The 112,876-nt window shown below is 39.5% G+C and overlaps 3 protein-coding genes across 6 annotated transcripts; 2 read left to right on the top strand and 1 right to left on the bottom strand.

Annotated features, from left to right (window-relative positions):
• Window positions 1-2,285: 2,285 nt before the first annotated feature.
• rras2 (RAS related 2) lies at window positions 2,286-31,526 on the top strand. Of its 2 annotated transcripts, none has more exons than XM_040011938.1 (6): window positions 2,286-2,840; window positions 24,705-24,792; window positions 24,998-25,100; window positions 26,648-26,756; window positions 28,074-28,192; window positions 29,465-31,526. In XM_040011938.1, the coding sequence occupies exons 1-6, from the start codon at window positions 2,739-2,741 to the stop codon at window positions 29,550-29,552; spliced, it is 609 nt and encodes a 202-aa protein (XP_039867872.1). In that variant the 5' UTR covers window positions 2,286-2,738; the 3' UTR covers window positions 29,553-31,526. The 2 variants fall into 2 exon arrangements, with proteins under 2 accessions (XP_039867872.1, XP_039867873.1); XM_040011939.1 differs by lacking the exon at window positions 2,286-2,840 and adding an exon at window positions 17,436-19,662.
• Window positions 31,527-33,010: 1,484 nt separating this feature from the next.
• Window positions 33,011-88,928, top strand: tub (TUB bipartite transcription factor). 3 transcript variants are annotated; one of them, XM_040011934.1, is made up of 12 exons: window positions 33,011-33,226; window positions 70,316-70,367; window positions 74,829-74,991; window positions 77,861-77,998; window positions 80,012-80,167; window positions 80,975-81,096; window positions 82,746-82,937; window positions 83,116-83,228; window positions 86,211-86,325; window positions 87,115-87,213; window positions 87,342-87,513; window positions 88,149-88,928. In XM_040011934.1, the coding sequence occupies exons 1-12, from the start codon at window positions 33,171-33,173 to the stop codon at window positions 88,280-88,282; spliced, it is 1,512 nt and encodes a 503-aa protein (XP_039867868.1). In that variant the 5' UTR covers window positions 33,011-33,170; the 3' UTR covers window positions 88,283-88,928. The 3 variants fall into 3 exon arrangements, with proteins under 3 accessions (XP_039867868.1, XP_039867869.1, XP_039867870.1); XM_040011935.1 differs by having other exon boundaries at window positions 33,012-33,226; window positions 80,015-80,167; XM_040011936.1 differs by lacking the exon at window positions 33,011-33,226 and adding an exon at window positions 54,277-60,546.
• A 3,231-nt stretch (window positions 88,929-92,159) lies between these two features.
• Window positions 92,160-93,797, bottom strand: ric3a (RIC3 acetylcholine receptor chaperone a). Its single transcript, XM_040011937.1, has 3 exons — window positions 93,719-93,797; window positions 93,262-93,419; window positions 92,160-93,097 (listed from the first exon to the last, which is right to left on the bottom strand). The coding sequence occupies exons 1-3, from the start codon at window positions 93,760-93,762 to the stop codon at window positions 92,319-92,321; spliced, it is 981 nt and encodes a 326-aa protein (XP_039867871.1). The 5' UTR covers window positions 93,763-93,797; the 3' UTR covers window positions 92,160-92,318.
• Between the last annotated feature and the right edge of the window lie 19,079 nt (window positions 93,798-112,876).

Here is a 112,876-nt window from a genome sequence, read left to right as displayed (position 1 = left end):
CGGAGCAGTGGTTAGTAATAGGTTTGAATCAGCTGGCTGGAGCCTTTCATTGTAAAGTGTCTAGATTCTAAATCGGGCATAGGTGTGAGTGTGACCGGTTGTCTGCTTGTCCCTGTGTTATCCCTGTGACAGATTAGCAACCTGTGCAGGGTGCACCCCACCCACTGTGACAGCTGGGAGCATCTCCAGCACAACGGTAACCCAGAAATGTAGTTGGACTGTATGCCTTCTTTTGGAAAGTATGGAAACTTGTGCTGTACCTGCCTTAATGTGCATGACAGTAGATGTTTAGTAATAATCTTTAAAGAAGCTGTTACAATTACCTAAAGGACGTTGTGCCCCAAAGTGAAGAGAGTGTCTAGCTTGTGATGGTAGCTCTGGGATCTAATTAGAATTCCTCAGATTCCTTCCACAATATCTCCCACAGTGGGGTAACTGATTGGAATTTGTACCGCCAGTACCTCTAAACTGACGACATCACCTTGAAAATGTCTGTCTACATGCATAACCTGGGCAAGAACATAAATTCTTTTAACCTCAGGTAATATATTGCCAAGATTTGAATTGAACTCTCTGAGCCATCTGCAAGTTTCACTGTCAGCGTGATAATGAGATGGAGATAGATTAGTGCTGGCACAGGCCTCCATATTCCACTCGCCCTCCAGTTTATTATTTATGAGTAAAGGGATATTTCTGGGAGTAGGCCAGATTAAAGGGTCACCACCCCAGTCATACATTTACAGTATCTGTAAAAATCTCCCCCCAGGGTTTTTAGATAAAGGCTGAAAGGTGGCGTTGAGGTCAGACCTTCAACTGTGAAAATAAACAGCCAACTCCAACTGCCGTGTGCACAGCACAGACTGTCTGGTTCAGGTATAGTTATGAGAATCACAGCTACACCTTCTAACACAAGGCATGACTTTGGCATTGTGCTTTTGGGTGATTTTCTTGCTTTGCCACATCAATATGTAGACACAAAGTGTTCATGCTAAACACAGGATCACTGTCACAATTCCTCCAAATTTTAAGAAGGTTTGGATGATATAATATGTTGTATTATATTTTAAAACCACTCGGGTACGACTGAAACTGACAGCACTCACCATGTAAACCATTTGGAGGGAGTCTTGATGCATGCTCAATCATCCAGGAAAGTAAATCTCCAAAAGTTGATTCTGCTCATCTGGACATAGCGTTTTGTGGGAGAAACGTTTCGTCACTCATCCAAGTGACTTCTTCAGTCTCAGCTGACTGCAGGTTTCCCCAATCTTATAAACAGTACATTTGCATAATGACTTCAGTTGGCTATTTTCAGTCATTATGCAAATGTACTGTTTATGAGATTGGGGAAACCTGCAGTCAGCTGAGACTGAAGAAGTCACTTGGATGGAGTGACGAAACGTTTCTCCCACAAAACGCTATGTCCAGATGAACAGAATCAACTTTTGGACATTTGGAGGCAGTTTTTTTTAAGGCCCCGCGTTTTCTCTTTTCTGACACCGGGTGGCGCCACGGGTCCCAAAGCCATGTGGTGTTTTATGTTTTGTTGTTGTTGTTATTTTAATGCAGTTAAACATTGGATTTAGCACGACGTGAGACACGATTTACGCGCTGACAACACAAGTAGGGACCTTTGCGCAATGAAATAAAAGGTTGTAATTTAGACGAACTGGTATGAGTCCGTTTCAACAAGGGAAAAAACAAAAAGAAAACACAAATCACAGTCCACCACTTTCAATTTCCACCTGCGTGATGAGTTATGACGCTGCATATAAAGTGCACACGTGCGCATTTTATAGTAAATTGCGGGGCAGCAGCAGGCGTGTGTGCAGCGTGCAGAAATACTCCTGCAAACATCACTTTTACTGCATTTCCTCCGTTTGCTTTATCTGTCCACAAAACCTATTTTTCCCCACTGTGCTGGAAAAGGTTTTTTTTTTTATAAAAATAATTGAATATTAAAATAAGTGATTTTTTTCTAATTAAATCTATCTAAAATTGGATGTCGCGCACAGCACAAATAAAATGTTTAAATCCGACTAAGCTGTGGAAATATTGTAGATAACATATCAAGAAACGTCACCCTGAGTTTTTTTTTTTTTTTACAGTTTTTATCTTTTTATTCATTGGACTGAAAAGTAAAGAAACTAGTAACTTCCAGCATGTTTAAACCATATTTACGTTGCGACGACGACGGCCACGGGGCGCGTTATCGCTGCGTAATTGGCTGTAATTACAGCGAGCAGACAGCGCAGAGCCATTTGAGGACAGGAATGTGACTGCAGGGTGCATGATATTAGTGTCAGGGCAGAGCTGCAGAGTGGGTTGAGGTCTACTTGCGTCGGTGTGTGTGCGTGCAGGAGGGTGTTGAAGCAGTTTGCAGACTGCCTCTAGAAACAGCCCCTAGCGTCAGACATCAGTATTAGCCTGGCTGATTACTCTTAACTATCGGATCAGCATCTTGAACGGTGCAGTGTTGGCGAGCCCGAAACGCGGTCAGGCGTATGGACAGGCGGTGGTAGCTCCGATCGGGATCCCTCTTCGTTTACATCCCTACAACTAAATAAAAAGAGAAAGGGGGGCTGCTGCACAGGCGAGACTGTTTCGGCACGTAGCTGGCCTCTGTATCTGCGTTCCGGTGCCTCCAACTACGAGGGCCTCTTCAGTTTACAGGGGGAAAAGTGGGTGTTTGCTGCTTCACTGGTGTTTCGGCAGCGGCAGCGGCGGCGGTGTCCTCGATGGCAGGCTGGAAGGACGGCTCGGTGCAGGAGAAGTATCGCCTGGTTGTGGTCGGAGGAGGTGGCGTCGGGAAATCAGCCCTGACTATCCAGTTTATTCAGGTCAGTAGCGGTAAACCTTGCAGTTGAAGCGAATGTAAGCCTCGCTCTGATTTCCACGCTCGCCCGAAAAAACACGGCCAAACAAGGAGGGAGAGGCCGGACACGGGTATCCGTCCGTAAACGGACACCGGGGTCTGTTTTTCCTCACTACTTTGCCGAGGCCTGCGACTGTCGGACGGATGGGGAGGTTTTAGTGCGAGATATGGAGAATTAAACGTCTGTCACTTTAACGCGACGATTTCCGAGAGGACCACTTCCACTTTGCAGTTTGTACAGCCGCTAGTCATAAGAGAAAGGAAAGTGGGTCTTTGGAGCTTAAAGAGTTGTCCTATTTTCTTGTACCTAAGTTTCCCTGCAAAGTAAAGCAGCGGATTTAGAGTTCGTGCTAAGTTGTTAGAAGTCCTGTGATTTTCTTTGAGAGGGGGTGCACTGGCCCACCAAGCCACACAATGTAATGCTTCAAATAGAAGGATGCAAAAGCTGTACAAAGTTGGTACATTGGTGTCTCTCTGTGTCACTCTCAAGAGGAAAAAGTGCGTTTGAGTTCTTTTTAAGTGCCACCAAAACGGATCCTCCAGATCTCACTGGAAATATGTGAACTAGACAGAGAAAATCCGTTCAGGTTGGGTGACTGTAAAATAAGCAGCAGCTGCACAAAATGTCCATTGAGAGATGATTAACTTTTGTGCTCTGATGCAGAGTTTCACCAGGTCTGCTGGTTAACCTCGTTTCAAGCTGAAACCAAAGGCAAGCAAGCGCACTAATATAGATAATCTATAGAAATGAAAGGTTGCTTCCACCACTCTTAATCAGTTTTACAGCAGCCTGCTTGAAGAAAACTTGCTGGGTGTCACATATAAAAGGCGTGTAAACAGTTTACCTCCCTGTAATGCCTGGTTGCATTCCAGCACAGTGCAGACACTGCTCTGACCTTCCAGGCTTTCATAATCGCCATTTAGGAGAGGGCCCAAACACACACACACACACACACACACACACACACACTGTAAGAAAGAGATGACATTCTTTGCCCTTTGCCTTGTGTGTGTGTGTGTGTGTGTGTGTCCCCACCATGGTGTCACTGTGTTACTGATGCTTGCTCTGGATTGCAGGAGACAAGACAGGCAGGCAGCTGTGTGTCTCCACACTGACAGACAATAGTTTGGGGGGGGTGGGGGTGGATTGTGAAGCTTGTGAGCAAATGTGTGTGTTGGGTGGGTGGGGGAGAGTTGTATCCTAATGAGGGTTCAAAAAGCTCATTAACTGCATACCAAGTAGGAAGGGATCAGATAGACCTGAACTGGGTGGAAACACTTGAGATGTTATGGTAACACCACTGGAATAACGCTGATAATGTCATTGTGAATTTTCTCATTTGTAGTTTTGCATGTCATATGTAATAATCGTTTAAAACGTGCTTCATATATGCACGAGGTGGGCCTGGATTTAGTAATAAAGTTTTCTCTAAGGTCTCACAGACTCATTTTCAAATCAGCTAACTGACTGCTGACTGAGGATTTTTCTTGGATGTCCCCTTTTCAGTTAATCACCGTGTGTATTTTTCTTACTGCCGGCTTGCATGTCTTGTGCCGTGATGGTGATAGAAATAGTAGGTGGAGAACTGACAAACTCTTCAGAGGTTTCTAGAAGTCGCCTGCTGTGCTGTGTTGGGGTGGACCTGACAGCTGGTTGTGAAGTTGAGGCGATACTCAGAACTATGCTGAGTGTTGTGAGTTTGAGGGTGTGTGTGTGGTGGTGGGGTGGGGGTGGAGGGGTCGGAGGGTGTCTGAGTCAGCCTGGATGGGTTAATGGTCACGGACCATGTGGAATTTGGCCCTTTGGCAGAGGAAGTCCCTCTACTGCTGCTCTTAGGGCCTCCTAGTTCTGTATGGAAAAACATGACCTGCTTCCTGAATCACTGGAATTCTGTGCACGTGTGCGTTTGTGTGTGTGTGTGTGTGTTAGTTGTCACTTTGACTAGTACTAATTTTAGTTTTATGTGTTTTACCAAAAACATAAAATACTCGATAAAGTGACTGCAAGTGTCTCAAGTCTCAATATATCCCAAATACCCTTCTTTGGTTAGATTTCTCTTTAGCAAACGCTCTTTTTCCACTAATAGATTTTTCCTACATTGCTCATTAATGTGCTTTTAATCACCTTTATGGTATGAAATATTGCTCATAGTTTTAGCCTCAGCTGCTGGTGAAACAGGTTAACGTCATTTATTATCTTGTCAGTAACCCTCTGAGGTCAGAGTCGTCATCAGTGACAACTCCAACCCTAACCCTGACCCACATCCTGTACTATCAGAACTTGTTCTTCTACGGTTTCAAAAAACAATTGTTCCCTCAAGTGTTTGGAATTGGGGAACAAAAAAAAAAGTTTGGATTTCTTTAGAAAAGTGCGGCGGGTTATGGTTAGGATTGGGGGTCATGACAGATTAAGACTGTGACTAGAAGATCTACTTCTAATAAACCAGTAACAATGAGATATTTAAGGTATTTTGTTATCTACTTCCATTGGATCCATATATTTAGATCATCCTCTTGTGGCATCACAGTTTAGAATTTTGTTTGTGTGCTGAAATGTTTATCGTTGTTGTTCGTGTGTTGGGGTGGCTGTGGGTGACCACAATGCACCAGCACAGTAGCATTTTTAAAAGCACTTCGTCAATGTGGCCAATCATCTGATGTCAGTTTTTATATTTATTCCGCGAGCACATTTTAATCACTTGCTAGTCCTAAGGTGTATTAGCTAATGTTGATCGTGAGGTTCCCGAGCAGCTCAAATAAAAGACTTTTTGGGGAGTCAGAACATGAAAGATGATGTCGCTAGCAATAACAAAGAGTGGCAGGTCCCTGGCTGCTGGCCACCCTAATGCCAAGCATTAGACTCAAGTTGAAATAGCGTTAGGATGACATAACATTGAGTCATCTGACAAAAGTTGTTGAACACTGCGTGTTGTTTAATGTGACGTCTGCGGGGCAGGAAGCATCCCAAGTAAGGGAAAAGATGACTCACATTAGCCATGTGAGCACTGCATGTGGGTTGTGTCTGTGCCTTTTTTGTGCCTGAAATAATGGTATATTAGAAACCCTTCTCAATTTACTCTGGGTTACCAGAGAAGCCGCCAGCATGAGACAGCTCTAGAAATGTTGAGGTGAAGCGTGGTGTTGTTTTCTCACATGCTTGCTAATATTAGCATGATGGCAGCCCCTGGCCATGGAGATTCATAAATGAGAGCAAAACATCCTGACTGATCAAGTCCAGACAGATTAGCTGAGGATTTATGTAGACCTCAGCTGGATTTACAGCCAAAGCACGTGTTCTCCCAGTTTCTTTAATACACACCCTCATTACATGCATCTCTCATAACTTCTAAAATGGATTTGATTAGTCAGATATGAAAACTTTCAGGAGACATGTTGCCAAAAGTAGCAGCTCGGTAGGAAAAAAAAGGCTGGATTATGAGGGCAGCAGCCCTGGTTGAGCATGTGGAGGCAGGATATGGCTGTAATAGTAGTGTTTGAGTAGAAATGTGGAGGGTGCCATTTCAGAAACAGCCACAGGTGTCTGGGCTTTGCAACAATGTTTTGGTGAATGTGTGTTTTGAGAGATTGTTTTATGTATTTCCACACAGTGCATGCTCTCAGCCCATTTTTAAATACGGGCGGTTTGTAGCTTTTTGTAGGGCTTAGTCATATGCCAAATACCATACCAATGAGTGCAAACAGCTCCATTCACTGGATATTCTGACTGGTGTTTTTTCTTTTATAAGGAAGTTTATGTCTTTTCGTTATGTCTCGTGCAAGCTGAGGATTATATTTGCTTTCAGATGCACACACGGACACCTGCAGACACCAGACAAGTAGTTATTTCTGTCTGCTTTTTCAAAGACCGCTTGAAATTTGCCTAATAAACTCCACTCGGCTTTGCTTTTATGAACTTTGGGATGGCTCCATAGGCAGAGCCGGTCATCTATCAATTGAAAAATCGATAGGTCAGCGGTTTGATACCCGGCTGCTCCAGTCTAGACATTGAAGTATCTATAGGCAATAAAGTGCTGCATGTGTGCATGATTGCATTGGCTTGTGGTAAAAAGTTCTTTGACTGCTTAATTAAAGTAAAAAAAGCGCTTTATACAGGGAAAGTATAACATTCTCCTAAAACTGACCAGTATAACAGTAAACTCATTTTAAGTGTAGGATGTGGCAGATGTGTGTGTGGGGGTAGGTGAGGAGAATAACTGTTTGTTTAACACTATTGAGTGGTCACACCTTGGCTTCTCACAGAGTGGGGCCTCAGCGAGAGCAAATAAGCCCCTCAGTAACTTTCACCATAGACTCAATATTGAGTCATCTTATGTCACCCACTGGTTTGAGATGGCATTTTGGCTGCTGGAGTCTCCATTTCGGAGCTTGAAGTGGACATATTAATAGAAGAAGATTGTGATAACTTGCCAGCTTGGTTAGCAAAGCTAGAGGTGGGAATTACTAAAACCTGCCATAAGAATGTTGCAACCTGTTCAGTCTCCTTGCGATCAAAAGTAGTCATGAGTGTCCAACACGCAGAAGGTCTGGGCAACCGTTTAGTCACTACAAGTTGGAATTGTTTCTCCAGCCTCCGGATGATGCCTCTTATTTTTAAAACAAAATAGAAATGTGTATAAAATATTAGCAAAAGAAAATTTATCAGAAAATTATGGACTTCAAATTTCACGCAGCACTATCCCTCAGAAGTTTAATTGTAAACAATTGCCATAGACCTACTGTTTTTGCGAGCGGTTTCACAGCCTGTTTGTCTATGAATCATCAATCAAACAGACAATATTTGTGTTGTGTAAACAGCAGGCGGTGTGCACTCTATATCATAGCTAGCTGGAAAGAAAAAAATTAATAGTGGGTAGTTGTCATTCTGGTGGCTTACTGAGAGTCAGATTACTATAAGCGCTCAGTGCTACACTCACATCAATACCTGTTTCATGTTTATGAGTTCCAGTAAGATTTAGACTGCTGGGTTTAAAGCAACAGTTTCCTTTCCACCTTCTCTGCTGTATTTAAATCTTTTGGTGCTATGTTATTCTCAGTCTTTATCACTTTTCCACTCAAATTCTCTGTTAACACTTTCCACTTGCTTGGGGTCGTTCTGTAAAGATGGCAGATTTCATGTTTTTTAAGGACAGTGGAGCAATTCTAATATGGCACCACAGCCAGATGTGCTCAGGTTCTTCCAGTGTAACTTCATCCACTACCCCTTGCTGATCTTAAGCGGTCAATTTGTATTCTGCACTGCCGCTCTCCTTCACTCATGTGAAAACAATATGCAAGTCTACATACTTAATTATACGTCTTAATGTATCTCACTTCAGTGAATATTAAACTCTATCCAGATATAACCTGTAAGGCATACAGTTAATTCATAAATGCTTTTTTTAATGTGACCAGCCAAGTATGAATTCAGGAAATCATGTCATTTGTGCCTTTGTAGCGCTGCAAGAACAAATGTTGTAGTGTATAGAGAAAACATAACTGTACACATGAATGCCAGAGGTTCTTTGACACAGAGAAACATCAGTTGTTGTTGCAGTGCACTGTTGTATGTTTACTGATGCTCACCGATGGCTGAGCGTCAAGCTGCAAATTTGTGCTGTCCGATTTGTCTTTGTGTCGTAGGCTGCTATGAGTATTTCAACATCAAGATCCCCTAAGTAAGACTTTAAATGCAGGGGATGAACGCAATCCCATTGCTGAGGTAATTTAGCTGTATCTGGCAAAATGCCTAGCAACACACTAAAGGAATGTACACGAGAAGAAGTTCAGGATCCATAAAGACACTCCCACCCATCTGGGAAAGCTCAAGAGACTAGTAGGTCATTCCCTTTGCTCCACACTAATGAGAACCTAATGACTATCCAGGGAGGAAGACCACTGTTAATCAGCAAAAATTAAATGGGCATCACAGTCATTAATGCATTGTGCAAAACAATAGGAGTAACCTCTATTTTTGCACTTATACACTTTTGTTTTATTGTCAGGAAAGATCTGTTGTCAGTTACAATAACAATAACAGGAGTACATTTACATACATGGGTCACACACATAGTTTACGGTTTTCTCTAGCTCAGGTTTTTGTGGCCTTTATCTTTTTAACACATGCTGGCTGGAATCCACGTCCTCATGTTCCACACATCGATATCCCCGAACAATGGGCATCACTTATCTTCAGTGGAAAGTGCGCTTCCTCATTCTGCATGCTTCTTCTGTATATAGTATGTGTTTGTTATAAAGTGCTTCTCTGTTCTCGTTGATTGTGTGACATCGAATTACTGCTCAGTCAAAGAAGAACTTTGTCTCAGGGCCGCACATATGATGCGAGTTCAAGAAAAATGCTAGCATTCTCTTACCTAACCGAGATCAGTCACACCCTGAGTCATTTGTTGCCTTGAATGTCAGAGTAACGGAGCAAATCTGCGTAAGAAGCACTGCTGAAGGTCTCAGTAAAACGAAATCAACAGAATATATTACATTGTGCCGATAACGTGGGAAAAAACGTTGCGTCAGTGATCGAATCTGTATTAAGCGGCTCAATGTATCTATTTGGAAGTACCTGTTTTGCACACATTTTTTAGTTGGAGGCAAAGGTGTGATTTAAAATGTTCTACAAAAGGCGACACAGATTTGAGATCAGATAACACAGTTCTTCTTTCTGTCTCCCTCAGTATGTCTGTCTCTCTGTAGCAGCAACAAGCAAGAACCAAACCATAAATCCCATTAATGTAGAAACTAACAAAAGAGCTATACATACATACATACATACATACATACATACATACATACATACATACATACATACATACATACATACATACATACATATATATATATTGGAAAAGAGAAATTATGGGGGAATTAGTCATAAACTCCAACAATATAATTCATAAAACAGCATGCAATTACTGTTATGGTCACATTAGGAAAAACAGCGGTTGGAGACTGCAGCATGACCAAAGTTATTGTTACCGTACGCAGTGGATGCTGCCTCTGAAATGGTCACTTCAGAGTTGTGCAGTTACCATCTTATTACCTTTTTATTGAAAAGGTAATAAGATGGACTCAGTCTTCTCTCAGTTTGTGATTGAATGAGGTCAAGTTGACAATTATATGCAGTCTTTTTGTGAAAATATAAAGATTAACGTCAATTTGATTGAATTCAGTTTTTTTATATGCAAAATCACAACAACAGACGCCTCAGTTTGCTTTATATTGTAAGGTAAACCCCAACAATTAGACAAACCCTATGAGCAACCACTTGGTGCGACAGTGGGAAGGAAAAACTAGGAAGAAACTTCTGTCAGAAACAAGTTCAGGGAAGGGCAGCCATCTGACACGACAGATTTGGGTTGAGGGGAGAAAGACAGGACAAAGCTGCAACTAACTGTGAATGATTGTGATAAAAATGCAAAAGTCGCAAATTTGTTGCCATCTGCGTGCAGAGAAAGCTACATTAAAAGTAACTACTTCCATTCAGAGTCCAGCCAGAACCTTATAAATTTGAAACAGAAATTCCTTGACTGGAAGTGATTTAAGAATGGCAGTTTAACTATAAAATGACATAGGCACCCAGAAACCTTGATTTAGGTATGGGCATGCAGATAGAATGCAACCAGGTTGCCACCACCTGAGTCGAGTCCCCAGTTGCAAAGAGATGACTTTAACTCATCAGCACAGACTGATTCAGACTCGTTGCAAATTGTTGGCAAGTTTGATAATGGTTGCTGTCAATCCAAGAGGAACCATGATTGTTTGGAAACATTTTGCCAATCTGACCTCTGGGCAACCAGTTTGCCACTGTAACTACTTGCAGCTGGTTGCCGAATATGAAAAACTGAATGCAATCACTGAGCAACCAATTTTTCCTACTCACAAGGATGTTACTGCCGTGTCACACAGACTTAGAGAACAATTAGTGACACCTGGTCACCACAGGTCGCTAGGGAAAAGTTGCTGACCACTTGGTTGGTTGCTGGTAGTGGCCAGCTAAAAAAAGGATTTATGATGCTGGACCAAAAACCACCTTGCTACTGCTTTTGTTGCTAGCAGATTGCCAAGGTTTTCCATAGTTTGTGACTTATCTGCTGGTGGCATAACTGTGGAAAACAGTGTTCAACTTCAAAGTAAAAGTTGTGCTGTTTGAAATGTGTTGCCTGAAGCTTTTCCTTTGAAGGCAAACATTCCGGTTTGTGTCACACTCTTCCAAGGTTTTACTTCTGCTCAGTGGTTAGTTGCCAAGTGTTTCCAAACAAATTGCTGGTTTCCATGCAAACTACAGCTGACCAATTGCCAACCAGTTGTGGATTTCATATTTTTCCCTAGCAGTTAGAGGTTGCCAGGGGGTCGCTGACTAGTCTCTTACCATAAAGACACACTTGAGTTTGCGCCACTGTCCTGATGTCTAGTCTGTTAACTCCACCACTACAGTCAGGGCAACATCTATTATGAATATCTTCAAGAATTTAAAAAGTACTGGACGACAAACCAGCTTTTAAGTGCATAATGATTTCATGGTCAAAAAAAGGATAATTTGCTGTTTTGAATGGTGATAATTACACTATATAGTGACAAATAGTCCGAAAATGCAGCTTAATGTTCAAAAAAGTCAAGGAGGGTAGGATGAAGCAGGTGACAGCTATGATTACTGTTGACTAATCATTACTAATAATGAAAGCAAGTAGGAGTTAGAAAACACGTCAGCGTAATTTGCAGGGTGTAAATATGAAATCAGAGCAAAGTTTGGCTGAACAAAGTAACTTCTCCATGCAGAATGCATTATTAGTATTTCCACTGTCTGTAGGCCGGGCATCAAGCTGGCGTAGGACGTGTGCAACGAGCCATTCACACATCATCACCGTCAGCAGTGCCATAAATGACAGTCATTTAAAAACAGCTAATGTTGGTATGTTGGCAACCATGTCCACCCCCATGGACTTTGCGAGTAAACGCTCGGAACATTGTCTCAGATTTCACCTCAAAGCTAGTTTCCTTTGTTAGGCTTACAGTTTTAACGCCGAGAGATCTGAGCAAACAGAACCCACCTGCAGCCTTATGTCAAGTTTGTAATGATGACAAAAAGGCTCGTGCGTCTAAGTTTTGCTCGGTGTGATTCTAGTTTTGTTCATTTTCAAACTGTATTCAGTTTAGGGCTGTGCGATATGACCAAAATCTCATATCCCGATATAAGACATCTATCGCCCGATAACAATATAAATCACAAAAATTTAACATTTTCTGTCAATTCTGTGAATCTAGTGTTTCCAGCTGGGCGTCGTGTACCTGGAGTCGAGTGTTTTAACCGATGCGTGAAACTATATATTTTTAGATATAAGTTTCAACGGCCGCCCTTTTCTTTGTAAGTATTTATTATATGGTGTGCTGCGGGAAAAAGCCTGTTCTAATGTTTGAGTCTAAGGTTTATTTTTTAGCACCTGACGGCTCTTTTTTTGCTTCTCATCCGTAAATACTCTGCATACTATTTCACGGGGTTCAGTTTATTTTGAAAAGTCTCAACAGGATCTTGAGCTTTATTGTGAAAGGGTTATGTGGAAAATAAGCGGATACGGGATGGTTTTACCGTCGTTTTTGCTAACAACGCATAAAAACAGGTGCTTGTCCGTCTGTTATGTGGTTATACTAAATATAAGAGAAAGAGAGAACTTTAGGAAATTAATATAGCCACTACAGTGACCATCAAAACAAAAAAAATATTGCGGTAAACAGTTTATTTTGCAACAAGATGAAACAAACGATAGCGTAAAATGAAACGATAGACGTTTTTATATTGTCATCCGATATAAATCGTTATATTGAACAGCCCTAATTTAGTTGTTTACTTCCTTGATTTATTACCATTTTTAAAATTGCATTTGCGTTTGTCATATTGATTGAAAAGCTGCATCGTTTCCAGGTTTTATTTCTACAGTACTGAAGATCATTAAGACAACATTCATTCTTAACTTTATATCATAAGATGTTAACGGAATTTTTCCTTATTTTTCATGCAATTTAATATCATTGTATAAAGCCAACAAGTGACGGATATGATGTGGAACTAGAAATCGCAGTTTTCCTTTTTCAGTTTGGTCCAAGCCTAAATTTTCTACAGAATATGCAGTTACCCATGTATATTTTGTTGGATGTCCTTCTAATAGCGGAAAAAAATTGAAATATACTCCCTTGTTTTCTAGTCGAAGCCCCTCACATAGTCAGACAGACAGAGAGGACGGCGGGTTCGTCCGTGTTGTTTTTGGCTATTGTTCTGTATTCACACATCTGTCTGTTTCAGAATAACTACTCACAGTATCAGGTCTCACATCTCAGAGTCATATAACAACAGCTCTGGCTATGGGAAACCAACATGCAGGCTGCTTATTTTAGCATTCCACTCCACCGCACCTTTTAACATTTAGCATTTCAAAGGTAAGTCATCTTTTTTATGATAAGCTTATATTTATTAATGGTGCTACAGATGATTCTGCTGACTTTTAAATAGTAAGCAGTGTTGATTTCATTATTGGCGTGACTAGTTACACGGCTAATTGAAGCGTCTTTTGTTGTTTGCCAAAAGTGGGGGGGACATTTTTCTGAACCTTAGTCAACAGAGCGCTTTGAATGGTTCTTTTTATGTCCGTGTGCTTGTCGCTGATGCCGTGCTCTGAACTGCCTGCCAGGCAGCTGGTGGACATTTGGCACATCTCGAGCAGACAGTGTCCAGAAGCCTGTGGGGCACCTGCTGTCCATCAGGGGGAGGTGAGGCACGGAATGAGACAACCCCTCAACAGGTGACGGTATAGCACTACTCACTGTCCAAATGTGTCTGCGACAATGGCCAATTGGGCCTCGTGTTCTTTCTGCCACTGATAAAATGCAAGTGGATGATCAGAGAGCGTCAGGTAAGCGCGTAGATACACTCAGGAATATCTGAATTTGGTTTGCGACGCAGCTGTTGTGTGACTGCTGCGCTGATCTGACACACAGCAACTGTATGCGACCGTGTGCGTGACACCAGTTGGTGTCGACTAACCCGAATTTTTATTTGGCACACACCAGTGCGCACAAAGTCAACAGCTGTGTAAAAAACAGTGTGCTTAGTATGTCTAACCAAAACATTGTTGTCTCACAGGCAAGCCTCTTTGGACTTCGGGGGACTAGTTAACGAATGTGACACTCTGCCCCCTGCACACAAAAAAGACAACCGCCGTTTCGATTTTAATGATGGCACTTTGAATATATACAGTGTCAGTTGAACAAAAAAAACAAGAAAAAAATCACTGTGGGAGGAGTTACCAACATAAATGACTAAAAAGATGCATGCATATATCGTGGTCACACTGCTTGACATTTTGCCCCCTTTTAAATGTATATATATATATATATATATATATATATATATATATATATATATATATATATATATATATATAAAAATAACAAGTTATTGTCAGATACACAATTGTTGATTCTGACACGGTGGTTGTCAGAATCAACAACAGGGTGACAAGATCAACAGAGAGGAACCGGGAGAAGGTGAAGCGCAGATCCATTAGGACTTATTTATAAGAAGGCGCCTGTTGGAGTAATAACTTTTCTGCTGCCTGTGATGTAGGGCTGCTGGTTTAAAAGCACACGGCACTAATGCTGCGGCGTCTGACATGATGCCAGTCAGTGGACCCATTTCCTGTGACATATCACCCCATGCTAGGAATTATGGTCTGCAGCAGAGCACACCATTGCAGAAATACACACTGAGCGCTTGTCCCAGTAGGGAGAAAAGGGAGAAGATGATAACACACACACTCAGATGCAGTACAGTTAAGGGTTTTAGAGGTATCTGCCTTGTTTTAAAGCAGATAATAAGAGACAAATGTTTATTGTAGCATCGTGTGTCAGCTATAAGCATTCAGTTATAAATAAAACTACGGCCTGTGTATTTTACATCACTGATCAGCGTTACCATTATTTGGTCAGTCATACGGTTTTCCCGAGAACCATAGACTGCGAGACGCACTCCACTGAATGACTTTGTGTGGGGTTTCTGAAAGTCACACAGTAGTTTCTCTGTCCTCGTAGCCACTGCCGTAGCTGGTGTCCTCTCGCTGAGTTGTCACAGTGCCGCTTTGTCGATGAGCACGCGTGCAGCGCTACTTCTGCACAAACACAAGCAGAGGAAGAAGAATTGAATAAAGCCCAGAGTGAAGCAAGAACATATGTAAACATGGAGCTGTATTACATGTCGGGTGACCAGCAAGGCTCACGCTCAGTGTATCATTACATAACTCGTGTGTACCTAAACTAGGAGGGTCTGTGCCTAAACAGATCATAACCTTCATTACTGTTATGTGATTACTGTTTAGTTTTAAGTCGTAAAAAAAAGGTTTTTTGGATTCTCTTTTGTCATTTAATGCATGATGTCATTTAATGCATGATGTCATTTAATGCATGATGTCAAGCACATTTATGTCAGCACCTTTCACCTGTAAATGATCAGATCTTTCCAATTTCGTTTGTAAGTTTTGAGGCAACCTCACATGGGTCTAGTTTTTCCCCAGCCTCCACAGAAGAAGACATTAAGGAAGAAATGTCAAAACAGTCAAAGGGGCTCACTGTGTCTTTTTTAGATATTTTTCGGTTGAGCCTTTTATTTTCTGTTCCCTCCAGCAAAACAGCAAAAAGCCGAAAAGAGAAAACCGGCGTCGATGAACAGTGACTTTAGGGTTTAGGGTTGGCTTAATGCAGAGGGAGAAGGAACATTAGTGAGATCGCACGATCACCTAGAACGTCTCTGAACGACACATGCGTCTGCCACGCGTCTGCTTATGATTCAAGAGAATTGGCTTATGAAACTGAGATAAAGAAACAGTGTGCTGTGTAGCCACTATAGAGCAAGTAGGTGGCTTTTTGCCAAGTGATCTGGTAGAAAAAAGGCCTTTAAATGGCACCGCTTTGATTCTGCGCCTTTGAGCGGGTTCAAAAGTGTTCAGTCCGGCACGCATTGATATTTAGCAGAGTGATTGAAGTCTTAATGCCAGAGAGGTTAGAGGAGAGCAGGGGGTTGACTGCACCAGGAGTTGGCCTACTTGGTGGGACATTTATCCTGTGCTTTATTCTCTGCATGGGTGCTGTCCCCATATCTAAAGCCATGAGTGCAGGCTGGCCATTCAGCTCGCATAGCCTACTTGACTTGTTTTATCCTAACAATGCGTCCAGAATAGTTGTAATAAATCAATGTAGCGTTCATTTATGCCTCATTAATGGCTACTTGGATGAAAATAGTCATTGTTGGGCGATAACAACAAGAATTAGTTAAGAAGGAGTCAAACAGTGCAAATAACCCAAGCAGGGAAAGAAACCTACATAAAAATCAATGAACATGTCAAAGTAAAAATAGTTGTACTTATTGAAAATGTAGGAGGTCGAACCAAAATGTTGGGTTGTAGTGACTTCAACTAGTTCTCTGAAAATAAAATCAGTGTTTTATGTTTTATTTTACTTTCTTATGTGTGCTCCTTAATTGTGAAGACTTTGTGGATATATTTGCTGTGGAGTGTGTGGAAATTGGGAAATTATAATAGGTATTAAGTTGCACATATAAGTTGTAGAGTTAATATTTGCAAGGGACTGTTTTGACCTCGTTAAATAAGTTTCAGACTAGTGATCATTCCAACACTACTATTGTACTTTTGTGGGAAAGTTGGGACTTCAGTATCACAGTACGGAATTAATAAAGGCATTTTCATGAAATAATTAAATTATAGTTCAAAATGAATGCTTCTGCCAAAAGTTTCCTCCAGTTAAAAGGAAGTTTTTCCTTCCTACTCTTGTCAAGTGCTTGCTGATAGGGGTCGTCTAACTGTTGGGGTTTTCTCTGTATTATCGTAGGGTCTTTACCTTTAAATATAAAGTGCCCTTGAGACGAACACACACGCTCAAATATAGGAATAATAATAATAATAATCAAATATTATAGGACGGCCGCAGAACCAAGGCTATAAAAGACTTTACAGTACATGAAAAAAATTAAAGAGGAACTTGTTTGGAGTTTTGAAAAAGAAGAACAAGAGATACACTCACCTACATCTTTACTAAAATAATAAGTGCATGAGTCTGCCACCACCCATATAAAACTGTCATGCATCAGTGCAACGACATTACTAGCTTTCCCAGCTCGAGTGATGATTGTTTAAGGTCATGGGTCAGGACAGTCACCACTTTTGCCATTAGACAACTGTAGCGTGAGTCACCTGTAAATTTCTATGTTGTGTCATGTTTCTCTCTTAGAATATTTCTGATCTAATTATAAAAGAACCACCATTAATGACAAAATCAATGTTATGTGCTTTATTTTAAACAATTTTGACCTTACGTTTTATCGTTCTTGCCATCATTTCAGTTGCCTATGGGGAAGAAAAAAATGGCCGCCCCTCCCTGAGCCTGGTTCTGCCGGAGGTTTCTTCCTGTTAAAAGGGAGTTTTTCCTTCCCACTGTCGCCAAAGTGCTTGCTCATAGGGGCTCATGTAATTGTTGGGTTTTCTCTGTATGTATTATTGTAGCGTCTACCTTACAATATAAGGCGCCTTGAGGCGACTGTTGTCGTGATTTGTATAAATAAAATAAATAAAATTGAATTGAAGTGAATCTGAATTTCCAGTAAGGTCACAGTGCTGGATAGATGTGTGTGTTATGCCGAGGGTTTGCCTGTTGGGGTGGGGCTTCACTAGCCTGCTGGCATTTAAGGACAAGGCAATGATTAAAGGAAAAAGACTATTGATCTGTTGCGCATTAGGAGGAAGAGTGCTTGTAGGAGTGATGTGCAGGGGTTCATTTAATTCGGCATCATGCCAACGTTTGGCGCCTGTACCCAGACCGCATTCTCCAACTGTAAACATTCAATGGAAGTCACATTACTATGGATGCTTATTTGGCTTACTTTATAGCAGGGGTGTAGGGCTTTTTGGAAATGACCAGCACTGGGTTTTTTTGTTTTTTTAAATGTTCGAGTATTTCTCTGCAGCATTGTTTACGGTCTTAAAGCTTTCCCAGCTATAACAGAATGCTCCCCCGTGGCCCTTTAAGCCAGTGGACACATTGTGTGCTTTCTTTCTCTCCATGTGTATTAGGTATTGAATAAGTGACCTTTCTGGTTTGTATGAGCTCATGGGAAAAGTGGGTGTTTCCACAGGAAGTTAATGCCTTTCCCTCCCCCTCTTTTTTCTCTCGCTCTCCCTCTCCATGTAGCTTACAGTCTTACTCCCCCTCAAACCTCTTCGTTCGCTCTGAACGCCCCCCCACCTCCCACCCTATTTTTCAGGCGCTCCCAGGTACTCGACAGAACAATGCTCCTCGCGGCAATTCTTGTATCACTTGTGTGAAACTTTGTGAACCACAAAAAGAAAGGCGATAATGGAGGGGGACAGGCAGGGCAGAGATTGCAGAGGAATTGGTCTTCATTTCCATCTGTTTAACATTAAACACTGATGGCGGCTATTTGATTGCAGACAGCTGCTCGCAGCCCCGGAGGGTCCACGGAAGGTTAAACCTGCACGGTTTTTCGGACAGGAAGTGATGCCCACAGTCAAATTTCTCTTTCCTTAGACGGCAGTGTTGCCCTGCCGGTTTGAGGTAATCGAGACTTGCTTGATCAAGTATTTGCTTACCGTCAGATTGAGTCCCCCCAATATTTATGCTGTTTTGCCTTTTTGAAGCCTTTCATTAGCATGTACAGTGTATGAATTTACCATGTCTGGCTATGATGTGCTGTCAGAAACGGATCTACACATTCTGTCTCAGACTGTAACTTGGCAGGCTCCAGTCTGTCTGGCGTGGGGTTTGTGTTCTTAATCAAAATTGCTGAACTTGGCTCCGGCCCACCGAACAAGTCTTACAAATGGCATGTCTCACCTGTCAGCTGGGGGGGCACGCCCCCGCTTCATGTAGCGACCACTCCTGTTCTACTCCTCGCTGCTGATATCTCAGTCCATCTAGCAGTTTGTGCTTGCTCTGTCAGCAAAACAAAGAGCATGGGTCAGTTTTGTGAAGTAAGCTGAACGCTCACTGTAAAGAGAGCGATAGCTTTCCCTTGACCGTGCCATATAGCTTTTCTGGGCCAAGCACTTTTGATACATTTGGCAAAAGTCCTGCAGTGTGAATAAGAACTGTTTTCATTCACTCAAATTGTGGTCACAAATGCTCTGAATCGACAAAGCTTGCTCAATTGGATTTGCACAAGTCCTGAGGTTTGCTGCTCACCTTCAGCTCATTCTGCAAAATGCACAAAAACCACGAGCGGCTCATTTTCTCGCCCACCTCTTCGTGCAGAGCTATTTTTCTTTTTCTTTCTTTTTTTTTTTCTTTTCTTTTTTTACTTTTTCGTTCATTGAGCACAAAACAGGCGTTTGGGTGACGATCTAGTGAGCATTAAGAACTCAAAACCAGCTACGTTGACAAAAAAAAAAAAATACAGAATCGCGTGCTCAAGATATAAAGTTTGTTACATGCGAGGTCACAATTCCAGACATATCACAAGAGATAGTTTTCTTATAAAATGTAAAATGTTTAGTTGGGGAACATTTTGTGGTAGGCTTGCGGTGTGCTGGAGCGGGGAATGAGCAGTTTGGGGAATAGTGCAAATCTGCATATGCTGACTAGAATAACAAGATTTAATGGTATTTAATCTACATTTTTTTCTTTAATTAAAGAATATCTACAGCTGATGATTCTCAAAGCTGAGGTCTGGGAATTCTCATTGGGCATTAAGCCATATGCAGAAGGTAATTAACTCCCAACTGTGTTGATGACTATTTGTTTTAACTCAGCATTCCCTCTCATTATGACAGTCTTGTGAGCGGGTGCACCATGTAACCTACATTGGGTGGGTGTTTTTTTTGTTTTTGTTTTTTAATGAAGTTTTTTATTATGTAGTAAAAAGAAAATCTCAGTTTCATCTCTGCTGCTGCTGAATCAGTGGTTTTATGTTCCGCGTAGATAATGATGGTAACAGTCAAATCGGCGTCTCTAACCAAACAACCAAACAAGCAGGATAACTGAGTGAGATGGAAAAGGGTCTATATTTAGTGTTAGCATAGCTGTTTGTGTGGGGAGGAAGTGGGTGCATAATGCAAGCACTATGCTGATTACACGCCTACACATATCACCCATTCTTGCGTCGCTCGATGCTGGCAGCCAGCAGTCGTAACAGTCGGGATTAATTGCTTTATTTCTTCACTTGTTACAGAGCACAAACTTCACCAGGTGCTTTGGTGTTTTATTCCTGTGTTGAGCAATGAAGTGGCTTAGACGACAAAGCACCTACACGCTGAATTAGCGTTTTTTTTGTGTGTGGCTCGTGTAGCAAAGAGGGGGGGGAGGGGGGAAGACGTGCGTCTAAATGAATCAGTGCATCATGTTTTTCTGTTTTTTGCATTTCTTGGATTTCTGAAAGGATAATTAATCTACAGGAATTTGCGCAAAGACTTGGATTCTTTTTCTCTCTTTTTTGTCAATTATGCAAAAAACAACAACAAAAAAACCCTCTTCCTTTTAAGAATCTGTTGATTCTCTTCTTCATGCTTTGTTTGAACATTTTTTATACATTATGTATTGTTTTGAAAAAATATAATATGAAATGGTAGAAAAAGGCATTTTAAGAACATTGAAAACCATTCATCACCGACACCCAAACAAAAGAAATTGATCATAAAATAAGCAGATCAGAAATCAATCCCTTGTTGTAGCCTATTTTTTTGAACCCTTTCCTTGACTTTCTCCTTTATATGACAGCTTCTTAGTTTCAGCCCAGAAAACAACCTGCCTTTGTTTCACAATCATCTAGATACAGAACGGCCTCAGCACACAAAGCCGCACTGCTGCTGAGCCTCATCAACTGGGCCTCTACTCGTGGCCTTTAATGTTTTCCTGGTGTGAGCGTACATGTGCTTTGTGTGTTTTTGTGTGTGTGGCTGGGATGTATAGCTAGAATGCTGGAGGAGGACTGAGCCACAGGATCAGACTTTGCTGGAAAGGCGGGGTAGGGTAACATGTCATCTGTGACATCACCACCACTCGAAGGCTCGACCGGGCCAGCTCCGTGCTGCAGAGGTGGAGTTTCCTTCCTGTGGAGCTGACCAGGGCTGAGTGTGGCTTGACCCACCTTACCACCGACAGCTAAACTAGACTGGATTTATTTTTTCGTCATACAGTGTGTTGTTGTGTGCCCACTGTTGTGCTGGTTTTCTTTCATATTGTTAAGCTTTAGCACCTTTATTTGATAATTTGTGTCAAATAAACCACAATTTTGTCCTGCTGCTGAGTGGAGGTGAAACCAAACCATGATGCTAATAATGTGAGAAATAATAATTTGTTCTTCTGCTGAATTTGTTTCTTTACTCACTTACGAAGAAATGAGCAGTCTCTAATTTTTATGTCATTGTAGTGGGGAGAGACAGAATATAAACCAAAAATCCTAAAGAGAAAAAACCCCCAAAAGACAGGATTACATAGAAGTTAGAAACTGAGTAGGTTCCTTTAGGTTTCTTGGCTGCTGCTTCTCAGCTCGAAGCTTCAGTTCCTTCCACAAATTGTCTAAAAGACTGAGATCTTTGAAGACTGGCGAGGCTACTCCATGAATCCTGGTGTGCTTATTCTTTAGCTGCTGCTTTTTTTTGCCTTGGCAGTATGGTTTGGGTTATTGTCATACTGGAAGACTCAGTGATGGTCCATCTTCAGTGTTCTGACTGAGGGGGGGGGATTTTACACGGCATGGCCTCGTCCATTGGCCCCTCAGTGCGCTGCAGTCGTCCTGTATCTTTAGCAAAAGAAAGAAAAACAGTCCAAAACATAATGTCTCCACCTCTGTGCTTGACTTTGGGATGGTTTTCTTTGGGTCACTAGCAAACTAAAGATCCTGCTGGTGCAGAAAGATTTCCATCCGTTGCGCTGTAGTGTATCACGAATGCTGCTCTTTGGGATTGTGGTCCCAGCTGCTTTCAGATCATTACCACTTCCTCACATGTATCAGTTATGGGCTGATCCACCAGCTTTCTCATGATCATCCTCCCCCCATGAGGCAAGATCAGTTGATGGAATTTTTATATTTCTTCCATTTCTGAATAATCACAGCAACAGTTGTCACCTTCTCACCAAGTTTCTTGTCGATGGTCTTGTAGCCCACCTCCAGCAGCCTTATCTTCCCTAATACATATCTTGCAAACACACACGTCCTGTTCTGGTTTATTAAAGATTTATTACACAAGCTGGTATACTGTATTTTATCTCAGGTTTGCAATGTTGCTGCAGAAAATCTTTAATGTCAAAGCTTTTGACCTCATCTGAATCCATCTAGTCTTTTCATTTCTGTCTAGTCAAGTCATAATCTGCCTACATTCTTGAAAAACTATTTGGCTTATCAGTTAATTTATTAATTGTGCATTGTGCTCATAGCTGTAGGTTTGACATTTTTGGATGAAATACAATATGACAGCTAAAACACAAAAGTAAAAGAGAGCCAAGAGGCGGTCAGCACCTTAAGGATGCTACCTTTGTGGTGTGTGGTGAGCGTCTGGGAGCTACTGTTTCCCAAAACCTCTGGCTGTTCTCGTACTCGACATGCAGCAGATTCATTTCGTTATAAGGAGCCTGTTTCAGCTGATGAAGTTGTGGACCAGCATGAGGATTTATAGGCCATATTACTACCCATGATTCATGCTGGCACATGTCATATAGTTATTGGTAGCCCTCCTGTCATGTTGCACTTTCTCACCTAGCCCATCGCTTTGCTGTGGCCGAGCTGAAAGCCAGCCAGGCTGGGCTACAGCCCTGTTAGTGCTGGCTCTGGTGCTGCTGGCACTGCAAAACAGCCTCATCTATCACGGGAAATGGCAATGAGACAATCGGCCAGAGTGGAGTGCAGCATCTCCATCGCCTGCTCGCGCGGAGGAGGGAGAAGGGAGGAGCAGCCAGGGCAGAGCGATGCTCATCGTAGCCCGAGGTTGACAGAATAGGAATAAGAGATTGACGTGAGGCCGAGGTCACATGCTGAAGCTACAGCTGGGAGAGTGCTAGAGGTGGTGGTGGGCAGGGACAAGAAACATAAGCAGCATTTTTTTTTGTTGTTGGGGTTTTTTTCTTAACCCCCTTCCTCTCCCTCTCTCTCTCTCTCTCTCTCTCTCGCTCTCTCTCTCGCTTTCTGTCTGTCTCGTCGTCTGAAGGCACACTGTCAGTGCAGGGTTGCAGTGTGCAGCGAGTTCTAGGATGCACAGTAATACTGATGAATTATTGAACAGCGGTGAACGGATGTGACACAGGCCAGTCTTGCTTCCACGCTACACAACGACAGGAGCGTGCGATGGAGAAATTACCTGCATGTGCAAAAAGCTGCAAGAGACAAAAAATATATAAATACAAAAATAAAGTACCCTATAACTGAAACAGAGCTTGACTAAGGACTAAGAAAGGCTCTATAGAAGGCACGAAATCTGATTATATGCAGTATCAACCAGAGACTTAAAGGCATAAACATTTTGATCCCATGAATATATTTGAGCATCCCAAGATACAATATTCATGGATCATCCGCGATGGAGCTGCAGAAATGATCCAACAGGCTAAAAAGAGTTTTGATAGCATATATGAGCTTCTCGTAGCTTTAAGTGGTGATGAGCTTTTGCAGTTTCAGTGCCACCATCACTTAATATTTATCGACTAAAATGTTTCAGTCTCTCTGAAATGAAAATTACGTTGCGTTAACCGCCTCCGTATTACTCAGAGATGTGCTACTGACAGCACATAAAGCAAGAGCTCTCTGTCTCCTCAGCTGCCAGCTAACCCCAAAATAAGTGGGATTGTGTGTGAGTCATAAAATAACATACAGTTTCAGGCACAAACAACGCCACTGCAACTGTAAAAGTTTAATTTGGCCTATTGTTAGAATGACAGGGAAACTTGTCTGGATTTTTATGTCCTCGTGATCGCGCTGCGTTTTAGGGTGTTGGTTTGACATTCCCCGAGCACTCCCCTCAGCTGTCACCGCTTAACTAGTCCCAGAGGAGAGCGAGAACAACAAAACATGGGAAAAATGTAAAAAATGCACGACCCCCCCGCCTCACTCCACCTCCAACACCGCCCTGGCCCCACCCTTCCAGCTGAGGTTACTAAGAGACCAGATTTTGGCCTCGGAGTGAAAGAATCAAAGCCTACAGCGGTAACGGAGGAAACATCTTGTAAATGAGATATTAGCGTGAAAAGCAGGCTGCTGTCAGAGCCTAAGCGGCTTTTTTTTTTTTTTTTCGTGCAGGTGTCCGCACAGAGTGTGCTTACCTCCTGCGTGCAGCATGCTAGTAAAGGTAGAGGTCAGTGGAACTGGAGTGTGTTTAAACCTAAAACAAAAGGACAAACAAAAGGGGCAGTTTTGAAGCCGCCTGATCAATGCACACAGTCGTTTTTCAGCAGCGTTTAAGCACACAGTGGAGGGAACAAAAGGGTAAAAAGTTAACTCAGACTTTATATTTTTAAACGTGCTGTGGACATGCTTTATGAATGGTGTTGAAATATAAACACATTTTTGTATAAAGACGTACACAAAAAAACATCTAATAACGTCACTTCATTTCATTTTATGTTTGTTTTTAATGTGAAATCTACAAAGATGGAGAAACAAAGTAAATGCACTGTAGGTTGGATGTAATGTTGATATGTCTAACCCGACGCAGTTCCAGGCCTCGGATGCATTCACAAATTCATTATTTCATTTGTTACAAGAAGTAGGCAGAAAGAAAATATTATCCACCTTTATTGTCGTTTTCTTTGCCTCCTACAGTCGTACTTTGTCACTGACTATGACCCGACAATTGAAGACTCTTATACCAAGCAGTGTGTGATCGACGAAAGGCCGGCCAGGCTCGACAGTAAGTGCACTTTGCTGAATAAACACGACCAGTGCAAATACGCAAGTACAAAGACGCACACGTAGCTCCTTTGTCCTGAAGTCTATTGCACTTGAGGAACTGATTTCAGAAGTTTATTTTGCTGTGAGCTACCCTGTGCGTGCGTGTGTGTCTGTGTGTGTACTTTTTTTTTTTTTTTGTCAACGCACATGTTCATGCTCTCTAGTCCTCGACACGGCTGGACAGGAAGAGTTTGGAGCCATGAGAGAACAATACATGAGGACAGGGGAGGGCTTCCTGCTCGTCTTCTCAGTCACTGACAGAGGAAGGTAAGTGACAGTTTTCGTCATGTGCAAACACACACACGCACACACCCACAAACACACGCCTTGCACATTTCTGTTTACAGTAACATACACTTGTGCGCTGCTCCTCCTCTATCTCCGACTCTAAAGTAAAACCATAAATCTTGCACCGATACTCTCACTTGTTGCTCTTACTTCCGGACCTTGTTGTTGCTCTTGTTGTCATATTCTTTTGTTCTTCGCACTTACCCCCTTATCCTGTTCTCTTGACTTCACCTTAGCTTTCTATTTAAAGCCTGCTGAAACAATAGCGCATGGGCTCGGAGAGCATTATACAAGTTGACGCTTAAGGGAGTTGACAAGAATCCCGTAGCAATCCCTGCTGAATTCCATCATGTATACAGTAGAAACATGCACATATGTATGTACTAACAACACTCTGAGGCACAAAGAGTCCTTTAACTTGTTAAACCCCAGTGCATAGCACCCTGAGTCAAAGTAACACTGTCACGGACCTTTAATTTAAACTTTAGTCCACACCTTCTAATTGGTTCTGATTTTAAACAACATTTAAAGGACGCCAGATTTATTTGGTCACCTTGGTAAAAACAAGTGTCGTAAATCAGCTTTAAGCCAGCGCCAAGCAAATTCATCTTTTGAAAATGAAGACAGGCTACTGTAATAGTGAAACTAAAAAGAAAAAAGGGTGTTCCTCCTGTTTATGTAGATAATCTCAGAAACGGCAGGCTCCACCAGTTTCAGTAAAAACCAACTGACGCCATATAGCAGCATCTAGGCTTCCTCTCTTCACTAATACTATTGAATAGAAGCAAAAAAGTAATACAAAATATGCAGATACATCTGTATGTCTCTATGTCTCTCAGTATGTGTCGCAGCTTACGCCACATAAAATAGCGTTTTATGTGAAACTTTATAGAGTTTATGCTGTGATCTCTGTGTTTCTACTCATCTTCTTCATGCCTGCGTCCCTGCCCAGCAGTGCAGTGAGCTGCATTCCCCTTGCCCCCACAGCCTCCTCCCAATGTTTATGTTGTAAACAGCCTTTCCTTCCTCCATTTATATTAGTGAAGTCCTTCCAGATTTACTATGTGCTCACCAAGCTGTCTGTGGGCCCGATGCTGGAACGCCGCCCTGGGTGCACTGTTGCATTCTGGCCCCCCACCTCCTCCTTTTTTTTTTACTTATTTTTTTTAACATTTTTATTTTCTGTTGGGTTGAAACTAGCCCTCACATGCTATCTTTATTGTAGTGGGTCAGCAGTCAGGTCAGCATGCAGAAGAGAGCCTTAAATAAATGCATTCGACATTTTTTATATTCTGACATGTTTTAGCCTTTCTGTCTCATGCACACTGCCGATGACCCTTATCTCTGGGTGATCGTTCTGTTCGCGTGGGTGTGGTAATGGTGGGCGTTTTTAGCTACATTCCTTTTGCTTTGAAGTCTGTCTCATATACATTTTTAGATGAATGCATTCATCGATACGTGAGAAGATATTGCACAACCTGTTTATTTAGGGAACACGACCTAACACCACATACTATGATTTACAGCTTTGAAGAAATCTACAAATTCCAAAGACAAATTCTCCGAGTGAAAGACAGAGACGAATTCCCTATGATCCTTGTAGGAAACAAAGCAGATCTGGAACTACAGAGACAAGTAAGTCCAACAGATTGCACTGACAGGCTCACATGTACCCGGTTTGATCATCTGAAGAGATAATACGAACCAGTCGGGAGGATTTTGCATTTGCATACTTGAAAGTGGTAGCGCAGCAGCTGCAGCGTAGCTGCTGAGATACAACAGGATGTGAGTGAAAGAATAAAAGAAGCTGCAGAAAGGCTGGTGTCGAGGGGAGGATGGATGGAAACAGGAGTGTGATGAAATGATGAATTTTCAGCCGCTGGTGTGCAGTCAGGCCTCGCTCCCTTCGGTAAATCCACACCGCCCCCTAATGGTGAAAAAGAATCTTCAATCTTGATATAAATAGGTTGAATCCACTGACATAGTTTTGTAATATAACAAGCCTGCGGTAGCATAAATGTATGTTAATTTTCTGCTTCTATTTCACATTATATGCGCAGCTGTGGCGCAAAGAGGGAGATGGCAGATTTCAGCAGTGTCCCAGATGCATTCTACATAGTAATTACATTTATTCATTTTTGTGTCGATGGGTAGTAATGAATAGGAACCATCTCCACAGGAATTGGGGAAAAAAATGTGAAATTATACTGTTTGTACGGCTTTGGAGAATCACTGATCGGAGGACTTTTTCTGAACCATCGGACACATTTCAGAGATGGCAACAAGAAAAAAAAGGGAATGCTGCATATGTGTTTCTGAAGTGAAAGGTAACCAGATCCATTTAGTGTTATGAAGGATCACTTTCATTTCAGTAGTTTGAACCTGTGGTGCTTGCATTGTACGCTGAGTCATGCTGTCTTTGATTCTTCTGTATTTATTTCCCCGTCAGGCTGATTATTAACATTTAACAGCGCGATTGAATTAATATTTAGACTGACTGTTCTTAGACGAGTAGAAACTGGCTTCAGTGAAATGAGTCACAAGGCTGTGACACTTCTGAAATTTTTAAGTGTGGATCCATAGACAATATTAAACATCAAGCCAGCAATCCAACAGGAATTTGATCGCTGACCTGTGACTCCTTTTTGACTCCAAAGGGAGTCACGGTTAAAGCAGGTATTGTCCTCTGTGAATGCAACTTTGATTAATATAGATAGAGCAGCAAAAGGAACTGGTCAATGTTGCACACTATACTCATAGAGTAAAGGCAAGTATGTGACAGACATATTTGATATTTTACAATATTATGACATTTGTAGCTTTTCAGTAAGTAATAACATTGTTTTTATAAACACAGTGATTGCGTTGATGGATTGTAGAGCATGATCCTTCCCGGACTTCAGTTTACATTGAAGGTTCACGTCATCATTACCATCTTTCTTTTTGCCTCAGGTAACCCAGGAAGAGGGCCAGCAGCTGGCCAGACAATTAAAGGTCACATACATGGAGGCTTCAGCTAAAATACGAATGAACGTAGACCAGGCTTTCCACGAGCTGGTTAGAGTAATCAGGTAGGTGCTTTGTAAAAGCGTGTTGTTTTACATATCGTCCACATGTCAGTCTTTTGTGTTGTATCTGTAAACAGTGTGGAAGCTTTAGTGTTGAGGCATGTTGCACATATTGCTTAAAAATAATATGTCTAATCCTCAGAGTGCCCTGTTAAACACACTGCAGGATCTCAGGGTGAATGTTTACAGGAGCAACATTTTTTTTTCTTAAGCTGTTTTGTTTCCTGCCTAGCAAATTACTATAAAAACAGGGACAAGCTATGTCAACAGTTCCTGTAACAGATGAGTTACATTTCTTTGTTTCTGTCTATATTCTTTGAATTTTAAAATATAAATTCCCCACCACTCAAGTATAAAGTCATAGAAAAATATTCCAGAAGGCTTTAGCATAAAACGACTGTATCTGCATTCTGCAGGGAGCAATAGGACAGTATTTCCTTCATTTATTGACAAGGAGTGCTAAAACTAAGCACACAATCTCTGGCTGTGTAAAAGAAAAAATCATATTAGATAAAACTCAAAGGAATTTAAACTTTGGCTCACCAATAATTGTGGTAAAGATGAAGAAATTAATTATTAATTAGGTCACATTTCAATGTATGTGGTCATGGAAGTGTCACAGTCAAGGTTAATTTAAATTTAATGTAAACAGTTTCCATATGTACTCAGTAACAGAGGCCAAGAGACCAGTCCACAAAAATATGTATTCCACAACCAGTTAGAAAGTGGTTGCTAGAGGTTGTTGGCTGTTGCTAGGTGAAATCAGTTACAAACTAACTAACTGCCCGGTTTCTTGACTAGAAACCGTGGGTGACTCTGGTAATCTGTTAGCACCCCTGAGGAGGTTTTCAATTTAACCAAGTGACAGCAAGCAACTTCCAGCAACCCGTGACATGAACGTAAATGCTCCAGTAGTTCAGAACACAGCACCCAAACACATCTGGACAATAAGCGGACTGAACATTCTCACGTGGTTTGTAGTGATGTGCTTGGGTTTGCTTGTTTTTTTTCTCTGTGTAAAAAGAAAGTGAATCATGTGAAAAAGCTACAAGTTTACAAACTCATCAACAGATTCGGACCAGAAAAAATGAACGATATGTGTGAAAATGCCCTGAGTTAAAAGGAAGGAGATTTAAAGGGATATAAGGTGCTTTTGGTGGATAACATGTTATAGATGATAGTTTAAAGACCGATTAAGTATCTCTGGCCATAATTACAGGTGAAAAAGTACACACTGGGTCCTTATAGCTATGCTCTATCTCTTCCAACTCCCAGGAAATTCCAAGAACAGGAATGTCCACCGTCGCCAGAACCTACAAGGAAAGAAAAAGACAAGAGCGGCTGCCACTGCGTGATTGTCTGAGTTGGCCTTATCACTGTAACTCATGCAGCTACTCTACCACCCCACCCACTCTGCCTGACATCACATCCTAAGTGGATGACTGACCGCTGCCTTCTCCACGTGCATGACTTCAGACAGCCTTTTCTGAAATACTTTGACCAGGAACTGCTGTCCCCAGGACATCGCTATGGACAACTGACAATGCCAAAATTTAACACCACTCTACCTTCAGCAGTAATCTTAATTCACACGAGAGTCCCAACACTAAACATTGCCTTCTAAATCAGCCTGACAAATTAATGTTTCGTACTCTGAAGGACTTCTCTTGCCTTGTAGTGACATTTGTACTTGCTACCGAGATTGAATGAAAACTATGTATCCAGAATGTTAATGACTTTCTTTAGTTTCCAGTGTCTGACCAGAGCAGAGAGATTATCTTATGAAGCTTTGTGTACGTTGTGCCATATCCACCTTTACTCCCATGTGCTAATCTGCTACTGTACATATGTGACATTTGTTGTGATTTTGTATTTCTAATGACCTATTAAATCACCACAGTACAGTGTGTGAGATTGAGTTTGGTTTTACATATATGAACTGAATATATAAGTATGTATATAAATATAATGATAGCCCTTAAAGCTATTATGAGATTAGAGGTTTCTGGCATTTTGCAGTGAATTCTTGATCTTTTTTGTGGTTTCTGCTTTCATTTTAGTCAAAAATGAAGTGTCTACTGTATTTTTTTTTAAGTCTTACAGATCGAAGGATTGTTAAAAATCCTACACTTGTCAAAAAGTAGCAAATCTGTCTGAATTTCTTTCCTCGAAGGTGGCGGTTAGGTCAGCATTGGACATACTACATATTTTTTTCACATTTCTAAGAAGCAGTAGAAATAAAATAACTGGTAGCGCTTTGTGTAGCCTTGAAAACTAACCCGATTTCAGCTCAAAACACTGAAAACTGTACGTTCTATACTCAGCCTTTGACGAGCAATGCTAGCAAATCCCTTTGTTGCAAATCAAGCTTTCAGAGCTCCATTCAATCTAGATCATTCCAGTGCAAAGCATCTTTTCTGTCAAACATTTAGTCCATGATGTAGATCAAATAACTGTTTCACCATTCCAATAACACAGTGGCAATGTGTTTGTTCCCTTTGTCTTTGAATTATTCTGTAACACGGCTTCCTCCCCCCCCATCCCGATGGTCTGCCAGTTGGAAAATTAGGACAAATGGAAGCTTTGAGATGCACATCGTAAGACAACCCATCTCCAGTGGGATATGAACTCAACGGACCTGCCACCTGTGGAGCAGCCATCGCCACATACCCAGTATAATGTTCTGCCTTCCCCTCCCACTTGTGTACTTCTGTTCAGGCATTCAAACAGAGTACTGCAGTTTGTTTTTCACTCATCATCTTGTAATATAAACCACAAAAATTAGACGATTGAAGTAACGGACTTGATTAAATGTTTCTACTCTACTTTTATACATTATTTTCTTATCAGACTAGTTGACAAGTATTTTTATATGTTTATAAGTGAATACATGTTCACAGCACAGCTGTGTATATATGTAAAGAAGAATATTTAATTCTCTCAATTATTTTAAACTGAAGATGACTGTTGGCCCAAAATTGCAAAATTGGATTTGTCACAAACATGTGACCAGGAAGCTTTTTTTTTTGCTTTTTTTCTTTAGTTGCTTTTAAAAAAAATCTTATGTGGCTTAGTTATGGAGAGTATATTTATTATGAGGTGTTCATTACCAGCACAGAGTGTAATAATGCCGGTTCAAGTGGAGGAGAGTTTGAGAAACTTTACAGAGGAGCTTTAAATTATACAAATGATTATTATAATTGCTGAAATCTCCCATCTTATTGCAAAACCTAGTGTGAACCCCAATCATACTGTTTGTTTTTTCTCTTCAACATCAGTGTCCTTTGCCCTGTGTCTAGCTTTTGGTGCTAAAATAAAGTCTGTCATTGAGCCTGAAGGGGTAGAGAATCTTTTTTTAGCTTTAAAAAATGAGATTGAACTGAAAATTCACTATTTACTGCAGATCTGCATTACTGTCCTTTAATCTGCAGGGGACTTCATTTTGGCATGCTTTAACTGAGGCATATAAATTTCCAGACACCTTACATAATAATACACATGTTTATTCTATAAGTGTTGAAATAAACGTGTAGTCTAGACCTAAAACAGACCAAAAAAGGCCAGATTCAGACAGATCAGTCGTCTTTTCATACTTTCTTCTCATTTTGAGTCTTTGAGACCAAAACATGTTACTGACAATGATTTAATAAGCTCCCTGAACCCAGTTAAATTCACACAACTGTGCAAAAGCAAACCTCCATAAACTGCTACATGCATGTATTTGAACCACAGGGTAACTGTTTGACTAAGGGGAAATGCTATTAAGTACATGTACCAGAACATGGTCAAGGCAATGGTTCTCATTTTTCTCTCATACCTTACATCAGATGATACAAAACACCACCCAACCCACAGTTTTTTTTTCGCCGATAGAAAATAATGACCCAAGTAAATTATTGAAATAAAGGTCAGTAAGATAGGATCAGTAAAGTCTTACTTATAGTAGCTCTGTGCCTCCAAGGGAGGTCTGCCTACACTGTTTGAGAACCACTGGGTTTATATAGAGAGCACATAATACAGAGACATAAAGCTCGATGACAAATTGATGTAAGGTTTATCAAAAATAACGGGCTATCATAAACAGCTTAACAGCTCCTTGGCATAATTCCTAGTCTACTGAAAGAATTTACATCATTCGTTTACTATAATGATATTTTGATTTTATAATCACACACACTATGCCACTATTTGTACAATAGGTTCTAGAGAGTAACAGCAATGTCAAAATTCGAGCATATGTGATATTTGCGCCTGCAAAATAGCAGAAACTGGAAAATGAAAGTTGCTCATTAGTGCAATCTCAGGCGCCTTCCTCCTGAGATTAAATACGAGAAAATGAGAAATTTGAAGGAGTTTGTATTTTTATTTGTTGGCATAAATGGAAGGCTATTACAGGTGAAGCTCAAGAGGATTTCCTGCTTGTCTTTCACCCCAATTGGCACCTTTACTCCGTGGATTAGTTTGCCAAATGAGCATGTCCACGTGTGTGACCAGGTATTCATTTATTTAAAACAAAAAAGCATCAGTCAGCAGTGAGCTGATACATACAAGTATCTTTTACTGTGCAGTTGTCAGCAAATGAGTAAAAAAATGCTTATGCGTTCATGTCCTTGCATGCCAGCAATCAAAAGAAAGCGTAGTGCCATACATCGGTGTGGACTCGTTAATTAGGGTGAAGTGTATGCAGGGCGCAGTCAGTCTGTATAACTGTTTAGCGCCGTAAACGACTGAAATTGGTAGATGCGCGTGCACCGGAGCTGACAGCGCTCGCGCTCGCTCCCCTCTCTGTAGTGGTATAGTCCATAGGATAGCGTCTGGCTGCGCGGAGCCATCCTGCTCATTCACTAAACGGCGATTCCATTAGTTCGTCTTTGCCGTGGCAACGAAGAGGAGGGCAGCGTTTGCGCTTTGATTTTTTTCCTTTCTTTTATTATTTATTTTTTTATTTTTTGCCGTCTCACCATCCAGTCCAATCCCTGCCATGGAGGGAGTCAGCAGCAACAGGAGTATGTCTTACAGTAGATGGAGTTATGACAGGTAAGCGAGCTTTCCCATAATGCCAATTGTATGTTTAAACCAGTATGAGGTGTGATGCGTTTCGCATGTACTGTCACACAAGGGCGATATTCTTAAGGTTTAGGCTGTACATCTTTGGGGGACCCCCCTCCCCTGCGGAATTAGGTTAGTTGGCAGGTGAAACCGAGCAGGAAATGAGAAATGTGATAAGAGTACATCAGTAGCCTGAGCATCGTAGTGTGTTTGCTGTCTGCTACACCGGATGTTTGCTTCACTCTGTGTTGTCATGATGTATTCAGAAATGTCCTACCTTCCCAGGCAGCCCACCATCACCAAAACATTCCCCCGGGAACGGCTGAAGTGTTTATGCTTAAGGCTGTTTCTGTCCACCTATCTATCTAGCTATGCTGGAAACGTGACTGTGTTCGTTCATTACAGTGATCCCAGAGCTTCACTTAATTAGGCAGGAAGTTGGCAGACTGGGTCCCAGTAGGAGTGACTGTGATCAAAACCTCACATTTTGTTAAAAATTAAAACAGGCATGTGGAGTATGAACCCAGAAAGCATAAAAGATACACCCACCCTGTACAGCCACTGTTCCTCTCAGCTTCACCGTAGCAGTTTTTAATAAGATGCTCAAATAAGAAGATGAAATGTGCTTGAAAGTGTGCGATTCATGACACATTTGCATGCCATAATAACAAAAATATTCATTTGGTGTGTGTGGGATGGCATTGCCATAATGTCAGTGGTAAGTGTGAATGAGTCAGTCCTTCTGAATGGCCTTGACCAATGAAAATGACTCCAACATAGCATGCTTTGAGTGTGTCGCTCTGTTACATGTTTATCTATATACGCTAAAAAATGCTGGGTTATTTTCACAACTCAATTTCTGGGAAGTCGAAGGGTTGTAGGTTGGGTTAGTATGGCCAAATATCGGTTAAAAAGTCATGACTCAGGAGTTGGGTTGGCGATGTGCCGGGTTCTTTAATTAACTCCACAGCTTGACTAATTCTGTTGGGTCATAGACTCGGTAGCTTTGATCAAATATTGGGTTAAATTTTACCCAATTGGTTGGGTTGAAGACAAGCATCAGAAGAAGGCACATCTTTCTTCACAAACCGTCATTTTCAACTAGATCTTATCTTATCTTATCTTATCTTATCATATCAACCTGATAATATATCACTGGACTTCTCCTCTTCCATGAAATAAAACATGGTAAGTAATTGGTTTATAATAGAATTTTACCTGCTTATGAAAAGCCTTTTAACAGATAACACAAGCTAGCTTGTGATGACAAAAGCTACAGGTATTTCTACTTTAAAACACGATACGAAGCATTTTTTTTAAGTTATTATTTGAAATTAGGCTTAAGTTGCTCTGTTTACAGATGTATCTGTATCTGTAACAAAGAACGTATGAGATTAGGCGTTGCTATACAGCATTTGTTGAAAAGGGTTTTAAAAAAGAAAAAGGGGCATAGTCAATCTAAACGATTTAATTATTTAATTTATCCTAAATTATTTATGTTGGTAACATAAAGTCTTTTCATTATAAAAGCTAAAGGCAAGGATAACTGATCCTGTTCAGATTAAAATAAAATAAAAACAGCTGTACTTGTCAGCACTCACGGGAGTTGACGATAACAATTAAGTCAAATAGGACGTCTATGTAATTACATTTGATATTAGCACAACACCTGTTAATGTCAGTTATTGTAGCGAGACAGCACACTTACAAGCATACCTCTCTCCACAATATTCAAGCATGGCTCAGTCTAAATTTGCAGTGAGCAAAAGATAAAAATAACGTTAAAGGAGTTTTTGTCACTAAAGATACGCTACCACCGTAAAGCTGAGACAAGATTTAAACTAAGCATAAAGCAGCCCGACCTTTGAAAAACATATCTGCAGAAACTTTAGTCTGTAAGCTGCCTTGCATAATCCTACAAAGTGCTGTTTCTATGGGATAATAAACAATTGGGGGCGGGGGCATCTTCTTAAGAGAGACTGGCCAGTCTGAAACTCCAAACGCAGATAAACTTTTAGAGGAGTTTGCATTAGCCTCTGAACCATTTTAAGGATTTGAATCACAATATAGACAAATGAAGTATTTCACCCAGTCTGGATACTTCATACAGCCAGAAGCAGTTCCTTTCCCTGGGTTTTCCTATATGCAGGAAATCGATGGAGAGACAGGGACAGTGAAACAAGTAGCAGTGTGAGACACCTTCTAGTATCTTCCTCTGAAATCTATTTTGAAAGTCATTCTTGAAAGTCCAGGAACAATGGAGAAAATTTAAAAAAAAAAACAGCCCTTGAAGATTTTACAGATGAAACATTCTTTGCAAATACTCTTCTTCTTTCTGAGAATTTGTCTTTTCTATTAGCACTTTACAATGATGATTGTGAGATGGTAAATCCACTTGGATCAAAACTATCAGTCCATAAACTAGGGTTATATCATATATCACTATATCATTAAGTGCATGCCAAAAGAGTTTCTTGCTAGTCTAAAAATCTCACTTCTTATTGGCAGTAAGCAAGACTGATGATGTAAAAACCCATGGAATAAATGCTGTATTGGAGGCAATTGTGAATGAAATTACATATCTGGAAATTAATGGCTTTCAGGTGGAAATCCCACAATTCAAAGGGAGTGTAAATGCTAGAATGGCACAGGTCTGTGGGTACAGCGTCGGACTCAACAGCATACTTGGCTACACAGAAAGTTTTGCCGGGAACAGTGTGTGTAGATGGTGTCGGATACACAGAGATGTTCTGAAGGTACAGACAATTGAAGATCCTTCAGCAGTGTGTGATAAAGAAAACTACATCTCAGTCTCTCTTCTACGTCACCAATTTCAAACTGGTATTAAAAGAGATTGTTCTCTTAATAAGTTGCTCTTCTATCATGTCACTGACAATGTTGCTCCCAATATTATGCATGATATCCTTGAAGGAGTTGGGGATTGGGAAATTAAGCTAGTGCTTAATGCATTGATGGACCAAGAAGTCCTGACCATTGAGCAACTTAACTATAGATTGACCAGTTTTGACTATGGGGGTTGTGATAGTCGCAACAAGCCATCTGTTATCAAACTCAATGGCTTAAAAAATCCTGATTCTGCATATAGGCAAACAGCGATATAGACATGGTGCTTACTCAGACTGCTAACTCTCATTATTGGGGATTTCCAGAGGGAAACCAATACTGGGAGTTACTCATTTTATTGCTTAGCCATATGGAGTTGATTTCTTTCTCCTTCATTAACGCAAGGAGCAATAATCTTTTTGAGACATCTTATTCAGGAACACCACTGTCTTTATTTGGAGCTCTTTCCTCTTAGACACTTGAAACCCAATCACCATTTCATGCTACCTTATTCTGGAGCCATCAGAAAATTGGAGTACGTAGTTCATTTCTGCTCCATGACTATGAATTAGTCATATGTACTGCAACTTTCCGAAGATTTATAAAACCCAAGCTTACAGACATCAAATAATGATGTGCGACACTCTTCTTTCTGGCCAGATGTTCTCTCATCGCCTTGAAGTTGAGCCAGGAAGCACCAGACTGCTTGGTGCTGTAGATGATTTTGAAAAAGTGACAAGTGGATTTGAGGGAATTTCTGTTTTCACAGAAGGGTTTTTGCCATCTTGGATTGAGTACAAGGGTACAAACTACAGATCAGGAATGACACTATTGTTGTCTCACTCTGAAGATGGGGAGCCCCTGTTCGGAACCGTTAAGAGCATTGTGACAGTAAACTCCAATGTCAAATTTATTGTAAAAAATTAAAAGGCTTTGAAAGGCATTTCTTTGCCTTCAGTGTGTCCTATTTCCGAATTTGTGGCACTGGACACTGAATCCATTGATGACCATCACCCCCTCCATGCTGTGAAACGGCGAAAGGAGAATAGCAATGAGTTTTGGATTTCTTTAAGATGTAGAATTTTTTAAACATTGGAAATTATTTTGCGTAAATGGTTTACAAAAACTTTTTGTGTTTGTCTTGATCTATGAACAAAAGCTACTTTTTCAAATTCAATAATAGAATTCTAATTACATCATTTTGGAGAAAATCAGCAGTTTCCTCAGTGACATTTACATTACAGTGGTACGTATAACCAGTGTTCATAAAGGTACATGAAATAATCTGTTGAGTTGATTTTTTTATGTTCTTAAAAAACCAAAGTCACCACTTTTTTAATGATTGAGGTTTTTACATGTAAAAAGTTTTACTTGTATTTTACTTTTATTGTTTGATATATTTTGTATGAATTTTGCTGTTTATATTCTATGTATCATATGGCAATAAAAGTACTTTTTATCTTGAATTATCTTAAATTCATTTTTTTATATGCTGAATTTAAAGTAGGTACAAATCTTTAGATTTTACCCAAATATGAATTGTATTATAACCTTTGTGATGGGTTATGATTTTTTGTAACCTCAGCTTTAAACATTGGTCAATTTAACCCAATTTTTGGATAGTTATCCTAACCCAGTATGCTGGATCAAACCAATAATCCAACCCTGTTGAGTTGAAGCAACCGAGGGGTGGCTCGGCCAAAATTTGACCCACTGGGCTACAAATTCAGTTATTTTTAACCCAGCAGTTTTTAGTGTGTATCAGCTACAAGCACAGTTATTACACATATCTTCAGTAATAGTCCCTGGCACGCGTCCTACAACTGAGTCCTGCCTGCTGAATGTTGGCACTACCTGTTCTGTATATTTCCTATAGTTGGAGTGTTAATCCAGCCAAGGCAGATGATCCATCCCTCTATTCATCTATCCATCTGATTTTCTTACACTTATCCAATTCAGATGGAGCTTGAAGCCGATCCCAGCTGGAGGGTGAGAGGTGGGGTACACCCCGGACTGGTCGTCAGTCTGTCACGTGGAAGAAAGCACTGCTGTTGTTTTTAAAAGTTCGATTAAAAAAAAAGTGATTTGACATAAAACCTCTATGTTGTTCGTTGATGAAGCAATTCCTCTTTAGTTCAACTCAGCCAGCAATCTAAAATACAAAATCAATGGTACCATTGCTGTATCATTGATCACAAGCGGCACAGACGAGGTCATACTGTGACAGCAGTAGGGCTCAGACAGTGAAATTAGTATTCTAAATCTGTGCTTGGATCTCCCAAGAATCTGTTGTCAGAGCCACTGGTCCCTCAGCCTGCTACAGTTTGTTCTGTAAAATTATATTTATAGTGTTTTAAAATCATTGGTTTATAAGATGTGCCAGAGTCTGTGCTTTAAAGGATGTGTTTTGTTTGTTTTTTTTTTTGTGTGTTTGCAGCAATTTCATCTCATGTTTTTCTGCCCTGAAGCCATTACTTCATTATACAAATGCATTGTTTTGGGCGTGCCCAAATGAGAAGCCTCTCTGCTAATGAACTGCTGCAATAGACTGATGTTCACCCTAGAGGAGATATAGCCAGTTAAGAGTGATTGCTTGTGTGATGTGGATATTTCTTGCCAGCGCAGGACATCAGCATCAGGGGTCAAATTTAGGTCACTAATATAATTGCTGAATCACCAAATCCCAAGTCTCATTTCTTTCTGGTTATTAGTCTAGAAAAATAGAAGAGACATGCACCTGTGTTATGAACAGACTCCCTAATAAAGAGGGATGGATTATTAATTCTCCGACTGATTTCTGATCAATTTGTTTGTGTAGAAAAGAAAAGTAAGTACACAAAGATTTTCAGTATCAACATAAATGTTTTATTATTACAGAGATGATCTGGGCTACCATTTTGGAAGTTGCCAAGAAAAATAAACATTGCATAATAGCGTGAGGCTTATTTGATTGTTTTATGGTGACAAAGATGCTGATACGTAGAAATTAATTCTCGCTGTGTTTTTACTTTAATACTGGGTGATGTGTAGATGATTCAGTTCTATCATTTCTATTCAGTTTTTATTTATACAGCATGCATTTCCCAAAAGACCTCACAACTGAACAGTTTCTTTTTGGAAAGATAGTGAGGAGAAAAATAAAAATACTCCCTGTAACGGTAACAGGAAGAAACCTTCAGCCAACCAGGTTCAGGAAGCCCATCTCTCAAAATTGGTTAGAAAACAAAGAAAAGGGGAAAGAAAAAAGCAGCAATCTTTAATATAAAACACTCAGCAGGTTGGTGGACCATTATCCAGAGATCAGGAAGATCCATCATGGGAGTCAGTGATACCTGCGCGGAGTGCAAAGCACAAATTTCAGGAGAGAGAAAGGACAAACCTAATGACATGCAATGGTTGTATATAAAAGCCAAGAGAGGGAAGGACGGTCAGAGAGGAAAATAGTTTTGATTGCTGTATCATTTGGAGGTCCTACAGTAGCCTGAGCCTATAGCAGCATTACTGAGGTTGGGTTCTGGCTGACGTAACACAGCCCCTACTCCAAACTTTATCATAAAGGAACCCTTCAAATCTAATTTTAATAGTAGAAGAGGTGTCTAATGTGCCTCTCCAGTTATGTATGACAAGTAAGCCTGCACATTGAGAGCAAAGTGCTCTTTTGGAATACTGTGGTACTATGAGATGTAACGGGTTTGTTCCTCTGTGGATTTGTAGATGACCGAGAGGTCTCTACCCGGACAATCTGGAAACACACTGCACGCAGCCAATCTCTGGTTTAATGGGGCTGCCAGGCGGCCTGCCAAGACTCTCCTTCACCATCAGGCTCATTTTGGCTGGCAACACGTGCACTGGAAGCTGAACATGGGGAGGAGGAGGATGTTCATCCACATTCTGCCTACAGCAGTTGGATTGTAAGGTGCAGAGAAGGTGCAGAGAAGGTGCAGAGAGAGCTTTGCTGATCGCTGGCAACTGCTGTTCATGCCAGAGTGACCAACACAATCACATTGGCTGACTTGTGACAAATACTGGTTGAAGAATGGATGCCATGCCCTAGCAGTATATTACCAAGCTGGTGACCACCATGAGGAGGAGGTGCCAGGCTGTTCTGGTCATGTAATGGTTCTTCCACATGAAACTGAAGTCCCAGTTTGTTAAAGGAATAAACTGTTAAACTTTCGAAATGTCATGTTTCTTCAGGCTTCAGTCATTAAATCCAATAAATGATACTACACAAAAGTCAATAGCAGAATCAGCTGTTTGGCATTGGCAGAGAAGATTTGGCAAGTTTTTCATGGGCGCAACCGACATACTCAGCTCTGCGGTTCAACCCACGAATGCATTTTCCTTACAAATGCAGCATTTAAAGGAAAATAAAAAGCATTTCAATGATATTAGACCTACTGTCAAGAACTGTCGTTATAATAAAGAAATCATACTTTTTGTACTAAGCTTTTTTTGTTGTTGTTGTATTAACAAGCAGTTGAACAACTATTGCTGAACGAATTTTGCATCCATGGGAGGATTTTCAGATTTTCAAAATAAAGAATTTCAAAAGCTCAGCCTCAATATTAATCAATTAGACCACTTTTTCCAGCATCTCTTTGAAACGAGATGGTCCTAATTTTGTCCAAATTGTGCAGATGAAAGAAAGCATTCCTAGAGCTTTCTTTCTCACAGTGTTTTTGGACACCACCATAACGCTACCCAGGGCATTTTCTGTTTTCATTTTGCATCACTGATTGGTTGAACATATTTTGGGAAAAAAAGGAAGAAAGAAAGAAAAGGACGTACATATACACCTCTAATTGGGTTAAACGCATGTTCTAGTCTATAGGTTTCATTATTGCAATTATTGCCTGTGGTTACAGGAAGAGAGAAAGAGAGAAAAAAAACATAACAAAACAAAAAAGATCAGATCTTGGAGCCATTTCTGTAGCTGTAGCTGTTGCTCTTAATAGTATGCCAGGGAAAATCTAGCTACATTTTAAACAAGTCGTTTCTACTGAAAGCTGAAGGAGTAAGTGGTGATGAAGAGAAACTTGGGTGTTTACTCCAATTGACTTGAATTTGCTTTTTACGGCTCTCCTACGTTTTGTAGGTGTATAGGCGTGTTGTGTGCATGTGCTTCTGCTGGTATGTCGTGGTGGAGCCTGTTCAATTTTGGACCTACATACTGAGGACACATTTTGTTCTCACACCTACTCAGTGAACACTATCATAGAGATGAAGGGTCAAGATGGCCTGATAAGATGCAACTCAGAGCCTCCAGAGCTCAGTTTCCTTTCAGCTCCCTTGTGTATATAGAGCTGAATAGTTAGGTATAGCAAATTGGGGAAAATAGCTTATATTGTGTATGTAGATTTCTTCTTAGTTTCCCCATTTAACCATTTAAAGCCATGGAGGCTCTTCCCTCATCTTGTTTTGTTCTTTTTCTTCAATTTTGTCTGTAAAATTGGTTGTAACATTGAAATGCTCCTTAGATATTTTATTTCCTAGTAGTTTGAAACTCTTCTCAACACACTGCTGAAAGCTGGTAACGACGGCAGTCTAGCCGGTGATTATCTGTTGGACAGATGAGAGCAGACACAGCAGTCTATTTCATCTGCATGAACGTGTATGTGTCATTGAAAAACAATGTTGATGAGGGCCACGTAGGAGTAAAGTTGACTCTTTCTTTTGCCTTTAATCTCTGATCACTCATCACAAATGCAGATCATGCAGCACTGCTCTATTTATATTGATGAGTATCCCACCAGCTGTTTTCTGAGAACACAACCAGACATGCAACTGCTGTCCTCAAGTTTCTTTGTTTTTTGTTGGCAGTTGTTGGCAAAACATGTTGCAGATTACGCGAATGTGCCATCAATCTGTATTTTTTGGAAGTCTTTGTTGCATTGTTGAACAGTACTGTAAAGATTGGAATACTGTGATGGAATTTCTTGAAAGTTTTCGATTTCTGTGCCTGTATTCGATCTGGTGCGTTTATCAGAGGTGTACACAAACAAAACTAAAACAACTACGTCAGACTCATGTGAAATGCATTGTTTAAGCAGTGACACCCCCAATGTAACTGATTCACAGCTCATTCTAGGTTCGATCGCAGTTGATCAATTTGTGGCCAGGAGTGTGAAGTGCCCATATCAGTAAATGCTGACACTCGGTGTTTATGTGTGCTCTCTTTTTAAGCTACTAGTGTAGAAAGCATGCCATGAATTTCTAGTGTCTAAACAATAATGGATTTCACTTTGTCGCAATCAAAGTCTGTGATAAGTGCCAGATGACACTGGTTTGAAATATACCGAGAGCTTCTGAAGTGGGAATCTATTGTGTGCTTGGGTCATTGTGGGTGGCTTTAAAAATGAGTCACAAAAGAAGCATGCATTTTACATGGGAACCGCGAATAAGCCAACAAAAAGGTTTGAGATTGATTCATCAGTGTCCATGTGAGAAGGCTGAATTTTTCCGCAATAATAATAACAATAACCAAAAGAAATATAAAAAACTCAGGAAATGAGGGTGCATTGAGAAAAATGTGAAAGTGGTTGTCATGACACCTTAATCAGTGTTTGTTGAAATATTTTCCTGTGAACGAAAGTATTACACAGACAGAAAAAATGTATTGTTATTTAGCAAATACTAAAAATACTACAAATCAGTGATCCGTATGTTGCTGAATAATAGCAGGTTACTGTCATGGCTGCCATCATCCCAACTCACTACTTCCAAATTTAGGATGAGGTCCTTAAGACGCTCCCTTGTTCACAAGAGATCGTTACAGCAGGTAGCTCCACATGTTTGATTTGGCAGATTTTTACACCTGATGCTCTTCCTGACACAACCCCAAAGGGATTTGTTGCTCCTCCTGGGATCAAACCAGGGAATTTATGCTTGTTAGGCAAAGGCAAAAAATATGACCAATACTGTGTTTACTGTTGCACACTTTCTGCAATATTTCACCAGCCAGGTGGAGCAGAGTAATTAAAGACACCAGACTCAAAACCAGACTAGCACTGTCAGGACCAGTGATGGGAATAACGGCGTTACAAGTAACGGCGTTACTAACGGCATTACTTTTTTCAGTAACGAGTAATCTAACTAATTACCATTTCTATCGTTACAACGCCGTTACCGTTACTAACAAGAAAAGGCTGTGCGGTCGCGTTACTATTTTTCAACAAACAGACGGTTGAAGCTGTGTTCAGCTTACCGCATCTTATATCAGTTGCACGGAAGTAGCTGTAAGTAATCAGTGCGCTACAGCTTTAGCAGCTCCGCGCTCTCCCGCGGACGGCTACCACTTTCTTGCAGATGATCACTTTCTAGCACAACACCTGGAGCTAAGGGGGCAAAACAATGGCATGGATTCTGCTGTTTGACTGAGGAAGAATGTAGTAGTCGTCGTAAGCCAATCACATGACCACTTCAAGATGACAAAGCAACAAGGTGATATAGCTTTTAAATTGTGTTGATAGGCCACGTAAAACCAGAGTCACGATAAACAATATATACGCGTGTTTTTTCCTCAAAAGTTTCGTTGCATTTACTGTCTAAGGAGTGGTGGTCCTAGCCTGTTTGGCGCCCTGGGCGAACACTCCCTCTGCCCCCCCCCCCCACACACACACACACACACATAAACGTATTAAGGATTGTACATTAACATAAAACTGTTGTCGGAACCATACTGAATTTCAGCAGAGAAACACACACACACACACACACACACACACACACACACACACACACACACACACACACACACACACACACACATATGAAGAGAGAGTATGCATAGTATGCAAACGGCTACCAAACAGCCATCATAATTCGTCATACAATGAGAATATGACAAATCAAGAATTGACAATGACTAATTAATATTGTGTTGAACACAGTCCAAAAGATTCAGTAAGCTACATTAATGTCTACTGTTTACTATCATAGCCAAGAGACTAACAGACGTTTTCACTGTCCCTACTAATTGATGTTATCTTGTTGTATCTCTGTTTTGGTCAGTGCTATCCTCTATGCTGTTGCATGCTGGGGCAGCAGGTTGAGGGTCACAGACTAAATTAACTGATCCACAAGGCCAGCAATGTTGTGGGGATGGAGCTGGACTCTGTTAGGGTGGTGTCTGAGAGGTAGATGTTGTCCAAGATAAAGACAATGTTGGATAATACCTCCCACCCACTCCATGACATGCTGGCTAGTCACATAAGCACATTCAGTGAGAGACTGAGATTACCAAAAAGCACCACTGACCGACCGACACTGACTGCCTGTGGCCATCTCCCCGTACAACTCCTCCATCTAACACACTGTGAACCTTGCAATAGTTACACCCTTTTTACACACACTCTTTTCTACTCTGGAATATTCTTGTCAATTTTCTTGATATTTATTTATAACCACCTCTGTTAATCCTTGATATTTATAATTGAGTGATCTGTATATATTAGTGCTATTTCTTAAATGTGTAAAATCTGTAACATAATGTATTGTTTGGAGTTTAGTCTGTTACTGTTACAATTTTTACCATTTCTTCTTGGAGCAACTGTAACCCACATAGTTTCCTTAGGGATTAATAAAGTATTCTGAATATGATTCTGATTGTTTCAGGACACATGACCTGCCATTATCCAATGACACATCTGCTTACCTGTATCTTTTGCTCGTTTCTCCTCCTCTTCTTTTCTCTTTTTTCTAAACTGAGCACCTGATGGCTTTGAACTTTTCTTGTCCATCTTCCATTGGTTTTGATTTTGCACTCCAGTATGAACACCCATCCCCCAACTCGAGGATCACCACAACATAACCTAATAGACCTACACCATAGTTCACAGATTCGCTTTGTCTAGGGTTTATTTCTGGGATTTCACACAACCCAGGATTCAAATCATGAATACATAATGGGCTTGGATTTACAACATTATGAATGAAATGTGCTCTATTTAGAAGCAGCAGGGCCCCCCTTCCCTTTCGACAGGTTGTGTGTGAGACTTTAAATCATTAAACTGTAAATTATACATTTTAAATTGTCTTTGATCCCTTTACCCCGAGTCCTAAAGTGTACATTTATTTTCTTACTCTTCTTATATATATTGTTTGTTTACTTGCACTGCTGTAACTGGAGCCTCGTCGTCTCGTCTCTATATACTGGACTGTATATAGCGGAGATGACAATAAAGTTTACTTTGACTTCAGCAGCAAGCAGGCGCACTGAGGGCTCTCGCGCTCACTTTTTGCATATAGAATTTCGAAAAAACATCAATGCAAATTATAAGTCTGTATCATAATGTCTGGTGTTTGTTGGTTTGTTTTTATTTTGTTTTATTTTGGGAGTTGGTTATTAGATGCTGCTCCAGCCAGCCAGTAAATCCCCCTGCCGCCCCGCCCTCTCCTCCCTGTGCCGCAAGCAGCAGGCGCACCTCGCAAACAGAGGGCGCCCTTACTCCCAGAAAATGGGCGATAGAAAACCGATTGGTGCCTGTGCCATTCCTAATATACGCTTGCATGATGTCGGGGCAGCATGAGTACGAGTAAATTTTTTTTTTTGCCGATGCCCGTGATGCCGCCCCCCCACCACGATGCCGCCCCGGGCAACCGTCCCTGTCGCCCGTATCAAAAACCGCTACTGTGTCTAAGGACAGTACTAGCAAGATCTCTGCTTATGACCAAAAAAACCCTGCCCTTTCATGTTAGTGGAAAAATGCACCATGTCGACCAATCAAAAAATTATATGGCAACATGACATTTGGATGTTTAGAAAGAGGGGGAAGACGGCGAAAGAGAGAGAGAGGGCAGAAGAAGCGAGTGAGCGAGTTTTGAGATGTGAGAGATTTGTGACGTTTAGCGTGTGTGTAGTTAGTGTGTAGTGTTGTGGATAGTTTTGTGTTGTGTGTCAGAACAATGAGGCGACTGCTGCCTCCAGGTCAAAAACAGGATGAGTGATACACCTGCTGCTGTCAGGCCTGCAGGCATCAGGCTGTGATGTTCTCCTTTATAGTGGACAGAAATTATTACACAAATAATTTGTGTGGCATCTTATTGAATGCAGAACACCTGATTGTTATGTAAATAGTTTGAAATAGTTAGAAAAAAAAAGGTAAATGGCTGCAAATAATTTTGTTTGCACAACTTTTAAAATTGACAATTTATATTTGCATTTAAAGTTATGAAATATGATTCAGTAAACATGTTTAATATAACTTTTTCTACTCAGATTTGATGTTTTTTGTCTGATTTTAGATCAATTGTGTTAAGACAGTATGTCAAAATGAAAACATAACTGTAAATTCAGACACGTGAGGTTGTGCTGAAAAGAATGATACCAAACAAGGCAAAGTAAATAGTTTTTAAAGGTGAAATGTAGACGGAAAATCAAAAGTAGTCAAAAATGGCCAATTATACCCTGGACCCCAGAGGGTTAAAATTTTTTTTTAAAGTAACACAATAGTTACTTTTCAAGTAATTAATTACTTTTAGAATCTTGTAACTCAGTTACTAACTCAGTTTACTTTTTTGAAGAAGTAACTAGTAACTATACTTAATTACTTTTTCAAAGTAACTTGCCCAACACTGGTCAGGGCTGATATCAGGATTGATTTATACCTACTACTTGTACTGATAGGGTGATACAATCAAATTCTTTATTTATAAGGTATTTATACACTTCTTTGTGCATGCCTGTATACTGAAAAGTGAACTGTTTTTGAGGTCTTACTAATTTTAAAGATAACATTGTGAATTGAGTACACAGAGTTCTAGTGGAAGTGAAAATCAAAGAATTTCTCAGTGGAGATCAGAGAGTGTTTATAAGGACTGCATGGCACAAAGCCAGCCTATTCTTTCCTCTGCAGGTAAAAAAGGAAACTCAGACCAATGTGATAGTAAAGCCAGCTGACCAACCTTAAAGTAAGGACTGACACCGGGTGCAAAGGTGGAGAAGCTCTTCCACTGACATCTTCCTCTGTGTGTTCGCTTGCTGTTGACATGTGGAGAGCTGTCAGCATGTCCTCTGGTGATGATGCTTCAAGGCTAGGAGCTTTAAACATTGCCCTAATGTGAGGCAGAGACAATCTGGCAATTACTGGAACTTGTGTAATTCCCAAAGAGGTGCTAATCTGATTGGAAATGTGGTCATTTATACAATATAAACATGCAGAAAGATGATTGAGTGGATGGTGAATTGTTCAAACAGCTCTAGAGCACACACCCAAAATTGAAAAACTAGAAGTTAAACATTTTTCATTAAAATACAACCAGAAGCATTGAAGAAAGCAACACAGCGGCATTAGTTTCTTGCCTGAGAGCTACCTGGCAGAAAGTAAAGCTTTGAAAAAATAAAAAGCAGGAAATAATTAAAAGACTAAAGCAAGTGGTCAACACTCAGAGTTTCTCTCTTTGAGCTGCCAAAGACAGTCCCAGTTTCTTACATGGCCCCTTGGGTAAACATATTTACCAGCTCGGTTTATGCTAAAAGTTACTGTGTAGCATTTCAGAAAGGTCTGCAGTTATGACGTATCTATGCTGTAGATACTAAACAAGATGTCAGAAATCACTAAACAACTAAACACAAAAGGCAGGTATTTACAGTAAGGAAAAAACAAAAAATAACATGAAACTATATAAATAAAAATCAAAACTGGAACCAAAACTCGATAAATAAAAACCAAAGTAACCCTTGAAACACTCTCCAAGGGTTAAACCAGCTATACCTCCTGCTTATCTCTCACCTGCCAGGGACACCTTATGGGAATTATTTAGGTCAAGACTATTGATAATGTAGAATCTGCAGAGCAAACAGATACATTTTTTTTTGGATCTTATAGATTAGTTATGGTCTGACTGTGACATTTTGTGATGTGCAGTTAAATATAGCTCTTGATGGAGATTTATGAAATGCTCACAAAGATGTGATGCTATCAGAAATGTTTTTATTCGCTTCTATTTACTACCCGCTATGCTGTCCTACCACAGTCTGTGTGTGTGTCTAGAAAACACTATCAGCTATGGATATAACATCTTAAACCTCCCCCACTGCTGCTTGATGATAATCTTTGCTCTGAAGTGTTTAAGAAGCCAATCGAAAAAGAGCGAGAGTCTGCTGAATGTTTGACAAGGTTTCATTATTTTCTCTGTAATGTTTAATGTAAAAAGAAATTGATCATTTTTATATTTAATGTTTAAATATCAGATTGGTTCCCAGCCTTTAGGCCAAATGTCTTATTCATATACAGCTTATAGGAATGTTTACATTACATAAAATGCACGCCCTACATAGACTGCATATACTAGTTGCAGTTTCTCCTTTAAGGCTCCATCTGGTTGAAATTTTGATTGAAGAAGCAAATTTGTTGTAGCTGTGTGCGACTTTTAATTTCAGCAACTTTCCGAAGGCTCTTTTCCCTCTTCATTGCTCCACATCTCCTCTGGTGGATTCACATGTCAAAATGACGACAATGAAATATATTCCTTGAAAACAGAGAGTGTCTTGTGGCAAGACGACTCTTACACTCAGTGAAGAACTACCTCAGCTTCACATCTCTCTTGAAATTGGCTGCCTCTGGCGTCAACTGTTCTGTTTTGTGCTGGCTTGTTAGTGTGAAGGTTCAGTGTTGGTGCGCCCTTCTGTTTTGCTGTTTCAAGTGTGACTACAGCCTACTACAACTACTCCTGCCAAAATGTAGAATATGAAGAGTTACAGGTCAGATTCAGATGTTCCAATGGGCTAGATTTGGCCTGCAGGTCTTTAGTTTGACATACACTCTAAAGCAGCATCTGATTTTGAATGGATTTGTCTCTAATTTTAAGGTTCCTAATGTAAAACAAAGAACCTTTAGAAGCATCTAAACACATTTCATAATTATCTGTTATGTTATTATTATGATCATATTTCTTTTGTACAAAAAACCCTTTAAATATGTGAACTTTTATTGTCAAAGGAAATTAATGCACGTATGACTAAGTTCTTCATTTTTAAATCTGCTGATGTAAATCAAGGTTGTTGGTTTTTTTTTGCTTTGTCAGCATCACATTCTTGAAATGAACGGCATTCTTTCCTTTCATAAATCATAATCACTGTTAAGTGGCACCAGTCTGTTTGTAGCCTCCTCACTTTGATGCCTTTGGTGTCTTATTATAACAGGAGACGTTACTGGTACTTCTTTACATCAAAGTGAATTTGTGTTGAATTACCCTTTCAGCAGCAGGTGTGCTTTGGAGCAGGAATGTGAAGCAGCATGACAGTCCAGCTGTGCCCCGGGCGTGAAAAGATGATTGCTACGAAGAAGAAAAAAATTGCAGAATGCTATTGCCTTGGAGATTGTGCCAAGGAGGACACACATTTTGTATTTGCAAAAACAACAACAACAAAAAAACTGCATTTACAATGCACTGTGAAAGGGATAAGGGTGTTTAGGTGAAAAATGTTGGTGTTAAAAACTACTCTGAACACATAATTATACAAACGTGACCATTTTGCATTTGGATGTTTGCTGGCTTTTTTCCCCTCTTCTCATATTCTTTCAATAGCGTTTGCTTTTACTTTTGCAAACTGCAAGGGAATGAACACAACTGCACTTGTCATGCAGTATTATAGAGGACACTTAACATTTACACAATACCACACAGTGTCTTCTTCAGCCAGCAACAGCTATGATACAATTTCAAAACGATTCTGTCCAGCCATTGACTTTAGACTGTGGAGTGGTAACAATGTGATATCAGCAGCTGCCTGAAAGGGGCTACTTGTTTCTGCTGCCAGCTGGGAAGGCTTTGCCCAGTTATGCCAGATCGCCCCAGTAGAAATTTGTTGCAGCGGTAATTCACCTCTGCTCAGTGAGGTTATTTTCATCATTTTAGGGCCCCCAATAATATTGATCTTGCAAGTAAATTGGCTTTTTTTCACCCAGCTGCACGAGGCACTGTGGATAAAATCAAAGCCTGCTATAGTGTTTAGAAAATAAAGGTAGTTGTAGCTGTGTAGTTGGTGAACTTTACTGCCTTTAACTACAGAACAGTTGGCATTGCAGAACAGTTTTTCCACCCCGGTGCAGCATTTTTTATTTTCATTCATTTATTCTTTTTTTTTTTTTTTTTTAAATACGTGGTTTTAAAATGGGTTTTATCATTTGCATTTACATGTTATGATATGAATGTGATGCTGAAAGTATTACATAAACATACATGTTTGTTTTTGTAGTTATAGTACATTTTCTCAGTATAGACCAGATCTGGAAGTTGATACATACATACACTACAGCAGAACACTAAAAGAGACGTGTAATACTGTGGAGTCTCTGAACAGTGATTACATGAGGGGAAGAAAAGAAAAATCTGGAAAGATACATTTGCACTGTGGATTTCACCTTTTTTTTTCTCGTTTGCATTTGAACTGTATTCTTTGCAGTTTTTCCTGCAAATTGGTTTAAAAGGCCCAAAAAGATAAAATATGGTAATTCTGCTTTCTCTAGCTGGTCTCTTTATTCATTTATGCTTCCTCACTTCCATAGCTCTGCACCACTGGTGAATGTGTGTGGGATATGCCCTGGAGCTGGTTGCTATGGTAAAAAACCATGGCGTAAAATATGAAGTTTTTGAGCAACAAGCTTGTGTGTTTGTGTAACAGCAGTGTAATCAGAAATCATGTTTTAAGGCCATATCCATACATACTGTCATATACATATACTGTGTATATTCTCATTTAATCTCTTTCCAAGTTTATAAAAAAACGACGTCATATATGTGAAAATAATTCCTGTAAGTTAAATTTCACTGTTTTAATGCTTGACCCCACAGCTTTTATACTCCTTGATCAGTATGACTTCAAAAGGGACAGTTGTCCTTAATATGGTGATTTCAAACACACAGTGGCTGTGTGCACAGAAGCACCACCCAAATGCTGCTACAACCAAATGTTTTCAAAGGACAACTAGTCAGAAAGGGAGGTGAACTATGATGACTTTATTCAATTGAACTCCCAGCTGCTATATCCAGTATATGATAATTAATAATGTATTCATAAATAAGTGAGAAGTCAGAAATTCTTTGTTGAACAACATCTCAACTCGGATCAGAAAGTTGGACCACATCAACATACCGAGTTAGCAATCCAAGATGGCAGCACTGAAAATAAACAGTACTGTAAAGTTTTAAATCTGTACTGCCACTGTTGTGTATTTTTGATTCACTAAATAAGTGATATGTAAGGCACTGAATAGTCTATATCCATGACGAAGCACAAAAAAGCTATTATAAAGTATTGCTATTGATATTTGAATGGCTCTACTAAGAGCCAAATGTTCTTTTTCTGATATGTGCTAACTCGAGTTCTAACACCAGAGTTCTGAGGTATCTTGAACATGCCATAGGGCTTTTCAGAGCCAGTATAGCTTATCACTGGATTGAGCGGACAACCCATGTGGCATAAGGTCCAGGTTTGACTCCACCCTGAGGCCGTTTAGTTTCTCCTAGTGTTTCTGTCTTCTCTCCACTGTTTTATTGCAATGAAGGTTTAAGAGCCAATTTAAAAACAGTAAAGATAAGAACCCAGAAATTAGCATCATTAGTGGAGTCAGAAAAATTCAAAATGACATCAAGGGGATGGCAGCAGCCCTGGCAGCCCCTGGTAATCATGGTCAAACGCTTGGTAATAGCAATTCCAGGGTGATCCTGAGCTCCTGGTGAATGGGTTCAAGCCCACAAAGGTCCATACATGGGTGGCATGGTACTGTGTAATTATGCAACCCTCATCCATGAGCAGACCGAGTGTGAGCACGCAGTCTTATCTCGATCTGTCCTTACATCATCTTCGTCATCAACATATAGTTGTTTATAGCAATTATTGGTCTTCTGATTAACTCAGAAGACCAACTCAAACTCACCTCAGCTGCCACCCCATGTGGGAATGAAAAGACTGAACTGGAAGTGAGTTCAGTCCTTATATAATGTGTGCCAGGTGAGTTCAGGGTAGTCCAGCTTCCTCCCACAGTCCAAAGACATTCAGCTAGTGGGGTTAGGTTAACTGGTGATTCTAAATTGCCCATAGGCGTGAATGCGAGTGTGAAAGGTTGTCTGTCTCTCTGTGGTCGCCCTGTGAAAGACTGGCAATCTGTCCAGGGTGTACCCCACGTATGCCAGGTGAGATAGGCTCCGGTCCCCCATGATGCTGAATTGGATAAGTGGAAATGAGTGGACTGAAAACTATATATTTTTTTAAAAATATGTATATATATATTTATTTATTTCTATTAACCCTGCTTTGTTGACTTTGTTTATTAAGCTGTCTTTAACTGTGTCCCTGACACACACAGATGGAAACTTGCTTGGAAGCACAATATGTTGCGTAGACCAAGTGATTTGTTTTTTTCACTCCGGTTTTTAATGTGTGATGATGTTTTTAATGTTTAAGGGATGTAAAAGTGTTTGGTCCACTGACGTGATTAGGTTAGATAAAACAAGACCAGTCAGCATTTCATACTGCTCGGTCTCCAGCACATCTTTTTTTGTGTAATTACAGCTAATTAAAAAAAAATTTTTTTTTCACGTAAACCAATATAGTTCCAAACCTTTTTTCATATAACATACCCACACTTCTTTTTGCTACTTTTAGCTGTTTACCATATCTAATATTTTTCAGATGTCAGCTCATCATTTTCTCTTAATGAATATGTTTACAGTACCTAAACATTCAACAATCACTGTAAGCAGCTTTAACTGTTAATGCTTAACTTTAAGGTTGATTATTTCTTGAATAGCATTTTCACTACTTTAGTTACTAGACCTAACAGTTGTTAATTATGCAACAAGAAATCCCAACTTACTGTCCATAAGCTAGCAATTGCTGCTCATTTTAATCTCATATTTATGTTTGTATCTTAATCCCTAGTGCATTCCTATTGTCTGTTTTAACTTGTGTAGATTAATCTAATTCTGAAAAGCTGTAATTTGTATATTTCAGGTAAGTCAAGTTATTAGTACCCACACTTACTTCACTTGCACTCCTGTACTTGTACCCCTGCGTGGTAATAACTGCTGTAAATGGTAAAGAGTAGGGAAAATTGAGTAATGGCAGCAGATGAATGAAGATATATGAATGGAAAGACCCAAAATTGATATGGTGAGTTGCATTATCAACGACCGATACCACTGAAATGCTGTTGAGAAAGACCTTTGTTTTGTTTTTACTTTTATGACCTTCATAAAATAGAAATCCTAGATTGAAATTTAATGTCACTGACTTTTATTGCATTTCCACAATTTTCCACAACTCCAGACTGTAGTTGATATTACATTTTCACTTCTCCAGCACTCTAAAGACACCCTAATACTTTTCTAATGGGTATATTAATTATTTTAAGTTATGTGACGCTGGTCAAAACCATATGGAAATTTGCAGATTCTTCAGGAACTGCAATTCAAAAAGTTGTGCTATTCTGCAGCACCTCCATGTGTCCACGATTCATCACTACACCCTCCTGTCTGAGTTTGGCGAGTCCCCCTGTTGGCCAAGAAAAATAAACCCTGCCACTGACTGCAGCATCTCAGTAATGTGCACTGCAGGCTCAGCCAGATTTTAATTAATCATAGCTATGGCAACTAGCGAGGTGGTAATGCATTTGTATTTGAGTTTGTGCGTGTGTGTCTTTTCCTGACGTAGATATTGTGGTTAAATAGCCTAGCAGTGAGCTTTTAAGTGGTAATTAGTCTCAGCTGTTGCCATGGTCACAGGAATGAACCAGTGGAGGTGTGTGTGTGTGTGTGTGTGTCACAGGAGGCAGTGTGACAAATAGAGAACAAGAGCATCTTATGCCTCTTCATAAAGATGCTGTTAGGATGTGATGTGTTCACAGCAGTCCCTCCAGTTTTTGGTTTACATACACAGATTAAAATCATTCATAAGGACTGCCAGGAGTCACAGTGACACAGTCAGCCTTAGTTTCCATGGGAAGGCATTTCAGTTTGAACACGAATTCAATGTGAATCAGCTGACTGTTTGTTCATGTGTTGCTTATGAAGAGCAGAACAAAGGGCAGAAGACAAAAAAAGCACTGCCATTTAAAGCTACAGTTGCTTTTTTATTTGATTTGCAGCATCATGTAGCTCACCATTTCCTGCTTTTATCTACAGTAAATTGCTGTATTTAATTACTGGGGAGTGGGGGTGGGGGTGGGTCTGAATTAGAAGTGATGGCACTGCAAAAACTAATTTGTGAGTGAAAGATAAGACCTAAAGAAGACAGAGAAGTGCGAGCAAAAAATCACTTAGAAACGGTGAGTCACATACATTTAATCCGCTAAAGATAGATACAGGACTCACACACTGTATAGCACCTGACAAAATGACACTCTCATTTAACATCTCTGCCTCTCTGCTGTCTTTCTGTCAGCAGGGTGTGAGGTATGTGCGCACATCAATGTCTGTGTGTGGGATGTAATTCCTATCACACTGTTTGAACCAAGGGCAGGGCTTCAACCTCAGACAGGAAAAATCACAGCAAAGTCATACCTGGGAGTACGCTTTTCTCAGCTTGGGAAAAATTCAATGACTGCACTGAAAGTGTAAGAGCTGGAAAATCACACAGAGGAAAAATGTAGGAAATAACTCATCTGTCCACACTGGGTTTCGTGCCTCTTATAAGCTGTGCATCTCTGTCTGTATCCCTTGGATACAACACAGTTTAGCAAAGCTGGAGACATATAGTGTGAGGGATTTGTTTGATGTCTGGGGTTTATTAAGGCAGTGTTTGTGTGATCTTTAGCAAACATCTCAAATGCCTGTCTGTTTTGCTTTGGAGCTTAAAGCTTTTAAAAAACATTTTTGTTACATTTTTCTTGTTGGTTTCTTTCACAGCGGTGATGCTGGTAAACCTCGCTCCATAAAAGCACAATAGACAGGGCATCTAACTGATGCAAATTTGCAGCTTCCACCCATGCTTAGTCAGACAGACATCTTTTAGTACATAATAGATTAAGCTACTATTTAGGACTTCTTTTTCTTTCTTTCTAAAATGTCCATTTGCATCCACAATGTGCACGTGTGCATGTATTTACAGTTTACGAGTGCACAAATAAAGCTTTTCTGTGGTTTGGAGGATGGAAAAGAACTTTAGTGTATTGAAGCAGTCCATCTGGTTCCCTCACTGGGACACTGGGACACTGTTTCATCCAGCATGACATTTTCTAATCCAAATCATGTTTTATGCATGCCCTCTGATGGCCACTGAACAATGAGATAGAAGGACTTATGTTGATACAAGAACTGTGTATGTATGTTTGTGCGTGTGTGTGTGTGTCCCACATGCTGATTCCCCGGTGTGTACCCAGTTTTACACTTCCCTAGTTCTAAAGACGCAGAAGAACCAATACTAAAAATGTTGCTATTATAAATGTAACCAAATTATGAAATTGTGAATTTAGATTCCCCTACATTTTACATCTACCAGTAAAAAAACACTGCATTGTTCCCCTTCTATTGCTTTTGGGGAATCAATTGAAGGTGCATATTAGATTCAGTCACTGCTGGGCGCAAGCAGTTGTGCTCATTCACTTTTTATTCTTTTCATGTGTAAGCTTACACACAGTTTCTCACTGTGTTTCTGAAGCCGTGAGATTTACTTTTCAGTCACACTCACAAACACACACATAGTCTCTGTTTCTCTCTCCCCCTCTCTCCCTCAAAGATTTACAACACCCCTTAAAAGAAAGATGCCACTGTTTAGACAAAATGCCTCACAGCAACCTTCAGAGGCAAGCTTTTTTGGTTTTTAGCCGCTTGCTGTCGCTCTCGATTTCTTTGAATATCTGTAGGAGTAAAAAAAAGAAAAACCTGAGGAGTCTCCATCTACATCCATCTATAAATAATTATATCATCCAGCGAATTGCAGCTAAGCGTCAGACTGCTGCTGATTCGTATCAGGCCTCGCTCGGCCTCTTGCAGACTCAAAGTGGGAGTTTTCTCTCAGTTAGTTAACGCGTGTAGTCAGCTTTTCCGGCAGTGTGTTCCACAGGAATTATCCAGCGCTTTTTTACTGGGTTTATTGTAAAATTGAACAATCAAATGTTATCTGATTATGACTGAGATTTTTTCTCAAGTACATGGAAGTAGCTTGATTATGCTATCCGCCCTCTTCCATGAGTGATAAGAGGGAACAAAAGGTTGTCTGCTTGCTTTCTTGCAATCTTTTGTTAGAGCGATTTTCTATTATATGCACTAATAGAAATCAGTTTGTTGTAGAGCTGTTTTTCTTATGCCAGTCATGCCTTCATGTGTAAATGCAGCATTGTCCTATTATTCAGAAGCTCTTGACAAAGAATGGTTGACAGTCAAGCATGGCTGAGCTTCCGCAGCCCTTTTTTTCTCTGCAACATCAAGTTGTACTTACTCACAAGATGTTGCACCATCCATTGAAGGCTTGTTACTCTACTGTTTTATCTTGCATAATTAAAGCTCTTAATCCTGATGCATACAGGGTTTTTTTTTAAGTTTACACCAACATATTGGCTACACAATCCCTTGGCTCTCAAAAATGTGGCAGCTCCCTTGTGTGATGACATAATGTGGATCCACTCAGTGACTCACTCCTTAGCTGAGGCCTAATTACCTCCTTCGGAGCCCTCGATTCAAGGCTGACTACGTCATGAAAGTCTCGAAAAGCTGCTGGAAAATATAGCTTTCTCTAGTCACAATCTGGAGGGCTACAAACGCTGCACAGCACAGCATTTTTTTTTGTTTTTAATGGTGCATCAAACAGGTCCTGGGCTAGATTTTTGTGATAAGGTTATGAACCACTCCAGAACGGATCGCCTCTAAAGATGGACAAAACCACGTCAGTTTATAAATAATGGAAACCAGGCGTGACCTCTGTAACATGCTGCTGTGTAACAACTTGGAGACATGATTTGCACAGTGAAACTTTAAAAGCATAAATTTGCCAAAATACTTGTCCACTGTTGGCAATTAACTATCACCTATGCTGTACATTCTACACATTCTTCCCAAATAAACTCGTAAATTTCCAACTTTGGAAGTTGTACAGTGCACTAACCACTTTGTATTTCTGGGAGGATAGGAATGCAACTGCTATGGTTGTGTACTTTGGCGCCAGCGCAAGGACTTAAATCTCAAAAGTGCTGAAAACAGCCCGATTCTCTTGCACGTTAACGGCGATGTCTTCACTGCATTCAGTGGTTCATGGAACTGTTGCATTTGAGCACTGTGCTTTTTGATTGATTGTTTCTGTCACTCATCAGTTAACTTATGACCTGCACGGCTGATGATCAGGCTACTATATTATTAAGGCTGTGCACTCCGCAGCTGTGCTTCAGCCAGTCTGACGAAGGCAAGCAGATACAGGCCAGAGATCCATTTTCACATCAGTGTGCCTTCTATGCTAGGACCATTATTATAATTACTGATACTGTCTGGCCTCCTGTTACCAACAGAAAAATGCCTCTGGGAAGAACTCTGCACAAATTCTGGACTTAAAAAATTTAATTTAAAAAGAGGATCTTATCATTTGGTTTTTAATGCGGTAATGGTTGTAAAGCCAGGGGGAAAAGATGAGGAACATGATGGAAGAATGGATGGAAGAAGGAAAGAAAGAAAGAAAGACTGTTTGCTGTAGTCACTAGGAAAGTCAGGCCTCTCAGGACCAGCGCCAGACTTCAAAGTCTTCCTCTCAGCATCAAATATTTATCACAGTCCTGTGCTTACACCTGTTCCTTAGTGGGGTTACTTGTTTTATTTACTTCCACTTTTATCACACCAGCTGACTTGCAGGGAGCACACCATTAACCACAGAGTGAATTAACAGTTCAGTTTATTGACTGTCTTTGACATTTACCTCCTTACCAAGGCTTACAATGCAATGCCGGTTTGCCATACATTATAAATCTCTTGTGCTGTCGTTCTTGGACCCGAGGTGTATGTGAGTCAGTGCCTTGCTCGTGGGCTCAGACAGAGCTGTTCCATTACTGTGTTGTCTTTCCACCAAGATACTGTTACCAGGAAGATAATGCAGGCTGGCATTCTTGGATATTTTCTTTCTTTCTTGAGCTACCTGTTATGGAAAGAGAGAAGGAAGAAGAAAGAAAAAGAGGAGATGAGAAGGCAGAGAGGAAACTGGGAGCAACCGGGGACCAATGCAATTACAATAATTGTATTTTCAAATGAATTGCAAAACTCAAAACCCAGCGTCTTGTGGGCTGTGAGGAAAAACTACTACTACTCGTTCTTTTCTCTTTAAAAGAAAAAGACCTTGGAATGATGATTGTGTAATTTGCAGAAGAAACAGCAGCAGCATTACTGCCCAATTCAATATAATTCAAACAGTCAACGTTTCACCTGGTGGTTTGATATAGCAACATGTCACTCCTTTTCCAGGGCCAAATAACAAGCTTCCATGTTCAACAGGAAACCAGAATTCTCCTTTATATTCTCGGCCTTCATAAAAAACATACACAAACGTTTTGTCTACCATTTATTTAAACATTGTTTGTGGTTTCTGACGCTGTTGGAAACGACTACATAAGGGATTGATATGTGTGGAATTTTCTGAAAGCTGATATAAAAAAAAAATTAGTTTACTGAAACATAAACAACAGGCAAGGTGAACCACCTTTGCAACATGACATTTTGGAAAGGCCATACCGTTACAGAATATAATCAATCTTTTCATTGTGCTTTCAGTAAAGCAGCCGCAGTGTGCTTTGATGCTATTGGCTGTACAAGAGGATCAAATATGTATTTATTCATTTATTTGACTGACCGGTTGTATTTCAGACTTTCTGTCAGTTTTAGTTATATAAGGGCATGCTGTTAATACACATGCTGATTTCTGTCACCCCACTAACTAATTTTTCTTTACATGTAGAAACACAAAGAGTGAGAAATCATAAGCAGAATTCATGTTGTAATAACAAGCAGGGTGTTGTGTTTGAAGAATATTAAATCCAAGTCATTCATTTTTATTTTTCAAGGAGCCAAATTCTGTCTAAATTATTTTTAACGCATCTTATTTCTCAGCTGGCTTTTTTTTCCTACCAGTATTCAGTGTGGTGTTTGTTTTTAGACTTGCAATGAATAATTGAGGGACGATGCTTGAAAGCCTTTAAAGGTAGCTGCGCTCTTTGTCTGTCTTTGAGTAACACTTTGCACAATAGTGAACTGGAGCTTGAGCATGTAACAAAGATCTGAGCCCTGCATCAGCCATAAGTTTGTGTGCGTCCCACTTCCTGGCTATTTAGGAGGGAGTCAGAAGGCAAAATGGTTTCATTTGTACCCACTGGAAATAGATTTTCTCCCCCCCAAAAAATAATTTTCAGGATAGCTGCAGGTCATTTTCCACATGGCGTCTAAAAAGAAGATTTCTGCGTTTTCATACTAAACTCACTCCTGCACCAGGTTCGAAACAAGGAAGCCACTTGGTTTAACTGTCTATCGATGGACTCCTGAATAACCCTGGGAGCACAGTGAGTGATGTGTGTTTGTGTGCTGACAGTGAGGGGCTGCAGACGGAGGGCGGAAGCAGATGTGTGTGAGAGAGGTTCAGAGCTGTGGCACTATCACAGGGTGCCTTTGTCTGCCCATAGAGAGTGTTGAATTAAAGGCTGTTAACACTAGTCTGCACAGTCATATGCTAATGCCTCTTACTCTGAAAGAATAAATAAATTATGGGCCAGAAAAAAAAAAATCTGAATGCCTGCTTATCATGCCTCATACAACACAGATAGTGTGCAAGAAAGATACAGGGAGTCTGCGTAAAGAGAGAGCGAGAGAGACAGTATGTGTAGGGCTGCATTAGAACGAGGGGGTGGCACTGCACAAAAATAGCGCTAAAGGAACATCAAAGATGCAAGACAAAAGGGATTCTCTATAACCTTTCTTACTTTTTGCACCTTTGACTTTGCACTCACTGCGAGCGTAGGTGATGTTGCACGAGCGATAATGAGCGATAGATTGGGCAAAGAGGCAGAGATCGAGATTTGGACCGAGAATAAGGAGGGGAGGGGGGGATTTAAAGGGAAAGAAACAGAGGGAGATTTAGATAGAGCCTACAGAGTAAGTGCGAGGGAAGAGAGCCAGCGCAGAGAAGGAGCAGAGGCAGCGGATGGGAGAAGAGAAGAGGAGAGGCATTGACTGGAAGCATACACATGGAAGAGAGAAGAAAACGGCTATTTCATGTGTTCACTGTGCATGACTGAAGAGTGCGGCTGTCTGACTGGATTGTTAGTCATCTGCTGCCCCACAACTAGAGGACGTACAAAAAGCACACAGGCAGGCTGGGAATATAGAGCTGTGTGCAGAGGATGAACAGGCGGTGTGGGCTCGCTGGCTGTGATCGCTGTCCTCAGACCCCATAGCCTCTTCCACTGGTGCTGTTGCAGGCCGTTAGCCTTGCAGTTAGACAGCAACAGTCATAAATACAGAATGAGCTCCAAGCACTCCTCCGACTGGATTCCCTACAGGTACTGTACCACATTCCTGAGAACACACAGAGGGGGCACAGTGTTCATCTTTTGAAGCATGTGTGATTATTTGAGCGGGTGTTCAGTGATCAGACTGATTAACAGTAACATTGAGCCGGTATGATGACAGAAAAGCATACAGTAATGTTTTTTTTTTCTTTTTTTGTGCAGGGGTTTATTTATTTATTTTTTTGATTTTTAGTTTAGGTGGCGAGTTGTTGAAGAATCACCAAAAAAAAACAAACAAAAAAGAACAATCCCAAAATGTCAACTGCATCAACCTCTGATGATCTCATATTGTTTCACAACTGTCCATAATGTGATTCAGTGCTGTCTCTGATCAGTTTGGATCCAGTTTGATTGCTGTGCATATCAAAGATAGAACCACGTTCACATTTGTACATTTATTAATGTCCACTTTTTTAATCACTGAGAAAGTTCCTCACGTGTAAATGTGCATGTTTTATGTCTCCTTTCTTACTGCATGTGCCAGTATGAGCTTCACTGAGCCATGCTGGTGGCAGTCATGCCGTTTTGTAGCTCTAAATCTCCTGTTATAAAACATAAGCATTTCAAGTGTAGTACGAAAGCTGGTGGCTCCTTCCTCTAATTGAATGCCCATTGCCATGGTTTCCCTTGCTTGCTTTGAGACCATTGGCTTATGGTTGCTATAAGTTACGGTGGCAATCCGCAAATTTCAGAATGAGACTGCATCAGGACAACAGCAGGAAGCAACCTCTGTGGGTTTTATTTTGAATAAGATTCCTCCTACTATGGCAAAGTTGAAACAAAAGCATTTAATGAAATGCAGTAAATGCACAGACTTAAATAGCTAGCAGCGCAAATTACAACTATCTCTCCATGGCCTCCTTATCACTTGACCAGAAAAGCTGTTAACGAATGCTAGGCAGCAATATTAAATACTAACTAGATATTAACCAGTAAAAGTATCCGTAGCCGTAACAGTACTTGTATATACTATTTGAAAGAGGTCGTGCCAGTGAGCAGAATTTTTATCTCATCTCATGAAGCTGACATTAAAAATACATGGGCCTCTTTGCAGGGAGGGTTGGATACAGCAGCACTCTGTAGATCTGTTAGTTAGAGGTATACAGCGCACAGAAAGCAAGTAAATCAAGGAAACATGCTGCTCAAACATCCACATAGAATTGGTGATGCTTAATTTGTTCTTCTCTGTGTATGAATTATTCATCAAATCAGGGTTGCAGTTTTTTTCCTCTCATGTGGGAATGAAGAAATTATGTTGTCAAAAATCTGTTAATGGTCCGATTCTATTTTTTTTTACATGACCTTTTCAGAAATAACCAATTTAGTAGAGCAAGACATGGTGTCCTATACCACAAAAGTACTTAAAAGCTTTATTATTTACATTCCCACCTGCAAGGTCAATCTACATCTGCACAACGCTCATGAGATTAATTTTCCAGAATTTCATGCATTTCACCATGCAAATGACAAAAATAATCTTGCTTTTGTGTCTCCATAATGGATTGCCTGTAGTGTTGCACACTGCAGATTCATCAGCCAATTACTGTCACATATTTTAAACCTGATGATGCATGCAAAACTATTTTAAAAATATGAGGGTCTCATAACTTCTATTCTGTTCTCCATCCAGTCCTACATTCAACAGCAGCTAAGACGTCATTCAGTTTATATATATATATATTTTTTAAAAAAAAGAAGACTGAAAATAGGCAAGCTATTGTTTCAATGAAAATCAGAATCCTGGGCAATGTAGCATGGTATGTTGGTACAGATGATTTGAACCCAGCTGATTTATTGGCAGCCGATATTATCTTGCCACTCTATCAGTATTGACATGTTTAATGGTTAATAAATGAAAAGAAGAAGAAAGACCCTTCAAACATGTAATGAGCGCTTACATTGCATTGTCTGTTCACCAGAGTGCACTCTGCAACTTGCCCGTTTGCTACAGCTGATCCGAGCAGAGCCTAAAGGAGTAAATAAATAACTACAAATGACAAATGTTAGAGAAATCTGTTTATGTTTTGTGCATCTGAAAGAAAAGAATATTGTCCCGATATATCAGAATGTTTGATTTGGAAATCACCAGATATCTGTATTGATATTTGTCTCAAAAATCCTGTATTGGTCGGGCTCGACAGATGATTTCGGCACTACTTCCACAATGTTAGCAACAGTACTTTACAGCATAAATATGTAAATATCATACATTTGATTTCAGACGCAATTAATTCTCATGAATCTAGGTTTTCTTTATTCATCAGATAGAGCTAAGGTGCCTTTTCCCACCTTAGTATTGAATCAGTCCAGCAGCCAGTCTGTCAGTTTAAAAACCACAATAAAAATACTGAATTTATATGGCAACAAAGACTTTGCAAACTTGCATGCAAGTATTCAGGGATAAGCTTTTCATTTCTTTTCAAAAATTGCTGAGGTGCTTTTTTTGCACCTTAGTTTTAAATGATATTTTATAGGTTTTGTAGAGGTGATTTATTGCAATGGATAGGCCCGGATGTCAGTGCTTTACCTGGTCAGTATGCACTACAGAGGTGTGTTAAAGAATGACCAGGCTCTCCACATAATAATGAGATGTTTGACCTGCACTACAAAAGCACGTGTTCGTGCCATTATCTTTCAGTCTGATGCCTATTCACACTTGATCAATAGACACGGAGTGCTTTGTTTGTCTGTATGTCTGACAGCGTGTGGGAGGTAAATACTTTTTTATTGCATCTGTGTGGGCATTTGTCATCAAACTAGAGTCGGTGGCACAGCGCTATCAGTTTATTGAATGATTTTACATGGTCCACATTCAAGACTCCACTGACATGATTCTGACACATGAATGAAGCGTGTAAAAAGGTAAAAAGGTTCATCAACAATGCTCATAAAGGAACATTAGTTTATGCTCAATTACTCTATTGTACCTTCATGCAGCCAGTCATAGTGGGTGATGGAAGGAATTTCGTTGAAGTTGCTGGTAAGCAATCTGAGAGATTGGTTAGGGAAAAAACGAGACGAAAGATTTAAACTGAAATACAGGATTGCAATTGCTTTTAAATGTTGTAACTAAAAAATAATTTCTACTGAAGAAGAGATCAACCAAATTATGCAAATATACGTGCCTCATCATTAGTTGTGTGTCGGGAAAACTGGACATTTTAAAAATTTACAATTAAAAATGAAAAAAGTGCGATATTTAGTCAGAATGTGGGTAATGTTACTGTCACAGTAGGGAAAATAGTGGTGCAGACCTCGACAAGAACCAAATTATTGGGACCGTGTGCAATGAATGACGATTCGAAGATGGGTGGGATCCAGGTCTGCGGCCAATTGCAGCCATCTATCTATCTATCGTGAAAAGTGAAATGACCTAAAAAGCACTAAACTGTAACCTTTTACATACACAGAAATTCACATGAACTACTTGCATTCAGACTCCGGGCAGAACTTCATAGATTTGCAAACTGACTCAGATCAATTGTAACGTGTTTGCAATCTGTGCTTATAAATGGGAAGCCAGTTATTTACAAACCTTCAAATCTGTCTGAGAGTGATTGCAGCCAGTTTGTGTCAGACATGTTTAGAGAGAGGTTGTTTCCCACCAGGGGACGTGCACAATTGCCTTGCAATGGAAAGTGGTCGTCCAGACGTTGAGGGTGTTGCACACTCAAAAAATGCAAACAGATTCAGTGTAGTCACAGAGCAACAACAGATTTTTTCTTTCCCTTTTTAGTATTATTAAAGCCATTAGAGACATTTCGAGGAATTTTGAAACACAGTATTGACTGTTATCACAAGGCCAGAGTGTAATCGAAAGCTCCAGCAAAACTTTACTTCTTCTTGATCAAAAATGTCAATCAGAAAGATGCTGATTTTGTGTAACCTTTCAACAGAAACAAACTTTATAACCATGTAATGATAGTCGTAGTCATACTTTGAAAAATGCTGCGGGGTCATTTCTATGACAAACTGAACCTGCTCCTGCTACAGGGTCTCCAGGTTGGGAGAGATTAAAAGGAAGCTTGAATAAAGTGACAGAAGAAGTATGTTTTTATGTTTATAACACAAAGCGACTTCAATCACAAGAGTGGAAAGCCAAATCTGAGCTTTGATCCATCAAACATCAGAAGCACATTTTTCTCTCTATCCTTCATCCTCTTCTCTTCTACTCTTCTACTTTAGCTCATTCTCTCAAGCTGTGCTGCAGGAAATCTCCGATTGCCCTTGAATTAGGAGCCGTGGATGTTTGTTAGAGGTCTCTTAGACGCCCGTCCAAGAGCTGAAGGAACAATCAGTGAGCCTGTGGTCAGTGATTAAAAGCTCTTGTGGTAAAGAAAATAAATAAAAAGCAGAACCAGCTAATCACTGGTGCTGAATGAATCCCGTAGCTTTGTTAGTAGGAGCTACTATTTTATTTACTTTAATAAATTATTGGTATTGGAGAGTATTGGAGAGCAGAGGAAAAGGAAGCACAGCAGGAGTAACAAGTTAACTTGAGTGGGGTTTCATCTTCTCCACCAGTACGTATGAAGTCCTGATGCCTGTCTAAAATTTGCCTCAAATTTGCACAGTGTTAAAAATGTGTGATTAAAAAATCATCCTGTCGCTGTCTTGGAGAAAAACGTTTTACAAGAGCACAAATGAAAGGAAAGGTCAAACAGAATTTAAGTGCTGTTGGCCGGCTATGAGAAACAATGTTTAACAATGTTACCGAGAAATCTGGCATCTGTCAAATTATAACTTTGTTTGTAGAACACAAATTGTCACAAATACATTCATAATTGGATCTGTTGTCATTTTGCTTTTCTTGATCTGTAGTTGTTTACTCTAGTTACGTAGTGCTTTATGTAACAGGGGGATGGACGGACTACAACACTGACACAAGCATTCTGGTTTGCTTTAAATTAAAAGCTGTCGAATCATAAACAGGCAGTCTACAGTTAATTGCTGTATAAATGCTAAGTTTATGACCTGAATTATAAAACATGCAACTTCACGTCCCTCGCAAAAGGAAAGCCTTTTTTTTTTTTAGCTTTATCTAAAAAAAAAAAAATGCATGTGGATTTAATTTCAAAGAATCATCAGATTAAAAAAACAACAACTAATGGACACATTTTAAAATATGTGGCTGAATATAAAGTGTTACATTGCATCTTCCTCCAGACCCATGGCATACGTCCATACAATAGTCAAATAGCTCTTCTATTCTGAAGCCCTCCCAAAGGACCAAGCTCCTCATGCTATCTCTAAGGCTGAGCCCAGTCTCTCTATGGCGGCAGCTCATTTCTGCCACTTGTATCTGCATTCTCATCCTTTCACTCACTACTTTAAAGCTTGTAAATATAGGTGAGCGTGGGAACGTATATCGATCCAAATACTGACAGCTTCACTTTCAGCTAGAGCTCATTTTTCACCACATCATTGCTGATGGCACACTAATCTGTCTGTTCTGGGTACACGAGACATGAAAACTAGCTGTTTTCATTTACAAAAATATTAGGAACCTTAACCAAGAAGTTCGTAGACCCTCTTTTGGCTGCAGTTATAATTTCAAGTCTTTTCCAAGATTTACAAACCTGGATCATTGTTCGATTTAACAGAGAGCATCAGTGAGCTTCTATCTTCAGGTTTCTTTACAGATGTGCAGTGCTGTGTAAGTCTGGGCTTTGGTTGTAAGTTTCACAACAGTGTTATGATAAGAGAACTTGGAGTTTTCTTTAAGTACTCCATTTTACTCAATTCATTCTATGCTGTCAGCCTCTCTAAGCCTTCTGTGGAGAAGTAGAGCATCTCAATGCTGCCAGCCCAATGCTGCATCTAAGGAATGGTGTTAGCCAGAACATAAATCCTGTTGGTTAAACTGTTGGGTCCTTGTTTACCTCACAGACCAAGGATATTTGTGATCAGTTACAAAGTTTTTTTCTATAGTCACAAATCCAGGAAAATATGTATTTATAGTCTTGGTCTTTGTCTGGATGTCTGTACAGCCTCTCTTGTGTCTCTTAGGTCATGTTTTGGAATTTCTTGGATTCAACTTGTTTTCTGTTAAGGATTTTTGCACCTTGTGGAGTTTGGCTTCCTGCCTTAGTTCTACATTCAGCTGCATTTTTTCCTGAACGTTGACAAGAAACTAACTGCAAATGGTCACAGACTTCATCCCCATCTTAGAAGCAACCATTTCAAAGGCAACAAACTCAAAAGTTAATCGCACAGTTTTGATTGTGCCGTGGCTTCCAACCATTAGCGTGACTGTAGCATAAACAGGGTTCACCACACTGACAGTGCAACAAGTGTCAAAGCAAAGATCTGAATAGTTTCATAAAAGAGTTCAGCTTTAAAGTAAAGAATATAAAGTAAACTTGTTAAGTAGATTTCTTAACAAAAGCTTCCACTTTGTTATAATGGGCCTTTCACATTGATCTTCAGGGAAAACTGCAATACGAAATATCCATTTAAAATCTAATTTACAGCACAACAAATTTCTGATATTGATCATTTTTGCTACTGACAATAAGGGAGAGGAATAGGAAAGTGATGACTTGCAAGTAACCTCATTCTTCTGTATCTCCACAGTATTGCGTAACCTCCTCATACTTGTGTAACAATGCTCTCCACATTTTAACTAGCACTCCTCCTTTTTTCCCCTCCCTAAATGTCGAGTATAATCATGATAAGTGAGAAGTCAGCTGTTTGATATGAACAGCCTGTCACTTAGTGTATTAGCTCGTTAATAGCATTTGAATCGGTTTTGTTTCCGATTACTAAAGTAATACACATTGTTCAAATAAACATCGTCTTCCCTAACGTAATTATTACCTGGCAATTATTTTTTCTACTTTTGGTCGGTCATTACTTTAAGCTCTAAATCATGATGTGTATTGCCAACTATTCGTAGTATGAAATGTTATTAGGCTGATTAGCAAAGACTAATCGGAAGCTTCAGTCCTCTTATCATCTTATCAACAGTCTTTTCATTTTAAACACTTGATTGTGATTGAAGTGGGTTATTTAAAGATGAGTAAGTGGTTATTGGAGTATTGGTGGTAGATATAATATTAATAAGGTTTATGTCCATCCATCCTCTTCCAATTATCTTTATCGGGGCTATGGAGTCAGGGCGTAGAAAGGTTTATATATTTGCAGACAAAGTGATCGTGCATATTCTTTAATCTAAAATTAACAATGCAGGCGTGTATTTTGTGCTTTAGAACGACACAATATCCCAGGGTGCCCATGCTATGCTGACCTTTAGGCATTTGCAGATGGCAGTATGTCATTATGTCACGTCAAATATTGCTCAAGTGAACAGCGGCGTTCGTGCAGACAGAGATACAGTATACGCCGGCTCTGCTGAGGATAGCTGACTGTTCAGCAAAGCGTGCTCAGAGAATCGTTGGTGCAGGACGAGGTCAGGCGAGTATGTAGCTTATTGTGTGGTGTGTTCTTGCAGTGAGCTCGTGCGACTTCCTTTTGTCCTTAGGGTCTATTTGCATTGCATCAGATACCAAATTTGTTGCAAAGGACACAGGAATGCTTTTGAGAGATATAAAACATTTCAGTGAGCATGGGGATAATAGCATCCTCTAAAAGACCAACACAATACCCTGGTGAAAGGCTCATCTACTAATTGGACTGTGACTAAAATACTGTAGCTAATAGGGAGACTTCTTTATCTAGTTTGTGGTGATACAGGCAACACAAAGCCTTTCACTTTATTGAAGTCATTTAGTAGATTCTATTAGTGTCCAGCTTCCAGCAAAGCTTCTGGATTGCCAGAAGCTATCGACGGCAGACACATGCAGCAAGAGACGTTTCAGTGATTGTCTCTACTGTGAACAATGTGGTCAGTGTACCGGTGACTGCCTTATGTTACCTTTAAGGGTCAACTGGTAAACATGTAATGCTGGATCTGAAGCAATTCCTGTTTCAGTTTTATTTATGTAGCAGAAAAATCATCAATATGCCCCAAACAGCCTTTAAAACCCATCATCTTTAAATCGTCTGTTTTTACTTTTCTTGTGGCAGACGTTCCTCTCCATTTACTCAAGGATACAGTTTCTTAAGTGTTCTTAAGTTTGAGCCATGGATTCAACAAATATCCACAGAAATGTTGTTTGCTTCAGTAGCACTTAATCTTTGTTGACTGAGCGGAGTAGCTGTGTGTATGTGCGTTCAGTCGCTCAAGCTGTGTTATGCTTCCTCGTCACAAAACATTTAAAGCTTTGCTACTGCTAATTAATTTATGGAGATTATATTGGACTTTTGCCATTTATATTCTGTCCATTGCTAGGAAAATCAAAATGCATCATCAACATCACTTTGAACAACATTCAAATGACACCTCTGTTTATGTTTCTGCTGTATTCGCTGAGAGACTATCTGACAGCTTTCTAATAACTCCGCTGACAGTTATTATTGTATGGAACCTTTTTGAAAAGTGATTTAAGTGCTTAGTATGCTGTTATTTAACTGCTGCATGGTGTATCACGATAAACCACCCAGAGGATATAAGTATCTTTATCTAAAATGCTATGACACTGTTAACTCAGCAGTGCCATCTCCTTTATACTCGTGTTGCTGACGGGTGCATTGTTACTATGCTTTGTATCTGAAATATTGTTTTCATGTACTCTACACATTCTCATGTCCGTGCCCATACTCTGTATCTGGAGCAGATACAGTTCTGTGAAAAAGAAAGATTTCACAGTACTCTATCCAGTTCTGTGAAACATTAAGTACACTGCATGATTTAGTAGCTTGTAGAGCCACCTTTGGCAGCGGTTACTTGAAGTAATTGTTTTGTGTTTGACTTTATCGGTCTCTCTCATGATCGTGGAGGAATTCTGTCCCACTCTTCTTTCTATCATAGCTTCACTTAATTGGCATTTAAATATATTTGTTTATGCATGGCTGTCTTAAGGTCTGACCACAGCATTTCAACCGGGGGCTGGACTTTGACTGGAACATTGTATCACCTTGATTCTTTTCTTTTTTAGCCATTCTGTTGTAGATGTACTTCTGTGCTTTGGGGCATTATCCTGTTAGATGGCCTAATTTGGGCCAAGCTTTTGTTATTGGACAGATGGCCTCACATTTGACTTTTGTTATACAGAGCAATTCATGGTTGACTCAATGACTGAAAAGGTGCCCAGACCCTGTGGCTGCAAAACAAGCTCAATATCCGAGTATTGCTAAAACCTCTTCTTCAAGAGGTGCTTGAAGTTGCTGATGACCAATTAATCAAATGTATTTGATTAGCAGAGTATACTTAGTTTTTCCTAAGTCCTGTCAAAGCTTTCTTTTCCACGTGACTGTAAGTGAATGCAGTTTTCAATAACAAAAAATGTATGCATTATTTTTGTATCCTTCTCTGGTAAATGGTGCCCAAAGCATAATAATTATTTACATGAATGATTAGATTTTACTTTTCAGAGAATAATGACTCGTATTATGTATTTTTATTGTGAAGAAGTAATCACAGCAGAGAGGATGATATAGCTCATGATGTGAAAACTAAATACCTCGAGGCAGAAACACATTCATTTTTTATTTGAAATTTGCGAGAAGCTTCATTAACATATAGTGTTTTATTAGGTAACAAGCTAAGACTTTAAGATTTCATGTATATAATGTTCTTCAAAATTCCAGGGAAACAATTTAATTGACTTAAGTAATGTCATTATTCTATTACAGATATAACAAAGAGCTGAAGAGCAGTTTAACCTAATCACTCCTCTTTCTTTGCTCTTTCTTAAAGCACTTTAGATGATGAGGGCACCAACCTCCGCCAGCAGAAACTGGACAGACAGGTAAGACTTTTGTTCCTTTTACTGTACTGATAAAAGAGTCACACCAAGGCTAAATCAATTACGGGAGGGCAATTTTTCGTGACACTAACTTCTGCTGCTGCATCAAGGGACCACAAATAGCCAGCTAGAACTTCTTATTTCTCTAAGTGGTATTCTATTAGTTCTCCCTTGTTGGTACCAGGCTGGGCCCAGTTTTGATCGACTTGAACAAGGTGCTGGAAACATTCCTCAAAGATTTTGGTCTATACTGATATGAGAGCGTCACACATTTGCTGAAGATTTATCAACCCCATATCCATGATGTGACTCTCCCATTCCACCACATCCCAAAGGTGTGCTGTTGAACTCTGAATACAGTGAACTCATTGTCATGTTCAAGAAACCAATCTGAGATGATATGAGCTTTGTGCCAGAACACGGGTACACTGTGGACATAAAGTGAGGGACATATGTAAACCCCAGAGATGGTTGTGTAGGAAAGTCCCACTAAATCAGCATTTAGTGAAATACTCAGAGTACACCTTTCAGGCACAAGCAGCCATGATATGTTCAGTCATTTTAATCCCCTTTTCCTCCATTCTGATGCTTTGTTTGAACTTAACTTTCTTTTAATGCACGGTGCTTTAAGTGCAATATAGATTCTGTGCAGTTTTATACATGCAAACTAGCTGTACCTCATAAACACTACACAAGGAAAGTTACATCAGCACAAACTGTGTGCAGTGTGTATTTGTTTAGTAAGAGGAAAAATGTATAATTATGTTTTCATACTTGGCCTAATGTGCTTCTGACGTTGTTTTATACTGCTAGAATTGCAGTTTAAATTAGATAACCAGTTGGTCCATTCATCACCAAGAATATTAAATTAGCGACATTAATTTCACAAACTAGGGGGTTTCCACATTTCCTTCATAAGGCTGTGGGTCAGTGACAGACATGAACATGCTGAGTGTACTATAATGTTAAATGGAAATTGTTTAAAGTTTCAAAAATCGAATGTGCCAAACAGCAAAAAAACCCGTCATCACCGAGAGCCCTAAGTATACTAATTCTAAATTTACATGATTCGAAGTTTTCTGCAGCATTGCTCTCTTGTTCTGTACCAGTGTTGCCCTTTGTTGTTTTTTCCCCCACCAGTTGTTCTGTGATAATGTCTCTGACCGAAGTAGGTCAGTTCTGTACAGAAGAAAAAAGAAATGACACATCAAATGCACCCTTTTATGTGAGCGCGCACACAGCCTGAAGCAGAAAGCCTGGGTTAACAGAGAAAGTTGATAACCACCTTTGTGATACCCATTATCTCTCACTGGGGTTTTAGGTTTTGTTAAGCCAGCTCGCTCAAAGAACTTACTTCGCAGCATGGCCCTCGGGATCCTTAAGTCAAAGTGATGTTTGGCCATTTCACACCCTGCTAACTAATACCGCCGTTGCCATTGTTTGTTGTCAGCAGCACTGTATCCAAACAAAACAAACACTCAGGCTGCAGTCGAAGCATTTTCAGCTCTTATCTATGCGTAGTGCAGTCTGCTGCTTCTGACGTCCTGCTATTTTCCTGAAGTGGATAATGTAAGTGGAGTGCTTCAAACGTGTTCTCGTTCCCTTGTCAGAGCAGCAAAAGCTTGCGGAAGCTTGTCATAGTTCATCAGTGGGTATAAGGTTTTATGTGTTCTGATTCACTCTGAAGTAAACTGCTTTTTATTCATGCGTGACTAAATGAATGAATGAATGAATAAAGAATACAATTCTTAATGTCACTCAGTTGAGGGCTTCAGGCACGTAAGCATCATTAAACAAATTGTTATTGATTGAAACATCGTGTAGAGGCTGTCTAGAATCTCATTTATCCAGGGAAGGAGAAAATTTCTGGACTTGTTTTTGGTCCTTGCCTTTCGCCTCTCATGCTAGAGGCTTCCTCAGTGCCTGCAGCTGGTGTGCAGCTCCAGGTATTCATTTAAGGCTACCAGCGAGTTATCGTGCGCACAAAATTCACACAAATAACCGCGTGAATGAAGGCAAAACCGTGTGTGGGGAGCGTTGCCAGGACTGTTTCGTAATTTGCTGACAGGCGTTGTTGTAAATCACATTTCCTGTTTAGAGATGGTATTTCCATTTTAACACAGATGGCTTTGTTTCCTCTCCTCTCTCAAACCATGGCTGTCCAAATTGTGTACATTGCTGCTCACAGGAGAGTGCCCCCAATCCTTTTGATGCAGGTGTTCACTGTATATATTTCTGTGCACCCTTTGCCGCATTAGGCTGCATATATAACATTGCTCAGGTTGTGTTTAAGTGTTTTATCCTCTAGCCGTGTGTCTCAGGAACTTCAGTTGGGAGAAAAGCCTTTTAAGTTACTCAAACACTCTAGCCACAAACAGAATGACAATGTTGTTATGCCTGCTTTTTTCTTCTTTTTTAATGTTGTTGTGTTGTTTTTCCATAAATCTCTTTGACTTGATGTTCTTTGACTTAATGAAGGCCCAGATGGGATAGCCACAGGTTTTAAGTGCTTTCTTCAGACGTCTGTGCTCCTTTGTTCCCTGTGCCTCTCCAGTTCTAGGGAACTGTGGCAGTCCAAGTGTAGGTACTGGTCTGTGTGTGTAAAAAATATGAACTAAAATAAGCAATTTGTTTTACCTGACATCCTCCCCTGTGAACTTCATATTGCAGTCACAGTGAACTGATAATTCTGCAATGGCTTCTTCTTAAGTTTAGATTCTGACCCATGCTTTCCCTATGTAGCGATTACAATGGCTGACACTAGTGAAGCCTTGGCATGGCCATGCTTTTATCTGTAGAAACTAATTTTTCATAGGTGGTTGTAAAGCAGAGTTCAAACAGATCTCATCATGGATAACGAGCAGAAACGTGTAGTTAACAAGCAGAACCCGCCGCATAAGGAATACGCAACACTCCTTTGAGGACAGACACACGATTTAAGAAAGGTGAAAGAAGTCTGTGTGATGTCAGATTGCTCCGATATGGGAATAGAGCACCTAAGGTCTGCCTGTATTTCAGTAATTTTCAGCAATTTTGAAGTCACCTAAAGTGAACTGTAGCCTGCTGTGCACTACATGAGAAAAAAAGAAAAATCCGGCATGCTGGGGACATATTAGGGGAAGAGATAGAAGCATGCACAATATTGTGTTTTTCAAACCTTTTATGCGACAGTTTGTTAAGTGCTTTATCCACAGGTGAGACCATTAATCATTAAATAAATTCACTGTGTAAAATGCCTCTGCTAGCTTAACCACCACTGCCTTGGAAAAGAAGTGAGCTTTGCAGGACACAGCGCTCCACTGCTCTGCAGTCTGAAGTTTCCACTAATAGAAACCTTTTTAATATTTGATGAGCTCTGGTTTGAAGACTTGCATAGAGCTGACAGTTGGGCCAAATGAATAGCTTTATTCAGCCTCTGGTCATACTGATTTAGGCAGCACATTGTTAGATGTCCAGCACTGATCTTTCTATGCTCTTTTATAATCTCTGTCATATCTGCCAAGTACTGTAAAAGGGAATGAAGGTATATATTTCTGTCTTTGTGGTGCTCTTAATCAGCAGCTGAATCTTTACAAAACCGCCAACTGAGGTAATTTTGATTTACATTTCAGTAGCAAGGACCTCAACTTTAAATGTCGATGGCAAATGTTTTTGTTTATGAAGCAACAGGCTAGGCTGGAGGCTGCGGTTTGAGGAAGGCCTCATCGAGCTCCCAGGCCTGGCATGTCTCTGATGACTTCGAATGAGGTTGACAAGCAGAGAAAAAGCAGAGGGAGGGTGGGTCGCAGAAATGAGAACAAATGGATGTGTGGCACAAGTAGACATTTATAGACGTATGGCCGGAAGAGGAGTGTTTGGAGTTGTGGTCCAGCTCCTGAAATTCAGATAAATTATCTCACTACAGATTCGATATGGCAATAATAGCTCTTACTGAATCACTGGCGCCAATATTGATATGTCTATGTGCCTACTCTAAATGGATTTCCCTCGCCAATTGAAATCACTACTTAATGACTCCTTGTGGTGGTGCTTATTAAATGAATGAGGGTAAAGTGAACGGAAGTAACTGGTAAAAAAAAAAAGAAAGATGACGCTCAGCAGGGAAAATGGCGGAAAGCAGGGAAAGAAAATGAAAGCTAATGAATTGAAATGGCGCATTGTTAAATTTCACTACTAATGATGACGCAAGCACATTGAGACCATGATGGACTGACAAATATCATTCCTGCTTTTTGCCTTCGGTTCTTTTTTCTTGACACCAATTTAATAATGAATTGCAAATGATAATCTTCTACTGAAACGATTATCTACCACTTTCAGACATGGCATGCTGGTACTCAGTCACGGTAAACATGGCGACATTTGGTCTCTAATGTCATTACTTCAGTGAAGATCAGTAAAGATAGTGACTTTTTCTATTTGTTGAAACTCTACCTTTATTTTTCCATTTGCTTGAAATGTCAGCGAGCACTCCTTGAACAGAAGCAGAAGAAGAAGAGGCAAGAGCCCCTGATGGTCCAGTCTAATGTGGATGGGAGATCACGGACCCGTCGGGCCAAGCAAAGTGAGGAACAGGCTCCACTGGTGGAATCCTACCTCAGCAGCAACAGCAGCACTATCTACCATGGTAAAGCTTGCACTCCTCTCTGGCTGTGTTGATTCAGAAAGCTTAAACAGAGAATTAAAGAAAAACATCAGCTGAAGAAATAAAGAAGTCACACTGTTCGTTTAATAAGTCTTTCTTATTTATAAAGAGTATTTGTTCTTCCTGACATCCCAATTAGAACTATAAACCAGACATGAAACCGTTTTTTAAATGATTAGTGTTGCATAGCTGTAAAATTTACAGCTTTAAATAAGACATCATGTAGAGGGAATACAACACACTGCATCATCTACTGCAGTGCTGCAAATCAAACCACACAGGAGCAGCAACTGTGTTCCCTTTCAGTCAATTCGAAGTACAACACGTAATGTGGGATATCACAGCCCCGCAAGTCTTGGATGAAGACCTCTTCTGTTCACTGCTTTAAGGCACATGACTTGTGATGACATAGGTGCACGTGGGGCTGTACATATACACCGTGTTATCACATACACCCCTTATTTCTTACGTTCTTTACCTTGCCAAGAAAACCTCTGCTGAGTCGGGCTAGCTAGCTACTGCTAGTTAGCTCTGCTGTCTGTGGCTTGAAGTTAGCTTAACTGCGCCTGATTGTGTTAACCTCCACTGGTCAGTTCAAAGTCAAAGTCAAAGTCAACTTTATTTGTCAATTCTACCACATGTACAGGACATACAGAGAATAGAAATTTCGTTACTCTCAAACCCTAGATGAAATAGCAAAAGAACATTTAAATATAAGAGAGTGATTAAGAAACGCAAGTAAAATAATTAAAAAGTAAAAATTTAAATAAATACAACGCGATTATACCAAGAAAGCTATACAATATACAATATACAATATTCAAGTAAGAGTAAATGACATTGAGTGTAAACCGAGTAGTGCAAATAGGCAAATAGTGCAAAAGGAGATTTAGTAATGTACGGTAAGAGATAGTGTAACAACAAAGTGCATAGGCTGCATAGGCTGTCCACAGAACACTCATTTTGAGTTTTCTTGTGCAGTAATTTTGCTTTGGATTTTGGTATGACTAACCAAAACCAAAGCAAGTAAAGCAGAAATCTTCTGTTCACTACTGTCCCCAGGGGACAGTGGGGATTGTCCACGCTATAAGAATGTTTACTGAAACCAAAGCCTGTGCGTTTTGTCACCAAAGGTGATTCCACCAGAGGAATAGCAACCTTATGGACCCTTTTTAAATTAAATAATTTTTAAATTAATTTTTGTGCTGCAGCTAGTTGGTCCATCATCTGGTCTGTCTATTGTTTGGACGTTACATCCCCTTCAGTTGCTCGTTAAGCACTAAGGTGCTGATTGTCCAACTTGTCCTCTGATTAATGTATATTTATGTATGTTCATATGTCCCATGCTGTGTGTGTTGTACTGAGTGAACTGACTGAAACAGAATGAGTAGATATGTTAAGCGGAATAAGGTACAACACAAGGTTGCCGCTTGCCTGGCTCACTGAAGAGCAGCTATTAAACTGTGGGATGACCACGACGAATGCATCCAGCCTCTCCGATCATCTAACTGGTGCCTGATTTTAAAACCTGATCATGCTTTTGAGGTTGTAGCGCCCAAAATGTGGAACACCCTTCTGAAGTCAATCAGTTTTGGCTCAGTCTGTTATTTGTTTTAAGCGAATGCTGAAACTCATTTTCATAGGTTAGGGTTTCCTTTATCCGTTCCCCTTCATTTCATTCATGTACACGTATCATCAGTGTGCAGCTTTTATTCGAACTGTGAAGCACTTTGTAACTTGATGTTTTGAAAAGTGCTATATAAATAAAGTTCTTATGCAATACTTTATATTTTGTACCTAGTTACTCTCCTTCAGGGAACAGAAGTTATAGACATAACCATTTGTTATATCTGGGGCCGCTGAAGTCTTCATATTTACACACAGAGGCCAGGCAGAGCATTTTTATTTATTTAATTATTTTTTGAGGGACAGTTTCTGGGATTAAGGCCAAGAACTGTCAAATTTCCTGTAGAGAGAAGAGAAAGATGTTCCTCTGCCATATTCTTTTATTCTGATGCAAAAAAAAAGAATAATAAACCATAACAATACTACGGGAAAATGAATAAAAACATTCTAGCCTTCGTTCACAGTTTGCTCCACACTTTTTCTAAGCTGGAAACTCTGGACTGTAAACCTGCAGTGATTTTAGCTACAGATTTGCAGCCCAGTATTAGTCCCACATTGAGTAAAAAATTGATCTTACAGTCACTTTGATTGTGACTGTAAGATCAAATAAACACATTGAACATTTTTACTGCAATAGGTTGCTGTGAAAAAGTGTTTTCCACCTTCCTGATTTCTTATTCTATGGCATAGTTCTAGTGCACCACAAAAATGACCCAAAAACACATCGGCAAGTCCACCTCTGACTGACTAAAAAAATACAGATTAAGGTTTTTTCATGGCTTCAAAGTTGATTGATTGGGATGCTTTGGAGTGACCTTAAACAGGCCATTCATGATGTAAAATGCTCCGGTGTGGCTCAATTTAAACAATTCTGTAGAAAGGATTGCTTCATATTCCTTCACATTGATGTGAACAACTTTGTTGCAGTTCTTGCTGTCAAGTGTGGCACAGCCAGTTATTAGTTTTAGGGGTCGAATAACTTTTTTTGCATTGGGTCAGGTAGGTCTGGATAGCATTTTTCCCCTTAATAAATTAAATCCTCATTTAAAAATGGCATTTTGTATTTACTCAGGTTATGTTTATATTAAAAAAAATAAATCTAAAAGGGGCAAATACTTTCAAATGGTATTGTGTATTACACTAAAACATAACGTAATGTTTAATGTGAAAGACATATTTATTATAACCCATCATGTGCTTCAGTCGTGTTCATTCCTGTGTTCAGTGCAAGAAGCTGAACAGGAAGAGGTGAAGGTGATGTCGGATCCACAGCCACCACGCTCAGCCAAAAAGGGCAAAGCATCAGCCAGTTCCACTCCACAGACAGGCAGTGAAAAGAAGGAGAGGAAGGGGAAACACAAAGGTCAGTGTGCTGGTTCAAATGGTTAATTAAACTGTGTGAAAAATGGATAAACATACTGTTCTTGGGCTTTGCACATCCATTTTTAAAGACCAAATAATCAGCTTTTAGAAGCGGTCCCCTGTGTGAAAAACAGAGGATCCAAAATCCTTACTATCCAGCAGCTTCAGCAGTCTATCCAAGCTCTGTATGCCCTCCTCAGATAACGTTTCCCCACTGATTTTTTTGAGCCACAGCTGGCAACAGCACAACTGAGTGAAACACGGCTGCCCTCTCAGCCCCTGCCATGGTGCCAAAGTCATCAGAGCTCAGTGTCTGTGATGATGTATGACAGACTGACACACCACAAATGAAGACCTACATTAGAAGATTAAAAGAACTACAATTGCTGTCATTGTTTCCCTTATGCTTCCATGCCGTTCAACCTTCAATGTGTGTTATTGCAGACTCAGCACAATGAAATATAATAGTTAAGGTGTTTGCCAAAAAAATGATCAACAATATCTGACTTTGGAGACATTTGGCATCTGATATACTGCAATACAGCAGATGCTTGCCTTTGGAATGACTTTGTCCCAGGAAAGTGAATTGGATTCAACTGTGGTAAAAGATTATCCAGGCCAGTAGTGCCAGATTCACCACTTATTGATCTGTCTCACTTCTTCTTCTTTCTCGTGCTCTGATTGGTTAAAGCATAAGCAGAAATGATGCAGTCATTAGAAAATGAGCTCTAGCAAGATCAGAGGTTGTTCATTTTCAGTTTAGATAATGAAGATATGAAAATGCAGCCTTTTACATACTTTCATAAAATAAAAATAGGATTCTTGATTTTTACACGCATATCTCTGAAGGAAAAGAAAGACAGGGGAATGAATAAGAAATCAAAAGATAAGACTGACCTAATTTTGTTAAAGCAGCATGTTAATATATAACATATATACTGAGTAGAATATGCAGTCACGTCAAAATGACAGCTGTTACAGGATGTTATGCAGCTATGTACATTCATCATCAGCAAGTGTGAACATTTTTCTAAAACCAACATTTTTTGCAGTTAGTCTGGAGCTTCCGGATGTGTGTTAGCATAATGCCACCCTCTTCCCTGGGTAGACTTCCTAGAAGTTTCACCCCAAGGTCAAACTGTGCTCTTCTTGGACAAAATAAAAAAAAATGTTCAAGTTCATGACAGTACAATCAGAAAAAGTCTGAAAAAGCATGACTTGTTTGGAAGGGTTGCTAGGGGAAAGCAGAACATGACAATATGGCTTAAGTTTGCATCTGAAAAAATACTACAAGACAATAGAATGGAGCCCTCATCTGGAGAACAGATGAGGGCAAAGTGATGATGTTTGGTTATTATGTACAGCATGATGTTTGGAGAAAAATGAACACCTCATAACAACTGGCAGCACAGCAGTGGAGGGGAGATTTGGACAACTTGCAGTCATTTAGTTGACCGTGGATTTCTGTGTATAAGGTTTTCTAGAGTGAAATGTGAGGTCATCTGTCCAGCAGCCAAAACTTACACCCAAAATGAGTTCATGCAACAGAAGAAAAGAATTAAGGTGCTGCAGTGGTCCAGTCAAAGTCCAGACCACAACATGATTTAAATGCAGTGGCGGGACCTTAATAGAGCTGTAAATCTGAATGCCTGCAAACTCTATGCAATATTTTCTTTTCTTTTCTTTTTTAATTTTTTTTTCATAGGACAAGTGGAAATGTGTTCTTTTTGCCTGAGTGCAAACTTTAGAAGTTGATTGAATATTGAAGACACAGAGCAAAACAATTACATAAAACAAAATGCCCAAAAGTGGAGAAATGGGAATGTTGTTAGATTTACTCAGGCTGTTTGACTATGTGATTAATGCACAAATTATTGCTGAATGACCTGCCCTTGTTGTACTTTGCAGTGGTTCATTTAGACTTGAATCTTACAACAGCATGAAATACTGATAGTGGAAAAGAAGTGAGTCATTCTGAAAGAGTTTGTTTTTCTTTTCTGGGATTTTGACTCAGCAGCGATCGATGGCCTGGCTTCCCAGCAGGATGACAGTCAGATCCAGATCCTGACAGTGGGTCACCCCACCTCAGAGGAGGCCGAGGCAGAGCCCGTGATGAGCTGCACTCAGTCTCAGAGTAAACAGGATCTTCGCGTGACCATGCTCAAAAAAGGTACTGACAGCGCTCAAGAAAGCTTCTGCCACTGCTTCTGCAATAGCACAACTACAAGTCCTTATTTACACCCACGGCGTTCTGGTCTGCTGCTGCGTTGTGTTGGTGGGAGGATGAAAACCACTGACTCATGTTAAAAAACACACAACTCCAAATAAATAGGCCATTTTAAAATCCAGCATCTGAATGAAAAATAATATAATTATTCGTACTGTAAACACTCAGCGCTAACACACATCAATTGTTCCATACATAATTAACACAAAAACTGTATAATCTATATGCAGCAAAGGGAAATGTGAACTGTAATTTACAATCAAATACACTGATGCAACAGTGTAGTAGAGAGAGTTGTAATAGTGCACGTACTTCCTTGATCCATTATGACAGTTTTTCATCACAGTGTACTGTGAGAGGGAGTTGAGTGATGAGGGTTAGAGTTCAGGTGCTTAACTGGGTTTAACTTTGCAAAATTAAAAGTAAATAAAAAGATTATTTTAAGTGGCAAGAATGTTGTTTTAGCAGTCTCAGCATGAACGCTACGCTTTCTTCTTGTAAGACATCACAATGCTTTAAGTAAGATACATTTTCAGCAAGTTTTATGTGCCAAAAACTACAACAAAATTGCTCATTAAATGAGACTGTAATCAGTGAAAACACACCAGATAAAACACAGCCACAAGTGGATCAGTCTGGTAGTCTCATATTTCTGGTATTTAAGTCTGGTATTTAGCCGCAGTTCCAATTTAATTTCTTTCTTTTTGTTCTTTCTTCCTCTCGTTCCTTCTTTCCATCCTTCCTGTGAAGGTATATCGAGCAGCATGAATTTTGATGAAGAGGAGGATGATGATGATGAAATTAGCTCCAGCTCTTCACAGCTCAACAGCAACACAAGACCAGGCTCTGCCACTAGTAAAAAGTCCAGCAAGGTAAAATTAATTTCACAGCATGAATTTGTGCTCTCTGCATGTCTTTTTGCGCAGCACCAAGCACCTTTTGACAGCAGCTAATAAAAAACAAAAATCTGCTATTTTATCACCAGTTTGGATAGTTTCCCAGCTGAAAGTAGAGTTGCAGACAATTATAGCTTAATTTAAAACAAATTAAGTATTTCCCATATGCCAGGGGTCTCAAACCTGAATACAATTAGTAGGTCATTAGCAAGACTCTATAGAACTTGACTGTATGCTGATGTGGCAATTCAGCCATTTGATTCATGTTACAGCAGCTCAAGAGTGAATGAACATGGTGCAATAAAAGTAGTTTTAGAAAACAGGTTTCAGAAACAGGTTTATTTTTTCCATGTTTTTCTAGGACCACACATTGTACTTTGCTTCTTACTAGTCTTGTGGATGCAGGTGTGCTGTCATGTTTTGGGGGGAGGACACATACAACTTCAATTTGCTTGAGGAAGACTCAATAACAGAAATGTTAACCAGCTCAAGTGATTCCTTTAAAGCTATGATTGTTCCTCAGTTGTTTTCTTACTTCAGTGAGCATTTTGCTGGATGCCCACTCGTAAGAAAGTAGCCAAAGTACAAAAATGTCTTTGTTTATAGATATAGTGTGGTGCAAAAGTCTTGAGCCACCCTTCATTTTTTTGCAATCTTTGCTTCCAAGAAGCTAGAGTTTCTAGTTTTTTGTTTTTAACGTGGTATTGGGCCATGGTGCCCTAGCCTTTCATCTTTTCTTTGGATATTAACTGCTTTTTGCTAATGTTCTGTACAGTCCTTGTACCTGACCATTATCAGAGGTTTTTTTCCCTTTTTTGTTGAGCCGTTTAAGCCTGGCCTATGAATCATTCAAGCATAAAACTCAAGGGATTAACCAGTGTTGTATTCACACATAAAAGACAACTTAGCAAAGATCCAATTCTGAAATGTCACGTCTTTAAGATATGGGGGGAAAAACAGAAAAGGCATGTCACAGGACAGAGATACATCTGGCCCTTTAGTTGATCCACCTTCTGTTCACTGAACCATCATCAGAAATAGTCTCAGTGGATATGTGGCTTTCAAGAAGCCATTCTTAAGGAAGGGAAACAAGGAGAAAAGATTGAGGTATCCCAAAGTACACAAGAATTGTACTGAGTATCAGTGGCAAAATGTATTATGGAGTTAAAAATATAAATTTGCATCTGCAGCATATATGGAGGAGTTCAGGAAAGAGGGGGTCTAGTCAAAACTGAACAGTAGCATTAGATGTTGATTCCATATGTTATACCATCTGGAAAGCGTCTGATTGGCAATGACTTCCTTTTTAAGTGCAAACACACTGCGAATGCAGTAAAAGTATAACTAGGTAGAAAAGCACAGACTGTAACACACAGTTATGGACTTCCCAGCCTTTGCTGTCTCTTTCCCCTTTTGATAACATAATTTCTCTTTGCTCTTCTTTCCACTCTAATTTTTTCCCTTCAGTCATTTCAATGTTCTGTCTCTGCTTCAGGTTCTTATTTTAGACACAGTGTGCTCATTCTTAATCCCAGTGGACAATTTGATTTTCAGACTCATTACTCTGCTTTAATGCTCATCAGTCCACCATTTCACGAGGGCTCTTGCCATATTTGATCTTACAGGAGGTGGCCTCAGCACCCACTCCACCAGTCAGTGAACCTGCCATTGATGTTGATGACCTTGAGGAGTTTTCTCTGCGCCCAGCACCGCAGGGGGTCAGAGTGAAGTGCAGAATCACCAGGGACAAAAAGGGCATGGACAGAGGCATGTATCCGACCTACTATCTCCACCTGGAGAGAGAGGATGGCAAGAAGGTGAGACGAGTCTTTAAGGTTTAAAAACATATTACACAAGATATCTGTCAGGGAATTTTTTACAGTAAGTTGTTAACATCTGGACTCTAATCTAACTTATATATTCAAATAATGCAGCTTTGTGGTATCAAACCATGTTGATTGTCTGTAGGTGTTTGACAATATGGTTTGGTAACAGGTGTTCCTGTTAGCTGGGAGAAAGAGGAAAAAGAGTAAAACATCAAATTACCTCATCTCCATTGATCCAACTGATCTGTCTCGAGGTGGAGAGAGTTTTATTGGCAAACTGAGGTAAGTCCTCAGTGGCTTTGTTGTATTAAACACTTTAGCAGCTTACATTAGGAATTAGATATGGCATTGGCAATGTTAATCTATATGGCACATTTCATTATATCTAAAGTCAATGTGCTTAACACAGAAGAAACAAGCGCATTTAAAAAGGTACAATACCTTAAGGTAGTGAAAATAGCAAAATAAATCTTTAAAAAACACACACAGCTATTAAGTGTAGGTCTGTGTGAGCAGCTTGTTCCAAAGAACAGGACCACAGTAACCAAACACTCCCTCAGCATACTTGCATCTGAACATTTAAAAATTCTGGACCTGATGACCTGAGAGATCTGACTGGGTTATAAACAGTGAGCAAGTCAGAGATGTACTCAAGGGGCCAAACTAGTAAGAGCTTTATGAACTAATAAAAAGCTTTTACAGGTAATTCTGTATTGCACTGGGAGTCTATGAAGTGACTTCAACACTGCTTGGTCAAATTTGTGCGTACCTGTAAGGACTCTGTTGCTGCATTTTGAATACGACGAGAGTCGGCCTACTGATTATTTGTGAAAGTCCTGCAAATGGAGCACTACAATAATCTAAACTAATTTCTATGAAAGCATGGACCAATTTCCCTTTGAGATAAGAATCCTCTAACTTTTCTAACATAAGAAAAGCAGTTCTTACTAACCTTATTGATGTTTTTATTAAACCTGAGATCACTGTCCAAAATGTTGCCAAGGTTTCTGACTCGCTCATTGTGCTTCAGAGGAAGGGATGATAAATATGAACATATTTTTTGACGATAATGGGTAAAACTATGTATCATCTGTATAAGAATTTCAAGATAATATTATGATTCTTTATGATAGTACCAAGAAAGAACATAACATCTATATCCTCTTTCGGTATGATGAGAGCAAATCAAGAACTTGACCTGGTAAACCAACTGAGTCATTCAGCCTTTAAATTAAAATGTCACGATCAGCAGTGTCAAAAGCAGCAGTGAGATCAAGCAGAAGTAAAACTGCAACTCTCTGTGAGTCACTGTTGATCTGCAGGTCATTGAAGACTTTAGCAGGAGCTGCTTCTGTGCTATGATTAGATCTGAACCCTGATTGGTACTCATCATAAATGCTGTGATTTGAAAGGCATTCATCCGGTTGTTTGTAAACATTTTTTTTTAAATATTTTGAGGAATGAAAGATTAGAAATGCCTCCATAATCATTACCAATGACTCTAAGTTGTTCTTGTTGAGTAGCAGTGTGATTACAGCACATCTGAGAGAAACAGGGAAAATTCCAGTCTGGAGAGAGCTATTGATAATATGATTTGTAAACAACGAGACACAGATTTGAAGAGTTTGTTGGGGATGTTGTCAAGTAAAGAAGTGCAAGACTTTAACTGATGAATAATTTCTTCCAGATCAGAATACATAATCTGAGTAATTATGCTAAGTGTTGGATTTCTTATTTAACTTTTGTGCTCGAACTACTATTTGTAATCTAATTGTATTTTTTAAAAAACAAACAAAAACAAAACAAAACATGATTGACATAATCATTAGAAACAGCTTCAAGGCTCCATGGAAGCCCCTCTAGAGTTTAATCAAATATGGGCTTGTGCAACCTTTTAGTCTTTGGACCACTGGTTGATGTACCGCTCAAAGCTTTGCGCTGTCCTGCTTGAATGATGGCGGTCTAAATTGGAATGAACAGTGACCTTTCATCAGTCCTTGGCCTAAATGAGATATCTAAATGAGACGGCTAAACATGCCATTTAGAAGCATTTCTAAATGGCACCACCTACACCACACAGGTAGGTGTCAAGTCAAAGTTGTTTAAAATACATTGGATGAGTATAACCGAGAAATGCAAATGTTGTTCTCCAATATTAGATAAATGGTTATTTCATAGCTGGAATTGAGTATAGTTGGACAAATTTTCCTGCAGATTCTGTCTTTATTGCCATTTACTGGTGTGCAGTGCAAGAACTAATGACTGACAGTCTAAAAAGTGTAAGAACTAATTAATGATTGATTGAACAGCACAATACATCAATCATCAGCGCTACAGTACAGCGGAGAATATGTTTTCTAATTCCTCATTTTATAGAAAAAGGTTTCTAAGCGAAAAGCGAGTGCAAAATATGAAAGTAAATGTGGTATGAGAAAAAAAGATCGAGTGGGGTAGGGAGGGAGAAGGTGGTATGAAATTAAGCAAAGGTGCTCTCGCTGGGAATCGAGTCAAGGATGTTGTATGCCATAATTTGTCAACTTTTCAGCCAGTGTTTACCTCATGTAAGAACTCGCTTAAAGACAGAGCACTAGCCACTTGCCTTGTCTGTCAGGATTTAGATTGGACCACCCACCTGCCAAAATCCAGTCTATCAGTCACTGCTGAGCCATAAGCCAACAAGGACGAACTCGAGTGGAACACAATTATATTTAGAGGGGCATGAAGTCAAAAGCATGCAGTGGTTTGCAAAAACTGTACTCTGCTTTTGTTTCCCTTTCAGTTTGTATCCACAGACAGTATGTAGAAGGCTCTGGAAAAATCACTCCACTTGTGATTTTATCTGTGAACACCTTCTTGACGATTTTATGATCTCATTCGCTACCTTAAGTCTTACTGAATTCAACATAATTCATTTTGTAAGGTGTGGTTTCAGTTAAAACTAAATGAGATGATAAAGGGAGTTATACTCCAGGGAGAGCACAAAAACACAAGTTTTACACCAGTGACAATTGTTGCAAAGGAGCTCAGGTCATATTTCAAAACTCAAGTGTCAAACCATGCGATCTGTTTTCATTATGTAATCAAACCTGGATACCTGTTATTTCTAGTTATTTGTTTTTTATATATTTAGCAGGGATAGCGCATGTTAGTGGGCATAAGTATTATGAAAAATATAACATGTAAACATGCCAGATTATAGCAAAACCGCCGGTGTTTGTTTTAAACAGTCATTACATTCCTTAATGTGTAATGTTTTGTTTGCAGATCAAACCTCATGGGAACTAAGTTCACTGTATATGACAACGGTCTGAACCCTATGAAGAGCACCACCAGCCTCGAAGCTAGCAACTTGCGTCAAGAGCTAGCAGCCATTTGCTATGTGAGTTCATCAAAATGCTCGACTATACTTGACTATACTTGTGTTTTCACGTTGCTGAAAAGATACAGCATTATTATTATTATTTAGATTTTGTTAGAAATATGCTGTAATACTACTGATTTAAAATAATGCATTTTTCCAGTAACCTGTTTAAAACTGCATTAGGCAGAAATGGAAAAAAAGTTGCAGCAGAATTGTGAATGGAGCAGCTCTGTCCTCCCTGTCTAAGCCCTGGCAGCAGACAACCACTGTGCATCCTTTATTTGCAGCACAAGCTGTGATTCAAGCTCTAAGTAGCTACATAAACAGGAAATTAAAATAGCCATAGTTAGCAAATATCTTAACTGTCAGCATAGTAACTGATCATCTGTTTTCATGAGAAATGTACTTATATGATCTGAAAACAACCAAACAATCAACAACCTCATACATGACAGTACAACGCACTGCAAAAATTCAGATGCAGTGTTTAAAATTGAGATGTGGCCATGTCTCCCTTGAAAAAGAGCGTCATGGTTAAATAAAGGTTAACTAAATGAGATACATTTTGCCAGGTCATGGTTTAAAAATAGGTCAAAAATGAAATGACATGGACGTCAGCCGGTCGTCCTACGATGGCAGTGAGCAAAATGACAAATATTAGATAAAGCTAAGGCTTTGAAAAGTACAGCTTTATATAACTGCATCCAGAAATAACATTCAGTAATCCACCTTAGGATAACATTTGTTTAAGAAAGGGCATTGAGAGGTGATCTGTTTATCTTTCTTAATTCTTTTTTTTAAATGTAGGAAACCAATGTCTTAGGATTTAAAGGGCCTCGAAAAATGAGTGTCATCATTCCTGGAATGAACATGGACCACGAGAGAGTTTCTATTCGGCCACGAAATGTATGTGTTGGCCAATTTCTCAGTAGTCGCAGCTGCTCTGACCAGTTCAGCCTCTTCTAATACTTATTTAATCGATCCGATACATATGGTGTCCATGTCCAAGGCTTTTCTATTCTTCTTCATTACAGGATCATGAGTCACTGCTGGCCAGGTGGCAGAACAAGAACACAGAGAGCGTGATTGAACTTCACAACAAGACGCCTGTGTGGAACGATGACACACAGTCCTACGTGCTCAACTTCCACGGCAGAGTCACTCAGGCTTCCGTTAAGAATTTCCAAATTATTCACGACAATGACCGTAAGCTTTCGTCCACACATAACATTTCTAAATACTTAACAAAGGCTAAAGACTAAGGTCTGTTTCTGTTTTGTAATCTTGTTTTACCCAATGACTGTTTGAGACAGCCACATAACCTGATACTGTGGATGCTATTAAATTAGACAGTATTATTTTACATATAGGTACTTGTCAGACAGATTTAGAATTTCTTTCAGGAGTGTTCAGGAATAGTTTTCCAGGTTTCTTGAAGGACTCTCAAAGCTCTTCTTTGAATGTTGGATGCCTTTTGTTCTGTTCTCTGTTGAGACGATCCCACACTGCTTCACTTGCTGGCATAAAATACAATTTTTTGCCCATCATACTGTGTTATATTTGACTTTTTTCATAGTTCCAAAGAAAGGAACAAAAACTGGATTGAAAATGAGTGAAAAAGCAGCCAAAAAGAAACTACAGAAAGTTAGTGGAACTGTTGCTGAGGGGCAGATTATTTTACACTATACTTTACATCATACAGTTTATTTAGTCAGTTATGCGTATTAATATTGCCATAAAGAAATGGGTACTTATGAGTTTTGTGAAGAAACAGTAAAAAGGGGAAATGTTTCAAATCAGCTTAGACATAATCTGTTTCCCACTTGTTTTCCCCTCTGCAGCTGACTATATTGTGATGCAGTTTGGCCGTGTGGCAGAAGATGTGTTCACCATGGACTATAACTACCCAATGTGTGCCCTGCAAGCCTTTGCTATTGCCCTCTCCAGCTTTGACAGCAAGTTAGCTTGTGAATAGACTCCAGCCTGAAGTTCAGTGGATAACAACTCCTCCTGTTGTCTCAACAAGGGCTGCTTATGTATCACTGGGGCTGATTTGAGATCACCCGTTACCTTGGAAGTCCCACATATCCTGAAATGCTTTATGGGACTTAAATTATGTGTACGTATGTGTGTGGGGGTGGGGTGGGACCTCAGGATGGTGTTTGTCAGTGGAAGAAAACAAGCACAAAGAGTAATCCACTTTCCAAATCAGATTCATTTGTTTTGATAACTATAGTCATTTTGTACTGCACTGGCATTATAAATATGTTTCTTTATGTAGTAGTTCTAGTAATTTAACATTTCTTTATCTGTGAACTATAACTAACCGTTATACATCAGTAAGTTTAAAAAAAAAGTTGACTGGGTTTATGTAGTCTACCAACACAAAGTCACACGCTTCCTCGAGCATGGATACTGCTTATATACTTACTGAATTAATAATAACATGCATGTCACAATGTATTTATTTTATTGACATATTTATTACCTGCACATTTTATGTTCTCTGCTGTCATTTGCAACAAATTCTGCTGTAATCGCTCCACGGAACTGCAAGCACATTAAATGTCATGATAGGAAGATCACTTGTATCCACAGTAAAAACAAAAAAAAATTAGAGGTATGAAAAGGGGAAAGGCATGTTACACAGTGCTGTGTATCATATACAATATTGTGTCACAGTGTCATATACGTGAATGTGTAGGATGATGGTGCACTTTACTTTGAAGTCTGTGGTGGATGAGCTATAGCTGTACATACTTTATTGTGCCTTTGAAGACTAATTCCAGTGTTACACCTTGGCTGTAAAAGGAGCTGAGCTTGAATTGGTCTTTGCGTTTTTTGCTTTCCTCACATACACCGAGAGGATTTCTCTGTAGCTACTTAGAATTTTTTTTTCTTTAATGAAAGTTCATTTCGACTGAAAAACAATGCCTGAGGTTGCACAACATTCAGAAGATAATAATAAGCGTGCATCTTAAGATTTTAACTTAAAATTATATTTAGGGTCCAGAACATGTTGCACTAAATAGATGGCTATTTATTTACATAATACTGTAAATCAGGCAGCAGATATATAGCAGATATCTGAGGTACTCAGGCCTAAGTGTCACGGTCCTGGCTCAGTGTTTTTAGTTTCACTGTATTTTGTTATTCATTTATGTTCTAGTTAAGCTTATCTAGTTAATTTCTATTATGCTAGGTTGCTGTTATTGTTCATTGTTTAGTAGATTCCCCCTGTGTTTTGGCACCTTTGTTTTAGTCCTTCACGTTGTCATGTCTGCGTCTCATCATGTTTTCTGTTTATTTTGAAAGTCTCGTTTCCATGGCCGTTGTATTTAGCTTTACATTTTCCTGTGGCATCATTATGTTCATTCTAGTCACCTGTTTCCTCACGTGTCTCCACTTCCCCTCATCACCTCATGTGCACATTTAAGTCTTTTGTCTCTTACTGTTCGTTGTCAGGTCGTCTGCCTATCTTCCCCCATGTCAGTCTTAGTCAAAGTTATAGTCTTAGCTGTCGAGTTAAGTTTTTTTTTTCTTTATTTATGTTTATGTAGTCCTCCTCTCGCTTTTGATTCTTGTATCAGCCCAAATGAAAGCTCGCCTTTTGTTTAACTTTAGTTCAGTTCTCTCACGTCTGCTTTTTGGGTCCATACCTTAAACACACCAGCTGCCCAGCCGTGACACTAAGGTTGTGCTGGTATCTTCTGATCTCTGCTTGGAAAATGTACCGAACAGAAATTGACTTACTGCCAACAGACATACTCGTACAATGTGAAACTACCATAGCTTCGATGCATCTTCCATCTTGTGCTTTATGTATTAAATTAGCTCTGTGCTTCACTGAGATGGAGTATGATACATTCCTCATCTGACTGGCAGTAAGTTTCTACATCACGTTGTTTATTGCTGTTCATATTTTTACTCAAACTATTATTCCTCTTGCTCCTTATGGGGCAGTATCCTTTCTCAAATATATGACGGTATTTTGTATTTTACGACCATTAAAAAAAAAAATGCTGAATGGAGGTGACGAATAATCTCCACTATTGTTACTGTGGGTTCTGAGCAAATCTTTATCAAATGTGCTATTCTTGTACTCAACTGTGTTCTAACTATTTCAAATTTCTATTTTAAAACTGTTGATACTCTTGCTGTAAAGTCTGCTTTTCATACATGTGTCCAGGAGCCAGAGGTTCTGTCACTTTGTTTTTAGTGCTGTCATTGTAATGTACAGTAAATGGTGTACAATTTACTTTGGTGGTACACAGTCCTTTGTTCATGAAAAAAAGAAATAAAATTACATAAAAATACTCCAAAATATGCTTTCTGTTTCCTCAAGAATCCAGATGTTTCAGAAGTTAGTACAGCGATCATAGAACATGGTCATGTGTCTTTATTACAAAAAAGAAATAAACACTGTTACAATACTTTACTTTTCTGGTTACAAATCCAGGTGTGTGATAAAGCTCGGGTGTAAGTTCAAGAAGGAATATCTGCATTCACTCATCTGTCTGCTTCCTCAGGTGTCTGACTGCTATTCATTACATCACTTCCACCTTCCCGTGCCGTAAAACGTTGTCGTCCAATCATCTTTCTGCTTGCTGTCTTCGGCATACCTTAAGTCGCACTGCTCATCTTTCATTAATTTTGCTGTAAAGGGCCATCAGAGTCTAATTGGCAAATACCATAATTGAATTGTGTATATCAATAAATGATGTTGAGTTTCTTCTAATGATCTTGCTTTATTGGACCAACTTTTATTCTAATCAACCTGGATTAGATACTCTAACCAGAAAACCTCTGAGTACACACCAAATATTTTGTTGTAAATCATTAAACACATTAGTAAAAACATTTAAAAACCCCAAATACTTGCTGAGATTTCTTGCTACATTGTGTTTTGAAGTTTATGTTAACAAAGTTGTTTTAAGAAAAAATCCCCAAATTTAGCATTTTTACTGATGGAACTGAAAAGTAGAGTGACCCAAATATGCATAAACAGGTGCAGTCAATACAAATAAAACACCGTAAAATGACTGAATCTTGTATCATGTACTCAATCTTTGTGTGCTTTGCTTTCTTTTTCCCCTCATCACCAACAGGTCACGGCAGCTGGCTGCCCCTTTTCGAACCTGGCCCTGTCTGTAATTATGTCTGTAGCATCATTCAGCATGACTGGTTTGGTGGTGCGTCAGTGATGGTCTGGGGAGGCATATCCATGGAGGGATGGACAGACCTCTACAGCCTAGGTAACGACACCCTGACTGCTGTTAGTATCAGGATGATACTTGGACCCATTGTCATCTGTGCGTCTCCATGTTTGTCATTAAGCACACTCTCATTCTGGAAACATGCAGTGGAAACTAAACACACACTTAGATAGAAAGCTTTACACTGTGCGAAACAAAATGTTTCAGGTGCTAAGATCAAGATTTAATTGACCTCAGTGTCTGGAGACTTGCCCTTCAGTTCTTTAAATTAAAGGCTTTTCACACCCACACAGATGATTAAATTAACCTGACTGACTGAACATTTGGGTGAGCACTGTTATACAGATCTCCGCTGACCTAAAAAGTGGTTTAATCAGGCAAAGAAGTGAAAACAGCTGTGAGGGTGAACACCGTGGATGTGGACGGCTTTTAAAATTATAACAGGTTAACACATTGAGTGTAGCGTTTAACATATTGCAAATGTACTGAATAGGTTTTAAAAGAAGAAACCGTGAAATTCTGAATGAAAAAGTACCATTATCCCCTTTAAATCTTTCATAGGGGTGTAATTGTTCTGGAAATGTGAATGTAAATAGAAAACAAAATGCATTGCAGTCATCTGAGTTGCTTGTGGTAAAAGGAAACATTTATTTGTACAAAAGTATCACTTAAGAACATAACTGCATGCCTCTGTTTAGTTTGGATTTCATGGTTTAAACATATAAGGAAGTAATAGTAACACAAGTCTGAGTTCACTGTCTGTTTTCAAATGCATTTCAGAAGCAGGAAAAGTCCTTATGTCTCCCTCCTGTTCCGCATCCTCAGGCCGCTCACCCCGACTTCCTTGGGTGTGTCTGCAGAGATTCGACCCTCCCCCTCCACGTTTGCTGACATTAAAATATTGCCTTCTATATCCTCCTCTGCTTCCTCCTCTGGATTTGAACTGCCATCACAGCTGAACTGCAGGCTCTCTGCCTCCATCACTGGGTCATCTTCATCAGCTTCCTCCTCTTCTTCCACTTCTGTGTCCTCGTCCTCCTCCTCCATCTGATCTTCCTTGTCCTCTTCCCCATCCTCGTAAGTGTCCTCTTTAGGGTAGTGGAAGACATCCTTGTGCTCGCTGAAGCTGACTTGCTTCTTCCTGCTATTGTTACACTGCAGCTCTTTCTTCACCTCCAAACCAATTCTTGTTGTCGTTCTTTCAGAACCCGGCTGGGATGATGGAGGACGGAGCAACTGCCTTTTCTCTGCCTCCTCCTCCTCCTCATCATCCTCTTCCTCATCTATGTCTTCCTCTACTCCCATAGCTTCTTCTATTCCCTCCTCTTCTTCCTCTTCCTCTTCATCCTCATCATCTTGTGCTTCTGTGTCCTCCTCCTCCTCATCTTCTTCCTCTTCCTCTTCCTCTCGCACTATTGAAAGTTTCCTTGCCATAACCTCTTCCTCCTCTTGCTCCATCCTCTCTGCTAGGGCCTCAGCGGTGGGCTGTGTGGGGGATTCCTCTAGTTTAACCGTCTTAAACCCACGTCTGAGGCAGGGTTCATCATACTCTGGGTAGGTCTCCTCTGGGTAACCTGCATTGGTGTTCAAAGAGACTTCATCAGATTTTTATTGTGAGGATTTGATAGAGATTAGATTTGATCTCAAATTTAAAATGCACTTCATTTCACGGCCGTAACAAATTGAGCAAATGCAAATTGTGCAAAAAAATGGGAGCAGTTCGACATTTCAGATGCACCTTCCCAGTCTGCACCGTATGGGACCTCCTCGGCCTCCATCTCTGGGGAGGCTCCCTCCAATCGGCTCTCTTGAATAAGCTGTGTGATCTGTCTCAGCTGCCTGAGTAATTTCTCCTCCTTTTTCGACGTGGTGGTTTTACTCCTCCTTCGTCTACCACTAGAGAGCAGCACAGAGTGAAGTAAAGTAACCCTGCCTGTGTATATCGCTCTATACCCGATTAATGAACAGCTTTTTTTAAAGTTACATTCTTATTACATTCAGTTACACATCCCTATGGTGCATACAGATTTCTGCTTTTATTTTCTGCTTTTAATTATTTTATCCAAAAAGGACAAATGTATTTTATGACTACTTCTTCTTTATTTGTCTTTAATTCATCACAGTTTCTTTGTTGTTGTGGTGCTACTGGAAGTAAAACACAAGCAGATAAAAATAAATGAATAAATAAGTCTCACCTCCCAGAACTATTGTTCCTCCTGGACACAATCCTCTCCATCATCTCTTCAGTTTGGAGAAGTCTCTCCTGCAGCCTGGCAAGCTCATTAGCAGTGACTACACAATTTACACGGGACAACATTGTCTTGATGTTAAAATATAATTCACTAAACACAATGCACACTTGGACACGTCAAAAAACGTACCCCCCTCAATCTTAAAATGGCCTATAGCTTAAATTCCTTTCACCATAGCATCTTTTTTACCTTTGGTGTGGTAAATTGGATTAATGTCAGCTTGTTAAAGGTATCAGAAAAAAGTGTTCGAAGTTACACGAGAAGAAAATGATTTTTACATTTCTCGTAGTTCTCTTACTTATTGTGTTCTTCCTGGTTCCCACGGTTACTGCAGAGTTCTTCCCTGGTTTATTAGCCTTCCCCCTACATGTCAGCTGTGAACATAAACATGATTATAATTAGATTAATTGAGTATACAGTTACATTTACCATACTATAGCTCTGCATGAAGTTAATAACAAATAGTATATAGAAGCTCTAGAAATTAAAATTACCTTATGTATAATGTAAAGGATGTAAAGAAGGATCCCAAAGCCATATAAGGGTATCACTTGAGTCATCAGGTTGTACTTTTTGCCTCGTCTGATGCCTTTTACTTTTGCCATTGCCTCCAAACTGTGTGTCATTGAAAACGAAGGGTCCACGTCCCACTGTTCTGGGTCTTCTGGCACTGATAGCTTGTGCATGGCGGGAGGGTAGAACCCAGGTCCAACTGCAAAAATAGTCTTTCATTAATAAGAATCAATAAAGCAATTTTCCCCCAAAAACATATCACGGGGAATGTATCCTCAGCCATTAAACTTTTAGTATCTTTAATTAGATTTTACTTAACGATTATTTAAATGCTATCATTCTCTGGATTAATTTGATAACATGTATCCATAAAATGTGTCTTTTTTCATAGTTAGGCTTCGTTTTTTTTTCTTTAGTAATCAGATAAAGCAGCCAGAACATTTCAGTGTTTTATAATGATAATGTCTAATGCCTCTTAGATTGGCCCCTAACTGTGCATGGACCCATGGACACATTCCTATGATGCCCACTGGATGGTCCAGCCCAGTTGGGAACACTTTTTCCTCTATATTAACTATTATTCATAAAAGAGATCCAATTTGTAACAATTAAAGTGAAGAGATTCATGGGGATCAGATCAATATTTGAGAACAATGTCAAAAACATAAGAAGGTCAAAGCAGTCAGGAAAGCCCTAGGTAAAATGAAATGCCTACATTTGGATTTGTTTTTATTTATAGTTATTGCTTTTTCAGAAGCCTGTTTCGAGAATGTTGACACTCCTCTGTGCAGGAACACAGACCTGCTGATGCTTGTGCTCAACATGTTTCAGCATTTATTTCAAATCAAGCTCGCTGCTGCTCCCATCTGGGAGTTAACTAGCACTACAAGTGGAAGATGTGACTGGGACGCTCGTTAAAATCGGCCTGCGGAAAAAAAATTGCAAAGTGAGAAGGTACACACACACACACACACACGCACACACACACACACGCACGCACGCACATCTGGTTCCAAGAGAATGAGGATGTTAGCATGCTCTGGTCTCACCTGTCAGAGGTGAAAACTGGCCACAACACACTGAAAAACTAGCTAACAGCTAAATGTTTGCGTCCCCTAACACTGGGCACATTTAAATGTGGCTGTAAAGAAGAGAGAGGGTCTCTGTTTGGATTAATAAGGTAAGAAACCGTGTGGAAAGTTTGCAGCTTTATATTCGTGTGCTAGCACAGACTGTACTGTTTTATACAGTCAGTGGTTGCTAGCAGGCATAAATTGGCTCAGTTACAGCAGTTAGGCGAAACACAGCACAGAGAGTAGTCTGGAAAACTGCCATGTCAATATCTGCCTGGGAACATTTTGAAATATTTAGTCTCCTTGGGTTGTTTGTTGGCCAGCATTGGTTACTGTTTGGGTAAATTTTGTAACCACCCATTGCTGCTTTTAGCTGAAGACAGTCAGTGAACCTAAAGCAAGTTGTAGTTATTAGGCTGTGAAAATGTGTAAGAAAAGCAAAGCAAACTGTGCCCTAATGTCTAAAACCAAATCACTAACCACATTCCTTGTTCTCCAAATAATAATAATATAAATAATATCTAAGAATAACGTGCAATCCACAGTAGCTTTCTATTTTTGACTGTAGTATGTTCACATTTCGTATAAGGTCACCAATTTTCCTCTTATTAGATTTGAAAATTCCAGTTGTTTATGGTCTAGTGTGAAATCACTACCAGTTTATATCTGATAAGATGCCCCTGCTGTGATGACTGATCCGTTTTGACAGCACCTCTGGGTGTTTGCTCGTGACTGTGTGAAACTGATATCAGGCTAAAGTCAAATAACAAATAAGTCACATACTGTGTTTCTTGTGAATGTTTTTTAACTGCTTCAATGAGAAGTTTTGAAAAGGCGCTGTCTGTTGGAGTCAATGCACACCTGTGTCTGTAAACACAGCAGCTCATGCTTAACATGATGGGAAACGTACAAAAACACATCACTTGTTTCAGATTTAGATAAATGGTCAAACTGATTCAAATGCGTTTTAACAACCAAATTATTTGTTCTTCAAAATATGGTGAATGCAGTTTTTTTTTTTTTTTAAACTCGCTGTACAGTGTAAGATTTCAGCTAACTTGTGTGGACTATGAAGGATAGGGCCTCTGTGCCTGGCATGGTCTGTACTGAGTAACAGCTGGCATTAACAACAGCAGCACTGACACAAAAAACACTGGAGATGGAGCAGGATGGGGATGGATGATGATCTGATAAGCCGTCTTACCCTCAGGCTGCCCCATCTCCTGTTTCGCTCTGGGCAAAAGCATCCTGGGCAGAAAGAGAGAAACACAGAGAACAGAGCATGATATAAGAGTAACCTTCTGGCAAGTTGTTATCGACATTTTCTTCCAGAAAATGACAGCAACGCGTTAATTTCACTTGAACGGGAAAGCTGGTATCCACAGATGTTATTGCTCATCTGGTGATGCTGCTGCCCAGATTAGACCAGATTAGAGCAGCTGCATTCAAGTGCTGTTTGAAAAAGTGAGCAGCAGATGGGTTGAAATTCTCCAGAGACTGAATACAACCCCCCTATTATTATTATTATAATTCTCATTAATATTAATATTGTTATTGTTGTTGTTATTGTTGACTATATATGAGTATCTTCACCTACAGCATTCAAACATAGGCCCAGATCTCATAAACTGACAGACTGGTTTCGGATCTGCATCCTACTAAACTAATAACAAAAAAAATACCTGATTTAAGGTAAGAAAACACAGTATGTCATTGCTTATTGTTGGTGGTATAGTGAGAGTCCAGTCAGTGCTTTTCTAATTGAGGAATATCAGGAAACTACAGTTCCAATTCCCAAGAAGTCAAATCAGAATGATTTCACAGCAGAACATAGAAAACATATCAAATGTTTAAAGTGAGACATTTTAGTATTTCGTGACAAATATTCAATTTTTAAAATAATTTAATAGCAGCAACACATCTTGAAAAAGTTGGGAAAGGGAGAAATGAAAGGCTGGAAATGCAACTACAGGGGGAACATTTTACAACCAGTTATGTTCACTGGCAACAAGTCAGTAACATGATTGGGTGTGAAAGCAGCATCTTAGAGAATTTCTCAGGAGTAAAGATGAGCAGAGGTTCATCAATCTTCAAAAACCTGTGTCTACAAATTCTGACAATTTAGAATAATGTTTCTCAATGTGAAGATTTAATCTCATCACTTATATTAGGCCTACATATCATCATCAAAATATTCAGAGAATCTGGAGAAATCTCTGTCCTTGTGATTTTTGGCCCCTCAGGCAGCACTGGATTACAAACAGGAATAATTCTGGCATGGAAATTACTGCACGGGCTCGGGAAATCATCGTCTGTGAACACAGTTTACCGTGCCATCCACAAACGGAAGTGAAAGCTTTAACATGGAAAAAAGAAGCCGAACGTGATCCATCTTCTCTGGCCCAAAGCTCATTTAAAATGAGGCAAAGTGGAAAACTGTCCTGTGGTCAGATGGGTCAAATTTTTAAATTCGTTTTGGAAAACACAGACGTCACATCCTCCAGACTAAAAAGGGGAGGGACGACCCGGCCTGTTATCAGCACTTAACTCAAAAGCTCGCATGTCTGATCGTGTGGGTATGCAGTAGTGCTGATGCAACTGGCAGCTTAAACATCTGGGAGCTTACCGTCAGTTCTGCTGCCATCCAGACAACGTGTTCGGAGAACGCCTTGTATATTTCAGCAAGACAATGTTAAACCCCATACTGCATCTATTACAACAGCATGGCTTCAGAATAGAAGCGAGCAGCTGCTGCCTGCAGGCCAGAGCTTTCACCAACTGAATACATTTGGTGCACTGTGAAATGAAAAACTCCACAAAGAAAACCCAGGACCGCAGAGCAGCTGGAATCTGATATCAGAGAAGAATGGAAGCATTCCTGTCGACTGTTGGTATAAGAAACGAAACTTTTTTGTAACATGTTGCTGCCGTCAAATTCAAAACGACCTTATTTTTTTCTTAAAATGGTGCATTTTCTAACTTTAAGCACATGATATTTCTTCCTCTGTTTTATTGCAAATGATTTTCAAATCATTCCATTCCTTTTTAACATTGAAATTTTATGCAGTATCCCAACAGTTTTAGGAATCATGGTTTCAGTTTGTGTTTCCAGCCATGTTTTTGTGTCCCATATTTGGTAAGAGTGGCAGACTGAGAGAAGCAAGCATAAGCTTACAAGTGTTTTGCAGGTGCGCCACGCTTGATCATCGATATTGATCTAGTAAATTCATGTCATGGTGTTACACTGCGGCAAATGACACTGAATCGGTATGTTTACTTCACTTGACTGCCCTCTATTTTTCAATAACTGTGCCTTATTCCATTAAAAGTAAAGAGTTGAATAAAAACAAAGAAATAAAACCTCACCACAACAAGAGGTTACACCCCTGATATGCAAAGCGCCAAATGCAATTTATTACAATATTGAATAATTATTTCCTAATGAAAGCTTTAAATGCAAAACTTACAAACATTAGTTTATTTGTTTGGTCTTTTTCCCCCGAGACAACTCACATCATTTATCAACATTACTTTGAATGTTCCAGATGTTAAATCAGCCATTAAAAGCAATAAAACTTAAAAGAACAACATTTAGAGCTATTACTGGAGAAACCAAGAGAAACGAGGATAAAAAGCTTAAGAGAACAGAGCAAAGAAAAACACACTTATGATACAAACAGCAAATAGTAGATACTGTTGAACAAGAATATTGTACAAGCATTATTTTTAATGCAAAAATAGTAAAAGCAAAGGGGGAACATTTACATTGCAGGGTTTTTCTTGGCTTAAAATGGGTCTTTAGGGGTGACTCTGCAGGTAAGCACAGCTGTTATTTCTTGCCATTTGATAAACAAATTTGTATTTTAAACTGAAGTAAATGAAACCACTCATTCCCTTTGAGGAGCATACAAAACCTCTTTTACCCTCGGACATCTACTAGCAGTAACCCTTGTTTCTCTTTTCTGATCTGAGTGGTTTTTGTTACACTTTAGGCCTCATTCCAGGCCAATATGATTGGGTATACATCAGAACTCAGGGAGGGTGATCTGTGTGTACAGCTTACTTTCAGGGCTACCCTAAAAAAGACCCTGAACCTGTTCTAATGACCGTCAAACCACATCTTCGCTGATATATCCTGATGTGTAAAACCTCTAGATTAAGGGTACAGGGGAGGTCATCGGGCAATGAGACAAGGGAAGGATGCTCCAGAACTGGGAAGCTGGCTAAAGGATATTTTCTTCATTTGAAAACAATCTCATTCCTGATCTTTTTAATCTCTCCAAGTCGTTTTTCCAAAATACGAATGTAGTAAATAAAGGAGGTGCTAGTCCTTTAAGGATTTAATATATAAATAATTTGAAGGTTAGGTTTTTACAATAGAACTTGAATGCAACACATGACCTATCACCCCACCCACTCTGCAGGGCCTCTGGCTTGATTTTAAATCATAAAGCAGCAGATGGCAGTGTAGGCTCAGGTACAAAGGTATGGTACGTGTAAGACAGGAGATCAGACTCCCAACTGTCATATGATATATAATTATGTTGTTCAACAGATTTGTCTTGTAATTTTGTAGTGACTAAGGAGGATTTATCAAAATTGATTTTTTTTTTCCCACCCACTAAGTCCATGTGCAGGTTTACCACATTTGCAGCTCAGTGCAGATGGTTCAGCTCGTGTGCTCCTGCCGACTCTAGCAGGGCATCGCTTCACCACTGGGAACCCTGTTAGGACCGTGTTAATCGAAACCTTGCAATCGTTGCATTTTTATTATAGCTTTGTTTTGTATGCCTTTAATAAATTATATTATTGGGAACTTAATTGTCCGCAGTGCGCAGCACAAACTAAAAATAAAACAAAGAGCATCATCAACCGAGTACAAACTGAACATTAATGACTCACATGACAGTAAACAAAGCACAAGGAGGCACACAGTATTCTAATTAGATCCTGTGATATTATACTCTAATAGTGAGAGAGCTGCTTTATTGTGGGGTAGAAGGGGTGGGGGTATTTTTGTCTCAGTCTTTCAGTCTGTTGGGTTTAAGATTGTAAATTTGAAAAAAAGCAGGACTGATTATTAGCCAATGATCAGCTACACTGACTTATGAATATTTTTCAACAATTTCTGGCATTAGGTTTAATTCATACTGCGATTTTACCAGTTTAGCTCTTGAAGTCACTGTAGTCAGAAGTATTTTGTCATTTTTTTTATACAGTTCTGTATTTAAGCACATTTAGGCTCTATTGAAGGCTTTAATTAGTAGGTTTGGGCGAGTATTTGTGTAAAAGACATATCCTTTCATTACATGTTGCTCCAAGTTCAGAGCTTTAAAAGTTGCTAGGCAATTACCACGAAGTAAAGAAAAATGCAATTTCATTTTTAGCTCATCTGGTCAAGGCACCAATCAGCTTATGCCTTGATGAGTTGTCCTGCTGTCCATCTGTCTGCAGTTCATAAGAATTGTTACTCATCCTACAGTATTTGTCAGAATTTACTCAAGCTTACACCCAGTGGGTCATCACCTGAAATCTGCACAAGGTCAGGGTCACATTTGTTGTTTTTTATGGGCACTTTTCCATTTTCAAAAGAGTCCATGCTACTTCTATGTCAGATTTTGGTTAAAATTTGCACACAGTGGTTAGCTAGTAGGTCTTCTTTTTACGGGAAATAAGCTGTGAATTCTGAAGAATGATGTACTGGATAAGCTACTACACCATCGATGTTTTGGTGTGAACTTTCTGTCTGCGCCATTAGTCAGTACCCGTCTGTATCCCACAGACATCGCCCAACACTGCGTATGCTCAGGGGTGATGTTCAGACCAGCCGTTGTCAGCTCTAGCTTGTCATGGAGTCCCTCTCTCTTTTTCAGATCTTCAGCAAGTTGAAGGCACCCAATTTGATCGAAATCTTTGCAGTTGATTGGACCAAGTGGGGATGTTCCACCTTTTTAGCTTGAAAAGCTTTGTTGTTTGTCTTGCTGAGTTTGGCTCAACACAATACTCCTGTGTACCTCTATATTCATATTATCGCTTTCTTAATTAGTTAAAATCATCAGTAGGTGCTGGTTTGCCAGCTCCCCTACTTGTCCAAGTTATAACAATAACGGCACCATGTTTGACAAATAACACGGGATGCTTTTGATCATAATCTCCTTATTTTCTCCACCGGCATTTGCCCTTGCTTGTCATTAATAATCCTGGAATGACACATAACTGCTCATTTAGTTTGAGTTCCTGTGTGGCAGTACACTTTGGTCTCAACAACTAAAGTCCAAGCTCACACACACATCTGAGTTGTGGCGCAATTCAGATTAAATATACAGAGGACAAGAAAGTGTCTGAAAAACAAATATATGTGCAGCTGTCTGAATACTGTTGTGTGAGCTGCATGTTTAGTTATAAATTTGAGTTGATTTGGATGTTTTCGTATTGTTGATGCATTTACACACAGTTTCAGGCCCCCCCCCCCTTTTTTTTTTTCAGAAGATGGAATGACACACAGCTGAAAACAAGGACAACAAACCCGACTGATGATATTATTGTACGCAGTGTGTGCATAGAAGAATAGGTCGACTTTGTAAAACAGATGGCTAACCTTGTTAATAAGGGTTAAAAAGAGAAAATATGCAGAAACAATATCACTCTATAAGATCCACACAGAAGTCAAACTGTTTATGTTAACAAGAATCAAACAGCACAAGGCTGCAGAGTGCAAAGAGTGTTGGAATAAATACTGAATGGACGTGGACAAAGGTCAAGTAGTATAGGAGGGACCTATGGGACTTATTAGCGAAGACCATTGCAGAGATGATCCCACTTCCCATCGTTCAAAGGAATGCTTGATCAAGAGTTTAAAGGTTTTTTTTGTTTTTTTAAGATGGTGATCAATGTGTTAATCCCTTCAGGGGCCAAATAAATGATTTATGGTATACACTAATACCCAAAAGTTTAATTCACCTTTTTCATTAAGTCTCTTACTTTTATTCCTCAAATGAGCTGCAAATTGAATGGAAAGTTTAGTCAAAATAATAACTTATAATATATAACTGGACTAACTAAACTATAACTGGAATTAAGATCTAGTAAAGGCACTGGCCACACATTCATATACCAGCTGACTGTCTCCTCTAATTAGTTCTTGCATACTTTTGAGGTTTGCTTTGGGCCTTTTTGTAGGAGGAAGTTAGTTCCATCAAACATCGTCCACATGGCATAGCATGGCGTTGAAAACCAGACCAGTAGCTGTCCTTGCTGGATCCCTTTATCCCGTACTAATCTTCCATTTCAGCAACACCAAAGAACCCTGAAACCATCACATTTTTTCCTTGAAAGATGGTGTCATGACCTCCTCCCGCATCTTTTCATTTGTTTTAAGTCTCACAAATGTTTTTCTTTCTGACCCAAACACCTCAGACTTACATTATTCTAGCAACATCACTTTTTTTTTTTAGCTTATCCAGGTGAACGTCTGATGAGCTTATGCCATGGGGAGTCTTTCCACATTCACACAAATCACTACTCACCAGATTTTAGTGAAACTTGCACAGACTGATCACCTAATAGGTCTTTACCCACACTGTGCTCAAGGTCAAGGTCGTGTTTGTTGTTTTATGGGCAGTAATCTATGAATAATGCTGGATTGTGACCTGGATGAGCTCCTGTGTCACTGATGTTATGGTTTTCCAGTCTTCCCATTGTGTGTGTTCTTTTGCTTGTCTTAATTTCTCTCTGACACATCCTGTGGGGCGTACTACGAAGCAAATTCAGCATATTTATTCACGCTAGTTGGGCTGATTTTAGGCATCACGTCAGTGGTTAACAGCTTTCTTTGTTAACCCACGTTTCCTGCTTCAGTATCTATGTGGGCTCACGTAAAACAAGGTGCTTGTATGTTTATCTCAAGTATGTTGAGATAAACATGCTTGCAAATAAGGCAACTGAGAAATTCAGCAAAAAATGTTCACTTCACGTATTAATGTATTTTTTTTAGCACTCAGTTCACTCTTACTGCTCTGTCTTTTTTTCAGGTGACAGTTGCACATTAGAGCTGTTAGCTTTGAAATTGATCATTTTTAAACATGATATTAAAGAACTGCATTCAGGTCTGATATTGACATAAACTTCATTTTTGGACAAATAAAAGTGAAATTAATTTCCTTAATTGAACGTATTAATAAAAATTAGATAGTTTTCTAATCTGTGTGCATTTATTTCGATCTCAGTAGTGTAAAATGGGGACATGCATAAAAACATTTATGCATATTCTACGTTAAGTAAACGCACATTCATCACAGGATCGATGTAACCCAGCAATATGTGCTGCTCTAATTTTTCTGCTTGGCTTCATTCATTGTAAAACTAACCTACACATTCTGTCGGTCTGTATCTGTGGGAAAAAATGATCAGAAGCTTGTTTAAGTAATTTTAATATGGCACATTTTATAAAAGTTTTCAATAAAACCCTGAGGATAAGCTCTTCAGGAGAAGTTACCATAGTGATGTAGCCAGGTTAAAGAAAAGCCACCTTCATGACATTGAAAACTGGCTGTAGGTCTAGATACTGTGGTAACCCATTAATCTTGTTACACCACTCAGGAGTCACCTCTTGACTGTTGACGTTGAGACTGTGTTTTTTTTTTGTTAATGGTAACATTTGATAAAGGTGCCAGTTGAGGCTCTTGGAAGCAACTTTTTCTCAAACTAGAGCCTCTCATGTTCTTGTTATCTTGCTCAGTTGTGCACCAGGCCCCCATGTCTCTTTCTGTTGAAGGAAGCAGTGAACATTTTGATTTCTAGCATGGAAAAATGGGTTAATATCTTAGAACTCTGATGAGTTTCAGTTTCCTGTCATACTTCATTTATTGCGGATCACTTATTGCAAAATGAAAATAATGGTTTTAGTTAATTTATTCACAATTTTGTCTTCACCAAATGGAGAAGAGCAACATGCTTAAAGTAATTTGATTCCAGCACAGGTCTGATTTGTTGACCTCAGTAATGTATTCTGCACTGCTAATCATGCAGTCCTTTTAACTATTGTTGGACATGTCACTTGCTCTAAAAACATTTAGGGTCAGGGTGTTGAGGGCATATGAAGCTTTTCTGTGCCAATTTCAGTTCTCTGTTGAAAATTTAGGCCATTGCATAGACTTATTGTCAGTACTTTTTATTATGCAGATGTTATGCAGCTCCACCTATTATGCAATTCTAAAAACCCACAGGGGTTTGACTGTCATCATAACCATCTCGGAGACATTCAGAAGTGGATGGCTCAATATTGAACTGAAGCAGGGTAAAAATTGCACTGAAATACAGTGTTTGTCATTTCTAATGAAAATAGAAATGTGTTACTTACATGTTGATTTACTCCCACACAGTATGATCGTATACTAAGGAAAGCATGGCATATTTAGACAGGACAAGACAAGATTAAAAAACACAGAAAAAGGCAAGGTTACATTCAAGATTTAAGCATCACCCTTATAAAAATGGGGATACTGCTGTTTCCACTGCTTTTTAATTGTTGGGGTAAACACTTACAAAGCTACCCCTTACAAATTCTTGAATCCCTTTACTGGGGATACAATTGATTAGAATTACAATGAGAATTGATTTTTGTGTGTTATAGATCCATATAGCCAGCACATCTCTTGGGGAGGTAGTGTGAAAGATTGCCTCCCCAAGTTTGACGAATATGTGGTGGCAATTGCGGCTGGCAAGGAGCCAATTGCTAATTAAAAAGCTATTAAGAGGTGTTTAAAAATGGGTGTCCTGTCTGTTCCTTGGTAACCCAGAGGAATCTGTGCCTGTGAACCTTTAGCTACACTATATTCATTTATTTATTTATTTTCTAGCTGTAAGTGCGGTACAGATTGAAGCATTGTTTGGCCTAGGGCTGCCACAAACGATTATTTTGATAGTTGACTAGTCACCGATTAATTTTGCGATTAGTCGACTAATCAGATCATGCATCCATTGGACGTAAAACGTACAGCTTATTGCACCAGCATGCATCTGCTCTTATATAACTATCATTAGCTTACAGCTTTAAGTGTTTAAGGTATGTGCTAACTAAAAATAAAGACAAGATGATAGTTTATTAAATTTTAATGAAATTTGCAGATCGTTTCGGTGAAGTTTTATAAACTCCTTGCTATCTAAAATATAACAGGACACCGGAGTATATTCTCCAGCATCTCACACTTCTGATAATTAGTTGTCTGCTTGACGTTTATTCAGCTGTGTAAAAACTATAACTTTAATCTCAGCCAAACCGATTTACTCAGGAACAAATAAAATACTAAAAAAAAGCCAAACAATAACATTTTTAAGTTATCTAAGTGACTTATATATGTTTAACCTGAGTAGCGAAAGACGGCGGTGGGTTTGAAAACGATTTGCCGGGAGTCCGGTGTTCTCACCGGCTCTAGTGAGCCTTGCCCCCGGCTAGCTATTGTGCTAGCCGGGGGCAAGCACAATAGCACAATAACAGACGTCTCCGAAAACGTCGGAGCGCTTTTAAAAATATGTGGTGTCTTGATAAACTGAGCAGATATTTGAGGTTTACACAGCTACATTCTCGCCTGAACATATGTTAAATGTTTATTTTGTGACCCAGAAAGAATAATAAGAGTAATATTAAAACTAACTAGCTGCCGCCATTGTTGGAAACTGAGCTGGGCTGCGCTATGAATTCTGGGACAGAGCTACTTCTTCTTCTTCTTTGGGGTTTAACGGCAGCTGGCATCCTTGTACATGCAGTGCTGCCATCTTCTGTTTCAGCCCGTTATTACACTCTTAAATCCTACTACTTATTCCTGCGTCTTTTGTGATCTTACAAAGCAGAGGGATCTTAGACGCATCGACTATTAAATCAGTCAGATTTTGATAGTTGACGTAATCGTGACCAGTCGAATAATCGTGGCAGCCCTAGTTTGGCCTACAACTTGTTTGCGATGCAAGGTTATCCGTTTTATCTTTGAGATGATGCTCTTCACATTCAACAAGTTTAATACAGCTTTTATATATTTATATACATATATATATGTAACAAGCCATCGTCTGATTGGGTAAAGAAAGCAAGTTATTTCAATATGGGTTTCTTGTCCGCTGGTGTTCAAAGAAAAATTACCAGTTGTCTACCAAATAACCTCAGAATACAACATTTCTTTCAGACTGTGCAAGACGAGATTGACATGAGTATGATGATAAAATAGTCCACCGGCTCTTACTTATAGCTGTGTAAAAATGCTTTGCAATAGTTTCAGTGATGCACTCATTCTTTGCTTCTGCCTGGATGCCTCTTGGTAAACATTTCACGTTTTTTCCTTTTAAAATGATAGACTGAAGCAACTTGAGGACTTGTGAAAACATTTTAGTCATGAATGTTTTGTTTACCAGAAATTTTTAATTAAGATTTCCAATGATGATTCTGGGGAAAACTTTTGACCAAATCTAAGTTAGGTTGACCTAACTGTTAGTGATATATTATTAGGAATGTGAACAGCACTACAATTCTGAGAATGTGATGGTACTTGGTACTTGAGCGATTGTGGCTCAAGAGTTGGCAATTCGTCTTGTAATCGGAAGGTTGCCGGTTCGAGCCCCGGCTCGGTCAGTCTCAGTCGTTGTGTCCATGGGCAAGACACTTCACCCGTTGCCTACTGGTTTGCCTACTGGTGACTGGCAGCCTCGCCTCTGTCAGTACGCCCCAGGGCAGCTGTGGCTACAATGTAGTTTGCCATCACCAGTGTGTGAATGGGTGGATGACTGAATGTAGTGTAAAGCGCTTTGGGGTCCTTAGGGACTAAGCACTATACAAATACAGGCCATTTAATTAGCAGCTGTAAAAATAAGTGTTTTTGCTTTTCCAACAAGAAGGATACCTACAACACAGGAAAACAATGGATGATGACAATCAAAGACAACATCAAACATGGACGTAGCTTCCAGGTCGGAAAAATGAAGCCATTTTGGAAGTGCCTAAAAAGCTGCATTCTGTCTGAAGGCCATCAGATGGCTCTAGCTCTGGTTGCAAAAAGACTGAAGTCAAAAGATAAATGACTTCATGACTTCTGTACATACATTCCTGCTGAGTTTATGGACTCATGGAGGTTTGTCTGTGATGTGAAACTGCACATTCACTGGCTAGCCATTAGCCAAAGACTAGCCACAATCAGATCTGCCCTTTTCTTGTTGCGTCTTTCTTTTTCCTACCAGTTGGAAATGCTCAACTTGGGGCTTGAAAAACAGCATTTCAGAAACCAAAGGGTGATGTCATGGTAGCTATGGTAGCCATCTTTTATATTGCCAATGATGACAACAACTGCAGCTACTGCAGTAGGCCTGTCTCACTGATAAGAAAGGCAGTAAGAATCTACTGTGTATCTATCAATCTATGTTATTCAGTTGGCATTGGTAGAGATATCCTGACCTATATATTAGATTAATGACTAGCATCAGACATGGAAATATAAACTATTTAACACAGCAGGAAAATATTTGAAATGAAATTCCTAATAAAAGCCACCAGGAAAAGGTACTTTTACTACCACTCAAGAGCAGACCATTAAGGCCCAAGTAGTAGCCTGTAGTGCATCACATGGATTGACTTTATTGCAATGTCAGTGTTGAAACTATAGTTGGTGTTTGCAGTTGTCTTCTTTGTTCTCACTATCGTATTTGTTCAGCAGTGTAGTGTGGCTTCATTTCAGTCAAAGAAGGGTCATAGATCTTTTCTATCTTGTACTAAGTCCTGGTGACCTTCAAACTGCAGCTCAAGTTAGCAGTGATTATTTCCTTAACACTTATGCAGATCCCCATAAATTTGTCACCAAAAGCAATATTTTCCTGACAAAATATTTTCTTTTGATTTGAAGTATTGCGTCCGTTTGGTCCCTGTTCTGTGTCCATACACTTCAGATACTACTTGTGACTTAAAAAAGAATCCTGCATCAACAGTAAAGCTAAAAATTCTGACATAGCTGGCATGGATGAACATTATTGGCCATGCCATACACCCTCCATAAGCTTTTAATCCTAGGAAACAAATATGCATTTGTGTACCCTCTCTGGATGAATGGATTATAGATTATCACTGCCAACCAGCATATGATGCCAACAGAGATTATGGCTGCTGTATGTAGAATAAAGCAGATACCACTGTTTGGGAAATTGTGGCACCATAAACTACTTCAAGGTAATGTGGCCATGCTTCAGCATTTGACACATTGAGGGTATTAGGGATTTTAGCTGTAAGGATTCTTTCTCATAAACCGGCTGGTATTTTAAAGACAGTTGAGTTTCGATTTGCCATTTTCACCCTTGTTCCCTGTTTCTGTTTTCTATTCCTATTATTCCAGGCAACTCAGCTGTGAACTGACTCAAAATGTATTTCCATATTTCCCCATAATTGCAGCATTGTTGAAATAAGACTTTCATCGTTCTCATGGAAACCCCTGAGTACACATCAAGCTGTGCAATTACTCAAAAAATAAAACCCGCTAATGTCAGAGTGGTGAAAATATCAGAGTGCACTCCCATTCCCAAAATCCAGCTGGGAAGTATTAAATTTTAACTTTGACCATGTGCATATTCGCAGCCACAAGCTCTTTAAAGAAATGACATACAGCCTGTTGGCCTATTTTGGGTGGTGTCTTTGATGCTTTGTCTTCTTTTGGTGAAGCTATACTGGAGGTATGTCCAATTCACTTCCCAGTTTGACAGCACTGTTAATACCAGCATTGGTCTTTTATCTGTTTACTGTGCCACTCTCTTATCAAACCTTTAATTACTTAATTATTCTTCATTGGGTTCAATTAAAACACAATGGACTCTGCTGCTATAAAAGTCAACTACTTCTGCTCTTGCACGGCAAGATATACAAAGAATGGGAGATAGGCTGTTGCAGTTGGCCTTCTATTATGCACTTGGAATAAATGAGATTCTGTTATTCTTTGGATGAAAGTCTGGCCTTTCTGATTATTATGCTAACAGCAAATATAACATTGACTTTTATAAAATGTTCAGGCTCCTCGAGTCGAGTGAGGAATAGATTCACATACATGGCAATCAACACACCTTTCCCAAACAAAATTACTTTTTAGAAATAGAAATCGTTTTCTTTCTCTATTCATGCAAGTGATTTGTTGCGCAATGTCACCTCACTCAATAGTAGCGAGCCAGGTTTACATCAGTTTTTTTCACTCCTCCCTGGGCCTCTATCTAAATCAGTCAATTTATTTCCAAATTGCATGTCGAGTGTAGGAGCAAGGGCTTATGGCAGTATATTAAATCACAGCACTCCTACAGTATATATTTTGAGAAGGTTTAATTTTTTCCTCTTTTTTCTGATATTGATGGGGAAGCACCTGGCTTTGAGTGTCATGAAGGACACAGTGTTACAAATTTGAATCCGGTATATTCATAGAGCAAAGCCAGTTGTGAAAAGTGAATGAAGTGAATTAATGGAGTCGAAACATGTTTTACAATACGGGCCAGACCTTGACTGTCTTTTAGTTGTATGGTTGCCAGTCTGCACACCTTAATTTATTAGTATGAGAAGGACAGACAATATCACTAAGGGATGCAATTTAAATTTGTGTTGCTTTTATGGACTGGCATGAAGAAAACTTCTTTCTCTGGGAGATTTGAATGTTAGTCCTTCCTAATGAATGCACGCAAGATGAATGCACATAAGTTTGCAGTAATTAATTTTTTTCTGTGTTGGTACAGTTATATCTACATCATTTGGTTTTTGAGTAAATAGCACTTCCTAATTTTTTTTCAGATATAATGATTTCGGCATATAGAGTATGTTGTGTCATTTAATACGGATTTATTCTATGGATAATAGTATAATATTGCAGAAGAAGACCCTTGGAGGTCGTTTACTGAGCATTTACTTGTTCAGTGAAGGAGCTCTGAATCCATTGTTTGCAATACATTCATCACTTTCTGCAGCACATGTAGCAGAGTAGCAAAGCTGCTGAGCAGAATTAAGCAGTGTCTTCAGGTTAAGCTGTTAACTAGTTAGAAAATAATGAGTTTGTTGGGTTTTTTTTTTTTATCTTAAATATAACATTAACATATGGTATTCATGTCAGAAATGCTCTGTTTAGTCAACTACATATCAGGGATGTACCAAGCTGATATTTGGATCAGATACTGGCTGAACACAGGCCTAGAAAGATGGATTAGATATTAGTGATGGATCTTATCCATTCCGTTCAGTTCTATGTTGTCCTTCCTCACTGGAGCAGCTAGCAAAGCAAACGTTAGCAAAGCTAACATACGTAACATAACTTAAAGAAGCTAACAATAGAGGGACAGCAATTCAGAAAAATTTCATGGTGTTACACCAATTTGACATTTTTATTTTTTGGTTGCTGCACCATGAAAAGTGAGCTGTCGTAACTGAAAAGAGCCCATCGCTCTGAGGCTGCTGACTTATTTGTGGTTCCTAGGGTTAGAGTAGAAAATAAAGTGGATCTGAGGCTTTCAGGCCCCTCTTCTGTTCTACTTTTAAGATTAACTTAAAACTTTATTTTTTTTGATAAAGCCTCTAGTTAGGGCTGAATAAGATGACCCTCTACCCTCCGTCAGTTATGGTGCAATAAGTCTAGCCTTTGGGGGGTTCATTCACCCTTTTCACTCTGTCTGTTCATACACCACTTTGCATTTAATCATCAGTTATTATTGCTCTCTGGCTCTCTTCCACAGTGTGCCTCTTGTCCTGTCTTCCTCCCATCAACTCCAGACTTCCTCTCCCTGAGCCGGGTTCTGCTGGAGCTTTCTTCCTGTTAAAGGGGAGTTTTTCCTTCTCACTGTCACCAAGAGCCTGCTCATAGAGGGTCCTCTGATTATTGGGGTATTCTCTGTATTATTGTAGGGCTTTTACCTTACAGTGTGAAGCACCTATATAAATAAAATTGTCTAAACTGAAAAGATCCAATGTTAATGAGACTTTCTCTCTCACTCTGTGGCTCGTTTAGCTTATTTCTTTTCATGTTTGGTCAGGGACCGTATCCATTGATAAGGTGTTAAGCTAGAAGGATGCTGGTTTAGTGTAATTTAATGGTGAGGAGGAAGAAAAAAACTACTGTGATTTTTAGTAACAACACTTTGCTCTCCAATGATCCTCATTTTGATCCAGAGCAAGACGAGTGTAAATAACTTAGACGAATAACACCAGTGCATTATTTATTATATCACTATATTTATAGTGGGCCTGCTTTCACTTGCCAGTTCACTAATCAATGTCAAAACTCAGTAAATGTTTATAATTTGACTATATACATTTTTTTTCATAAGTTAGTAAAACTGCTTAAGTTAAGCTTGATTTTTCCTTGCACATAAAAGAATAGATATCAGTCTCTTCTCACAGTGAGATACAGATTATTTGTTTAAAACTGGATGGGTACTTGATAACTGCAGACACACACACACACAGCGTATTGGTATCGATATCAGATTGGAACCGGAAAATGCTGGATTGGGCCATGCCTAATCGCTGCTCAACAAACACGAAGGTATTCTCTGTTATTTTTGATCTTAGTTAAATTACACTGTGGGCTGAGCTGCAGTTTTATTTTCCCTGTTTTAATTATTTTTTCCTAAATAATTATTAATGAATAAATAGTAATAATTTCCTACAAATTATTATTTTTGCCCAAATTCACAGCTGATTTGTACTCTTATTTTTTTTAAACCTACTAACATGCATGAGAACATTTTAACAATAGTATCTGCATGTATGGCTCTCATGGTTATTGAGAGTCATACATGCAATGCAACCTGAATATAACCTAAAATTGTATCATGATATTTCAGGAAAATTGCAATAACTATATTTCTGATGAAGCAAGAAAAACAAATACTGAACAATGTTTTATTGATGTTTTCCATTTGCATGCAGGCACCAGCTTGTAAGTAAATTAAGGGCATTTTCCATCCTTTTCTAATTAGCAGTAGAGCAATAACAGTGACATGGTATAAGTCAAATGTGAGCACAAGAGTAGTCTAGGCAGTGTTTTTCCTGGAAATTGTAATTAAAAGTATAACACGATTGCTTAACACTTTAGCTTTGTACTAACTGAAGTACCTTAGTCTTGTAACTCTTCAGGAACTGCATAATATTGTCACACAATAAACCTGAGAAAATATTTCTACCTTTCTTGTCTTCTTGTTTGCTCTGTCATATGAGTGCAGCCAGCGACACTCAGTCGATTCATTTGTTTACATCTGGGTCACACATCACCAGCTGCTAATATGTCCTGCTATATCCTGGGCTTACACCTTTAGTTGGAACACTTTTCTTGCACTACTGTGTACTACTCAGTACTGTGCTTTGTTGGAGGGTGTTGAAGTAGCTCCTTTTTTAGATACTAGATTTATTTTTTGATAACATGTAGCTCTCGCTCTCAGACAAGCCCGGGCTTGTCTGAGAGCGGGTTACAGGGCAATGCACTACAGAATCCAAAGGTGCAATGTTATAGCAATGATATCATGGTAT

The sequence above is a fragment of the Simochromis diagramma genome, unplaced genomic scaffold, assembly GCF_900408965.1.
Source record: "Simochromis diagramma unplaced genomic scaffold, fSimDia1.1 OVJJ01000603.1, whole genome shotgun sequence".
Lineage (NCBI taxonomy): Eukaryota > Metazoa > Chordata > Actinopteri > Cichliformes > Cichlidae > Simochromis > Simochromis diagramma.
This window is presented reverse-complemented; position numbering and strand designations above follow the sequence as displayed.

Excerpts from the sequence above, each read along its gene's own strand:
- rras2 (XM_040011938.1), top strand. The coding sequence starts at position 2,739 with ATGGCAGGCTGGAAGGACGGCTCGGTGCAGGAGAAGTATCGCCTGGTT. Across the intron at positions 2,841-24,704 it reads TGACTATCCAGTTTATTCAG|TCGTACTTTGTCACTGACTA; the intron begins GTCAGTAGCGGT and ends TGCCTCCTACAG. Across the intron at positions 28,193-29,464 it reads GAGCTGGTTAGAGTAATCAG|GAAATTCCAAGAACAGGAAT; the intron begins GTAGGTGCTTTG and ends TCCAACTCCCAG.
- tub (XM_040011934.1), top strand. The coding sequence starts at position 33,171 with ATGGAGGGAGTCAGCAGCAACAGGAGTATGTCTTACAGTAGATGGAGT. Across the intron at positions 33,227-70,315 it reads AGTAGATGGAGTTATGACAG|CACTTTAGATGATGAGGGCA; the intron begins GTAAGCGAGCTT and ends TCTTTCTTAAAG. Across the intron at positions 82,938-83,115 it reads AGAGAGAGGATGGCAAGAAG|GTGTTCCTGTTAGCTGGGAG; the intron begins GTGAGACGAGTC and ends GTTTGGTAACAG.
- ric3a (XM_040011937.1), bottom strand. The coding sequence starts at position 93,762 with ATGATGGAGAGGATTGTGTCCAGGAGGAACAATAGTTCTGGGAG. Across the intron at positions 93,420-93,718 it reads AGGAACAATAGTTCTGGGAG|TGGTAGACGAAGGAGGAGTA; the intron begins GTGAGACTTATT and ends GCTGCTCTCTAG. Across the intron at positions 93,098-93,261 it reads ATACGGTGCAGACTGGGAAG|GTTACCCAGAGGAGACCTAC; the intron begins GTGCATCTGAAA and ends ACACCAATGCAG.